Below are 144,179 nucleotides of genomic sequence, written 5' to 3'. Positions count from 1 at the left end.
GAAAATCATTCTTCCTAAGCAAGATCATGATGCCTCTTCCACCTTTTCAAACGATCCTATTCAAAATGAAGAGTCAAACACCCTTCCTACTCTATCCAATGGTGCTCTTCCATGTCAAGATCAAAGTATCCCTTCATCTTCTTTTCATAATCCTCCATGTTTGCCTCACAGATCCATCATGCCTACAAATCCCTCTCATGATCCTACAAGTCAAAATATTTATAAACGCAAAGGGGTAGACCTTCACAATAAATAACCTCTCCATATTAAAGAAAATATTAAGGGTCATGGCCTCGGTGACATTCCTCAAAATGTTGGTATCCCTATTCAACCAAAATCCAAATACACGTCTTCCCCTTCGTCCCTTCCATCCATTTTAGGACCCTATATTCCTCCATCCCTTGTGCAAGATCAACAAAAGCGTACATCTTTGTGTACCTTCTATCCATCTAGAAGGACACAAAGGCTCACTGAGCTAAAGAAAGAAATATCAAAATCTATATGGGTTCTAAGGCACTTGTGGAAGCAATGTGTTCGAAGAAATTTCAAAAGCATGAAAAATAAAAAACCATGTGGATCCCTAAGTGTCTCTTGAAGCACAACAGTCTAAAGAAAAATCCAAATCAACAACCAAGATTGTTGTTCCTCCATCCAAACCTTCCAAATCTATTTCTCCATCACCTCTTTCATCCATTTTGGATCCTTATGTCCCCAAATCCTTGGTTGTTTCTCCATACTAATCTCAAAATCTGAGATCCACTTTTCCTCCATCAATCCACCATCCCTCAAGATGTGTGCCAATGGTGATCTCGCAAATGTTTCCATTCGCTCATGCACCAAACTTTCAATATCTGATCCATTATCCAACTCCTCTTTTTCATCCTTCCATAAACCTTATCCAATCCTTGGCATAAGGCTTTATCCTAGTTTCATCACAAAATCCAAAAACTAAGGAAATCAATATTGGAGATGCTGGACATGTACACTTAGCTGAGTCCATGGAAAGATATCTTTATGCTCGACCAGTGAACTACCTACACAAAACTCCCTAACCCTATGACTAACATGCACCTTAAATGATACTATATCTAAGGGTTGGGTTAGTTTAGCATTTTCTTTTTGCTCTACATATCATTTTCTTAAAAGCACTGCATCACATTCACATACACATATTTTTTGCATTTGCATATAGTAGCATTAATCTAACAAGGAAACTGTCCAAGTTTCATCTATTTGCATTCAAGAAAAACAAGGGTCATCTCCTTTCTTAGATATTCAGACATGAATTCCTTGAGGTCATAAGGTCATTCATTTTCAACATCACCCTTTGATGACACTTTACTTATGGTTGGGTAGTGATTTCACTATTTGAGACTTGTTAACCCAAAATCTATCAATTGCTATATCTCAAACACATTAACAAAATTTGAAATTTAGTTGAGACACCTAGTTGATCATATGACTAATGAAAAATCTAAAATTCTACTTCAACATCATTGTAATTGTCACACCCAAGTAGGTTTCATTACTTACAAGTCAAGGAAAAAGAAAAAGAAAAAAAGAAAAAGTGTTATGCCAAATATTCATCTCAAGGCAAAAGAGAAATGATATATAATTGAAATATCACACATACAAGTGCAAAAAAAATCTTGACTATGGCAACATGTGAGTAACTCCATCATGGCTATGAACACCTGCTCGCAATGGAGAAATATTTGAGAAATTACAATCTATAACCTCGTCAAAGCTCTAAAAGCTTGCTGATAGCGAGGCTCTATTCAAGATGCTTTTGAAGTTAGGATAACCCACGTAGCTAGTCATATAGGATACTAAGGATCTTTAGTGTACACATTAGTAAGAATTAACTCATTTGCACTCACATGGGCAAAAGAAGATCAATGTTTCAAGAATCTATGGGGAAGTTTTCCGTGTCTCCATTTGTAAATCCTAGTCACTACGTGTGTTAATTTGGATGTTCCAAGGGGCCTTATGGATTGATTGACAGCTTATCTATGAAATGTTTTGTACCTCCAATTCAATTGATGTATTACAAAGTGCTAAACAAACACAATCATCCTTCTTCGAATAGGAAATGCATATTCATCATGAATATTGCATTAACATAGGTCATCATGCATATTGGAAAACTTAAGGGTTTGCCAAATCCTCAACTAATCCAACCAGCCTTGGCCAACAAACAAAGATGGTCAAAAACCAAATCCCTCTACACTTAAGGCTCCACTAAACCTAAGTGGGTATGCCTCTTCCTCTCAAGCACAAAAGAGATTATTTAAAGTGGATTTAAACTTTCTAGCAAATTGCAAAAATTGGCAAATGTTGTTATGCAATTTATGCTTTATTATGTGCTTTAAGTAAATGCCTTTGAAAAGAAATGAAAATGATTATAACTGTATATTGGGAATAAGTATGCTTTCAAGACTTAAAAGAAATATGTAAAGATCAGTTAATATAAAATTCAGGGATAATGTTTCTTTATCTAGGACCTTGAATGCATACCAACCAAAACCTTAAAAGATGAATAGTAGACCAGTGCCTCTATCCAAGGGTATCTATGACACTTTGCTGACAAAAAATCCTATCAACTCTTGAGACAATATTAAATATCAACTATGAAGGTTTCAGTATGTGTTACATAACAATGAAGAACCCAATATCACAATTAATGTAATAGCATGCAATGGCACATCATAGGAAATCATATGACAGGTTTATCAAGAGGACAAAATAACTCATCAATGCAAAAGTATGCACAATACTTAGGAAAATAAATAATGAACCTTCATATATTAATCATTAAGAGATGGTTGTATACACAAGATTCACTTAAAAATACTCCATTACAGTTTGTTTGCATAAAAAGACACCTCTTTGTTCTATAGACTTCCCTAATACATATAACTTACAGTCCTGCCAGGCAATGTATATTTCTTAATGCTAGATCCCTCTTACATATAAAATGACTCATTATAAATATATATGCTAAGAGATATGAATGAAAGGACACACCCTTTCATTATCCTAAACAACTGACTGAACAGTAACTTAACAACCTAACTAAATTATCAGTTACATTACAAACACAAAACCAAGCAATGACTATATTCTTTCGATCCAGTTGGTGTCCACATTTCTAAATGTGCTGCAAATAGCCTGGTTCTTTGTAGGTTGTTGCATTCAAAATTGCATCACTGGCTGCATTTTTGATCATGTAAAAGTTCTCGATCTGATCAGCCATGTCATTCATATCAAGGATATCTATTTTGACAATGGCTTGGGCCGCACTAAGTAAAGATTTGCACTTAGAAAGCCAGATGGTCTTATCTTTAATTACTCCTGCATCATCTACCAAATGGGGAATCCCACATTGAACAATCTACTAGCACTCATCAAATTCAGACTTTAGTTCCTTTGTAACCTCCTCATGCATGGCAAGTAGACCCTAAACCTTCTTCTTTACCTTTTTTTTAGTCGATGCATCTTGTAACAACAATTTGAGTCTATCATGAATTCTAGTGTGTGAAACCATGTTGTCCATGTTCATCTGATAAACACCTCAGAACTCATCCAATGCCTTCTCCATATTGTCATATCTCTTATTCAACAAAACACAAGTAGTTTCAACCCTGATGCTCTTCATCTCCCTCTTCAACTTAGTATGCTCATAAGACAATTTCTTAAATTTCTTCTTCCATTGACCTCCTGAATCAGTAATTTGAGGGATCAGATGCCCACTCCTCTTAAGGGTTTCTTCATATAAGGCCTTATATTTATTCTTCTCTACTATCTCATGTTTCATCTAGGCCTTGTTGAATTTTGAAATATTAATACCTATGTCGGTCGTGATCATAGGGTCTACCTGTCCAACTTTCAGGGACATCATGTGACCAAAATCTTTATCTATGTCTATGATTTTTGACCTTTTATTGGGAGGATATAAGACCCATAGCAACATTTCTTCCTCATTTGGATCGTACCTTGATCCAATAAAGACGTCTTTTACTCCTTGGATATTCAATTTCATATCCTTATTGTCTAAGTTCAGCAAAGAATCAAAGATAAATGAGGCACTCAAGTCCCAACCTAGAAACACAATAATTCCAGCCTCTACTAGTAGTTGCCTCCCCTTCTATGGGGTCATAGTCTCAACTTCTACGTCGATATCTTCCTTCAACCTCTTCTTCATTTCTACCTCATTCTTAGGGGTAATATTTGGAACTGCTTCCCTTAATTTCTTACCCTTGAAATGGTACAAGAATGATTTGAACTCTTTAGACTTTATAAATTGATCATCTGACACAAAAGAAACATGCTCTATCATTCTTTCATATGTCTCTACATTCAATGCAATGATGAGCCTATCCTATGGTTCTAGATCCTTTTCTTTGTTAGGTGCCCAGAGCTTGTAAACAACTTCATTCTCCCTTGAATCACTTTGGGTTGGTTCTTCCTCCATGTTTTCTAATCTCTGCCTTCTCTCCTCTAGTTTTTTCTCCAAGGTCTCCATTACATCCACCAGCTCTTCCACCTCCTTATTTATACACATGTCCTTAAATTCATCCTCTTGATGAAAATAATCTCCCAACTCTTGCCTCTTCCTACTTTCATGGATGTAACCCTCAGGATCATAGTGTGTTCTAGATATGTGCTGGAATAGGTTGTATTCATCCACCAAATTCCTTTCAATAACTTCATATGCTTTGGTAGACACAACTTTAAAAACTTGGAAGTGAAGTGTACCAGGGAGGAAGGCTTTCTTGTGTGCACCTCCAAAATGCTTAGCATTAGAGACACTTAATTGCTTCACAATTTCCAGAAAAGCAATCCTGTCTAGTGTAGGCTTTGGTAACATATAGGGATAACCCTCAAATCCATAGCATCGAACAAAAGTGAAGTTTTGGAATCAATACCAAACACCCCAATTTTGATTGACCTTTGGATTTTTACTCTTGTGAGGCCTAAGAAATTTCTTAACATCCTCTAAAAAATGATCCCTACAGAGGTTCACCAAAGACCAAGAAAATTGGTTTAAAAAAGAATTCCTCAAATTTGAGGTAATGAGAATTCACAAATCTGTAATCCCAAAGGGAAACCCACAACTGCACTGGTTGATCCTGACCATTATTCCCTACTGTATTTACATTCAAACCTTATGGCCATAATCCCCTGAATCTCCCATAAAATAAAATAATATGCATTAATAGTGAATAATGCTTGAAATGCTTGTCCAGTTTATCTTTCAAGTTCATGGATCCTTCATGCAGTCTGTCCACCAGGTATGAGGCAAAATCAACAGCTCTAGGCTCATGTCTCTGGATATCTATCTCTAAAACCAATGGTCCTATGTTTACCACTTCAGGAGCTTCAACTCCTCCGACCTGGCCACATGCCATATATGTATATTGTAGGTACTTCTTAAAAATAGTCATGTCATAAGGAGGACCATCTTCCTCTGTTAGCCTCCCCTTCTCTGCTTTGTGGATAGAGAGGTTCCAACCTTGATATGTTGTATCCATTTTCCTGTATTCCTCTTCCAAATCCACAAATGATAAGGGAACTTTTGCCTCCATATCTACTGCAAAAACTTCCTAAATTGTGGCTATAGCAAAATCAACAAAAGAAGTCCCACTAGGCAACAAAATGCATCATTTATTTGCATCATAATGTGTTACTAGGAGCTTCAATAAGTCAATATTTACAAAGACATTAGGTACCATGAGTTTACATAAATTGGTGTTCCATGGGTTTGAAATTGGCATAGGCTCATCCCTATGGAGGTAATGAAAAAGAAACAACTCGTTCCCATGCATTGTTATGAGTATATCTCCAATGTCTCTGTATCTATCCTCTAACTAGTAGCAAATAGGAAAATTCACCTTAGCTCTACGTGACCTAGCTCCTAGAGAGCCCATCTAATCTATCATATCTTGGTTTAATTTTTTGTGAGCTTCACCGACTTCACCCTTTGATTTTTTCATCATGGTACTGGATACTTCAACATCCTTCGCTTCCCTTTTGAGCTTGACCCCTCCATCTCTATAAATTTCCTTACTCTATACTCGGTAGCTTAGAATATTTTCTCAATAAACACCTGATATCTTTTGCAATAGCTTTGTGTGAAATATTGTTATGCAACACTAGTTATATATTTCAGGAAGTCCAATCTTGTACTCAATTACCACAATCTTTGAAGGATTTGTTTCATGTGCCAACAAACCTACTAAATAGATGCATTTAATTGAAGCCCTAATGTCAATTTTTTACATCAAGACCTCCAATGGCTAATCAGTGAGACTTTTCCCGATGATTCAATTGCTTGGCACCATTTGTTATGACTTTACCTCTTTTCACCTTCTGATCAGCACAAGTTATCCCGACCAACTTATCAGGTCTCCAGATAAGAGTTTTATTTCTATCCCGATGGTTCACTTTATCTCAATGAACACTCCTTCAGCTTGGGCAATACCTTTTGTTTTAATACTCCATCAGCATAACTTTCTTTGATGCCTTCACCTTCGGTTTGCTTTTATTTAACACATCGGGTATCAGCATAATTTATTTCATGTCCCTCTGATACCATGATGATCTCAATATATCAATCCGCATCCTGACTAAGTCCTCCGCACTATTGGCATAACTTACCCTGAAGAACTCCTAGCACCTCACCATCCGCCTTAACAATACTATCGGGACTCGACATAGCATAAAATTTATTTTTCTGATGTCCTGATGAGTCCTTACTTAATGCTTACTTTATCAGTATAGCTTACACTAATATCCCCATGAGCACTTCTATCTTCATCAAGGGTTGGAATAGCCTTTTTCTATTCCTCCCAAAGTCTTGATGAGTCTCCAATGAACCTTTATGCTTTATGCTTCCCAGTCTATTTTATTGATATAGGTAATGCCAATGGTTCCGCCTTCCGATCCTCCATGTCATTAGGGGTTGGTCTAACTATTTTTTCCTTATCCCGATATGGTCTTTTTCTCTGATGGGCTCACCTTCAGTTCCCTTTAGTCATTGGGTAATGGGATAGACTTTTCTCATTACTTCCAATCTCGTGATACTATAAGTCTATGATTTGCATTTTCTTATCATCACAAGTCACACTGATGACTTCAGAGGCTATCGGTATAACAATTTCTACTTTTTTCTAATAAGCCGATGCATGCCAATAGAAAACCACCACCTTCTACTTCATCAAAACAAGCTATCCCAATGGTATGACCTTTTCAAAAGTGTGCACCATGTTGAGTATCTTTTGAGCACTCTAATGCATCCGCCTTCTATTTCATCGGTATAAGATATGTCGATAATCCTTCTTTTGCTTGCCAATTCTATTTCATCGGGCTTACTTATGATGATAATTGAAATTTTGCAATCCAACACAAATGAGCCATCCATCCTAAACATTGGTGATCCCAACTTTTCCCATAGGGCCTGCTATATACTAGAAGGCAATTCTAGATCATACCATAATGACTTCTATGCTAACAAACATTTCCATGATGGATTCCTTGTGCTATCTACATTTAGTGCATGCCTTTAGTGTGCCCAAGTGATACCTTGATACTCCTGAAACATCTGATCCTTTTAGAGAACCTTTACCTATGCTGAGCTCCTACACATACAAACCAACAATAAATGCTCATATGATAAAAGAAAAAGGCCTCCATATAGCATAAAATATTTTGTAAAAATATGTGCTAACACCCTCATGGCTTAAAACTGATCAATGTCCTAGTCTTAGGATAATTGAATGATTAATTTACATGTCCTAAGTAATTCAACCAAATCATCTTTCTATCAGTTATGTCAGGTCATCTTCTCTGAGTCAGTCACCTGTCTCCTATCCACTATAGAGTTTTATCACTGAGTAAACAAGCAAAACAAGATTATTGAAAACAATCACTAAACTGTTTGAGATATGCATGAAAACTTTCTTTGGGTGTTGTCTTTTAAATTGGCTTTCGATTATTATTCCCTCTGAGTAGCTCAAGGAAGTCTATCTTGACTAAGAGGAGCAAGGATTGGGGGCATAATACTTTTCTTTGTTTTTTGCTTGTAGGAATGAATCTAATGATCTGGAAACATCTAATCAGCTGGGTGTCTATGATAAGTGCCTTCACATCAAGGTGAAATCACCACACATACCTCGACTCCACTTATTTGTATGCTACAGGGAGGTTGGAGCCATTTCTTTGTCTATTTGACGGAATTTATTTAATGTGCAATCCAGATGCATGCGTAATCTATCCAAGGATATGAACAAATAAAAGATCATTGTAGAAAAGATAATTAATATTGCATATACAAAGGAAGGAACTCTATTTTTCCTACTGTGTTTGTAAAACACTCAGTGATGAAAATTAAGCATACCAAATCCAATGACTACATTTAGGTTGAATTCATTCTAAATTTTATGCATTTCGAGTGATTTTGGCATGATAACAAGGATCTCTTTATCTTTCAATGAGAGTTTGAAGAAATCATCATTTCTCAGCTAAGTGGTCTCTTTTTCATCATCATTTCTCTAATCGAGTACTTGAGTATTGTGATGTTAGCAGCATACATGAAAATCTTATATAGATCCATATATTTCATTATATACTTACTTGCATTCATATTATTGCATGAAAAAATAAACATTTGCATTACTAGTTACTCATTTTCATCATCCATTTGCATATAAAAAGAAACAAAAAATAAACATCCATTTTCATTGACATTACATACATCCATACTGAAAAGATATGCATACATATAGAAAAACATCTCATAATCAATCAGCACAAGTACGATGAAATCAATCAAGAACTCATATATATCATAATAATCTCAGTGTCTCAGAGTACAAATGATATCAACTATCATATATAATGTAGGCTACAAAATGGGGTATATAACAAAATCTAGGAGATATAACAAAACTAGCTCTCTACCTCTCCCTCATTGCTAGGTGGAGGAGGTGGTTCTTGTTGACTGACATCCTATCTAGGTGCCCTAGCTCCCTCTGATCAAGCCATATACTGAGAATATGGAACAACCTGATGTGCCACTGGGACCTCTACACTATAGGAAGCAACATAATACATTGTCTGACTCATCTAATGTAAACCCTTTCACTAAAGTGCATCCTGATCTGCTATGACCTCAATAAGATGTCGATCATGCTCTACTCTAACCTCTGCAAGCAATTGATCTCACTTTGCAAGTTGTGTCTGTGTTGCTGTCAAATCTAACTACAAACCTGCCAATCTAGTCCTCAGAGATTGTACTACATCTGGTACCCCCTGCTCTCTCCTAGCCCCTCCACCTCCCTGCTCATCCCTCTGCTGCCTCACCTTCCTAGGAGCTACCCTCTCCTCCTCACCTCCACCCTCTGCCTCCTTGGAACCACCAGCCTCAACCCCAATAGCCCCTAAGGATCCACCCTCCCCTCTCTATCATTGTCTAGCTCTAGTTGGTACCCTACTGCTACTAGCCTCTGGATCACCTCCTGCTTGCCTAGGTACCTCCGCTCTCTATCCCTATACCTACCCTCATCCTTGTCTTTGTACCTAACCTGGTACCTATGCCTGTACTGGTGCCTCATCCAGAACCTCCTCTATAATAGGTGCATGCTCTCCAAGATCTGTAAACTGAGGAAAAGGATGTCTCTAGAACCAATCTCTATACTGGGGCAATACCCCCACGTCTGCTACATCCTCTAGGTAATCCCACCTCTGTCACTGTAAACCCACTAGCTCCTGCCTGCTCAACGCATATGATAGCCTTAGTACCCATCCCCATCTCTCCTCCCCTCCATATCAAGCATAGGTAGTGAACTCTTGGGATATACCCTATGGTCTCCCATACTGCCTCATCACCCTAGATACTACAAACCGCTCAATCATAGACACTAATCAGCCAATGAGAGGTCAAGTCATGAATATGTACTTCCTTTGATCTCTCCAATTATACCATAGCTCTAGACCCCTATACAATCTCCATACTACAATGATCAAATCATCTAGTTGCCTCCTCCAATAGTCAGTCTTGCCTAGATGGGGCTGAGTAACATAACCTGAATAACAATACACAATAGGCTAGTGCACCTCTATCAAATCATCAACTATCAACCTGCATACTAGGATATGCTCCCATGCTCATATTTGTAAAACTAAAACACCTGCTACCATCCTCTTCCCCTTGTGATACACAATCTCATGCATCTCATGATACATATGGGAAAGCAAACATGATCCCCAACCTAGTCTCTTAGGATGAGTCAACAACCTCTCAAGAATTATGGCTCAACCACAAAGAAAACCCTATTGTCCTCTATCAATCATAATAAAACAAGTGATAATACTTGCTAAAATGCATGCCAGAGGATACTAATCACCGTATCTACTCATCATAACATCCCAAGGGATGGCACGCTCTAAAATGGTCTCATCATGAATTATCTGTCTCAATGCTAAGACACCCGGTCGCTAAGTAGAATCATAATCAACCTTGTCTCCAACAAACAAAATCCTCAGAATCTTGTACACATCCTCCAATGTAATCATCATCTCTCAATCTGGTAGATGGAAGGAATTATGCTCTAAATGGAAATGCTCAACTAACGCAGTCATCATCCTGTGATTCACATGGATATTAGACATCTGTAAAAGGTACCCAAAACTGCACAAATCAATATGTGCTCTATCTACATCTGATAAACTATGGACTAGCCTCATCATTGATAGATATACACACCGAAATAGGATATTCGATAACCGAATCTACAAAATCAAACATATAAATTGTCAACACGTGATCCAAGTTGCACTAAAAATGTGTTAAAAATGCTCGCAAATCCAAAAATGCCAAATGCCAAATCAAAAAGTAATGTTTTGACCCTCAAAAATGCTTGTTGTTTTTCATATGAGTTTTCACCAAACAAGCAGAAATGCGTACGAGTAAATATTATACTCTACACAAGTAAAAATCCCCATACGATAAAACATATACTATCATACGATACAATGGTCAATCAAGAACAAACTCATAAAAATCATGGGATGAGATCAGAAGACAAACCTTATATGACCATACGACAAAACACTAAAGGGATAGTTTCTCATACAAGAAAGGGTGTCTCATCGGATGACAAAACGAGGCAAATGACTTCAAATGCAAATAAAATGCAAAAAAATTCAACAAAAATTCAAAATTTAAGAAATGCAACAGTCTCAGATTGATCACTTACCATTAGGTCATAGTTCCATGGTCAATTATGTCATCTTTGGCACTCGAATCAATGCTCCTAGATAGGAATAGAAATTTTTCCTTGCAAGTGGGCTTTTCAAATTTCAAACTTTGGGAGGTGAAAATGACACATGAACCCCTTATATAGCCTAAACCCTAATTTTCAAACTTGCTTCGGTGGACGTAAAACTTGTACCCTAAGCTAAATTGACTATCCTGAGTCCTTTTTTTAGGATCAAAATTGAAATCTGATGTCAATTCTCTAGTCAAAATTTCACGACATTGACCACTTAGAACTTTCATCCTCAAGTCAATTTTTGAATCATTTTGCACTCAATTCTAAATATAAATTTAACTCTCAAATCAACTTTGATTTTAATCTTCAACATCAATCTTCATGCTCAAATAAACTTATCATCCCTCAAAATTGTCTAAAATCGTTGTACCCTTTCTATCTTTTGATTTCACTCCTGAGGGGGCATACTCATTATATCTTTTTAGTGATCATCATCATCAAAAGTCAAGAAATTATTCAAATCATCTTCATCTAAATTTGAGCAAAAATCATTTCAAATCAATTAAACTTAGTTACTAGGGGCATCTTAACTAAATCACATTCTATCAAGTTAAGATTCTTTGATGTCAAATAAAGAAATCTCTAGGGGTATATCAATATTTGTCCTTATCTGAATCAATCTTCAAAATCGATGTTCAGTTTTCAATAACATCAAATCAAGCTGGACATTCTCTCTTGCTAATCGATTCTTGTTCAATCAAGTTTGGAATCGGTTTATCGCTTTTCTTAGTAGATTCTTGTCGAATCAAGTTCAAAATTGGTTGTGTCTCTCACTCAATCTAGTTCAATCAAGTTCAAGATCAATGCCTATTTCTTGATCAATCAAATTGAAGAATGATATCTCACTATTTATTGGTCCTATTTCAATCAAGTTTAGGATCGGTATCGCTTTAATCAATTTGTTTAGTTTCATCGCTTGAAATCAAGTTGAACATCTCGCTCTTTATCGGTTTGTGATCAATCAAGTTCAGAACTAATTTCTCACTTTGACATCAACTATTCCTTGAACCAACGCAATGCTTGCACATTAATTCAAAGAGGGGCAAACCTAATACCATAAAAATGGTCATCTAAAACATAGGCCCCCTAGTCTCAATTTCATCACCAAGGTCCTAACCAAAGGCAATTAAAATTAATTTTGAGCACACAATTAGTTTCTTAGATCATCAATGTCACATGGCAAATTAATCAATCTGAATTAATTAAATAAATATTTAATTAATTGATCATTTCAAGTAAACTATTTTTAAACAATTATCCTATTTATTTTATTAAATATCCTAGTATATTTAATTAAATAAATCAATTTGCCATTAAATCATCAAAAAGGGAATTAATTAGAAAAAAGAATTGAAATCTGAGAAAAGAAATAAAATGAAGATAATCTTGAAAATCAAATAAAAAATTGAAAAATATCTCAGAAAAGCAATTAAAACAATTAAATCTCAAAATTGAATGAAATAGAGAATAAATTTATTTTGTTCTGATTTTATCTTAATTTTAGTTCAATTTCCTTTAAAATTGAGAAAAGTATGCAATCACATCAATTCACCTGGATTGTGCTTACTCTTGGAAAATTTTGACTACTCATCATCATTTAATCCCGACCGTCGGTTTCTTTCTAAATTTTCTATAAATTCAGGCTCTCATCTCCTAATCAAGGATCCTAGAGACTATATTGTTATCATGTTGTTTTTGCTCTAGGTTAATTAAGATTTCATATTTTTGTATTAAGTATCATAGAATCACAAAGCTCATTTTTTCTCATTCAAGCATCCACATTACAAACTTATTACAAATACTGGCTCCTTTCGAGCACCAAACTAGAAACAACAATTGGAAGACCAAGGGTCACAACTTAGAAATCCACTTAAACAATGTGATAAATACAATCAATGCAAGACCAAGAGTCACAACTTAGTGGTGTCCCTCATGGGAGTTGAACTTGGGTCTCCACATTGAGAACTCAATGCTTTAATCAACTAAGCTCAACCCCTTGGACTAAGATTTCATATTGACAATATTTGCATATTAGTTATTACTTTTTTGCTAAATCATTTAGCTTAATATGCATTCATAGCTGAATCATGTTATCCTAATATTCATTAATCTTGCATATCTTGCATTTATCTATCTTAATCTTGCATTCATTTAGCTCAATTTTGTACTCATATAGACTAAATCCTTCATTTAGGTGTTGTCTAGTCACTGGTATTTCATATAAAAATCTGAGAGCAAGACTAAAACTCACATCTACTAAAAGGCAATAGGTCACTTTGTGATGGTTTATTATTCATTGTTGATTGATTTACTAACCATGCATCTAATGACCTAATTGAAGTGTTGTGTATTCCAGATACACATACGGTCCACTTTTCACACACACAAATGCAAACAACATTCATTATATCAGCTCTGGTTTGATTTAAGTACAACAATCCACCAATCATTGATTTGTATCTACTTGGATTCACTCTTAGAGATTCATCTTCCTTAGTCAATTTGCAACCGGTTATCATAGGAGTACCAACAGGTTTTGAATTTTCAAGACCAAATTTGTTTAACAATTCCTTCACATACTTAGTTTGACAAATGAAAATACCTTTATTAGTTTGAGTGATATCCAAACCTAAAAAAATTTCATCTCCCCAATCATAGACATTTCAAATTCATTCTTTATATCATCAACAAATTTCATCGATAAATTTTCTTCTCCTCCAAAAGTGATATCATCAACAAAGACTTCAATGATTAGTATGTCATCATGTTCAATCTTATAATATAAGTTACTATCAACATTGCCTTTTATAAAACCGAGCTTTGAAAGATATTTATGTGAGCTAGCATACCATTCTCTAGGGGCTTGGTTTAATCCATTAAAAATTTTCTCCAATCTGCATACCATGTCCTTGTCTTCTGATAAAGAAAATCCATTAAGCTACTCAATGTAGACTTCCTTCTAAAGATCTCCATTTAGAAATGCAAATTTAACATCCATCTGATATACCTTGTAGTTCTTATGTGCAACATAGGCAAGAAATATTCTTATTGCTTCACTTCTTGCAACCAGAGCATAAGTTTCATCATAATCAACTCCTTCTTCCTGTGAACAACCTTTGCAAACCAATCTAGCCTTGTTTCTTACAACTTGACCTTCCTCATTTAATTTATTCCTGAAAACCCATTTAGTTCCACTAACATTTTTATATTTAGGCTTCGGAACCAATTCCCATGTTTAATTCTTTTCTATCTGATTCAATTCCTCTTCCATAGCTCTCATCCAATTCTCATCTTTACTTGCTTCAATAAAAGATTTTGGTTCAATTTGAGAAATTAAACATACCTCTTTAGCAGCTAACCTTCTTCTTGTCATCAAACCTTTCCTCTTATCTCTAATGATCTGATCTTTAGAATGATTCAACTTTATATACCTAGGATGCTTTGGATTATCTTGACTTTTTGACTTTATGTTCATCAATAGTCACTGTGGAATTTTTTGATGTTACCAGAGCAACTGGATCAATTCTCTGGACTAATTCTTGCATTACTAGTTCTATTTTGACAAATTCATCTTCCGATCAATAGTCATATGATCTAATCTGATTGTTACCTTGCTCATCCACATTGACATTTATGCTTTCCATTATCCTATTCAATCTTTTATTATAACATCTATATGCTTTACTCTTAGTAGAATAACCCAAGAATATTACTTCATCACTTCTAGGATTAAATTTCCCTAATGTATTATCTCTTCTAATATAGTAATTACTTGCAAAAATTTTGAAATATTTGATAGTAGGAGTATGACCAAACCATAATTCATAAGGAGTCTTACCAGTATCACTGTTTATATGTACTCTGTTGAAAGTGTATACCACAGTATTGACAGCTTCTCTCCAATAGATATCAAGCAATTTGGCTTCCATCATCATTGACCTTGCAGCATCTAAGATAGTTATGTTCTTCCTTTCCACTATTCCATTTTGTTGTGGAGTTCTAGGTGCATAAAATTGTCTTCTAATTCCATGCTTCTCACAAAAGTTTTTAAACTCACCGGATGTAAATTCACTGCCTTGATCTAATCTTAAACATTTTATCTTCAATCATGTTTCTATCTCAACCATAGCTTTGAAAATTTTGAATTTCTCAAGAGCTTCTGATTTTTCTTTCAAAAATGCAACCCACATCATTCTAGAATAATCATCAATAAGAAACATAAAGTATATATCACCTTGAAAACTTTTAGTCCTTGCTGGTCCACATAGATCCATATGAATAAGATCAAGAATTTTATTAGATTTATCATGTATGCTTTTGAAAGAAGTTCTAACTTGCTTACCCATTTGACATTCTCTACATACTAGATTATGAGGCTTGATAATCTTGAGCAAATCTCTAACAACCTGAGTTGAACAAATCTTCACTATGAAATCAAAATTCACATGACACATCCTCTTATGCCATAGCCAACTTTCATCAATCTGAGAAATCAAGCAAGCCTTCTCACTGGAGTTCAAATTAAAGATATTTCCTTTGGTTTGAGTTGCCGATGTAATTTCCAAACCAGATATATTGATAATCTTGCACTTTCCATCTTTGAATTGTAAATGAAATCCTTTATCCACCATCTGACCTACACTCAAAAGATTATTCTTCAAACCTTCAACATAATAAACATTATCAGTATTAGTCTTACCATCCAAGGATGTAGTTCCTTTGCCTTTGATCATGCATGCCTTGTTGTCTCCAGATCTGACTAGTCTACCATCAAATTCTTGCAAAGTGAGGAATTTCCTCTTGTCACCGGTCATGTGATGTGAGAAACCACTATCTATAACCCATTCATTCTTCTCTTCAATTTAAGTAGCTAGAGCCTTCTCCTTAGTATGAGTTGTATCAATGACAAGTTCTAGAGAATCATCCTTAATAGTAATAAAGACTCAATCTTTACCAGAGATTCCATTACTAGATCCACTTACAGGTTCATCATCATTATCATCAGTAATACCAAAATCATCATATCCAACATAGTATCATGATTTATCCTTATTCCTTCTAAATCTAGTTCTTCTCTGATATTCCAAATTAGGCTTATAACTTCTCATAAATCTTTGTTGATTCCTAGCAGCTCTTTCAGGACATCTAGAAGCAAAATAACCAATCTTATTGCATGAAAACCATTTAAAAGAAACTTTTCCTTCATACTTCTGGTCAGTCCTTTAGGGATTCTTGTAGTAATTAGGGCTTCCAACTCTTCAAGCTCTCTTTCTTCTCTCTCAATATATTTCAAATATTTAGCATATAGCTCTTTCCAGTCTATCTTTAACTTACCAGAGGTTGATGCTTTAAATGCAGTCTTAGTTTTCATAGCAATCTTATCTCTAGGTTCCTCAAGTTCAAAAGCAGACAACTTACCAAGTAATGTATCTATGGTAATAGGGGTACTTGACATTGTCCAGAGTTCATTAATTGCAATATCCTTCATTTTGTAAGCTGGAGGTAGAACTCTCAGAATCTTTGACACAACCTCATCCTTAGTGACATTTCCACCACAACATTTGATTCCCATGACAATCTCATTCACTCTATCCATGAAAGAACTTATCTTCTCATCTTCTTTCATCTTCAAAGTTTCATATCTCACCCGATAACCTTCAATTTTTGTAATCTTTACTTCTTGGTCACCTTCATAAAGAGTTTCAAGCTTCAACTAGATCTGTTTTGAATTTTCCAACTCTATGACATTCAATAGCTTCTCATCTAATAGGGCACTTAACAAATATTCTTTCACTCTAACATCATTATCAACTCTTTTCTACTCATCAAGAGGTTCTGGTGTTCCATAATTAGGATCATGAGGTGTATACCCTTTCTCTATTATCTTTGAAACTTTAGCTCCAAGACATCTCAGATGAATCTTCATCTATTCCTTTCATAATTTGTAATTTGTACCATCAAATCTAGGACTCTCCTTCTGGTAGGGATTAAATGTAATTGATGCCATCGGATCTCCTCAAGAATTTAAGCTTTTGTAGAGAGAACCTCGCTCTGATACCAATTGTAGAATGTTCTGATACCAGAGGAAAAATGAGATGGGGGGGTGAATAGTTTTCCACAAGTTTAATAGTCAAAGAAAATTATAACCCTTTTATAGGAGCAAGATAAGAACAACACAGTGAAAGATAAAACATGAAAGCACGGATCACACAACACCAATATTTTTTAAGTGAAAAACCTGGTAAAGGGAAAAAACATGGTGGGAAACCCTACCCATAGTTAGATAATACTTCTACAACAGTATGTGAAATAATTACAATGGGGATTGCACTTGCAATCAGGCCAATCACCTAGATCTAACTGCTCATTACAAAAATAAGTCTCACTGACTTACATAAACATTGGACTACAATCTAGAGAAAATGAACTATGAAAGTAGCATCTCCTAAGGCTTGATACAGTTATGGTTAAGCACTCATGTCTGCCCTGCAACACCAAATCCTTCACAACCTTCATTGAATGATCTAACCTTGTTCACACATAAACCTCTCTCTGATAATGTAGACATAACCATCCCATACCAAATTACATGAATAAGTCACCTATAAATACATATCATCAACCTTGATAATAAGGTCAGCTAATCCCTAAACCCATAAACCTATAATTACAAAAATTACATCACATGATACCATCGGACTAATATTATGATTTACATTACATAGCATGGACCTAATTAAAATTCCTAAACAATTATATCCATCAGATATCACGTTAAGATCAATCTCCAACACGTTTCACCAATTGGTAGAAACCCTTAGTGAAATAACATAGAATAATCAACCAGATCCAAATAGGACCACCAAATCATCACGCCAGCCAATGTGAAGCCACCAAAAAATTAGGACATAGTCAAGAAGTAACTTTAGTATGTTAGGAATCAATACAGTAAGCCGAACTAAATCACTTGACCAAATCATCAATTATCACCAACCGGTAAAGCCAACTGGTACCAGTAAATACCAACTGGTAATCCAGAACATAAGCGATAGCTTTTGGAGCACCAAATCATGAACCAAATTAATATTACAAGCATGTAACCATCCCGAATAACCATCCAAAACTGAATCCAAGGATTTGATCATACCAGATTAGAATCAACCAAAACCAAGTCCAACCGAGACCAGGAACCAACCGGCATAGTAGTAACCAATGAGAAAAGAACCATATACAACTGGGATATAATGTTGACATCAATGACAACACATAGTCACTATTGCTAATAATACATCCATCTCATTTAATGATCACAAGAGAATCATAAGGCATCTGATTAATTCATAATCAAGAAATCTATCATTCAATCATTGAAGAATTCATCATCAAGCATTTCTAGAGATCTTCAAAGCTACATATTCTTCATTTATCCATTGTGGAGCAACATTACATCATTCATATGCAAGCATGTGTGTGTGATTAGGGTTTTGTCATGTTAGTGCCATTTCATACAACATATATGATTGCATTCAAGAAGCAAAGCATCATTATCCATCATTGCAAATCTGAGGTATATCCTTTCATTATTTATTTTAGTATTTGTAACATTTAATTCAGGGTTGATTCCTCAACCGAGGTTCGACTTAGGAAATTCCCTATTCCCAACCTATTTCCCCTTCTTTCTATGTGGAGGAAATAGGTACAGAGCTGGGATCTTTAGAATAAGCATTATTTACAGTGATGAATTGATTCCCCATTAAAGTGCAAAAAGTTTGGAGGACCAAGGTGACAAGAACCATGGTCCCAATATTTAAGGAGCTCTTTCTCGGAATAGGTCTGAATCTACTTACATTGCTCAGATCCAGGTCCGTAGATCAATCTGATGATTGTAGCTTATTTTATATGTATTTGAACTTCAATTTCCAACACTTTTACCCTAATTTTAGGAATTCAACATACATAAGAGGGTTTATTAATTCACATAATAAAACACCCCGAATTGAATTAAAATTCTCAGTTCTAATCCTTGCTAGGTTGTGACTAGACCTATTGGATTGGAACCCTCTTTTCAATGTAATGGTCTTTAAGTCATAAATTAGTGGTTTCTTCTATCCAATGGTGGAAACTGTAATTTTTCACCATTACATTGTGGTGAACTTGTTGGAATCAAGGAACACTGAGAGGGGGGTGAATTGGTGTTCTGCAATCTTCAACATTATTAATCTGATTCTCAACCATCTAATGCAAATCAACAAAATAAAGATGCAAACACATAAATAAAATATCCACAACACCATAACACCATATTTTTACGTGGAAAACTTGGTTAAGGGAAAAACCACAATGGGATTAAGACCCACAATATTAATATACTCTGTCAAAAGTATAGAAATATTATATAAGGGGAATGCACATGCATTCAAGCACACTGCCTTGAGCTCATTGCTCAAATTATAATAAGGGATACAACCTTGGAAGGCTCACTACCTTAAAAAGTGATTACAAAAGATAATTGGGATGTCTGAACTGATAAACAACATCTACATGCCAAAATACAGTTCTGGTTAAGCAATAAATACATAATCTTACACTGCTTTGTTAAGCTATTTTTCTATATTCTAGAGCACAAATCCTTTACTTGCACATGTGAAACTATCCACAATCGATCACAAATGATTTCCACACATCCACAAATATATGAAATGATCATATCCACTAGTCTTTTATATCTGCAACATCAAATTAGGTCTTCTACATGTCGGCCTCAAGAACACGGTACAAATGATGAAACATGTATACAAAGTTGGTGTTGGCAAGAGACACTGCATTGATGATCAGATGCTTCCATTGATGGCAACTTGAGTTATATATCCAATCCATAGTTCATGATTCATTCATTCCAGAAGATTGATTGAGGTCTAGTGATGTCCGGTAAGAAGAACAGTGTATCCGACAGAGTGTACAATTTGGTGGTCAGCGGATTATTTTGGCTGAGTATTTTGATTTGCGGATTTGGAAGATATATTTTGGATATAAAATTTACTTTATTCTAGGTTTGTGGCCTCCGGTGTTAATTTTGGTGTTGACTGGAAGATCCGATAGACAAATTTTCTGGTAGAATAGTCTCTTGGTGTAATAGCATGTGAAGATTAGATGTGCGTATCATGCAAAATATTTTTGATAGATGTTTAGGTGTTTGAGGTTGATGAGCCAACATATGAGAATCATGTGGATATATTGTTTTTATTCCGCTTAGTTGTTTTTGGATCGGATTGAGCCGACTTGGGTAGCACGTTTCATGTTGCGTGTTATGCGATTTTTAGGCTGACATGGAATTGATTTAATTTGATGATGCAAATATATTAGCCCATTTGATATGATCATTTGGCATGTTGATGGTGGTGTAAGGGGTGCATAAGAGTTATTGTGTGCATTTTCACTTGCGCGATTGAGAGATTTATGCTCTGGTATATGATAGAGTAGAGCATAACAAAGTAGTGTGTCAAAATAGTGGAAGAAGACTTTTTGTGATTAACCAAAATTGCATTTTGGCATTTGTAGATTCTATTCATTTGTTTAGACAATTAGTTATCATTTGTAATCATTTATAGGACAGTGAGACCTTTGGGGGCTGTAACCCTCTTTCTTTGTAATTGAACAGTGAGCTCTAGGTAGTGTACCTAAATGCATTTGCATTCCCCTTGTAATATTATTATACTCCTAATCACAATATTATAATATTGTGGGTCTCAATCCCACCATGGTTTTTCCCTCAACCGGTTTTCCATGTAAAAATCTTGGTGTTATGGTGTTTTTGATCTTGTCTTTGTGTCTCTGCACTTACTTATCTTCATTTTCATAAAATGGTTGTTAGATCAGGTTGTAAATGTTAGACAGTTCAAACAACCGGAAGACAACTGAGAGGAGGGGTGAATCAGTTGTCACCAGATTACCGGAACCTTAAGCAATTCAAACTTTATTATCAGAACCCAAAAGATAAATACCAGAATGCATAAACCAAATACCTAAAATAGTAGATAAACCAATTGTGCATTTGCAATAATCAAAGAATAAATACCATCCATATGACACCAAGATTTATATGTGGAAAACCCAGTAAAGGGAAAAACCACAGTTGGAAGCCTATGCATAGTCAGGTAATACTTTTGTAGTAAGTATGTGAATTACAATTTAGGGGCCTACACTTGCAGAAAGGTCAATAGCCTAGAGAACAATGCTCATCATAAAAGGAGTCTCACTGACTACATAGAAATCCAGACTACAATCTAGAAAAATGAAGTACTTGCAAAGATAGCATCTCCTATGGCTGAATATAGTTCCAGTTAATCTCAATACTGAAGAACTAAATCCTCTTACATAAACCCAACTTGATCACCAATGGTCGACCAAATCCTCGGTCTAAATGATTATTACATTATTCGCTCATACACATCCTCACACATGATCTACAATGAGATCTTACATTATATATATAAACCCTCGACCATAAAAAATAAGGTCAGCCATGAGATAATAAAATGATTACATAATTATAAAACATGTCAGCCTAAGACCAAACAAATAATATCCAACCCATAAGACATCCCGGAAACACATCGAGAGGTCCAATGCACACGTTACATTAAGTCGATCCATAACCTAGATACATCGGGACCCAATATAGGTCCATACATTCCAAAGCAATAATCCCAATCAACTAAGTCTCGAACATGATCACCATCAACATCTTGAATATCCACTAGAAGCCGCACCAACACCACTTATGCAATTCATCAAAGATCTTCATAAAATCTCTATCGGTGAAACCCTCACTAGAACCACAAACCAAGCTTTCTAGCAAACAAGATAGCATTAGATCACCAAATCAAAACTAGCTGAATGAACATGAATCTGAGTAGCATGAATAAGCCAATTCCATAACCCAAACATACCAAAGCATATCGGATCATACTGGATCAAATCCAACCAGAAACCAAACAACCTACCAGGACTAGAAGGGTGCTAGTAAAGCATCCAAAATAGCTAGTGTTGACATCAATGACAAAACATAAATGCAACACATAATCAATTCCTCTAAATGGCCAACAATCTACCCCTTTGACACTGACAGAAACACTAGATGTGAAAAAATAATCTAAGTGCTAAGAAATGCCAAACAAGTCTCCCCCAATGGAAGACAACCAACAATCTCCCACTCAAAGATATAGCAATGAAGTTCTGAAATAAAAGACCAAACTCCAAACAAAGACCAAATTCCCCCTGTGAATGACATCTCTATAAAGCTTTGTTTTTTACATATATGTTTCCCCCTTTCACATCAATGCTAGAAATCTGACATAAATATCAAAGTAAAAACATAAACCACTAAAACACAAGGCTAACTACTCCCCCTGAGCAATACCATCCCCATATCAATACTAGAATGAATGATATCTTTGATAATGCATACCAGACTAATGCCAAATAACATAAATCAGTTCTCTATCAGAGCGACAGAAACCCCTAATCTATCTCTCAAGTGCTCAAATGATTCCTTAGGCAAAGGTTTAGTGAAAATATCTGCAATCTACTCTTTAGTGTTCACATAAACTAGTCTAACTTCATTTTCTTCCACCTTCTCCTTCAAAAAGTTATACTTGATAGATATGTGCTTTGTCTTAGAGTGAAATACTGAATTCTTTGATATGTCAATAGCAGTAGAGTTATCAAAGAGAATAACTATTTGTCCATTGCATTGCACTTTAATATCCTTCAACATTTGCTTCATCCATAGAACCTATGTACAATTAGTAGAAACAACAACATACTCATCTTCAGTAGTAGATAAAGAAGTACATGATTGTTTCTTCTTGATCAATGAAACCAACTTCTTTCCAAGAAAGAAAGCTCCACCAGAAGTACTTTTCTGATCATCAACATCACTAGCCCAATTTCCATTTGTATATGCACATAAATTAAAGTCATCATCCTTAGGATACCACAAACCATATTTGGATGTACCTTGCAAGTATCAAAAAATTCTTTTCACCACACTCTCATGATTTTCTCTAGGATCACTCTGAAATTTAGATGCAATACAAACAACATTCATTATATTAGATCTAGTTTGAGTCAAATATTGCAGACCTCCAATCATAGATTTGTATCTTGTAGGATTTACCGGTGCAGGTTCATCTTTCCTTAACAATTTTGAACTTGTAACCATAGGAGTACTTACTGGTTTAGAATATACCATGCCAAATTTCTTCAACAATTCCCTAGCATACTTAGTTTGATAGATGAAAATACCTTTATCAATCCGAGTAATCTGCAAACTCAAGAAAAATTCATTTCCCCAATCATAGAAATTTCAAATTCTTTCTCCATATTCTTAGAAAATTCCATGCACAACTTATCTTCACCTCCAAAAATGATGTCATCAACAAAAACTTCAATAATCAATATATCATCATCAATGACTTTATAATATAGATTAGTGTCAGCATTACCTTTAGTGAAACCAAGCTTCAAAAGATATTTATCTAACCTTGCATGCCAAGCTCTAGGTGCATGTTTCAATCCATATAAAGCTTTCCTTAACCTACAAACCATGTTTTTATCATCTTAAAGTGAAAAACCATCAGGTTGCTCAATATAAACTTCCTCATCAAGATCCCCATTTAAAAATGCACACTTAACATCCATCTCATAAACCTTGTAGTTTTATTGTGCATCATAGGCAATAAATAATCTTACAGCTTCAATCCTAACTATAGGTGCAAAATTTTCACCGTAATCAATTCCTTCCTTATGAGAATATCCTTTACAAACCAATCTAGCTTTATTCCTTACAACTTGTCCATCTTCATTCAATTTATTCCTAAAAACCCATTTAGTTCCAATAACATTCTTAGTTTTAGGTCGGGGAACTAAAGTCCATGTGTTATTCTTCTCTATCTGATCTAATTCTTGTTCCATAGCATTCATTCAACATTCATATTTACATGCTTCAATTACTAATACTAGTTCAACTTGAGAAATTAAACATACCTCATTAGATGCCAATCTCCTTCTTGTCATCACTCCATTGTTCTTATCCCCAATGATCTGATCTTCTGAATGATTCAATCTCACATACCTAGGAGTCTTCTGACTCTCTGTTCCTCTTCTTGGTTCTTCAGTTATTGTTGAATTTTTTGATACTACTAGGGTAACTGGTTCAACATTATATTCTGATAAAGATGCTACCGGTTTAGATATAATCATTTCCACCATCAGTTCTAGCTCATAAATTCTGATTTGACTTCTATTCAGCTCATCCATCTTGACATTATCACTCTCCACAATTCTCTACAATCTCTTTTTATAACATTTATATGCCCTAATTTCATTAGAATAACCATGAAATATGCCTTCATCACATCTAGGATCAAATTTGCCAATGATATCATCTCTCCTGATATAACATTTACTACCAAATATTTTGAAATACTTAACTCTAGGTGCATTTCCAAACCATGATTCATAATGTGTCTTACCGATTTCTCCTTAGATATGTACTCTGTTAAATGTATAAACCATTGTTCTCACCATTTCTCTCCAATATATGAGGTATAAATAGCTTCCATCAACATTGTTCTAGCAACATCCAAGATAGTTATGTTCTTCCTTTCCACAACTCCATTCTATTGAGGTGTTCATGGAGCAAAAAATTGTGTCCTTATGCCATGCTTCTTACAAAAGTTATTAAACTCCTTGGATGTGAATTCTCCACCATGATCTGACCTCAAAAATTTAATCTTCAATCCTATCTCAGTTTCTACTTAAGCCTTAAAGATTTTAAAATTTTCAAATGCTTTAGATTTCTCCCTTAGAAAAGTAACCCACATCATTCTAGAATAATCATCAATGATTAGCATAAAATATCTATCACCTTGAAAATTTTTAACTCTAGCAGGGCCACACAAATCAGTATGAATAAGATCAAGAACATAATTAGATTTATCTTGTATACTCCTAAAAGAGTTTATTACCTATTTACCCATTTGATATTCTTTACATACCAGATTATAGGGCTTCACAATCTTAGGTATATCTCTAATTGCCTTAGTTAAACTAATCTTCACAATGCAATCAAAATTCACATGACACATCCTTTTATGCCATAGCCAACTCTCATCAGTTTGTGCAATCAAACATGTCTTCTCACTAGAATTTAATGAAATATATTACCTTTTGTTTGTGTATCAGTTGTAATCTCCAAACCAGATCTATTAATGATTTTGCAAATTTCCATCCTTGAATTCTAATTGAAATCCCTTATCTACCAATTGTCCTACACTCAAAATATTATGCCTCAAACCTTCAACAAAATAAGCATTATTAGTATTGTTCTTACCATCTAGTGATATAGTCCCTTTTCCTTTGATCATACAAGCTTTGTCATCTACAAATGTAACCAGACCGCCATCAAATTCTTGCAAAGATAGAAACTTCCCTTTACCTCAAGTCATATTATGTGAACAACCATTATCATTACCCATTCATCCTTGTCTTCAATTTTAGCAGAAAATGTCTTTGATTCAGTTACATTATCTTCTAGTGCCAAAACATCTTCCTTGATAGCCAGGAACACCCATTCCTTCCCATTTCTGAAACCACTAGCAGAGTCTTCTGTCGGTTCATCATCAGAATCAGTAACACCTTTCTCATCCACAATGTATCGTGATTTTTCTATGTTTTTCTTGTACTTATACTTGTTCTGATATCCAAGGTTAGGCTTAAAAGATCTTCTAAATCTTTCTTCAAATCTTGAATTCCTTTCAAGACATCTAGATGCAAAATGACCAATCTTATTACATGCAAAACATTTAAAAGGTTCTTTTCCTTCATACTTCCTACCAGTCCTTTAGGTACTCTTCTAGAAAATAGTTCTTCAAGTTGCTCAAACTCATCATCTTCTCTCTTCATATCATCCAATTCCTTTGCATATAAAGCCTTCCAATATTTCTTACCGGTTGCTAATGCAGATGCATGAAAGGCAGGTTCAGACTTCACAGCTCAAGAAGGTCCAAATTCTTCAAGATCAAAAGAAGATAATTTACCAACCAAGGTACCTCTATTGACAAAAGTATTAGCCATTGTTCTCAATTCATTAATTGTAGTAGCCTTAATTTTGTAAGCTAGTGGTAGGGATCTTAGAATTTTAGAAATAATTTCAAATTCACTCAGAGTTCTACCACAATATTAAATTCCCATAACAATCTCATTTACCCTCTCCATGAATGCACTAATCCTTTCATCTTCTTCCATCTTCAAGTTTTCATATCTCACTCGGTAACCATCAAGTTTAGTAATCTTCATTGTAGGGTCACCTTCATTAAGAGTCTCCAACTTATCCCATATAGCCTTTCTAGATGGTTTGCTAGTTAATCCCATTATTTGCTGATCAGAAAGTGCACACAAGAGCGCTTCTCTTTCTCTACAATTATTCTCAATCTCCTTATCCAAGTTTGTCAGAGGAGGATTGCCAAATGCCGAATTATGAGGTGTAACACCATTCTGTGTGATCTCCCAAATCTCCTTACCAAGACATTTTAGATGAGTCTCCATCTGAATCTTCCATATTGTGTAATTTGTTCCATCAAGCCTACAAATATCTCTCCAAAAGATAGCTCTAGATAAACTAGATAAACTTGAACTGTTAGTCACCAAAGGTGTTAGGTCTAGGGAAGGACAACTGAGAGAGGGGGTGAATCAGTTGTGAACCAGTTGTCAATAATTTATAATCTAAATGCAAATTATCCCCAACTTAACCTTAATGTTGGTAAACCAAACTTAAGTGTCGGTAAAATACTTTAATAGTTATAGCAATACCGGTTTAACTTAATGCATAAAACATAAAAAGAAACAACATCCACAACACATAACACATAGATTTTAACGTGGAAACCCGGTAACAGAAAAACCATGGTGGGAAACCTTACTCACAATTAGATGATACTACTACAGATAGTATGTGTATACAAATGGGGTCTGCACATGCAAAAAGGCCAATTGCCTAGAGCTCACTGCTCAATCATAAAATAGGAGTCACATTGACTACACAATTGGATGGTTAAATCCAATGATAATGTACTACTCAAAATAGAAACTCCAATGTTGGATTCAGTACCAGTTAAGCTCTGAACATGAGTATCAAAACACTTTCATAACCTTCCTTCAACCTTCAAATAATGTCTACGTAATTCATACAAGGATCTTCTTATTTTTTCTCTTCAATATTTGAACACACTCATACCATATCTATATCATGATCTTCAATAAGATCTTACAAACATTTATACAAAACCTAAGACCAAATGTATAGGTCGGCTCGATAAAGATATTAAAATTAAATCAATTACAAATAAGTCTTGATGTGATACAACATGTCAGCTCAATACATTTACCGCATTACCCAATCAATAAACAATCTCCATAACATCATGATGATCTAGAGTACCGGTCCATAACCTAGACCTATCTGCTAGGAAAGGAAAATCTTTCAACCTGATTAGACCAATAAGAAAAAAACCAAATCCAAACTTCCAGTCCATGTCTTTGACATAGCCAAATGATCTCCAAATGATAACAAGTCATCATCACTACTGGGGAACAATATAACCTAATAGTAAACACATACCGGTGATTGTGCATAAGCCATTAACTATATCGGTGAACATAATGTAAACCTCCAAGAAGATAAGTGTTGACATCAATGATAAAACCAATGCAACACAAGACAAAGTCATCCATAATACCAACAATAGAATCTTCCTCAAGTGTTAAGCTTTCTACAGAGAGGACCAAAGATCTGATACCAATTGTTAGACAGTTCAAATAACCAGAAGATAACTAAGAGGGGGGTGAATCAGTTTTCATAGATTACCAGAACATTTAGCAATTAAAACTTTAATACCAAAACCCAAAACATTAATACTGAAATGCTTAAACCAAATACCAGAATAACACTTAAACCATTTAAGCATAAAAAATAATCAAAGAAAAAATACCATCCACATGACACCAAGATTTATATGTGGAAAACCCAGTAAAGGAAAAAACCACGATGGGAAGCCCACCCATAGTCAGATAATACTTCAACAGTAAGTATGTGAACTAAAATTGAGGGGCCTGCACTTGCTGGAAGGCCAATAGCCTAGAGCACACTACTCATCACAAAAGGAGTCTCACTAACTACATAGAAATCCATATTACAATCCTGAAGAATCAATGAAATGCAAAGATAGCATCTCCTATGCTTGAGTATAGTTCCTATTAAGCTTAATACCAGAGGACTAAATCCTCTTACATAAACCCAATTCAATCACCAATGATCAACCAAATCCTCTTCCTAAATGATATTACATTGTTTGCACATTACATATCCATCTCCCATTCCATGACCATTATCTATAATGAGATCAGACATCATATATATACAAACCCTCCTCCATCTTGGCATTCTACACTCTAATGAGAGATGATGGTGTTGTCATTGATGGTAACCTTTTGGCAACCATCTAGCAACCTTCTGGCATTCATCTAGTAAAGCTACCAGCAGGCTCCAGCACTAGCATAGACATCTACATACATCAACAGACACTTCAGCGACAATGGCTACAATGCATATTGGCACCCTAGCCGACAGGGAATAAACTTTTGTTTATTGTATTTAATTATAATTATCTTTTGTAAAGCCAACATGGCATATTGTAAAAGACTCATATAGATGTATGAGATTGTATAGGTTATTTTGTGTAAGAAGTATGGTAGAAGGATAGCATGAATGAATGATATTTTTGTATAAGGAGATATAAGTTGACAGCGAAGGTTTTGGTTATAGAATGAGCTTAAACCAGTTCTGAACCTGGCATAGTTGATGTTGATTTGAAGTAGTACATTGTATTGGATTTTGATAATCCATTTCTGTAGTCTACAAGACTCTTATTGAGAAGTGAGCTCTAGGCAGTTGGGTTTCCTGCATGTGCAGGCCCCTCATTGTAAGTAATATTTATTCATTGGCTAGTGAGTGAATATTGTGGTTCACAAATACCACAGAGGTTTTTCCCACACTGAGTTTCCTTGTTAAATATCTTGTGTTATCGTGTGTTTTCTATGATGTCTTTGTTGTTCCTATTTACTATATTAATTCTTATTTACCGATACACTATTTTGGAATGCAAAATACTTAATAAGGTTAAATATTCTATTAACCGGTTAGATATTGATTCACCCCCCCCCCCCCCCCCCTCTCACTATCTTTGGGACAATCATTAATCCTAACAATTGGTATTAGAGCCTGGTCCTCTATTTTTTAAAGCCTAACAACTTGAGGAAGATTTTGACACTGGTATAGATGGAGAACTTAAGAAAGCAATTGGAAGGAGCTCTTGTAGACTATGATTCAGAGAAGTTGAAGAGTATCAAACTTGAAGATGATCTAAGGACTACACAGGACTTCATTCAAGGACTTCAGGAGAATCTTACTATAGCCAGAAATAAAAGAAAAGAACTTCATGAGAAGATGCAAAATGATATGCAACTGGTGCACCTCTCCTAACTATCACCCATTTCTTGTTACCCTCACCGATTTCTTCACTTAGTACTAGCCCAACCATAAACCACATGATCAGATATGAGTAGGGGCAGGTAATCACTCACATCAATACAAACTATGTACATAAAATGTATGTATCCGTTTGAAATCAAAAAATGCATTGTTCCACACCGGGGTACATAGTTTACTAAACTAATTCCCATTAGTAAACCTATTCATTTTACTATGTAGATATGAATCTACAAGCTTCACTCGGTTCCTGCCCTAGAAGTACCTTCTCATAGTTTGATACCCAATAGGAGTCGTTCCAACACCAACAACGAAGGTAGAGGCAGCAGGAGCGAAGGCGAGGATGCTAATAAATCGATTAATTAAGCTAATATTTTTATAATCGATTTGCTCTCCAGGTCAAATTGTCAATAGATGTTTCTGAAAAGACTGATGAAAAGGAAACTCTTAGTGAACTATATAGGAGGTTAGATGCAAAGAGGATTGTAGTAATGGAGTTAGAAAAGAAACTTAAAATTGAAAAACTTCTAGCTGTAGATCCAGTTAACTCTAAAGAGGAAATTGACGACCTAATTTGTGAAGCTAACAGATCAGTTTTTTCTAGTGGTCATCGGCAAGTGAGTTTGATGGCTAGTAGAGTTAATGAGATTGCTGAGGAAATGACTGATAAATGGGATATCTTTTTTGTGGAAAAAGAAAAACAAGAAGAATTGAATAGGTCAAAGAAAAAATTCAAGGTTTATTAGAAGGATAAGGACAATGAGAAAGGTAAAGTTGGTGGAATACCAAACATCAAAATAATTGACAACTTACCACCACCCTTGAATACTACACTGGTACATTTTGTTGATTCATCACCTACTAATAGTATAGGTGTAACACATGATGACACTAATCCTGATTCATAAATGCTATTCACCATGAATGTGGATACTTAGGAAGTGAACATTGTTGTGGATAAGGACAATACAGAGGCTAAGAATGATAGTGCTGAAAGTGGAAACATTGCTGAGCAATCGATAGAGTATGTTTAGGTTGAGACACAAATAGAGCATACACTACAAACAAAACAACCATTAGATATTGGTATAAATACTGAAGGTACAGGGACTGGCACTGAGAAACCTACTGAGACAGAGCTACTGACAGGTGAGCACATAGAGAAACCCATAGAGAAACCAACATAGAAACCAACAGAGGCACAGGTACATATTGAGATAGTGAAACCAGTAATCACTGAGAAACCGAAACCATTATAGGTTGAAACACAAACTTAGACTGATCCACTGGAGGATAATATAAGAAAATTGGTAACTAATTATGCAAGTACTGAGGTAATTAAGGTAGTTGGTTAGACATCTGGTACTTCATTAAGTGAATTTAGGGGTACTAATGTGATAGAGGTACTCCTCGACTGTATCAAGAAGATAACTGACTATAATGTATTGGTCTACAAGGCAATTGATGATACAATACCACTTCTTAAAATGATTGCACCAAAATGTAATATAGATCATGTAAAGGATTATTTAGGTCAGTTGGACACATTGTCCAAATTCATTACCAACAATGTAATAATAGTTGATAAGGTGAATGAGGATACATTCAAAGAGAAAGTTGAAAAGGAAAAGGAAAAATTCTTTGAGGATACATTAAAGAAGTGCACTGAACATATTAACACACTTTTAATGGCAATTAATACTACAATTTTGGAATATAAGGAACTATACAGAGAAACATGTAAGCCACATCTGTTGACAAAGGACATTGAAAAGGAAATAAGCAGAGTACAGAAGGAGATAGATGATATAGCTGATAACAAAATTGGTTCATTTGAACCTATATCAGTTTTTGAGCAAGAAATAAAAGGATTTGAGGAAAAGATGGAGAAATTTAAGAAAGTAAAAGAAAGGATCAAGGAAAATGCCAGAGAGCTTAAGTATAGACTTAGTCTTAAGCTGGATAATCTTATCTCTCTAAGAAACGAGATATTTAAGACATTACTTCAAGGAGAAAGATCACCAGAGGAGCATATGCATCATCTTACTAGCACAATCCAACAAACTGAGGCAATCTTAAATAACAACAACAGATTCATGCAAAGTTTAAATTTGGTTTTGGCAGACATATTTCAGATTGTAACCAGCCAGTTACAAACTTTGAGGTAAAATTTTTGCATTCATTTGACAATTTTTGACAACCTTTGTCATTGATGTCAAAGGGGGAGTAGTGGATAGAGAAAACTAATCATTTAGAGGAGATCATCTACTCAAGGGGAGCACATAATTTTGGTAAATTTTTGGACTTCACTTTTTGGAAACAGTTTTTGGATTTTTCTCATGAGTGTTGCCATCAATGCCAAAGGGGGAGATTGTTGGCATTCTACACTCTAATGAGAAATTATGGTGTTGTCATTGACGGCAACCTTATAGCAACCATCTGGCAACCTCTGGCATTCATTTGGTAAAGCCATCGACAGGCACCAACATTGGCATAGACATCTACATACATCAGCAGACACTTCACAAACAGCGGCTACAATGCATACCGAGACCCCAGCCGATAGGGAATAAACTTTTGTTTATTTTATTTAATTATAATCATCTTTTGTAAAGTTGACATGGCATATTGTAAAAAACTCATATATATGTATGGGATCTTATGGGTCATTTTGTGTAAAAAGTATGGTAGAAGGATAGCATGAATGAATGATATTTTAGTATAAGGAGATATAAGTTGACATCAAAGGTTTTTGTTATAGAATGAGCTTAAACTGATACTGAACCTCACATAGTTGATGTTGATTTAAAGAAATACATTGTATTGGATTTTGATAATCCACTTTTGTAGTCAGTGATACTCTTATTGAGTAGTGAGCTCTAGGCAGTTGGCCTTCCTACATGTGCAGGCCCCTCATTGTAAGTAATATTTATTCATTGACCAATGAGTGTATATTGTGGGTCACAAATTCCACTGAGGTTTTTCCCACACCGGGTTTCCTCGTTAAACATCTTGTGTTATGGTGTGTTTTCTATGTTTTCTTTATTGCTCTTCTTTACTTCATGAATTCTTATTTACCGATACACTATTTTGGAATGCAAAATACTTAATAAGGTTAAATATTTTGTTAACCGGTTAGATACTAAGTCACCTCCCCCCCCTCTTAGTATCTTTGGGACTATCATTAACCCTAACAAGCCACCAAGTAATAAACCAATTACATAATTAAAAAACATGTCAGCCTTAGACCAAACAAATAATATCCAACTCAAGACATCCTCAAAATACATCAAGAGATCTAATCCACATGTTACATTAGGCTAGTCCATAACCTAGATCAACTAGGACCCAATATAGGTCCACACGCTAAATTAATGATCCCAATCCACCAAGTATCGAACATGATCACCATCAGCATCTTGAATCCATATCGGAAGTTGCACCAACACCACTTATGCAATTTATCAAATATCTTCATCAAAAGCTCTGCCAGTGAAACCCTTGTTGGAACCACAAACCAAGCTTCCAAGCAAATAAGATAGCATTGGATCACTAGACCAAAACCAACTGACTGAGTATGAACATGAGTAATCCAATTCCATAGCCAAATCATATTAGAGCATACTGGATCATGTCAGATCCAAACCAACCAAAAACCACTCAACCTACCAGGACCAGAAGGGTGTCGGTAAAGCATCCAAAATAGCTAGTGTTGACATCAATGACAAAACATCAATGCAACACATAATAAATTCCTCCAAATGGCCAACACATTCTATGGGCACCATGTGGCCAATATAAGCCCTCCCTTCATCCTTCCACCACACATTATCCACTCCTTGATTCTCCTCCAATTTCTTCTTTCCACTATCTTTTTTCTTTTCTTTCCCATCGTTTCCTACTATTTTCTTCTTTTTCGATAATTTTCCTTAAAAACTTCAAATTTCTCGATTAAATTCTCAAGGGGACATACCTTATCGCATCTTCACGTTGGGGTATCTTTATTCATCTTTTACCCATCGCCAATTTTGCCACTACGTAAAAGAGGGCCAAAATGTAGACATCTAAAATTATTTTAAATATTATTTAATTAATTTAAGCCTTTCAACAAAATTAATTAATTTAATTGTGTTGGTCCCCTTATTAAAATTAATCAAATTTTATCAATATAGCCTTATAATTAATTTATTTAAAATAAGTCTTCTAAAATAATTTCAAACCTCTTTTATTTCTTCTAAACCTTGATTACTTGATTAATTTCAATTAACTGAGCTAATCATGTGATTCCTACAAATCACTCTTCCTAATCCTACCATCTAGTATAATTAATCCTATCCTAATCATACTTATCATTTCTTGCAATTTCATATTCCTCCACTCATTCTCTCTTCTCATGTCCCATCCTCCTAACTTTCTCACTTGCATTCTAATCCCTCATTATCCAATGTAATCACTCCTCCTAATCACTTGCACACTTCTAATCATCTTGATAAGGGATGAGTCAACTTCTTGCCATAAAAGTCCTTTCTCATCCCACCCTTCAAACCATAAATGCATCAACTTTTCCTCTTCCAAGGAATGTCAAATCCTTGAACATTCTCATGCCTCCTCTTCCAAAGTAAATTTTAATTCCTTTCTCTATTTATCCTCTCCACACAAACTTCTATTTTGGAATTTTTTATTCCTTTTTCCTCCCCCAAGTAATTTAATATTCCCTTTCCTCTTCCCAATGTACTTGGGGAACTCATCCCCATATACTTGAGTAGCGTGGAGATAAGAAATTACTTTATGGCAAATCTCTTGGATCTCCCACTTTGTCCTCACAATCCTCTTCAACTTTTTTTCAATCCTATCCCTTCATCTCCATCCAATCTTGTCCCTCCATTTTGAACCTCTCCAATCTATAAATTGAAATCTCTATTCCTCATAATCATATCCATCTTTCATACAATCTTATGCTGCCCATTTGAGCTTCAATATCCATTTCAATACTCTCATAATGCCCAATTGTTGCCTCATACAATCATTATCATCTACAGTTATCATTTTAATCAATCCAATCTTGTTGTGTAGTGGAGATAAATTCGCATATCCCTCATTAAAGGAGAAAATCAAGTGGAAGAAGAAGTGAAAGCTAAGGTAAAAAAATTGATTTGTTTGTTTGAATGTTTGTGTTTTTATTTGATTCATGCAATTGATATTTGTCTTATATTTTACCCTCTTCACAATTCAATACTAAAAGTATCCCTAAGTAATTGGGGCTCCTTATCTCTCAAATTATATCCCATTTTTGGATCATATGCATTTTGATACAAAACTAAACACACTAGTTCAATTGGCCTCATATTATGAGGAATATTATTCATCAATTTTGTAAATCTATTATTGAATTTATAGATTTGATTCATTGTACCCATTTTGAATACTAGAAAGTTCATTAACAAAAAATCTAGGATCAAAATTGTCACCATACGTTTCAATGAAGACTCTTTTCAATTCAATCATTGTTGATATACTTGCATCTTCAATAAGTGAATACATGAACAACTTCATCTTCACATCTTCATGCTCAACATCAAAATCATCTACTAAATTCATGAAAACCATTAAATGATCTCCTTATTTTGCATTATTTCAAATGAATTTTGGCAACACCTTTCTTACCTCATTATATACTAGATTAGGGAAACATTGCATGCCATTTTATACAATTGTTTGTACTCGTCTACATTCCCTTGTCCTCTAACTAATATATTGCCTCTGACCTAACCTTTTTGTGGATTTTGAAGTGCATCTTGATTTTGTTGTCCTTGTGCATTTTGATTACCAAAATTTGCATTCTAATTATTCAAATTATCATTTTTATTGTGATTTTGAGGCATGTTTTCTCTACAAATGGGTTAGAACCAAATTGATATCCAATTCCAAAGACATGACTATTCTAAAATAGGCATTGAAGAGGAACACATAATTGTTGGTATTTTTCCTAAAATAGTAGCACTTGACACTAACCTTTGAAATGGATTTAAAGTGTTGATTGTGATCAAATCTGGTTGTGAAATAGGAGTTGTAGCATAAGAAACTTATAGGACACTAATTGATGTAGATGCATGCACACTGATATGAGAGCCTCCTAAAGCACTGGTAGGTGGTAAAATATTTATATTTGTAATCACTTAAGGAGTTCCTCTCTCTTCTTTAGGTTTTGCAATCTTGTCACATGCACATCCAACATCTCCACCTCTCTTTCTAAATATTCATCTTATTTTTGTCTTACAATTGATGTTGTTGCATGATTTGACACTAAATATTGATTTACATCGGGTATTTGGTTCCTACATGCACAATACCATCAATTCTCAGATATGGGGCAGAGTTGGGTACATAAAAAATCAATGGACTAGATGATCCTAATTGAGGCTCTAAATAAGATATTTCATTACCATCTGAGTCAATAGTTATTGAGTGTCTAGGGTAAGCATGAGGTTCAATATAGAAATGGAAAATCATTTTTCAATCAACAATTTTCCTTAATTCAAGATAGGAGTAGCCATTTCTAAACTATTATTAGCATCCTTAGCACAAGTAAGATTATCAAGGTGTGATGCAAACTTACCAGTTTCATTTGCTTTCCATATCTAATTCAAGAACTAACCCATCAAATCTTTTTGAAGATATTTATCATACAAATATATTCTTCCATCCATGAATAAAATGGGAAAAATTAGGATCAAATTTTAAACAATATATATCAGCTATTTTTTGGATATCAATCTCTGCAACACCATTCCAAGGCAACTAGGTCTTGAACATGCAACATCAAACTCTTTTTCCCAAGAAAGTCATCAATTTGTTGGTATTTTCCAACTAGGACTACTAGAATCCTCTAAATACTATCCTTCACTTTGTATCAAGGATCTCTAGCCTACTGGCCAATGAACAAGGGAAAACCCTAGATAGAACCTAAGACTTAAACCTTCTACACTTTTAGCTATGGAAATATCCTTTTAATTCAAAATTCAAACAATGATATTGTACCTATTAGTAGATATATTATCACATGAAAAAACAAAATCTCCAATATGTTATTCAAGGTTAGATTATCTTGGATATGATTATCTTTATAATTAGAGAATACTAGGTCCTAAAACTAAGAAAACTTAAAAAAAAAACTAAAATGAAATGAAATAGTTTTTGGATTTTTTTTAGATTCAAAATACCTTAAAACCCCAACCCCTGAATTACTTAGACTAGTGCCTTGTAGGCTGATAGAGTCCTTAAAAAAATAACACCATCAACAACATTTGCACATATAATTTCAATCCGAGGGCCACTTGATTCAATGCCTTGCACCAAACCACCCAATACTATTTGAAATGCAACTCTAATTTAAGATCCTAAATATTCCATTCAATCCCTTGTATTTTGATTAGAGAAATATTAAATTCTTCCTTGAAATAGAGAAGAAATCAAAATACACATTGCATTAAAAAGGTGGAACTATTAAGCATTGCTTAAGCATTCCAAAAGGATTAAACGCAACATGTAGGAGACAATTACATCAAATAGTCTTGTATGCCATTTTATAATTTATGATGGATTCCATTACTCAAAAGATAATTTTAGATGTATCTCAGATTAGTATGTTGACTTGTGGATTCAAAGTCAATATTCTCCATAATTCTTATCCCAGTTGATGAATATTGCATCATCTAGCTAGGAGTAATCTAGCATTAGCTTCAACTTATCAAGTTAGATATGATATTTTTAATCAAGGACTAGTCTTGAATCCTTTTGATAATTATCATAGATGACCTCAAAAGAAAAGAGTTCATCAAACAACTAATTCATCTTTTCTACACTTAATGAACATTGTCATCATATGTTATTGACATTTCACTTGACAACAATGAATTAACTTGTGACTTCCATTGGTCTAATGACTTTGGAATTCCCTAATCATCTTTGATGTTGGGAAACACTCTAGACTCCATTTATTCTATCATCTTCAATTTCTTCTCTAATTGTACCCTTAGCTTCATGGAAGATGGCACCACTTCCTCAAGGATCCTGGCATTGAAAAAAGTTTCTTTTAACTCTGGTGGCTTATCCCTATCATACTTTGACCTCTTAATCATGTCAATCAAAATTTAGGTCTTTCTGAGCCATTGTTCTTTGATAAGATCAAAATTATACATATCTTGGTCAAATTTAAACTTTGCATTTATAAGGTCTCAATACCCCATCTATGCATCATTAATCTTCTAATTTATCTTTGATAGTGTAGACACCTAAAAATAGTCAACGCTTGTGGAGTCATACTTTAACATTTGCGCATTGCCTCATTTTAGGTTTTTGCGTCGCATTAACATTTCTCCTATGATTTGTACTTGGTTTTTATCATTTGCGAACATCAAGTCATTCTTCTACATTCTTCATTTATCTCGCTCTCGAATTTGGTCTTGTCGACAACACTATCCAGTCATGATTTTAATCGATCTTATCCTATTGCATCAATGTGTATGCTTATTTGTCATCATTTTGGACATCGTCAATCTTAATTAGGGTTTTGTCCTCCTGTCAATCTTGCGATCAATTTGTCATCGATCATTGTCCTCTTATCAATCTTGTCATCTGGCGATCGATTTATCATCAATCCTTCAATCTTGTCCTCTTAACGATCGATTTGTCATCAATCGTTGTCATGTTCGATCTTGTCATTTTGCGATCAATTCATCATTGATCATGGTCATTTTCAATCCTGTCATTTTGCAATCTATTTATCATTGACTCTTGTCATCTTGTTCAATCTTGTCATTTGGCGATCGATTTGTTATCGATTGTTGTCTGTCTCAATTATGTCAATTTGGATCAATTTGTCATTGTTCCTCGTCAATTGGTGTATTTATTAATCAAATCATTTATCACATTGGTCATTTATCAATCCAAAATCAAATCATGATCGATTCAATTATCTTTCATCAAGACCTAATTCATCTTCTAGGGTTTCGTGATTTAATCATTTAACCTTGTGTGTGTCATTTCTTCCTTTAGGATTAATAAATTGTTTATTTATCCTAAGTCTTCTCATAGCAATTAAATGTTCATTTAATTGGCTAATTATTCCTCTTTGTGAATTAATTAATAAATGATAAATTATTAATTAATTTACCTAATTTCTAATTTTCATCAATTTCCTAATTCCTAAATTCCTCATTTTCTAATTTCCTAATTTCAATTTCCTCCTATTTCTCTCCTAAATTCATGGAAATGACATAGAAATTTGTCATAATTTGTCATAATTGACAATCAATCAATCCTTGCATAGAAATTTGTCATAAATTGTCATAAATTCTTGACATAGAATTTGTCATAAATTGTCATAAACCCTTGCATAGCAATTTGTCATAGACATGTCATAATTTTGCTATTCTTGATTTGAATTTCCATTCGAATCACTATCATGCTAATCTTGTCATCTCTCCAATTCTTCTATAAATTGGATGAATTTCTTCAATCTTGGCTAATAATGAGAATATAATTTGTAATCAGACTATTGAATTTATGCTTCTAGTACTCTTGATCAAAAATCTCGTCTACTTGCTTTCAATTGTGTGTGCACTCATAGGTGAGATCCACAACTATTTGGAGAAGAAAGAAGAACAATGGAGCCGCATGAAGGAGCATTCAAATCATGTCTATGGTTTGCATAATTTCTAGTTTTGTATGCTTTGTTTTCATGTCTCTATTGAATGTGTCTTAGGATAGATTCATTGCAATGAATGCATTTGTGATTGAGCTAATTACGTTTATCTTATCTTGTGATGATTTCCTATTTCCTATGCTACATTAATTGGTGAACCCGACGTGAAAAACTAACCTTCTAACCTCTTTATGGTGTTTTGAGTGCTCTCAAGTTGATTTGCAGGCCAAAAAACCCAAAAACAGGGTCATGCAGGGTTTTCTGGAGACTTCTGCGCCTGTGTCTTGCATCCTGAGCCTGTGTTGAGCATTTTGCGCCTGTGTAGAAGACATTTTGTGCTTGTGTCCTACATTATATGCCTGTGTAAAGTCCAGAACAGAGGTAAAAAAATGCAGTGTTTACTTGAAATTTGTTGTGTTTTTGCATTCTATTTTCTGTGCTTTGGATTTTGGTACTAATTATCTGTGCAGAATCTTGGCATACGCATGGAAAAGACAATAAATCAAACTACTAACACGCTTTGTGCAGATTCGAAAGTCAAAGAATAAGCGTATCAAACTTCTAACTTGGGTTTTTTGTAGGTTGCCTTGGAGAAACAACCAAACTTTGTGTTTGTGATTTTTAATTAGGCACCTAGTAATTTCTAAATAGGTTGGAATGAATATTTGTTTGCTTTGATTGTTGAGTATGACATTGGAGTGGGAGAGTATGCTCTCATCCTTCTTAGGGTGATCAGAAATCCAGATCTTTGATACCATGCTTGTGTTGTTGATTGTGTGTCTCCTTTAGAGGGCCTGCCTTCCCGACCACTTTGCTTTTGCAAGCAAGTGATAATCGTGAGAAGGGAACAACCCAAAGTGAGTACGGCTAGAATTCCTTGGCATTATAACTCACTATAAAAAAATACCTGACGAGGGAAAGCTTTGAAGGAAGTATTACGTGGGAATTGCAGTTACTTGGGAAGTGATGACCCTTGGACTCTTTCTCATATCAACATCTAAGTAGGGCCTCTTGGTCTAAATCGTGCTTGCGTGACTACATTTGTTTGGTATCTTGATGGGCTTAATGTCTCAATCACGCTTGGGTGACATCAAGGAGTAATGCTTAACAAAAATCCTTACTAAACACCTTGTTTTTAGAGGCCAAAAACCCTTCTAGTTGCTTGAGAAGGACAAATTTGGATACTTGGAAGAGATACTAAGTTCGCCATGGGGAGATTTCCATGGGGACTAATGCTTGGCTGCCCTGAGAAGTGAGTGTCATGGAGGGGAGCCCATGGGGTCAAGCATCTATGTATTCTCCTTGAATCCCATAATGAGTCTACCTCTCAAGTACCTAATGTCCTTGCCTACCATAAGAAATGTGGAAATGAGCATGATTGTCTTGAGTCTAAGTTGCAATATCTTGTATTCTTTGCTTGTCAAAAGTTGAATTGCACCCCATTTCAAAAAGCAAGACAAATTGATTCAAAACATAAGTTTAAACACAAGAGACATTCATCCAACAAAGGTTCAACAAGATTCAAAACTCATCTTCAAACATGGTTGTCAAATATTGTTCAAGATCTTGTCTCAAGAAGCATGTCACTTACATTTAGGTTCATCCTAGGTTGCATTTTGCAAAAGTCATTGTCAAGTACCCAGGTTAGGTTTCACCTAAGTCATACTCTTTTCAATAAGGGTTATCCATTTGCATTTTTCCTCTTGCACTAAAGTCATACCATTGTCATTCATATTTACATACCCTAGGTCTCTTCATTAAGCTTGGGTCATTATCATATCATATTAGGGTCACTTGCATATTGATTGTTCCTTTTGCATATAGTCTCAAAGCTAGGTTTTGTCATACTTGAGTAATCCAAATCTTTTATAAACCCTAAGTCATTGTTAGGAGACCTTATCAAACCTTTTGTCCTTTTGTCATCCATGTCAATTCATCAAACCTAGCTTAGTATCCAAGCATATAGGGGAAACATTGTCATCTTGTCCTTTTGTCACTTAGTCCTTTTGTCCTTTGAGGTCTAGATATCATTCCAATTTCCTAAGGGTCCTCTCTTAGATTTGCATTCAAAAGTTTGTCAAAATCTTCAAAACAACCAAAAACATAGATTGCATTTTCATCTATTTAGTTTGCATTTAGTTGCATATCATACGTTATCTTTGAAAAATTCCAAAAATATTGCATTTGCATAGTGACATGTCTATTGAAACAAGGTTCCAAGCACCAATGATGCAACAAAGTTTGACATATCAACCGACAATGTAATCACAATTATATTCAACCCAACAACAAAGCAACATTGATCAAACTTTTTATGATGAAACAAGTCTCCAAATACAAAAGCTAGAGGAGAAAGTAGCTCAAGAAGAGGAGATATTGGAACAAAGAGTGAAAAACATTGTGAAGAATAGATCACAAATGTCCAAAATGTTTCAAAAATTTCCAGGTCGAAATCAAAAGATTGAGCCAATTGATGTAAGTTCTCTTATCGAACGATCAGACATACCAACTCTCCTCTCACAAATAGAGATGATGAAACAATTTCAAGAAAAGAGACAACAACATTATGTGCCTTCACATCAAGAACAAGAAGGTGTTCACTATCAATCTGATTTTCAACCAATACAACCAATGGTTCAACCAATTGTCCAACATATTCAACCAACACAACCAATGGTCCAATTTCAACAATATGTCCAACCAACTATACAATGTCAACAAATAGCTCAACCAATGGTGGAATATCGACAAGTTCAATCAACATATCAATGTCAACAACCACAATCACAAATTCAAAAACAAAACTTGCAACATGCACAAAGACAAATTTTGAACATGTCAAACCAATTTGATCAACATCTAGTTCAAAATCAAAACATGACATCAGACCAGAACCAACTCCTTTCCAAACAAGTTCAAATTCCAGATACAACTATGTCAAAACCTCGAAAGAAAGGTGGCTTTATTGCAATGCTCTTAAGGAAACTACCAAGTGAGTTCTTTGAGGAAGATCAAGATAATACACTTATGTCTAGCAATGCCTCATCCCTTCGCAAACAAATTGACTCTCCAGTGGCATCTATCCCTACACCTCTAGAAGTTTCACAAGAACCTTCTATATTGTCCTCATCAAACAATACACAAAAGGATGAAATTATTCAAGAGCTATCCATAATTGATTGCCAAGATAATCCAATTCATGATGCACATCATTGTCATGTTTCAGATATACAAGACCCAATGCAACCATGCACTTTATTGCCATTACCTATTTTAGAGGACCCCATTCGAAGTCCCTCTTCCTCATGTTCAAGCATTGATTCCTTGCCAGAATCCATCACAAATGTTCGAAGTGCATCCCCTTTGTGCCAAAGCATTGATACCTCACCAAAATCCCCCATGCATATCCAAAGTCCAACCCCATGTCAAGAGGATAATTTAGAGCACGAAGAAATGAGTCCTCAAGAAAATCAAGATCAAGATCCCGAAACCTTATCATCCCATCCAATTGTTGACCAGGACCCCATGTTCCTACACACTCACGATGATTCCCCTATTCTTGTCCATCCTATCCAAAGTCCTATTGACACTCCATTCCCTGAGCAAGATCAAGATATCCCAGTCCATCCAATCCCAAACGATCCCCTTCCATTTCATGAAAAAAGTGTCCTTTCAAATCCCATTGACATTCCACTTCTTGAGAAAGATCAAGATATCCTTTCCATCCTTTATGATGATCCCATTGAAAGTCAAGAGCAAAGCACCTTTAAAGAGGATTCCAATGATCTTCCTCCTTGTCAAGACCCTATCATTCCTTTAAATCCTCCACAAGATCTTTTTGTTCCTCCATCTCCTTGTCCTAATGCTCCATATACACTCCAAGATCGCATTTCTTTTGATGATCCCATTATTTCTCCCATTCCATCTCTTGAAGAGCCTATCATTGAACCATGTCCACTACACAATCCTAGTCCCCCTCATGATCCTAATCTCCCTCATGATTCTAACATGTCAGTGCAAGATGTTCATGAACCCTTGACATGCATAATGGGTTCTTCCACTTGGGTGCAATCCGATCCACTTCAAGATCTCATTATTTCTCTCATATCATATCCACCTCATAATGGACTCGCGTCTTCTTCCCAAAGAAAAGAGTATCCTACAAGTCAAGATATTCATAAAGGCAAAGGAGTAGATCTTCATAAGCAAGAATCCCTTCATGTGAAAGAAGATCTTTAGGGTCATGTCTACACAACTCACTCTCAAGACGTTGGTATTCCTCCATCAAAATCAAAACATACACCTTCCCCTTCATATCTTCCATCCATCTTAGGTCCTTATATCCCTTCATCCTTTATGCAACATCAGCAAAGGCACACATCTTGGAGAACCTTCCATCCATCCCACAGGCCTCCATATCATTCCCATCCACACCGATATTCATTCCCTCTTCCAAGCAATTTGGATGCCAAGTGTAAACGTCATAAGTCTAAAAATCTACATGTATTCAAGGATCAACATGTCCAATATAATTGACATGTCAAAACAAAGAACAATATGATCTATAAAGAAAAAGAAATATCCAAAATGCCCCAAAGGCCCACTGAGAAAAATAAAGCAAAGTCAAAATATATATGGGTTCCTAAATCCCTTGTGCAAGCAATGCACTCCAAGGAACCACAAAAGCATGAAAAATCAAAAACCATGTGGATCCCTAAGCAGATCCTTGAAGCACAAAAGCCTAAAGAAACATCCAACTTGGCATCCAAATTTGTTGTTCCTCCATCCAAACCTCTCAAATCTATTCCTCCATCACCTTCTTCATCCATTTTGGGCCCTTATGTCCCAAAATCCCAAGTTGTTCCTCCATCCAAATCTCACAATCTGAAATACATTTGTCCTCCATCAGTCCATCACCCCTCAAGGTGTGTGCCAATGTTGATCTTGCCTTCATCTCCTTCCACTGAAGCCCAATTCTTCCAATACCCTATCCATTATCCAATGCATATTTTCCATCCTTCCATCCCTTTGGTCCAATCCTTTGCATAAATCCTTACCTTAGTTCCATCTCATTTTCCATGTCCTTATCCTACCAACGTCTTTGAGCATACTTTTAAAAGGGCATGGTCCATTTATTTCAAGGCTATTATCTAAACAAAAAGATGTTTGAGTCCTTCTTCCATCCCCTATCATGTGTCCATCTTCTATTGAAAAATTCAAAATACAAAAAAAAAAAGGGTGAAAAACAAAAGAAAAGAAAAGAAAAAAAGTAAAGAAAAAATAATTCGTCGAATAGTGAAAACCTGGCAAACAGGCGCCTTGGGCAAGTACCGTGATGAAAATCTGGCAAACAGGCGTCATACGTAATCTATGAACTTCTTGCATACCACACTTGGGGGCAGGTTTCCTCCTTCATATCTTATTGCCCTTCATTATCCTATCGAACCCCTGTCATTACCCTTCATATCCTCTTGTCCCTCATGTCCATTTCCATTTCCACCTTTGATCTTGACAAGGTTGACGATCGTCATGAGCATCACGCATCTTATTTGCAGCTTTTAGTCCATCATAGCTTTTGGTCATTTATCCATTTGCTTATTATAACTTTTCATCCATATTCCCTAGCTTATTGCAACTTTCTGCCACTATCCCTTAGCCAATCCCGACCTTCAGTCCATGTCCCTTATCCATTCTTGGTCTTGCTTATCCTATCCATATCTTATCACTATCCATACACTCTTTTTCATTCCTTGATCTTGATCTGACATAAGGATGCCAAATTTAAACATGGTTTCAAAAACCTCTTGACATGTCCATCATGCCATGTTCCTGCTTTACATTGTCATATCCAATCTTTTGTCCCATCACGTAATAGCCCTTGAAAATTGCATCCGCATTGTCTCCATAATAAAAGGCCTTTGTCTTCCCTCTATCCACCAACATTTCAGCAAGCCTATTTATTCACCTATCATATTCCTGGCCTTGCTAGACATTGGGGGCAAAAATCATAAAAATTGAAAAATGTCCTGAAATAATTCAAAAAAATTGAAAAATGTCCTAAAAAAATCTCATAAAAATTGTAAAATGTCCTGAAAAAAGATCATAAAAATTGAAAAATGTCCTGAAAAAAAATCTCTAAAAAAAATTGAAAAAAGTCCTGAAAAAATTCTCAAAAATCAACAAATTGAAAATCCATAAAAATCATAAAAAGTCCTGAAAAAAAAATGAACAAAAACATTTCAAAACATCAAAATCCAAAAAACAAGCATTTTGTCAATAAAATATCCCCTTTTGTGCATAAGACAAATCACTAAGCATACATCCAATGACTCGCAATCCAACATTGTGCTTTAATGAAATCACGCATTAACAGATGAACTTTTTATTCAAACCAAACATTCAAACTGATCCAAATTGTCATATCAATTGAACGGTACCATCAAAATCATTTGTCCTTGTCTCTACTATCATGGGTCTTCTACAGGGTGTGGTATACTCGAAACCAGACTATGTCCTATCTTAGACGGGGTACCACATGTCCTGAAACTAGACAGCATGATCGTCCTATCAACGCTTTCAACTTTTGACAATGAAGATCAAGATGTTTGTTTGATTTGTTGGAATTTGTGCATCTTATCTTTTTATTGATTTATCTTTGGCTTTGGTCATGTTCCTATGTTGCTCGATGATGTCACTGAGTGACTTAGAGTGACCGGGATGGTTCATGATCCTTTTCTTTGTTGCTTGTCTATGATGTGTCTGTCTTTCACAAATAAGGTTGCATTTCAGCTCTGGCCTTCAATGCCATGATGCTACGCATCCATTTTGCTACATTAAATAAAGGTTCTCACCTACAAAGTCCATTAGTGAAAGCAAGTTTTTCTTTGTCTCTAACTATTTTCTGTCTCATTTCTTCTTACTAACATTTCTTCCGTCAGTCTTGGCGAGCCATTTGATCCTATCATTCTTATCGATCAATTGGCCTCTTTTCTAGATGTTTCTGGCCAATTCCTCGAGGGGGCATGCATATGTCATTATTATTGTCTGGGGCATTTTCATTACTGTTCTTTGAAACAACGCTTAAAATCGCATTGTCTCAAAGAGGGGCAAAATGTAGACACCTAAAAATGGTCAACACTTGCGGAGTCATACTTTAACATTTGCGCATTGCCTCATTTTTGGTTTTTGCATCGCATTAACATTTCTCCTATGATTCGTACTTGGTTTTTATCATTTGCGAACATCAAGTCATTCTTCTACATTCTTCATTTATCTCGCTCTCGAATTTGGTCTTGTCGACAACACTATCCAGTCATGATTTTAATCGATCTTATCCTATTGCATCAATGTGTATGCTTATTTGTCATCATTTTGGACATCGTCAATCTTAATTAGGGTTTTGTCCTCCTGTCAATCTTGCGATCAATTTGTCATTGATCGTTGTCCTCTTATCAATCTTGTCATCTGGCGATCGATTTATCATCAATCCTTCAATCTTGTCCTCTTAACGATCGATTTGTCATCAATCGTTGTCATGTTCGATCTTGTCATTTTGTGATCAATTCATCATTGATCATGGTCATTTTCAATCCTTTCATTTTGCAATCTATTTATCATTGACTCTTGTCATCTTGTTCAATCTTGTCATTTGGCGATCGATTTGTCATCGATTGTTGTCTGTCTCAATTATGTCAATTTGGATCAATTTGTCATTGTTCCTCGTCAATTGGTGTATTTATTAATCAAATCATTTATCACATTGGTCATTTATCAATCCAAAATCAAATCATGATCGAGTCAATTAGCTTTCATCAAGACCTAATTCATCTTCTAGGGTTTCATGATTTAATCATTTAACCTTGTGTGTGTCATTTCTTCCTTTAGGATTAATAAATTGTTTATTTATCCTAAGTCTTCTCATTGCAATTAAATGTTCATTTAATTGGCTAATTATTCCTCTTTGTGAATTAATTAATAAATGATAAATTATTAATTAATTTACCTAATTTCTAATTTTCATCAATTTCCTAATTCCTAAATTCCTCATTTTCTAATTTCTTAATTTTCTAATTTCCTAATTTCAATTTCCTCCTATTTCTCTCCTAAATTCATGGAAATGACATAGAAATTTGTCATAATTTGTCATAATTGACAATCAATCAATCCTTGCATAGAAATTTGTCATAAATTGTCATAAATTCTTGACATAGAATTTGTCATAAATTGTCATAAACCCTTGCATAGCAATTTGTCATAGACATGTCATAATTTTTCTATTCTTGATTTGAATTTCCATTCAAATCACTATCATGCTAATCTTATCATCTCTCCAATTCTTCTATAAATTGGATGAATTTCTTCAATCTTGGCTAATAATGAGAATATAATTTGTAATCAGACTATCGAATTTACGCTTCTAGTACTCTTGATCAAAAATCTCATCTACTTGCTTTCAATTGTGTGTGCACTCGTAGGTGAGATCCACAAAGATTTGGAGAAGAAAGAAGAACAATGGAGCTGCATGAAGGAGCATTCAAATCATGTCTATGGTTTGCATAATTTCTAGTTTTGTATGCTTTGTTTTCATGTCTCTATTGAATGTGTCTTAGGATAGATTCATTGCAATGAATGCATTTGTGATTGAGCTAATTACATTTATCTTGTCTTGTGATGATTTCCTATTTCCTATGCTACAGATAGTATATGAATAATTAAGCTAGTCATTATATGCACTATGAATATCTCCTTTTATGCCCTCTCATTTTCTAATTCAACTTTTAATTCTTTGATCTTAGACATCAGAGAATGCTTATCTAAAAAATTAGGTGGTTGAATTACAGGAACTTGAATGATTGAGACTATACCTGCCTCAAATATTTCAATCTTTTTTAGAAGCTTTTATTTCCCAATCACTTGTTACATGCTTCTTCTTCAAAGTATCAAAATCAAAATACAACTTATGAGTTACTGATTTACCAAACAAAGAAGTGTTCATCATCAATTTTACTACCTCAAGAGCTAGATTATCAACCACCTTCTTGACCATTACCCTCCATCTGAATTGATCAATATTTTAAAAATAATATGGCTTGTCATTGCTTGTTGACAAAACCCATTCTAACTACAATCCAAAAATTTTACTGAAGATTGATCCTAGTAGATCTTACTCCACCTCTTCCTCTAAATGATATATTGTCTTTTACTCCTTCCTTACAATATGGAATGGCAAAGAAGTGCCATCCTGGTAGCAAAAAGACTTCATATTTCACCATTTTTTCATCATGATCAGGAGTGATGTTTTTAGAATTGATATCAAACTCCTTTATCACTTCCTCATCTTATTCCACTTAGAAGTTGGCCTCTTATTTCTTTCTTCTTCACATCTCCTCTGTTTCTCTTCTCTCCTCATGATTATTAAATCTTTAAATTTATATGTCTTCATAAATTCATCATCAATGATGAATTGATTACAAGCAAGAGTCTTGACATCCCCAATAGGATCATCTTCAATTTTAAATTTCTCTAGGACCCTATTTAAGGGTATTACTAGCACAATTTTTCTTATTGGGCTCAGAGATGGAGTTGTGGAAGGATGGTTAACCAGTAATGTGACTTCCTCCTCTTGTACTACCTCTAGGGTGATATGAGTTTCCCCGACATCAATAATCTCTATACCCTTCTCCTTTATAGGATTCTATTCCATTTTCAGTTTCTTGGTATGGGGTTCTTTAGAAGCAACAAGTTGATTCCCTTTCTTAACTATTTCTGTATCCAAGAAGGCCTAAGTGATGAGCCACGTAGCTTCTTAATATTCACTAGTGGATTAGGATTATAATTGAAAAATATAGGGAAATCAAGGTGGTGAATAATGATGAATAGTAAATACTCGACATATATTGAGAGGGGGGGGGTGAATGAGTATAGACAAAAACTTTCTCAACAACTTAAACTACAAAGACTGCACTAACCAATGAAAAACATCATCGATCTAAATCAAGATAATACTGGTAAAACATAGTGACTGTAAAAGTCATAAACCAGTAACACTTAGATCATTACAAAACCTAATAGAACATTTCCACTTCACCCATATGCTTAAAACCTAATATTCCATTTCCACTTCACCCATATGCTTAAACAAGTAATGAACTAGAAATATAATGACCACTAGATCAACATGCATTACCACTTAACAGAACATATTAAAACATCACATGAAAAAGCATCACACATGGCACACTCATTTTTCACGTGGAAACCCAACTAGGTAAAACCACGGTGGGGATGAATACCCAAAAGTTGTTCTTGAACTCTTTTGAAGTCTGCTTTGTTAGGAGCCTATTCCAATTAAATAATTTACAATAGGTTCTGCTAGGAACCGATCTTGCTAGGGATCACCCGGTTAAGGGATGGCTAAAATCCCAATTAAAGGTTAGAACCCTATTAAAGGTTACCTCGCAAGAGGATTTGAAGAACTCAATGATTTTGAGTCACCCTGTTAAAGGATTTACAAAAAGCTCGTTAAAGCTACCCAGTAAAGGGATTTTCCAACTGTTGAAATGATTAGAAGTCAACAGGTAATATACTGATCTGATAACAACACTCAATGCTAATGCAGATCCACTTCAGTTCTTATACTTCTACAATCACACTCTACAGATCTCTACTCACTACTCTGGTCTTGTAAGAATCAAGCATCTCTTCACTTGGATACACACATAACATTTGCCAACAACTTCACAATGAAAATCATCATCGACCTTATAGACAACAATTAGGTCGGTAGCATAAACCCTAAGCATCTGGGTTATTAATATAGTCGGTCCAATCCTGACCATTTAATCACATTGCATAGAGTAAGACAATCTTGAACAAATCTCAAGATGTTCTCCATCATCTTCTCTTCACCACTTTTGGAAATTGATAACCCATCACTCACTCTCCACTATTTACTGAGATTTTGCACATTCCCAAGGTGGATAGAATCAACCTTCTTCATGCAAGATCCTTAAGAAGATTCTTCACGTGCACAAGGCTGACATGGCAATATGATATCTTCTTCATTTCAATGCTAACTCATCACAGGATTTCATTGGTCGAATCACACAGACTTGGAATGCATCAACCAGAAACCCCGATACAAACTTTTCATATACCGGTTCACATATCGGTTCACTTTCTGCATATACCGGTTCACATACCGGTTCACTTTCTGCATATACCAGTTCATTCCATCATACTAGTTCACACTTCATCATACCACTTCACTTGTACCATCATACCATTTCTCTTGCTAGTTTGCTTACTTCAATATAGTGATTCATACTTCAGCATATTAAAATCAATGACAACATACAAAATTGTCATGTCATCATACTCTACACATATGCCAACAATCTCCCCCTTTGGTATTGATGGCAATATTCAAAGATATCTCTACATTGTCACATTTCTCCCCAATCTCTTCCATACTATATGTCTTCAATACTGCAAATATCTTCTCTTCTTCACATCTTCTCCCCCTTTAACAACAATGCCAAAGTCTAGGCATAAACATCCATGATCTACTATGTTGCTCCCCCTAAGGAGTAGCATCCTTCAACACATCAATCCTAAAAAGATTTGACAATACGATACCTAACTAATGTGGAGCACATACCTTTAGTTCACCTGTTGAAAGGGAAACACCCCTAATTCACCTCTTAAATAGGTAAATGTAGCCTTTGGTAGAGGCTTGGTGAATATATTTGCTAGCATCTCCTTACTAGAAATATGTTCCAATACAACCTCTTTGTTCAAAACTTTCTCCCTCAAGAAATGATACTTGAGCTCAAAGTGCTTGGTTCTAGCATGCAATACCAGATTCTTGGAAATATTAATTGCACTTGTGTTGTCAAAAAATATACTCACCGGTTCAGATATAGGGACTTTGAAACCACTTAATACATGCTTCATCCAATTGTCTAAGTGCAGTTCACAAATGCTGCTACATATTCTGCTTCTGTTGTAGACTGAGAGATACAACTCTGTTTCTTGCTCATCCATGAGACTAGTCTACCATGGAGAAAGAATGCACCACTGGTTGTGCTCTTCCGGTCATCCACATTACTAGCCCAATCGGCATCAATAAACACTTTGAGATTGAAATCATTACTGTATGGATACCACAGTCCATAATCTATAGTTCCCCTCAGATATCTAAGAATCCAATTGACTGCTACCAAGTGGGATTCTCTTGGACTTTTCTAAAAACATGTAGCAATGCCCATTTCATGTGCTATGTTTGGTCTATTATGTACTACATAGTGCAACTTACCAATCATTGATCGGTAATCTTTCTCATTCACCAATGCTGAGTCATCTTCTTTTGACAATTTACAACCAGTCATCATCAATGTACCAACCGGTTTGCTTTCTTCCATGCCAAAGGTCTTCAACACCTCTTTGACATACTTGGACTGAGTGATAAAGATACCATCTTTCATTTGTTGAATCTGTAGTCCAATGAAGAACTTTCTCTCTTTGATTAGTGACATGTCAAATTCCTTCTTCATTTCATCTACAAATGCATGGCTCATCTTGTCGTTTCCACCAAAAATTATGTCATCAATAAACACTTCACAGATCAGAATCTGATCTCCTTCTAACTTCAGATAGATATTGCTATCTTCACTTGCTCTTTCAAATCCAATCTTCACAAGATGTGAGTGTAAGTGTTCATACCATGCTCTAGGTGCTTGCTTCAATCCATACAAGGCTTTATGTAGCCTACACACCATATCACTATTTTTTGATAGGGAAAACCCATTTGGTTGCTCTATATACACTTCCTCTTCAAGTATTCCATTTAGGAATGCATATTTTGCATCCATCTGATACACTTTGAATCCCTTAAAGGCTGCATATGCAAGTATCATTTGAACTCCTTCCAATCTAGCTATTGGAGCAAAGGTTTCTCCATAGTCTTCTTCTTCTTCTTGAGTGTATCCCTTACATACCAGTCTTGCTTTGTTTCTTACCATTGTGCCATCTTCATTCAACGTGTTTCTAAAAACCCATTTGGTACCAATAACATTTTTGTGGTCAGGTCTGGGTACCAAAGACCATGTACCATTATTTTCTATCTAGTCAAGTTCCTCTTCCATAGCCTTAATCTAGTCTTCATCTTTGTGTGCCTCTTTAAATGTTTTAGGCTCAAATTCAGAAATCATGCAAGAATTCTCTTTGATCTTTCTTCTTGTTAGTATTCCTGCACCTTTATCTCCTATGATTTGCTTTGTATCATGATGCAACTTTACATACCTAGGAATGGTCTTGGCTAATTCCTCTTGCTTTTCTTCTTCATCGTCATCTTCATCTACATCAACATCTACCAGTGTAGGAGTAATGTTGCTTGTACTTGGTTGTTTTGCAACCGATTCTTAGAAGGTTACAACTGGTTCATCTACCACTTGCTCATTGTCAGTTTCCTAGGGTTTCTCAGAGGTTTCATCAACTCTAACATTGATACTTTCAATAATTCTCTAAGTCCTATTGTTAAAACACTTAAGAGCTTTTCTCTTGGTGGAATACCCTAGGAATATTCCCTCATCAAATTTTGCATCGAAATTGCTCTAGTGTTCACTCCTCTTGATATAACACTTGCTACCAAACACTCTAAAGTAGCTTACTATAGGGGTCTTACTAGTCCAATACTCATAAGGAGTTTTATCCTTACCTTTCTTGATGAGTACCCGGTTCATAGTGTAGACTGCAATGCTCACCGCTTCTCTCCAAAAAGTGTGAGCAACCTTCCCTTGAATCAACGTCATTCTGACTGCTTCAACTATAGTCTGATTGTTCCCTTCTGCTAGGCCATTCTACTATGGAGTCCGAGGGGCAAATAGTTGCTTCTTGATGTCATTCTCTTCATAGTACTTATTGAATTCTCTAGAGGTGTACTCAGCGCCTTGATCGGATCTAAGGCATTTGATCCTCTTACCACTTTCCTTTTCAACTAGTTCTCTGAAGGCTTTTAACTTTCCAAAAGCTTCAAACTTGTCTTTCAAGAATGTGACCCACATCATTCTTGAGCAATCATCAGTAAGAATCATAAAGTACCTATCTCCATGAACACTCCTAGTTTTAATAGGACCACACAAATCAATATGCACAAGATCAAGTAAATTATCTATTATGAAAGATTTACCTTTGAAGGTTGAGGAAGACATTTTCCCCAATTGACATTCTACACAAAGGATTCTCTGGTTTGTTTAGCATAGGAAATCCTCTAACTACCTTGATCTTACTGGTCTTCATAATATTATCAAAATTTACATGGCGGAGTCTCCTATGGCATATCCAACTGTCATCAAAATTAGCCATTAGACATTGACTGATATTTGTATTTAGTTGGAATAAGTTACCTTTGGTCTGCATACCAGTGGTCATTAGTTCACCACTCTTTCCTTTTATTTTACATACTCCATCTTTGAATTCTAGAGTGAGTCCTTTATCATTTAGTTGGGAAACATTGAAAAGGTTATGCCTGAGACCTTCTACCCAATACACATTATCAACACTTCTTTTTCCATTTAGAGAGATGGACCCTTTTCCTTTTACCATACAAGGTGCATCATTACCAAATCGGACTACACCTCCATCATACTCTTCCAGAGACATAAACTTTCTCCAGTCACCAGTCATGTGGTGAGAACAACCACTGTGAATAATCCACTCTTTGGAATTATCAAAGTGGGAGACAAGAGCCTTCTTGTTTGACACATCTTCCTTATCATCTACAAATACCATGTCTTCACTTTCTTCATCTTTTGATTCATCATCAGTGACACCTTCATCAACTGCAACAAGACAGTTTCTCTTGTTTCCTCCTTTGAACTTTTTGAACCTCTTTGGTTTGTCCTTATTATCACTGTTAGGATAGTTTACAATAATGTGTCCTATCCTATTGCGAGAAAAGTATTTCAAAGGGATCTTACCTTTGTATTTTCATGTTCCCTTAGGAGGTCTCTTGGCGAGAAGAGCTTCAAATTCCATCAGGATCTCCTCATCATCCATATCTCTGCTTTGTCTAGGTTCACAACTGGTACTAGCTTCTTTTCCCTTTCTATATAGTGCAATAGATTCTCTAAAGGAGAAATAAGTCTTTAAACACTACCATCATAACTATTTAGCTCATATGTAGTCAACTTAGCAATAATAGAATTAAGGGATACCTTTGTCTTGTCAATAGATCTCAACTCTTGAATGGTGACAACCCTTATTTCATAGACTAATAGTAAGGTTCTCAAAACTTTACTAACAATGGTAGAATAATCCATTGTACCTCCTACACTCTTGATGTGTCCAACAACAGTTTTAATGATTATCCCATATTGTTGAATGGTCTCTCCTTCAACCACCTGCATGTCTTCAAACTTTCCTCTAAGGCTTTCTTCCTTAGCTTGCTTCACATGTTCATCACTACCATAGATAGACTCTAGAGTATCCCATACATCCTTGGGATTGTCTTTTTCTTGAACATCTATAAACTTAATATTAGATAGATTGCTAATAAGGGCTTCCATGAGTTGCCCATTCTCCTAAATTTATCTTCTTTGATCATTGGTGAGAGTACCGGTAGGGACAACATAAGTATTCTTAACATAGTTCCAGTGTTGATCACCCATGCTTTTAATGTATATATTCATTTTTTCTTTCCATATCTTAAAGTTATCTCTATTGAACTTAGGACCTTCCCTCTTCATCATTAGAATAAGATCTTTGCCTCAAGTAGTTAAGCTTATAACATAGAGGACCTTGAGGACTACTCTAATACCAATTGATGAATAATGATGAATAGTAAATACTCAATAGATATTGAGAGGGGGGGGTGAATCATTGTAGACAAAAACTTTCTCAACAACTTAAAGTACAAAGACTGCACTAACCAGTGAACAACATCACTGATCTAAATCAAGACAATACTGATAAAACACAGTGACTGTAAAAGTCATAAACTGGTAATACTTAGATTATTACAAAACCTAATAGAACATTTCCACTGCACCCATATGCTTAAAACCTAATATTTTATTTAATCTTCACCCATATTCTTAAAAAAGATACATCAAAAATATAATGACCACTAGATCAGCATGCATTACCGCTTAACAAAACATTCTAAAACATCACATGAAAAAACATCACACATGACACACTCATTTTTCACATGGAAACCCAACTGGGAAAAACTGTGGTGGGGATGAATACCCACAAGTTGTTCTTAAACTCTTCTAAAGTTCACTCTGTTAGGAGCCTAGTCCAGTTAGAGACTTTACAACAGCTTCTTCTAGGAACTGATCCTACTAGGGATCACCCGGTTAAAAGATGGCTAAAATCCCAATTAAAGGTTACCTCGCAAGAGGATTTGAAGAACTCAATGATTTTGAGTCACCCTCTTAAAGGATTTAGAAAAAGAGTTTTAAAGCTACCCGGTAAAAGGATTTTCCAACTGTTGAAATGATTATAAGTCAATAGGTAATACACTAATATGATAACAACACTCAATGCTAAGGCAAATCCACTTCAGTTCTTATACTTCTACAATCACACTCTGCAGATCTCTACTCACTGCTCTGGTCTGGCAAGAATCAAGTATCTCTTCACTTAGATACATACATAACCTTTGCCAACAACTTCACAATGCAAATCATCATTGACCTTATAGACAAAAATTAGGTTGGTAGCATAAACCCTAAACCCTAAGCATCTAGGTTATCAATATAGTCAGTACAATCATGACCGTTTAATCACATTGCATAGAGTAAGACAATCTTGAACAAATCTCAAGAAATTCTCCATCGTTCATTCTTCACCGCTTCTAGAATCTGATAACCCATCACACACTCTCCACCATTTATTGAGATTATGCACATTCTCGAGGTGGATAGAATCAACCTTCTTCATGCAAGATCCTCAAGAATATTCTTCACGTGCACAAGGCTAACATGGCAACATGATCTCTTCTTTATTTCAATGCTAACTCATCATAGGATGTCGTCGGTCGAATCACACAGACTTGGAATGCATCAACCACAAACCCTAATACAAAATTTCCATATACTGATTCACTTTCTGCATATACCAGTTCATTCCATCATACCGGTTCACACTTCATCATACCGCTTCACTTGTACCATCATACCGGTTCTCTTGCAAGTTTGCTTTCTTCAATATACCAGTTCATACTTCAGCATATTAACATCAATGACATCATACAAAACTATCATGTCATCATACTCTGCACATATGCCAACACAAGATCCCTTTCCCTTATGATGGCTTTTGCTCTCTACACCATATTCTATTTTTTCCTCCTTTCATACACTTGTTTAGTTGTTGTACAATTTCTAGTAATATCTTCATTATCCAAGGGCTCATGTTTGAATTCAAGTTTCAAGGACTTAAGTTATCCATCTATATCATAATTTATAAGCTTCTGAAGCCTCGTCGTAGATTATCTCAAAGATAAGAACAATTGGTCCAAGTCATCCTTATTAGTAGTAGTTTAATATCCAAACTTACATTGTGTATAAAATAGTGAAGGCTTAAGCGGATTTCTAAAGAATATATAATCCATTTCACTTAACTTCCACATATCCTATAGGAAGGTAATCCTCTAAGGAACAAATTTGGGCAACACATGAGGTTGCACTAGAGTTCCATACATCTTGATAGTAGTTTAACATAGGAAACTAGGGTTCACTAGTCTATGCATGCAAACTCAGAATTTTAGGCCTATTTTACTCTTACATTGGAAGGAGAATGATCCACTTGGCTCAAGATCCTTGGGAACAAGATGAATTTAGTGGTCCTTCATGAATATTCTAAAAGAGAAATAACATGACTTCACAAGACCTAAAAGGAAAATCATACACATGATTACATGAAGTTTGTTGAAGTTTAACATAATGCTAGAAGAATTTCTTGGATGCTTGATGTAGGATGTCTCTTGAATTAAATGTGATCCCAAAATGAGTGAGAATTGCTGGCATTGAGTTGTAATTGATGTCAACTGATACTAGAGGTTATTGGTAGAGCGTTTCAAATAGTATGAAGAAGATTGAACCGACATAATGAAGAGAAGTATGTTATAAGTTGACAGATGATGCCACTGTTATGAGGTGAGATGCATGAGTGTTTTGGCATGCTTGAGCTATAACCAGTATGAAGGTTGGCTGTTTGTTTGTGATAAAGAGGCAGAATGTTAGATGAATCACACAAACACCCAGTGAGTTGAACAAAATGAATGGCATAAAGACATACTAGAAGGCAAGATGAGCTGTCAGCATCATGTGCTACTGGTAAAAGTAGTTGTCTAGTATGGTGGGCATACCGGTAGAAGGGTTTCTACTGGTAGGGATGTTTAGGTTTAAACTGACTCTTTGTCATTGATTTGAAAGTATACTAATGTGTGAAATGGGGAGCTAAGTTGGAAAACATGCAGAGGTCAATGAAATGTTCATCGACATGGTTGTCCATGCAAGTGGTAGTCATTAAATGATAAAACCACAAATAACGGGATGATATCTGACTGATGTGGCTCAAGGAAGAATGGATGATAGAGATTGAATAGGAAGTTGATGGAATTGTGATCGAGGCATAAAATCCAATTGCAGATTCACCTCCAGTTAGAAACAGTTGGGTGAAATGAGGATGAAAAAGATCAAGGCCGTAAAGCAGGGTGAAGTTTGTTGTTTTTAGAAAACTTGCATTAGATAAATAAAAACATGTACAGATGCATCTCCCCAAAGTAGGTAAATGATCCAAGGCAGATCAAATCAAATTTGATATAGATTTGGTCAAAGGAAAGAAACCCTAACCACCTGAAGTTTAAATTTATTTTTGGTGGGAAAACTTGTTCTTAAATATACAAGTCTAAATCGATGAGGTTGTTGCTACAGAATGATATTTGATTATGCTGGTGATTGAAAGAGAGATAGAAAAGATTGTTAAAGTTAAAAGAAAGAAAATATCAAGTCATTGTGTGTTGAAGGAGAAATCGACAAGGTGTGTGAACCAATAGAGAACATACTGGCAGAGACAAAACCTGTCAAAGTGTGAGCAGGTGTGAAGTGAATCCAGCAAATAGAGGAAGAGAAGATTTAACAGAGTAAGGATCGACATAAAGGTAGTGTTGCAGTGAGTGTTGAGTTTTATAGACTGATAAGATTGAAACCGGTAGAGTTGTGTATTGAAGGGTTGTAAAACTTCATTTGCAATGGGGAATTTATTTTTGTATTTGAATCTTCATATTGTCTTCACTAAGTAGGTTCTTAGTGCAAGGGTTGTAGCTCCGTTAGGTTGTAGCCTATAAATTGTTCAAGGGTTGGTGATCCTTTGAGTTGGTGCTCATAAATCAGGTGTTGGCACTCCTTGGGTTGGTGCCCTAAAATTGTAATCAAATCATTTACATTGTGAGGCTGAATTGGAGCATAAGATCTGCAGTAGCTATTCTCACCAAGGTTTTCCCCACATTGGGTTTTCCTCATATATATGGTGTTATGTGATGCATTCTTGTGTATGAGTTATGTTTATATTATAGAAAATCCTTTCACACACTTAGTTTGCATTATTTGGTCTATCGATCAGCACTCTTTTTTTTTTATATTGTACCGGTATATCCCTATTTAAGAAAAAGTGTTTAAATCACTGATTCACCCCCTCTCAGTGATCCATTGTGTCCAAGAATCTATATAAGAGCAGAGGTACCCTATTTTTTTAAAGTGTTCTCTAGCTTGGGTAGATCCTATTAATTGTTCACAATGGAAAGAAATGAATCCACCTCCTCAAAAGCCCCTATGTTTGATGGTGTCAACTGTGCCTTTTGGAGTAGAAGAATGGAAACCTATTTGTCCTCTCTAGGTTATGATGTATGGATGTCGATTGTGAATGGGTATACAGTCCCTAATAATCCTCCTACTGATCCAGATGGTAAGAAGGAATATGAGAACAATGCTAAAGCTAAAAATGTCATTCTTAGTGGGTTATCTGATAATGAGTTTGTTAAGGTCATGCACTGCTCATTTGCTAAAGAAACTTGGGATGAGTTGCAGAAGATATTTGAAAATGATGCTAAAGTCAAGGAAGCCAAGTTACAAACATTTAGAGCATAGCTTGAGGATTTGAAGATGAGAGATGAAGAGAAGATTGCTGACTATCTCCAAAGGATTGATGAAACAACAAACACCATTAGAGGGATTAGAGAAGAAATAAAAGATGAGGTGGTAGTGAATAAAGTGGTTAGATATCTCACATCTAAGTATGATACAAAGGTTTCAGCAATAGAAGAAGCAAAAGATCTTAAAGTATTTACAATGGATGAGTTGTATGGTTCCCTAACTACTTATGAGTTGAGGACTGTCGATACTGAGGCTATGAAGAAAGAAGTTGCATTCAAAACATCAAGGAAAGGAAAAGAAGAGTCTCCTCATGATGGAACCAGTGAAGACTCTGATGACATCATGGCAAACATTTTCAGAAGACTCAAGATGGGTTTAGGCAAATACAAAGGCAAGTTGCCTTTAAAATGTTTCAACTATGGAAAGATTGGACATTTTGCTGCCAAATGTCCCTATGGTGATAAGAATGAAGATGATCAATCAAGTGGTAGCAAATCATATGGTAAGGATAGGAAGAACTATGTCTACCAGCATGGTAGAAGAGGCTACCAAAAGAAGAGCAGTCTTTACACATACGAAAATGATACCATAGATGAGGAAAATGCCTCAGATGACTATTGTAGTGAAGATGAAGTTAGAGAAAACCTTTTCATGGCCCAAGGTTCCGGTACCTAAAGAAGGAGAAGAGAAAGAGAAAGAAGAAGAAGTATATCTTGAAGCAAAGCTCATCAGCACCCTAGAAGAGTCGAAGAAAACAAAAAGAGATCTGAAGAAGGTGAAACATGTTGTAGCTGAAGAAAAAGAGATGTTGGAAGAATCTCTTGAAGAATCCAAGAAAACAATTGTAGATCTAAAACTTCAATTGGAAGAGGCCAAGAGGATCTGTGAAGTTACTAGTACAGACTTTAGTAAAAAGGAGAAAGAGCATCAGAACCTGGATGAAGAAATTATCAAGCTTCGGAAGGAATTAGAGAAAAGTAAGGAAGAAATGAAAGTGAGAAGAAAATATGAAGGTAGCACTGAAGCTTTAGACAAGATGTTGAGCAAATAGAATCAATCTAAAGATACCCGTGGCTTAGGATTTGAAGAGGGTAAAAGTTCAAACAATAAAGACACATATTGTAAAGAGATACAATTTACTTCTTCAAATGAAGGTGAAGAGAAGAAGACATTCATGGTAAGCAAGGATACCGGTAAGAAGACATATGCATATGTTGTTAGAAACCACCACACAAACCAATATACACAATCAATGAACTAGAGGCCATACTCAATACATCGACATGTAGATCCAAAAAGAAATGCATGAGTTGATCATGAAGGATTCACCAGAGTAAGCAACATGAAAGGAAGACCCCTGGTTAGGCAGTCATTTGCACGACCAAGGCAATCTAATCAGTATGTTCCAATCTTCCATGGTTATTATCATCGTTGTCATAATTTTGGTCATAGAATGGCAGATTGTAGGAAAATGGATGTAAACCCAAGTTTTGAGAGTAGAAACTCATTTGCTGCATTAGAAAGTACAAATGTCACATGTTATAATTGCAATGAGTTTGGTCATAAGAGTTATGAGTGTAGGAGAAATGTGAAGATGTCCTACAAGAATGCTTTGGATATATCCTTCAATGCTAATGTAAAATGTTACAAGTTTAAAAATTTTGGTCACATAGTAGGGCATTGTAAGCTAAGAACTAATGAGCAAAAGAAAAAAATACCGGATCAGAAGATAGAGACTAAACGGGAACACAAGATGATAGAAGAGGAGATGAAAGAAGAGAAACATGTTTGGATAGACAAGGAGAAGAACAAGATAAAGTCAAGCTTGATTGTGCAGACTTTTGTACATGCTGAAAAGAGGAATCTATGGGTAGTAGATAGTGGCTTCTCAAATCACATGACCAAAGACAAGAAAAAGTTTATCAAGCTTGATGATTGGAATGTTGGTTCTATCCGGTTTGGTGATAACTCCTCTATCAAGATTAAGGGTCATGGTACATTGAATATTGATGGAAAGCTTAAGGCTCATGATGTGTACTATGTGGAAGGACTAAAACATAATCTGCTAAGTGTAAGTCAGATGTGTGACAAAGGGTACAAGTTCACATTTGAGTCTACTTGTTGTCAGATAAACATGCAGAGTACCGATCAGGTTGTAGCAAATGGAAAGATGATAGTTGGTAATGTCTACAATATGAAAGAATGCTATGAGTCCCAATGCATGATGGGACAAGTTGATGAAAGCTAGTTGTGGCACCAGAGATTAGGTCATGTGAATTTTGATAATCTGGTGAAGATAAGTAAAAACAAGTATGTGAGAAATATTCCACAAATAACTAAACCAACAAGTACTTTTTGTGATGAATGCATCGAAGCCAAGCAAATTAAAGTGTGTTGCAAGACAAAAGAGTATAATACCTCAAGACCTCTGGAGTTAGTACATACAGATTTGTGTGGACCAACAAGGACAAAGGCTCTGACCAGTGAGAGATACTTCATGTTATTCATTGATGAGTACTCAAGGATGACTTGGGTGACATTTTTGCATGAAAAGTCATAGGCATTTGAAACATTCAAGATTTTCAGAAGGATGGTTGAAAATGATAGTGGACACTGGTTAAAGTGTTTAAGATCAGATTGGGTAATATTCTTCAAATGAGTTTATTGACTACTGTGAGAAACATGGAATCGAGAGACAATATTCAGCAACAAGAACACCACATTAGAATGGTGTGGCAGAAAGGAAGAATAGGACAGTGAAGGAAATGGATAGAATGATGTTGAATGAGGCCAGCATACCAGATACATATTAGAAGGAAGAATTTCATAATGTTGTCTATACATTAAACTAGGTACAACTAAGAGTGAATAGTAGAATGACTCTTATAAGTTATGGTATGATCGGAAACCATCACTCGAGCATTTCCAAGTGTTTTGAAGTAAGTGTTTCATCAAGAGAGATGGTGATGGATTAGGAAGTTTTGATTCCTGGAGTGATGAAGGAATATTCTTGGGTTACTCAACTAATAGAAAAGCCTACAAATGCTACAACAAGAAATTGAGAAAATTGGCTGATAGTATAAATGTGAGAATAGATGAAGACCTACATAAGAAAGAATTTGTATCAGTACCCTATATTGATGTTTTAGATGATGATCATGAAAATCAATCTAAAAATGGACTAGTGGAAGAAGCACCAAGTAAGAACTCCAACTAGTATGTTCAAAAGAACCATCTGGAAGACCAGATCATAGGAGATAAAAATTAAGGTGTGCAAACTATAAGGTGTGCAGACTAGAAGGAGATTAGCCTGGAATGATGAGCAGGTAAATTTATTCCTCATGATAGAACTTGAGCCTAAAAATTTTGATGAAGCTAGCAAAATTGAAAAGTGGATAGATGCCATGGATGAAGAGCTTAAATAAATTGAGAAAAATCAAACTTGGGAACTTGTTCCTAGACCGGCAGACAAGAATGTCATAGATACCAAGTGGGTCTACTGGAACAAAATGAATGAAGAAGGAAAGATAATCTGTCGTAAAGCAAGGTTAGTTTGTAAAGGGTATGCTCAAGTGGAAGGTGTTGGCATATGGACACTCCAATGAGACATTATGTGTGATTGAAGGTTTTGTCATTGATGGTAACCTTGCAATCCTATGGCACTAGCAAGACATTCTACCGGTAAAGCATTATTCAAGCAAGACAATGCACTGACATTAGCAAGACCACTCTACACCAGCACCGACACAGAAGAAAAGATGTATACCGGCATAGAGGCCGATAGGATTTTTGATATGTAATATTTTGTCTATTATTGTAAGCTGACTTGGCAAATTGTAAAATGACTCTTGTATATAAAAGAGATCATTGTAGACATTTGTAAGAGGTGATATAGTTATCAAAAAGAAAATTATTAGGTAGACCTAATGTGTGAATTATAGGTCAAGGGTATATGTAAAGAATAGAGCAAGAACTGGTACTGAATTTGGCATTGAGGATGCTATTGTAAAGTAGTACAGAATATTGGATTAACTTAATCCTCATTGTAAGTCAGTGTGACTTCTTACTGAGCAATGTGCTCTAGGCAATTGGCCTTCCTGCATGTGCAGGCCCCTATTGTAAGTAATATTCTCTTATTGGCCAGTAAGTGAATATTCTGGGTCACAAATCCCACCGAGGTTTTTCCCACACCGGGTTTCCTTGTAAAACATCTTGTGTTACAGTGTTCTTTTCATGTGGATGCTTTTGATTCTATTAATTACATTAATTCTTGCATACCCGTATACTGTTACTTTATGTTCTGCATGTTTTGTATTAAGAAAATTACATTACCGATCAGATATTGATTCACCCCCCCTCTCAGTATCTATGGGAACCCTAACAAAAGGTATTGACTTGGAAGAGACCTTTGCACTAGTTTCTAGGTTAGAGGCAATAAGAATGTCTTTAGCTTTCTCTGCCTATAAAGGTTACAAGGTTTACCAAGTAGATGTCAAATCTGCATTCTCAAATGGTAATCTTGAAGAAGAGGTGTATATGGAACAATTGGAAGGTTATATATTACATGAGGATGAGAATTTTGTATGTCGGTTGAAGAAAGCCTTGTATGGTTTGAAGCAAACCCCTAGAGCATGGTATTCCCAGTTAGACAAATACTTGAAAAAGTAAGGATTCCGAAAAGGGAATGCAGACAACAACTTATATATTAAGGTAAATGGAGATCATATGATTATAGTTGTTGTATATATGGATGACATTATTTTTGGTGGAGACAATGAAATCAAGTGCAAATAATTTACAGATCAAATGAAGATAGAATTTGAGATGTCCATGTTGGGTGAGTTGTCCTATTTTCTTAGTTTGTACATCTCATAATAGGAGAAAGGAATTTTCATCTCATAAACCAAATATGCTAGAGACATGTTGAAAAAGTTTCAAATGGAGGACAACAAACTAGTAAGTACTCCCATGATTATTGGTTTTAAATTGAGCAAACTAGATGAGTCTCTAGAAGTAGAGCAGACATTGTATAGGTCTATGATTTGTAGTCTATTATATCTAACAACATCTAGACCAGATATTGTACAAGCAATTTGCATGGTTGCAAGATTCCAAGATGCTCCTAAGCAGTCTCACTTAAATGCAGTCAAGAGAATATTCAAGTATCTACAAGGAACTATCAGTTATGGTCTGTGGTATCCAAAGAGAGGAGACTTCTCTTTGCAGGCTTATATTGATGCAAATTGGGTAAGTATTGATGATAGGAAGAGTACAAGTGGAGGTGCCTTCTACATAGGAAACCGGTTAGTATCATGGCACAACAAGAAGAAATTTTCAATGTCATTATCTAATGCAGAGGTAGAATATATAGAAGCTACTACATGTTCACAGGTTTTGTGGATGAAGCGAACACTGAAGGACATACAAGTGGAGATATCGGAAACTATTCCAATTTGGTGTGATAGCTCAAGTGCAATCAAAATCTCAAAGAATCCAGTAATACACTCAAGAACAAAACACATTGCAATCAAGTATCACTTCTTGAGGAAGAAGGTAGCAGACAAGGAGGTCATAGTAGAATATGTTCCAACCACTGAGTAGATTGCGGACATATTTACCAAGCCACTTCCTTTGGTCCCATTTGAGTACTTGAGACAAAAGATCAGAGTGTCCCACCATCTGGCAACACTTAAATATGTAGAGAGATGTATGATTCAAGGGGACTCAACAATTATTCCTATCTTATGATTCTTGAATCATGAAGCAAGGACATAGGGGGAGAATGTGTCCTACTAGTTGAAGTAAAGGGAAAGATTATGGTTAGTATGATTGGTATCAAATTAAGGTTCCCTTTTCCATTACTATCAAAGGGGGAGAGAAACCAAAGAAGAAAATTTTGACATCAATACCAAAGGGGGAGATTGTTGGTATTGAGTTCTCACTGATGTCAGCCGGTAGTGTAGGTTACTGATAGAGTATGTCAACTGATATGAAGTAGATTGAACTGGCATAATGAAGAGAAGTATGTTATGAGTTGACAAATGATGCCACTATTATGAAGTGAGATGAAAGAGTGTGTTGGCATGCTTGAGCTACAACCAGTAAGGCATAAATCGGTATGAAGGTTGGTTGTCTGTTTGTGATAAAGAGGCAGAATGTTAGATGTGTTAATATTATGGATGAATTCATCATGTGTTGCATTGGTTTTGTCATTGATGTCAGTACTTATCTTTCTAGAGGTCTACATTATTGATTTGGCAGTCTGGTTATATTGGTTTATTGATGAACTGACACATTGTGGTCCTAGTATGGATATTAGCTTATGCACAGTTATCGGTATATGTTTCACCGATAGCTCAAGAAGTTGATGATGACTTGTTATCATCTGGAGATAATTTGGTTATGTCGAAGACATGGATTGGATGTTTACATTTGGCATTTTCCATATTGGTTTGATCGGGCTTACATATTTGCCTTAACCAACAGATAGGTCCAGGTTAAGAACTGGCATAGGAAAAAATATTCCAGATCAACACAACACGATTTGGAAATGATTTATTGATTGAATAATGTGTAAATGTATTGAGGCTAACATATTGTATTGCACTAATGCTTAGTTTGTAATTTATTTAAATGTAATATCTTTTAGGAGCCGACCTAGCCATTAGGTCTTAGGTTTTGTATAGATAATTGAAGGATCTTATTTGGAAGAAGAGTGTATGTATATTGAAGATTATTGTGAAGAGAGAAAACAAGTAGATCCTTGTGAGAATCACATAGATATTATCCGAAGGTTGAAGGAAAGGTTATGAAGGTGTTCTATCCTCATGCGTAGAGCTTAAACTAGTACTGAATCCGGCATTGAAGATGCTAAATTGAAGCAGTACATTGTTATTGGATTTAGCCATCCAACTCTGTAGTCACTGTGACTCCTAATTTTATGATGGAGAAGTGAGCTCTAGGCAATTGGCCTTTCTGCATGTGCAGACCCCATTATTGTATTCACTTACTATCTACAATAGTATCATTTGATTGTGGGTAAGGTTTCTCATCATAGTTTTTCCCCTTACAAGATTTCCACCTCAAAATATTTGTGTCATGTGTTATGGATGTTTTTTCTCTTTCTCTTTCATGCATTAAGTTGTACTAGTAATACTATAATTGTTAATCTATTTTATCGACACTGAGTTTTAAGTTGGAATAATTTGTTTTGGGATGCAATTAATTGACAACTGATTCACCCTGCCCCCCCTCTCAATTGTCCTTCCTAGTTCCTAACAATTGGTATCAAAGCCTTGTCCTCTTTTTGTAGAAGCTTAACAGCTTGAGGAAATCCTATGGCAGCAAATATGTTCAAGAAGGATAGTCCCAAAATTGATGGAACTAACTATGGTATATGGAAGATCAGAATGGAGACACATTTGAACTATATTGGAAGAGATATATGGGATGTTACAAAGAATGGCTATGTTTCTCCTAATCCAAATAACCCTAATCCACCAACCTTAGCTAAAGACTTGGAGAATGATTGCAAAGTAAGAGAAGCACTTCTAAGCATATTATCAGATCAACAAATCATGGGATTATCATACAGATCTACAACAAAAGCTATTTGGGATAAACTAGAAACATTGAATGAAGGAGATTCCATTGTCAAAATTGCAAAATTGCAATGTTACTGAGTTAGGTATGAAAATTTAAAAATGGAAGAGGATGAAAGAATTTCTACATTTATGGAAAGAGTTAATGGAATTGTTTTAGGAATACAATGTTGTGGAGGATCTTTAAGTGAAGATGAAATTGTTTCTAAAGTTTTAAGAGCTTTGTCATTGACTTACAAAATGAAAGTGATAGCTATTAATGAGTTGAAAACAATGCCTAATACATTAGTATCTAGAGATACTCTAGTTGGAAAACTTTCAGCATTTGAGCTTGAGGAATTTGGTCTTGTTTCTACAGTCAACTGATATAGCCTTCAAAGCATCAACATTATAATCATCATCATCTGAAAAATTTAATTGGAAAGCACTTTATGCAAATGAACTTGAAGATATCAGAAGAGAAAATGTATAACTTCAAGCACTATTTGCAAGGAAGATGCCTAAAGGTCCAACAGGAAGTAAGTATGAAGGTAAAGCACCTTTCAAATGTTTTAATTGCAATAAAGCTGGTCATATGGCGTCTAGGTGTCCTGATAGACATTCAAGACTAAGAGATGAGGCAAAGAGAATATATAAGCCTAACCCTAAATATCAAAGATAAAAATTTAGGAAAAATAGAGATAAGTCATGTTACTATGAAGATGAAGGTGTTACAAATGATTATGATGAAGATCCAGTAGATAGTGGATGGGCATTGATAAATCAATGATGACTAGTTAGTACCAAACTGGTACTAAGAGAGGGGGGTGAATCAGTACTGATAAAAATAGTTTCTCTTGAACTGGTTAGAATGAGAATCCTACCTTTTGACTGGCAAGCAATAACATCGGTCTAAACCAGTTTACTATCGGTTAAGCATAGAGAAAGACATAATCCGGTAACTTAGCTTTCCACACAATCTAACATCTTATTTCCACTTCACCCATATGCATACACTAGTAATACTTTAACATGAATGTAAAGACTTATAGGTTCAACATTCTTTACCGCTTAACATAGAATAACAAAGCATCATATGAAAAGCATCACACATAACACACATATTTTTTCACATGGAAACCCAACTAGGAAAAACCACGGTGGGGATGAATACCCACAAGCTATTCTTTGAACCCTTTTGAAGTCCACTATGTTAGGAGCCTAGTCTGGTTAAAGACTTTACAATAGGTTCTGTTAGGAACCAATCCTACTAGGGATCACCCAGTTAAGGGTTAAACCCAGTTAGAGGTTACCTTCTTAGAGGATTTTTAGAACTCAATGATTTTGACTCACCTTGTTAAAGGATTTATAGCAAGCCAATTAAAGCTACCTTGTTAATGGATTTGCCAACTATTGAAGTCGTTAGAGGTCAACAGGTATTACAATGATCTGGTAACAACACTCAATACTAATGTAGATCCGCTTCAGTTCCTTCCTTCTACACTCACACTCTATAGGTATCAATTCTCATATCTGGTCTAGCAAGAATCACGTATCTTTGCACTTAGATACACACACAACATTTTCCAACAAACTCAACATGAAAAACAACATCAACCTTATAGGAAATAGATAGGTCGGTAGCATAAACCCTAAATCCTAAATATTTAGGTTAAGTAATTTAGTCAGTTCAATCCTGACCATTGAACACTTTCCTTTCAATACAAACATCTTGAACAAATCTTAGAGGCAATAACCCATCACGCGTTCTCCACCATTTGCAGAGACTTTGCACATTCCTGAGGTAGATAGGATCAATCTCCTTCATGCAAGATCCTTCACGCGAACAAAGCTGACGTGGAAACACAATATATTCTTCATTACAATGCTAGCACAACACACAATGTCATCGGTTGAATCACATAGGCATAGAACACTTCAACTAGAAACCCTGAAGCTAAGACTACCAATCGGTAGTCATACCATATGAAACCTTGATACAAAACATTCCATATACCGGTTCACATTCCAACATACCGGTTCTCTTGGACAAACATACCACTTCACTTTTTCACATATACCAGTTCACATTTTCACATATACCGGTTCACATTTCAACATACACTGGTTCACATTTCAACATACCAGTTCACTTGGACAAACATATTGCTTCACTTTTTCACATATATTGGTTCTCTTGCAAGTGCTTACTTCAATATACCAATTCACTCTTCATCATATTGACATCAATGACAACATACAATATCATCATGTGAACATACTTTGCACATATGCCAACAATCTCCCCTTTTGGCATTGATGGCAATATACAAAGATATCTTTGAGCTTTACATCTTCTCCCCCAATGCTCTAGATATCTTCTCCACTTCACATCTTCTCCCCCTTTGACAACAATTCCAAAGTGAAGGCATATACATCTATGATCTACTATGCTGCTCCCCCAAAGGAGTAGCATCCTTCAACACACCAATCCTGAGAAAAATATATCAACGTAAGTCCTGACTGATGTGGAGCACATACCTTTAGTTCACCTCTTGAAGGGGCAGCACCCCTAACTCACCTCTCAAATAGGTAAAAGTAGCCTTCTATAGAGGCTTGGTGAATATGTCTACTAACTGCTCCTTACTGGAAACATGTTCCAGTACAACTTTTTGTTCTGAACCTTTTCCCTTAAGAAATGATACTTAAGCTCAAAGTGCTTGGTTATAGAATGTAAAACCAGACTCTTGGAGATGTTAATCGCACTTGTGTTGTCACAAAATATACTTACCGGTTTAGATATAGGAACTTTGAAGCCATTTAATACATGCTTCATTCAAATTATCTGGGTGCAGTTCATAAATGTTGCAACATACTCCACTTCTGCTATAGACTGAGAGATACAACTATGTTTCTTACTCATCCATAAGACTAGTCTTCCACCAAGAAAGAATGGACCACTGGTTGTTCTCTTCTGGTTATCCACATTACCAGTCTAGTCAACATTTGTAAACATTTTCAGGTTGAAATCATTACTGTATGGATACCATAATCCATATTCAATAGTTCCCTTCAGATTACTCAGAATCTGTTTGACTACTACCAAGTGGGATTCTCTTGGGCTTTTCTGGAACCATGCAGCAATGCCCACTACATGTGCAATGTTTGGTCTACTATGTACTACATAGTGCAATTTACCAATCATTGATCGATATTCCTTCTCATTTACTAACCTTGTGTCATCCTCTTTGGATAATTTACAACCAGTCACCATCGGTGTACCAACCGGTTTTCTATCTTCCATGCCAAAGGTCTTCAACACCTCTTTGACATATTTGGACTGAGTGATAAATATTCCATCTTTCATTTATTGAAACTGTAGTCCAATGAAGAACTTAATCTCCCCTATAAGTGACATCTCAAACTCCTTTTTCATCTCATTTGCAAAATCATGACTCATCTTTTCATCTCCTCCAAAGATTATGTCATCAACAAAAACCTCATAGATTAGAATCTGATCTCCTTATAACTTTAGGTAGATATTATTGTCCTCACTTGTTCTCTCAAATCCAATCTTCACAAGATGGGAGTGAAAGCATTCATACCATGCTCTAGGTGCCTAATTTAGTCCATATAAGGCCTTATGTAGCCTACACACCATGTCATTGTCTTCTGATAGGGCAAAGCCATTTTGTTGCTCTATATACACCTCCTCTTCTAGTATTCCATTCAGAAATGCAGACTTTACATCCATTTGATATACCTCGAATCCCTTGAATGCTGCATATGCAAGAAGCATACAAACTCCTTCCAATTTAGCTACTAGAGCAAAGGTTTCTCCATAGTCTTCTCCTTCTTCTTGGGCATATCCTTTACACACCAATCTAGCTTTGTTTCTAACCACTGAGCCATCTTCATTCAACTTATTTCTAAAAGCCCATTTGGTGCCAATGACATTTTCATGCTCTGATCTGGGTACCAACGACCATGTACCCTTCTTTTCTATTTGGTCAAGTTCCTCTTCCATTGCCTTGATCCAGTCTTCATCTTTATGTGCCTCTCTAAATATTTTAGGCTCAAATTCAGAGATCATGCAAGAGTTTTCTCTGATGTTTCTTCTTGTAAGAATTCCCACATCCTTGTCTCCTATGATCTACTTTGGATCATGATTCAGCTTTACATACCTAGGGATGATATTAGTTGTTTCCTCTTTCTTTTCTTCTTCATCCTCATCTACATCAGCATCAACACCCACCAGTGTAGGAGCAGTGTTACTAGTGCTTGGCTGTTTTGCAACTAGTTCATCTCTTACTTTCTCACTGCTGGTTTCTTCAGATTTCTCAGAGGTTTCATCAACTCTAACATTGATGCTTTCAACAATTCACTGAGTCCTATTATTGAAACATTTGAGAGCTTTTCTCTTTGTGGAATACCCTAGGAACATTCCCTCATCACATTTAGCATCAAACTTGCTCTGATGTTCACTCCTCTTGATATAGCATCTACTACCAAACACTCTTAAGTAGCTTACTACTGGTGTCTTACCAATCTAATACTCATAAGGTGTTTTTTCCTTACCCTTTTTGATGAGTACCCGATTCATTTTGTAGACTATAGTGCTCACTGCTTCTCTCCAAAAAGTGTGAGCAACCTTTCCTTAGATCAACATAGTTCTAGCTGCTTCAACCATAGTTTGGTTGTTTCTTTCTACTAGGCCATTCTGCTATGGAGTCTAGGGGTTAGATATTTTCCTCTTGATGCCATTCTCTTCACAGTATTTGTTGAATTCACTGGAAGTGAATTATTTTCCTTGATCGGTTCTTAAGCACTTAATCCTCTTACCACTTTCTTTTTCTACAAGTTCTCTGAAGGCTTTGAAATGTCCAAAAGCTTCATATTTGTCCTTCAAGAATGTGACCCACATAATTCTTGAGCAATCATTAGTAAGAATCATAAAATACCTATCTCCCTGCACACTCCTAGTTTTCATAGGACCATGCAAATCAGTATGCACAAGATCAAGTAAATTGTCTGGAGTGAAAGGTTTACCTTTGAAGGTTGAGGAAGACATTTTCCCCAATTCACATGCTCTACACAAAGGATTTTCCTATTTCCTCAGCATAGGCAATCCTCTAACTACCTTGATCTTAATGGCCTTCACAATACTATTAAAGTTTACATAGCAGAGTCTCCTATGGCATATCTAGCTATCCTCAAACTTAGCCATAAGACATGTATAGACATTAGCATTTAGCTGAAATAGGTTACCTTTGGTCTGCATACTGGTAGCCATCAGTTCACCACTCTTTCCTTTGATTTTGCACACTTCATTTTTGAATTCTAGAGTGAGTCCATTATCATTCAGTTGAGCAACACTCAAAAGGTTGTGCCTTAGACCTTCTACCCAATACACATTGTCAGCACTGCTTCTTCCATTTAGAGAGATGGATGCTCTACCTTTTACCATACATGGTGCATCATTACCAAAATGAACCACACCACCATCATACTCTTCCAGAGATAGAAACTTACTCTGGTCACCAATCATATGGTGAGAACAACCATTGTCAATAATCCACTCATTGGAATTATCAAAGTGGGAGACAAGATCCTTCTTGTCTGACACATCTTCCTTGACTACTACAAACACAATATCTTAATCTTCTTCATCTTTTGATTCCTCATAGTGACACCTTCATCAACTGCTACAAAATAGTTTCTCTGGTTTCCTCCTTTGAACTTCTTAAACCTCTTTGGTTTATCCTTGTTGTCACCATTAGGGCACTTTATAGCAATATGTCCTATCTGCTTACAAGAAAAGCATTTCAAAGGAATCTTACCTCTATATTTACCAGTTCCCTTGGAAAGTCTCTTGGTAAGAAGAGCTTCAAATTCTATCAGGATCTCCTCATCATCCATTTCTCTACTTTGTCTTGGTTTACCATTGGTAATAGCTTCTTTGCCTTTTCTGGATGGTAAAACAGATGCTCTAAAGGCTAATTTAGTCTTCTGAATACTGCCATCATAATTATTTAGCTCATAACCTATTAACTTTGCAATGATGGAGTCTAGGGATACCTTTGTCTTGTCTACAGACCTCAACTCCTGAATAGCAGCAACTCTTATTGCATAGACCGGTAATAAGGATCTCAAAAATTTGCTAACAACAGTAGTATCTTCCATTTTACCACCTTCACTCTTGATATCTCCAACAACAATTTTGATTCTTATTCCATATTGTTGAATGGTCTCTCCTTTAGCCATCTACATGTCATCAAACTTTCCCCTAAGGCTTTCTTCCTTAGCTTGTTTCACATGCTCATCACTGCCATATATATTCTCAAGGGCATCCCATACTTCTTTGGGATTCTCTTTGTCTTGAACATCAATAAACTCAATGTTAGATAAACTACTAATTAGGGCTTCCATGACTTGCCCATTCTCCTGAATCTCTCTCTTCTGGTCATCGGTGAGAGTACTGGTAGGGATAACATAAGCATTCTCAACATAGCTCCAATGTTGAGCACTCATGCTTCTGATGTATATCTTCATTCTATCCTTCCATATTTTAAAGTTGTCTCTTTTGAACTTTGGACCTTCCCTCTTCATCATTATAGTAGGATATATACCTTAAGTGGTTAAGCTTACAACACCTAGGACCTAGAGGATGCTCTGATACCAATTGATAAATCAATGATGACCAGTTAGTACCAAACTAGTACTGAGAGGGGGGGGGCATGAATCAGTACTAATAAAAATAGTTTCTCTTGAATTGGTTAGACTGAGAACCCTACCTTTTGGCTGGCAAGCAATAACATCGGTGTAAATTGGATTACCACCAGTTAAGCATAGAGAAATACATAAACTTGTAACTCATCTTTCCACACAATCTAACATCTTATTTTCACTTCACCCATATGCATACACTAGTAATACTTTAACAGGAATGTAAAGACTTACAAGTTCAACATGCTTTACCACTTAACAGAGAATAACAAAGCATCATATGAAAAGAATCACACATAACACACATATTTTTTCATGTGAAAATCCAACTGGGAAAAACTACGGTGGGGATGAATACCCACAAGCTATTCTTTGAACCCTTTTGAAGTCTACTCTATTAGGATCCTAGTCTAGTTAAAGACTTTACAATAGGTTCTATTATGAACCAATCCTACTAGGGATCACCTAGTTAAGGGATGGCCAACATACTCAGTTAAGGTTTAAACCCGGTTAGAGGTTACCTTGTTAGAATATTTTTTGAACTCAATGATTTTGAGTCACCCTGTTAAAGGATTTACAACAAGCTGGTTAAAGCTACCTTGTTAAGGGATTTTCCAACTATTGAAGTGGTTAGAGGTCAATGGGTATTACAATGATCTGGTAACAACACTCAATGCCAATGCAGATTAGCTTTAGTTCCTCCCTTCTGCACTCACACTCTATAGGTATCAATTTTAATATCTGGTCTGGCAAGAATCACATATCTTTGCACTTAGATACACACACAAAATTTTCCAACAACCTCAACATGAAAAACAACATCAACCTTATAGGAAATAGATAGGTCGGTAGCATAAACCCTAAACCCTAAATATTTAGGTTAAGTGATTTAGTCGGTTCAATCCTGACCATTGAACACTTTGCTTTGAATACAATGGTCTTGAATAGATTTCAAGACATTATCCATCATTCGCTCTTCACCGCATCTAGGAGGCAATAACCCATCATGCGTTCTCTACCATTTGTAGAGACTACACACATTCCTAAGGTAGATAGGATCAATCTCCTTCATGCAAGACCCTTCACGTGCATAGAGATGACATGGCAATGCAATCTATTCTTCATTACAATGCTAGCACAACACACAATGTCATCGGTTGAATCACATAGGCATAGAACACTTCAACCAGAAACCCTGAAGCTAAGACTATCAGCCGATAGTCATACCATATGAAACCTTGATACAAAATATTCCATATATGGGTTCACATTCCAACATACCGGTTCTCTTGGACAAACATACCACTTCACTTGTTCACATATACCTGTTCACATTTTTACATATACTGGTTCACATTTCATCATACACCGGTTCACATTTCAACATACCGGTTCACTTGGACAAACATACTACTTCACTTTTTCACATACACTAGTTCTCTTACAAGTGCTTACTTCAATATACTAGTTTACTCTTCATCGTATTGACATCAATGACAACATACAATATCATCATGTCAACATACTCTGCACATATGCCAATAGGCATTTGTTGTAATAAAAGAAGATCAACCGGCACCTGTTGTCAAACTGGTAGAGCGGGCATTAGCAGCGAAAATTGAAGAAAAAGATGAATGGATCATTGATAGTGGATGCTTGCATCATATGACTAGTGATAAAATTCAAATTCTTCTCATTACAAGAATATCATGGAGGTCAAGTAAGATTTGGAGATGACAAAGATTGTTTAATCAAAGGAAGAGGCACTATATCTTTGGATGGTAAGCACAATAATAAGAATGTTTATTATGTTGAAGGTTTAAAGCATAATCTTTTGATTGTTGGCTAGTTAGTGGAAAAGGGATTTCAATTACAATTCAAGAATGGAAAATGGAAAATCATAAACTGAACTAGATTGGAGATTGCAACCGGTAATCAGACTAAAGGTAATATCTTTCACTTGAATACCAACAATAAGACATGTTTGATTGCTCAGATTAATGAAAGTTGGTAATGGCATAAAATACTCTATCATGTGAATTTTGATTGCATTGTAAAGATCAGTTCAACCAAGGAAGTAAAGGATTTACCTAAGATTGTGAAACCTCATAATCTGATATGTAAGGAATGTCAAATGGGAAAGCAAGTTAGATAAACATTTAAGAGCATTTATGAGAAATCCAATGATATTATTGATTTAATTCACACTGATTTATGTTGTCCAATAAGAACTAGAAGTCCTCAAGGTGATAGATACTTTATGGTAATAATTGATGATTACTCTAGAATGTGTTGGGTTACTTTTCTCAAGGAGAAATCAGAAGCTTTTGGAAGATTCAAGATATACAAGGCAATGGTAGAGAATGAAACCGATAAGAAAATCAAATGTTTGAGATCTGATCAAAGAGGAGAATTCACATCTAGGGAATTCAATGCATTCTGTGAAGAGAATGGAATCAAAAGACAACTATCAGCACCCCAGACACCCCAACAGAATGGAGTTGTGGAAAGGAAGAATAGAACTATACTGGATGCAGCAAGAACTATGATGATGGAAGAAAATATACCTAATATGTATGAGAGAGAAGAAGTAAATGCAACAGTCTATACTTTCAATAGAGTTCACATCAAAGGTGAAACCACAGAATAGAATAAAGAACCAGTCACACCGAAATCATAAGAAAACTCAATTGTGACTGAAGAATAGTAGCCTATGAGTGGAAATCAAAATAAACCTAGGTATGTAAGATTGAATCATTTGGAAAATCAAATCATTGGAAATAAAAATCAAGGTGTTATGATAAGAGGAAGATTGGCAAATGAAGAGGTATGTTTAATTTCTCAAGTTGAACTAGCATCATTTGTTTAATCATGTAAAGATAAACATTGGATAAAAGCAATGGAAGATGAATTAGAACAAATTGAAAATAATAATAATTGGACATTAGTTCCCCGGCCTAAAGACAAAAATGTAATTGGAACTAAATGGGTATTTAGAAATAAACTTAATGAAGACAGTGAAGTAATCAAAATCAAAGCAAGATTAGTTTGTAAAGGTTATTCTCAGAAAGAAGGAATTTATTATAATGAAACCTTTGCACCGATAGCTAGAATTGAAGTAGTAAGACTATTTCTTGCATTTGCAACTCACAAGAACTATACGGTTTATCAGATGGATGTAAAATGTGCATTTTTTCAGTGAGATCTTGAAGAAGAAGTTTACATTGAGTAGCTTGATGGATTTTCATTAATAGATGATAAGGATATTGTTTTCATATTAACAAAATCTTTATATGGATTGAAGCAAGCTCCCAGAGCTTGGTATTGTAGACTGGATAAATATCTTTTAAAGCTAGGATACACAAAAGGTAATGTTGACAATAATGTGTATTAAAAAATTACCAATGATGATATTTTGGTTATTGAAGTATTTGTGGATGATATTATTTTTGGAGGAGAAGAAGAGATATGCAAAGATTTTACTAATAAGATGCAAGAAGAATTTGAAATGTCTATGATTGGAGAGATACAAATTTTTCTAGGTTTGCAAATTTCTCAAATAGATAAAGGTATATTCATTTGTCAAACAAAATACTTGAAGGAACTTTTGAAGAAATTTGGAATGGAAAACTCCAAACCGGTAAAGCACTCCTATGACTACAACTAATAAATTGACATCAAAGGATGATTAAGCTCCTATAAATCCGACAATTTACAAATCTATGATTGGAGGGTTACTGTATTTCACACAAACCAGACCTAATATAATGAATGCAGTATGTATTATTTCAATATTTCAAAGCAATCCTAAAGAAAATCATAAAATTGAAGTAAAAAGGATTTTCTAGTACTTGCACGGCACATCAAATCTTGGTTTATGGTATCCTAAGGATGATAATTTTGAGTTATGTGCATATACAAATGCAAATTGGGTAGGAGATGTGGATGATAGAATGAGTACCACTGGTGACACAGTCTTTCTTGGCAAAAGATTAATTTCATGGATCAGCAAGTAGAAAACCTGCACACAATTAATGACAATAGAAGCAGAATATGTTGCAGCAGCAACTAATTGCACTCAGGTATTATGGATCAAGCAGATATTGAAGGATATCAAGGTAAAATGTAAAGAACCAGTAATTATTTACTGTGATAACTCAGAAATAATAGATATATCAAAGAATCTGATATTTCACTCTAAAACAAAGCATGTTTCTATTAAGTATAATTTTCTAAAAGAAAAAATTGAAGCAAATGAAGTGAGATTGGTTTATGTGAGCACTAAAGAGCAAATTGCAGATATTTTTACAAAGCCTTTGCCTAAGGAAACATTTAAATATCTCAGAGAGAATCTTGGGGTAATCACCCCACCGATAGAGACTTAAAAGATGCAGATTAGCATCAAATCGGCAGGGACTAATAGAAAAACCTTTTTTCGGCTTCATGAAGGAGAGCTACTGCTCAGGGGGAGTAGTTAGTTGTATATTATGTTTTGATTTTTAACTTCTTTGGCATTTGATGTCAAAGAGGGAGAGATGTCTATGGAAAAACATTATACTTTGAAGATGTATTTTGGTTTTGGTTATACTGTTTCTATTTTTGGTACAGAACTTTGTGATTCATCTTTTTAGGGGAGATTGTTGGCATTCTACTTTTGACACTTAGATGTTTTTCCATCTAGTGTTGCCATCAATGTCAAAGGGGGAGATTGTTGGTATTATGGATGACTTTGTCATGTGTTGCATTAATTTTTTCATTGATGTCAACACTTATCTTTATGAAGGTCTACATTGTTGATTTGGCACTCTGGTTATATTGGTTTGTTGATGAACCGACACATTTTGGTCCTGGTATGGATATTGGTTTATGCACAATTACTGTTATATATTTCACTAGCAACTCAGGAAGTTGGTGATGACTTGTTATCATCTGGAGATCATTTGATTATGTCAAAGACATGGATTGGATGTTTTCATTTGGCGTTTTGCATATTGATCTAATTGGGTTCACATATTTGCCTTAACCGGCAAATAGGTCCATGTTATGAACCGGCATAGGAAAACATGTTCCAGATCAGCACAACATGATTTGGAAATGATTTAGTGATAGAATAATGTGTAAGTGTATTGAGGTTGACATATTGTATTGCACCAAGGCTTAGTTTGTAATTGATTTAAATTTAATATCTTTTAGGAGCCCACCTAACCATTAGGTCTTAGTTTTTGTATAAATAATTTTAAGATCTTATTTGGAAGAAGAGTGTGCATATATTGAAGATTAATGTGAAGAGCGAAAACAAGCAGATCCTTGTGCTAATCACATAGATATTATATGAAGGTTGAAGCAAAGGTTATGAAGGTGTTTGGTCCTCATATGTATAGCTTAAACCAGTACTGAATCCAGCATTGAAGATGCTAAATTGAAGTAGTACATTGTTATTGGATTTAACCATCCAACCGTGTAGTCAGTGTGACTCCTAATTTTGTGATTGAGCAATGAGCTCTAGGTAGTTGGCCTTTCTGCATGTGCAGACCCCATTATTGTATTCACTTACTATCTGCAATAGTATCATCTGATTGTGGGTAAGGTTTCCCACTATGGTTTTTCTCCTTACTGGGTTTCCACGTCAAAATATCTTTGTCATGTGTTATGAATGTTGTTTCTCTTTTTGTTTCATGCCTTAACTTATACTGGTAATACTATTTGTTAATATGTTTTACCAGCACTGAGTTTTAAGTTGGAATAATTTGTTTTTGTTGGCATATGCACACTCCAATGAGACATTGTAGGTGATTGAAGGTCTTGTCAATGATGGAAACCTTACAATCCTATGGCACCAACAAGGTATTACACCAACAAGGCATTACACTACACTGGTACTAGCAAGATCAGACTCTACACCGGCACTCAGACCACTGGCACTGGAACAAAGAAAGGAAGCATACCAGCACAAAGGCCGATAGTATTTTTGATATATTATATTTTGTTTATTATTGTAAAAACTTTGTAAGCTAACTTGGCAAGTTGTAAAATGACTCTTATATATAAGAGAGATCATTGTAGACATTTTGTAAGTGATAAGAAAAAGATATTAGGTAGACCTACTATGCGAAATATAGGTTAAAGGTTTTATGTAAAGAACAAAGTAGAAACCAGTACTGGATCTAGCATTATAGATACTATTGTAAAGAAGTACAAGATATTGGATTTGTATAATCCACATTGTAAGTCAGTGAGACTTCCCATTGAGTAGTGAGCTCTAGGTAGTTGGCCTTTCTGCATGTGCAGGCCCCTCTTGTAAGTAATATTGTTTTATTGGCCAGTAAGTGAATATTGTGGGTCACAAATCCCACTAAGGTTTTTCCCACACTAGGTTTCCGTGTTAAAACATTGTGTTATGGTGTGTTTCTTATGTGGTTACTTTCATTTATGTTTATTGCATTATTTCTTGCATACCGGTACACTATTATAATATGTTCTACATGTTTTAAGTTAAGAAATTCAATTCACTGGTTAGATACCGATTCACCCCCCCTCTCAGTATCTATGGGAATCCTAACAGTTTTTGGGTGCAATTAATTGACAACTAATTCACCCCCCCTCTTAGTTGTCCTTCCTGATTCCTAACAAGATGAATCATAGCAACACCTAGTGACCTGAACAGAATGAATGACATGAAGACATACCGAAAGACAAGATGAACTATTAGTATGATGTGCTACTAGTAAAAGTAGTTGTCCAGTATGGTGGGCATACCAGTAAAGGTTTGTACTGGTAGGGATTTTCAAGTTTAAACCAACTCTTTGTCGATGAGTTGAAAGTATGTTGATGTGTGCAATGGGGAGCTAAGCTGGAAAACATGTAGAGGTCGATGAAATGTTCATTGACATTGTTGTCCATGCATTTGGTAGTCATTAAATGATAAAACCACAAATCACGGGATGATATTTGACTGATTTGGATCAAGGAAGAATGGACGACAGAGAATGATCAAGTAGTTACTGGCATTGTGATCAAGGCACAAAATCCAATTGTAGATTGACCTTTAGTTAGAAACAACTAGGTGAAATGAGGATGAAAAAGGTCAGTGTCATAAAGCAGGGTGAAGTCTATTGTTTTTAGAAAACTTGCAATGGATGAATAAAAATGTGTACAGATGCATCTCCCTAAAGAAGGTGAATGATCCAAGGCAGATCGAATCAGATTTGATACATATTTGGTCGAAGGAAGGAAACCCTAACTGCCTAAAGTTTGAATTTGTTTTTGGTGGGAAAACTTATTCTTAAATATACAAGTCTAAATCGATGATCCTATTGTTGCAGAATGATATGTGATTATGCTAGTGAATGAAAGAGAGAAAAAAAATTTGTTTAAGTTATAAACAAGAAAATCTCAAGTGACTGTGTGTTGAAGGAGAAACTAGAATGGTGTGTGAACTGGTAAAGAGCATATCAGTAGAGAGAGAACCTATCAAAGTGTGAGCAAGTGTGAAGTGAATCCAGTAGACAAAGAAAGAGAAGTTTTAATAGAGTAAGGATCAATATAAAGGTAGTGTTGCAGTGAGTGTCGAGTTTTCATAGACTGGTAAGATTGAAACTAGTAGAAATATGTATTGAAGGGTTGCAAAACTTCATTTGCAACGAGGAATTTATTTTGGTATTTGAATCTTCATATTGTCTTCACTAAGTGGATTCTTAGTGTAGGGGTTGTAGCTAGCTCCTTTAGATTGTAGCCTATAAATTGTTTAGGGGTTGGTGCTCCTTTGATTCGTTGCTCATAAATTAGGGGTTGGTGCTCCTTGGGTTGGTGCTCTAAAATTATAATCAGATCATTTACATTGTGAGGCTGGATTGGAGCAAAAGATCTCCAGCTGGTATTCTCACTGAGGTTTTCCCCACATTGGGTTTTCCTCATATATCTGGTTTTATGTGATGATTTCTTGTGTATGAGTTATATTGATGTTTTGATTAGTTAAAACTAGGCTTTTGAAAGGAACCTGGAACCTTTTTACATAGAAGGAGAAAGATAAAGCATTAAAGAGGCAAGAAATAATAGTGTCTGGACATCCAAACAAAGAACAAATCCTAGTTAAAACAAAAAGGGATCACAAGACAAAGAGAACAACACTAGATAGCCTAGTGCTTTCACACACTTAGTTTGCATTATTGGGTCTACTGGTCAGCACATCATTTTTTTTATATTGTACCTATATATCCCTATTTAAGAAAAGTGTTTAAATCACTTATTCATCCCCCTCTTAGTTATCCATTGTGTACAACAAGAATAACTTACTTTTATACCTCCCTATCATTTTGAGGTGTTAAAATTAGAGTTGGATGATATGAGAACAAATTTCTTACTTATCCAAGTTGACTATTATGTGGTTCAAATTTGAGCAAAAACATCATGGAGCATGTTGATCTGATCACCTTGCTCCTAAGAGTGTGTTGTCCAAGTGTGACATGCTCCCTCCAATACAAAACCAAATTTAAACCCATGTTCTAGAATGTTAAGGAGAGGCTAGGATTATATGTAAATTGAGTTGTGATGTCGAGGTGAAATATGGAAGGTGACACATGTTTAAATAGGGCCTAGATAGGTGAGAAATGAGGAGATGAAAGAATTACAAGGAATGCCTATGATATAAGTGTTGGAATCCAAGAACACTGAGAGGGGGGATGAATGAGTGTTATGCCAGTAATATAAGATTTTACCTTACTATAACATACACATATAAACTGATAAATGAAGAAACATATAACATGAAGTAAATAAACCAGCCACATGAATGAACACCATAACACACAGATTTTATATGTGGAAAACCTCAAAGAGGAAAAGTAATGGTGGGATTTGTGACCCACAATATCAATTCACTGGCCATATGAAAGATATTACATAGCATGGGGGCTTTCACACTACCTAGAGCACAATGCTCAACACAAAAGACTCACTGAATACAAACTTGTGCTGAGATAAAACAGTATTGGTGAACTCACAAAATGCATCTGTAATGCCAAAAAGAGTTTTGGTTAAAGCTTTGTTCTATACTGGTTCATAAACCTTGAATCCCTCTATCAGTATCTCCTTTCCTCCAATAATGCTTTACAAACCATCTACTGATCATAGCATGATATTACATTCACATACAAATGACCTACATACATATCCTTCACATTACATAGTTCTACTACCTTGTCATATATCAAATTGACCTAACAGACTGACTTATATACCCTTTACAAACAATATGCCTTATGTCGGCATATAATATAAAAGATATTCAATGTCGGCCCTTATACAATAGTTATAAAATAATTTTACAAATAAAACCTTTCGGATCCCAAACTGATGTCGGCTTCACAGAAGTGTTGGATGTCAGTGCCAGTGTCCGTGATGACCCTGAATGCTCCAATGTTAGTATCCACCGGTGTATGCATCCAAATATTGGTATATGCCTTCAATAGAATCTTGTTGCCATCAATGACAACATATGATTTCAATGAGTGTCAATTGCCAACAATCTCCCCCTTTGGCATTGATGGCAACACTCATGTGAAAAATGGATTACCCACAGGTTCAACTGAAACATGAACATGATCCCCCTGAGCTAATTGACTATGTCTACAATATAGTCTTTTGATAAACTTCTCCTAGGATTACATACATATTTTTCACATAATATACACTCCCCCTTGGGCATCAATGCCAAAGACCGATGAAATAATTGAAAGAATAATTACATATTACTTTACCGGAGCTTAACCAATCTCAAAATTTTAGGATAAGATTTCTCTAGAAATTGTACAATAGGTATGCCATGTTGGTATTATGCATGTGTTGCATTGGTTTTGTCATTGATGTCAACACTTATCAGCACTAAAGATCTTTGGTTATGTTCACCGGCATGTTCAGTGACTTATGCACAGTCACCGGTATTTGGTTCACCGACAGGTTATATTGTTCATTGGCACTAACAATGATCTATTATCATTTGGAGATTACTTGGTTATGTTGAATACATGGTTTGGACACTTGGTTTTGGTGTTTTGGTTATTGGTCTAATCGAGTTTACATATTTGTTGTTATCGGCAAATTGGTCTAGGTTATGGACCGATAAGTGTTATCTATTCTAGATCAGCACAACATGTTATGGAGAAGTTCTATTGATTGGTTATTATTGTAAATGCATTGAGCTGACATGATGCATCACATATTGATTCATTTTTAATTAATTTAATTATAATATTCTTAGTGAGCTGAATACACATTTGTGTTAGGGGTCCCACAAATACTGAGAGGGGTAGGTGAATCAGTATTTGACCGGTGATAAGATTTTCTTAACTTAAAACATGCAGAACATAATATAACAGTGTATCGGTATGCAAGAAATAATGCAATAAACAGAATCAAGAACATCCACATGAAAAACACACCATAACACAAGATGTTAACGAGGAAACCCAGTGTGGGAAAAACCTCGGTGGGATTTGTGACTCACAATATTCACTTACTAGCCAATAAGAGAATATTACTTACAATAGGGGCCTGCACATGCAAGAAGGCCAACTGCCTAGAGCTCACTGCTCAATGGGAAGTCACACTGACTTACAAATAAGGATTATACAAATCCAATAACTTGTACTACTTTACAATAGCATCTTCAATGCCAGATTTAGTACCAGTTCCTGCTCTATTCTTTACATACACCTCTTGACCTATATTTCGCACATTAGGTCTACCTAATATTTTTCCTTTTGCTTCTACTCCACTCCTACAAATGTCTACAATGATCTCCTTTATATATAAGTGTCATTTTACAATTTGCCAAGTTAGCTTACAATAATAATAAACAAAATATTGTATAACAAAATCCTGTCGGCCTCTATGCCGGTATACCTCTTTTCTTCTGTGCCAGTGCTAGTATCCTAATGCCGGTGTAGAATGTGTTTTGTTGATGCTAGTAAAATGTCTTTGCCAGTGCCATAGGATTGCAAGGTTGTCATCAATGACAAAACCTTCAATCACATACAATGTCTCATTGGAGTGTGCATAAGCCAACAATTTCATAGGTTATGGGAAAGTTATTCAGAAGAATAATGTCACTTGTTATCCATGTAACAAGATTGGGCATATTGCTAAATTTTGTAGAAGTAGAGGGACACAGGTAGACAACAAAAGTTCTAAGTTGAAAGGTAAAGAAAAAGTTGAAGAGGTTGAGCAAGAATTCTCAAAACAATAGATTAGAAAAGCTGATCTAAATATTGGGAATACTCCTCCACCAGTAGAACAAACCAATGCTTCACTGGCAGGACAAAGTGATGCTTCACCAAAAGGACAGAGCAGTGCTCCACCGATAGGAAGTTCTTCATCAAATTGAAGAAAATTTCCTTGAGGGTTTGGCAATCTATTTATACATGTGCTATTATTCCCTTGGTTAGAGATAAGAAGTTGAAAATTACTTATTATCGACAAACAATGTTAAGTGAATACTTAACCGACATGCAATTAATGTGGTAGATGGTGAAAAAGCATTATAAAGTTAAGGTTTTGGCTCCATTTCACTTCACTGAGATTTCAAACTTTTAGAGAGCGCGAAGACTTAGAGCTAAGGCATTTCGAGCAAGAAGCAAGCACACTCCAAGCAATCATCCATCCAAAGCAGTAAAAGGTATTTAATCATGGCATCCACCTCTGCAATTGAATACATAGAAAACCCTACTATTGTGGAAGTAATAAAAAGACCTAGGCCCGTATTTCAGTTAGTCCCTGAGATAGAAAAGAAGGATGATACATTAGGTGTTTTTTCTCAAATCCCTAAGGGAGTTGTTTATGCTGAAAACCCCCAGATGTACATCCACTACAACATTGAAGAGTTAGGAGATGAGGAAATCAAAACCATGTATAAAACCATGATATGTGATAATATCAGCAATGTAAAGGATGAACACAAAATCATTGAGACCCTAGGATTTACAGAAATCCTTAACATTCCTGAATTTCCAAAGGATGTGATTAGGATAGTTTTAAGAAAGGTTCATGGAGAACTTTTTCTAGTTAGATGCAATCCATAAGATCACCAAGGAAGCTGTGAAAGCTGTCACAGGGTTACCGACCACTGGTAAGAGACTAGATAAAACCAAGAAGGTTTCCAATGACCTAGTTATAAACCTAACTGGTGCAACATTTGACAAGAGGTCTTTAAGGGTTAATGATGTAAAAGATGTACATGTGAGATTCATTAGTATGATATTAGGTTATAAAGCTACTCATGCTAATAGACTTAACTCAGTTTCAAGATTATGCATTAAGAGTGTTGATGACATGGTCACAGACAATGCAAAAATTGACATATGTGAGTGGTTAAAGGATGAAATAATTGACAACCTTGGAAAGGTCAAAAAGGACAAGAAAGGAACTTTTAGATTTGGAAATTTGCTAGTATGTGTAATGCTACACATAACAAAATAGGTTCCTGGTATAGGTTAGAAAGAACTTGGATATGACATACCAGTAGGAAAACAATTAATTGAACTATTCAATAACATGGGTGAGAACAAGGAAAACAATATTCATGAGTTTTTACAAGCATTAAAAACCAAAATGAAGAAAAGAGTGAGGTTATCTCAGAAGATTGTAGACAAATACAAAGATGATATATGCTTTGTCATCAAGAAAGATGAAATCTAGATGGAAGCGGTCATCCTAAGGACAATCTGGGTAACTAAGATGGGATATGAGACAAATGATCACATAGTTGAAACATATGCCAAAGCACTTCTGGAAGCTCCCAAAGAACCAAAGGAAGAAATTTTTGGTAGTGCAGAGAATATTGAAAGACAAATTCAATCAAAGAAAAGGGTGAAAAAGGTTGACTGAGTTGTGAGGAAAGGATCCAAACAAGCAAAAGCCATCAAAGAAGATGTATTGAAGAAAACCGGCATAACAAAGGATGAGTTAGGAGCTCCATAGCCTGAAACTCACCTATCACCGGTAGGTACTTCTTCAGGAAGTGACATGCCTACAACTTTTAAAAGAGTTTTAAGGAAAAGAGATCCCTCACCGGCAACCACACCTTCACCTAAGAGGACAAGGCAAAAGCAACAAGCTATGAGATCTCCAGTTAGAAAGGCCACACCAAAGAAGAAACTGACACCTAAAAAGAAGAAAAGGACAAACAAAGATTTAGCCCCTCTTGATATACTATTAAATGAAATCATAGAGGAAGGTAAACTAAAGAATATAGAGAAAATATATGACACTCTAACCGCTGATGAGAAAGAGCAAGTTGAGAACAGTGTTATATTACATATGGACATGTACAAGAAATTTTTGATGGAGGTAATAAATGAAATTCTTGGTGAATTATTCAAAAGACTTGAGGCAAGAAGACAGGCAGTGATAGAATTGGACAAGTAAATAAAAATTGAGAAGCTACTTGTTGTATATCTGGTAAACTCTCTGAAAGAAATTCATGATTTGATTGCTCAAGCAAACCGGTCAGTATTCTCTACTACACACCGGCATATTTCACTAATGGTAGGAAGAGTTAATGAGGTAACAAAGGAAACAGAAGATGGATGGGACATATTCCTATTGAGAAAGAAAAACAAGAAGAGTACAGGAATCCCAAGCCTATCTTAGTCTATCAGAAAGATAGAGATAAGGGTAAAGGTAAAGTTGGTGGACCACCAAGCATCAAAGTTAGAAACAACTTTTCTTTAAATACTCCATTGGTGAAAACAACAACCATTGAAGATCAACCAGCAGTCGAGAGTATGGATGCAGAGGATACTAATCATAATTCTGAAGTCCTATATACTATGAATATTGATACTCAGAAGATCAACATAGTAGTAGACAAAGATTCAACTAATAAGCCAGAGATGGCTAGTGAGCCTCTGGTAGCAGGGGAAACTGAGAAACCAACAGAAGATAAAGAGAAAAAGGAAAATATTGAGTCACAGACTGAGGAAATGAAACCTACAGAGAAACAAACAAAGAAAAAGACTCCAAAAAAACAACCACCAGAATAGGTACACAAGGAAACAGTGTCACTGGCAACCAGTAAAGTAGGAAAACCAGTGCTTAAAGAAATGCAGACACAAACTCTCCTACCAGAGGTCAATACAAGATTGGTAACTTCCACCAGTACTCAGATTGTTGGATCATCATCAGCATACAAATCAACAAATGTGACTGAGGTATTACTTGATTCTATCAAGAAAATAACTGACTGCAACTCATAGGCTTACAAAGCAATTGATGATACCATAGCAATTTTGAAGGTAATAGCTCCCAACTGTAATATAGATAACAAAGATTCTTTACGACAACTGGATACATTGTGTAAATATATCTCTGAGAACATTGAGAAAATAAAGGAAGATTCAGTAAAGGATAAGGTAGAAATTGAAAAGCAGAAATTCTTTGATGATGAAATAAAGAAGTGTAATAGAGATTTTGACACACTTTTATTGGAACTATGTAATTTGTTGCAAGAATACAAAATTTGTACAAATATACCTATAAAACAACCTTTCTGACTATAGATATTGACAAGAAAATAAGCAAGGTATAGGATGAGATAAATAAACTTGCAGACAGTTTTGTCAACTCACCTGATACACTATCAACTTTTGAGGAAAAGATAACAAATTCTGAGGAAGAACTACTCAAATTGGAAAGGGAAAAAGAAAGAATAATAAGTAAGGCAAAACATTTGAGATCTAAACTAAGTCCAAGATTGGACTATTTAGCATCTCTATAGAAGGAAATTTCTGAGGCATTAATACAAAGATGCAAAACACTGGCAGAGCATTTGCAGCATCTCACTAGTATAGTGAAGAGAACTAAGATAGGAATAAAGGATAGTAAGAAGTTTATGAATAGTATAAACTTGATTTTGGGAGATCTTTTTTAGATTATAACTACCCAGCTACAAGGTTGAGTTTCTGGATAGCTGAAACTACAAACTCTATAACATCTTGACAACCTTTGTCTTTGATGCCAAAGGGAGAGTAGTAGGATGAGAAATTTCAAAACATAGGAATCATATGCTTAGGGGGAGCTCTCACATTTTTGGTAACATTTTCGGACTGCATACTTTTGAACACTTTTTGAAATTTCTCCTGAGTGTTTCCATCAATGTCAAAGGGGGAGATTGTTGGCTTATGCACACTCCAATGAGACATTGTATATGATTGAAGGTTTTGTCATTGATGGCAACCTTGCAATCCTATGGCACCAGTAAAGACATTTTATCAGCATTAGCAAAACACATTCTACACCGGCATCAAGACACTCGCACCGACACAGAAGAAATGAGGTATACCGACACAAAGGCCAACAGGATTTTGTCATACAATATTTTGTTTATTATTATTGTAAGCCGACTTGGAAAATTGTAAAATGACTCTTATATATAAAGGAGATCATTGTAGACATTTGTAGGAGTGGAGTAGAAGTGAAAGAAAAATATTAGGTAGACCTAATGTGTGAAATATAGGTCAAGAGGTATATGTAAAGAACAAAGCAGGAACCGGTGTTGAATCTGGCATTGGAAATGATATTGTAAAGTAGTACAAGTTATTGGATTTGTATAATCCTTATTTGTAAGTCAGTGTGACTTCCCATTGAGCAGTGAGCTCTAAGCAGTTGGCCTTCCTGCATGTGCAGGCCCCTATTGTAAGTAATATTCTCTTATTGGCCAGTAAGTGAATATTGTGGGTCAAAAATCCCACTGAGGTTTTTCCCACACCGGGTTTCATCATTAACATCTTGTGTTATGGTGTGTTTTTCATGTGGATGTTCTTGATTTTGTTTATTGCATTATTTCTTGCATACCGGTACACTATTATATTATGTTCTGCATGTTTTAAGTTAAGAAAATCTTATCACCGATCAGATACTGATTCACCCCCCCTCTCAATATCTATGGGACCCCTAACAATTTGGTCTTAGGTTTTGGTATATATGTAAGATCTCATTTGTGAGATTATGTAGAAGGTGTGGTAGAGGATTGTAATAAGGTATATGCGAATATAAGCAGAGCTATACACGCAGACATCATTTGAAGATTCAAGGAAGGTTTGGAGAAGACAATCAGAGCCTAATTGGTACTGAATCCAACATATGAAGATTCTATTTTGAGTAGTACATTATCATTGGATTTAACCATCCAATTGTAGTCAGTGTGACTCCCATTTTGTGATTGAGCAGCGAGCTCTAGGCAATTGGCCTTTCTGCATGTGCAGACCCCATTTGTACACACATACTATCTGCAGTAGTATCATATGATTGTGGGTAAGGTTTCCCGTCATGGTTTTTCCCCTTACAGGGTTTCCACGTATAAATATTTGTGTTATGTATTGTGGATGTTATTTGTCTTTCTATTTCATGCATTAAACTTTACCGGTACTATTATTAATTGTTAAACTATTGATCAGCATTAAGTTTGGTGTACCAGTATTATAAATCAAGTCTGATTAAGTTATATTTGGGTTGAAATTAATAGACAATTGATTCAAACCCCCCCCCCTCTCAGTTGCCTCTGGGTCCTAACAATTGGTATCAGAGCTAAGTCCTCTTTTTGTAGAAGTTTAATAGCTTGAGGAGATTCTATGGCAACTAACTATTTCAAGAAAGACAATCTGAGACTTGATGGGACTAACTATGGTATATGGAAGATCAGAATGGAGACTCATCTAAATTGCATTGAAAGAGACATATGGGATGTTACAAAGAATGGAAATGTTGTTCCTACACAAAGTCAACCTAATCCACCAATCTTGGCTAAAGATCAGGAGAATGATTGCAAAGCAAGAGAAGCACTTTTGAGCGCATTGTCATATCAGAAAACCATGGGATTATCAAACTGATCTACCGCTAAAGCTATTTGGGATAAATTAGAGACATTGAATGAAAGTGATACCATTGTCAAAATTGCAAAACTAGAATGCTTCCGGGTCAGGTATGAAAATCTGAAAATGGAAGAAGATGAAAGGATTTTTGCAAGAGTTAATGAAATTGTTTTGGATATACAATGTTGTGGAGGATCCTTAATTGAAGATGAAATTGTTTCTAAAGTTTTAAGAGCATTTCCACTAACATACAAAATGAAAGTAAATTCTATAATTGAGAACAATGCCCAATACATCAGTATCTAGAGATACCTTGGTTGGAAAAATTTCAGCTTTTGAACTTGAGGAATCTGGTCCTATTGCTAAATTAAAACAAAAATCAACACCTCAGACACCCCAGTAGAATGGAGTTGTGGAAAGGAAGAACAAAACTATTTTGGATGCAGCTAGAAGCATGATATCATAAGAAAACCTACCTCATGTGTATTGGAGAGAAGCAGTAAATATAGTGGTTTATGCATTCAACATAGTTCACATCAAAGGTGAAACCGGTAAGACCCCTCATGAACTATGGTTTGGTAATACTCCTACTCTTAAATATTTTAGAATATTTGGAAGCAAATGTTATATTAGGAGAGATGATTATATTGATAAATTTGATCCTAGAAGTGATGAAGGAATATTTCTTGGTTATTCATCTAAAAGCAAGGCATATAGATGTTTCAATAAGAGATTGCAGAAAATCATTGAGAGTGCAAATGTGAAGATTGATGAATAGTTTATAGGTAATTCAAGGTTTATGGACTCTAAACCAGCAGTTGAGATTATCACAAATGAACCTACACTGAATACATCGGTACAGAATGTTGATCCTATCACACCGACATCATCTAAGAATTACATAGTGACTGAAGAACATCAACAAGTGAATACACCCAGGTATGTAAGATTGAAGCACTCAGAAAGTCAGATAATTGGGAATAAGTATCAAGGAGCTATGACTAGAGGAAGACTAGCAAATGAAGAGGTATGTCTAATATTTCAAATTGAACCAGCAACTATTTTTGAGGCATATGAAGATAAACATTGGATTAAGGCTATGGAAGATGAATTGGAATAAATTGAAAAGAATAGCACATGGACATTGGTTCCCCAGCCTAAAAAAAAAAATGTAATTGGAACTAAATGGGTATTCATAAATAAACTTAATGAAGATGGTAAGGTAATAAAATACAAAGCAAGATTAGTGTGTAAGGGATATTCACAGAAAGAAGGAATTGATTACAATGAAACCTTTGCACTAGTAGCTAGAATTGAGGCAGACAGACTATTTCTAGCATTTGCAACACACAAGAACTATAAAGTATATCAAATGGATGTTAAATGTGCATTTCTAAATGGTGATCTTGAAAAGGAAGTTTACATTGAACAACCTGATGGATTTTCTTTGACAGATGACAAAGATATGGTTTGCAAGTTAAGGAAAGCTTTATATGAATTAAAGAAAGCTCCTAGAGCTTGGTATGCTAGATTGGACAAATATCTTTTGAAGCTTGGCTACACTAAAGATGGATTATGTAAAGACTTTTCTAATAAGTTGTAGGAAGAATTTGAAATGTCTATGATTGGGGAGATAAAATTCTTTTTAGGATTGCAGATTTCATAGATTGATAAAGGTATATTCATATGTCAATCTAAGTACTTGAAGGAACTAATAAAGAAATTTGGTATGGAAAACTCTAAACCGGTAAGTACTCCTATGACTACAACTGATAAACTATCATTGAAGGATGAATCAACACCTGTTAATCCGATAAGATATAAATCTATGATTGGAGGTTTACTGTATTTGACACAAACAAGACCTAATATTATGAATGCAGTATGTATTGTTTCAATATTTCTGAGTAATCCTAAGGAAAATTATGAATCAGCAGTGAAAAGGATTTTCTGGTATTTACAAGGAACAACAAATCTTGGTTTATGGTATCCTAAAGAAAATTTTGATTTATGTGCATATATAGATGCAAATTGGGAAAAAGATGTAGATGATAGAAAGAGCACCACCGGTGGAGCATTCTTTCTTAGTAGCATAATGATTTCATGGTTGAGCAAGAAATAGAGTTTTACATCACTATCAATAGCAGAATCAGAATATGTTGTAGTAACAACTAATTGTACTCAGGTATTATGGATTAAGAAAATGTTGAAGGACATAAAGGTAAAATACAAAGAACCTATAATCATTTACTATGATAATATGGCAGCAATTGATATATCAAATAATCTAGTATTTCACTCTAAAACTAAACATGTTTCTATCAAATTCAATTTTCTGAAAGAGAATGTTGAAGCAAAAGAAGTGAAATTGGTTTATATGAATACAAAAGAGAATATTGTAGTTATCTTTACTAAGCCTTTTCCTAAGGAAACTTTTGAATATCTTAGAGAGAAACTTGGGGTAATACCCTCACCGGTAGAGACTTAGACAGTTGGAGATTGGCATCAACCAACTGGAATTAATAGAGAAACTCTTTTCTAGATTTGATGAAGGAGAGCTACTTCTCAAGGGGAGTAGATTGGATAAGTTGGTATTTGTAATAAGTTCTATGAACTGATTGTATTTGGTTTTTGTATTTCTTTGGCATTTGATGTCAAAGGGGGAGAGATATCTATGGATAAACACATCATATTTTGGGAGAGATTATTCCTAGGGGGAGTAATATTATGTATTTTGATTTCTGGTAATTGATCTCTTTGGGAGATTGTTGGTTTTTGGTTTTTGGCATTTTTGCTTTAGCACTTTTTTCCATCTTGTGTTGCCATCAATGCCAAAGGGGGAGATCGTTGGTATTATGGATGTGTTGCATTGGTTTTTTCATTGATGTCAACACTTATCAACACTTATCAGCACTGAAGATCTTTGGTTATGTTCACCGGCATGTTCAGTGACTTATGCATAGTCACCAGTATTTGGTTCACCAACAGGTTATATTGACCACTGGAACTAAGGATGATCTATTATCATTTGGAGATTACTTGGTTATGTTGAAGACATGGTTTGCACACTTGGTTTTGGTGATTTGGTTATTGGCCTAATCGAGTTTGCATATTTGTTGTTACCGGCAAATTGGTCTAGGTTATGGACCAACAAGCGTTATCTATTCCAAATCATCATGACACGTTATGGAGATATTCTATTGATTGGTTATTATTGTAAATGCATTGAGTTGACATGATGCATCACATATTGATTCATTTGTAATTGATTTAATTATAATATTCTTAGTGAGCCAACCTACACATTTGGTCTTAGGTTTTGGTATATATGTAAGATCTCATTTGTGAGACTATGTAGAAGGTGTGATAGAGGATTGTAATAAGGTATATGTGAATATAAGCAAAGCTATACATGCAGACATCATTTGAAGATTCAAGGAAGGTTTGGAGAAGACAATCAGAGCTTAACCAGTACTAAATCTAGCATATGAAGATGCTATTTTGAGCAGTACATTATCATTGGATTTAACCATCTAATTGTAGTCAGTGTGACTCCCATTTTGTGATTGAGCAGTAAGCTCTAGGCAGTTGGCCTTTCTGCATGTGCAGACCACATTTGTACACACATACTATCTGCAGTAGTATCATCTAATTGTGGGTAAGGTTTCCCATCATGGTTTTTCCCCTTATAGGGTTTCCATGTACAAATATCTATGTTATGTGTTGTGGATGTTATTTGTCTTTTTGTTTCATACATTAAACTTTACCGATACTGTTATTAACTGTTAAACTTTTAACCGACATTAAGTTTGGTTTACTGGTATTATAAATCAAGTTTGATTAAGTTATATTTGGGTTGAAATTAATAGACAACTAATTCACCTCCCCCCCTCTCAGAGGCCTCCAGGTCCTAAGATCCCAGCCAGTTTTGAACATTTCAGATATGGATACAAATCCACTCAGTAAATATTCAAGTGTTTCTTTCTCAGTGACTTCAGATGGTGTGGGCTTTGCAAGCATATCCATACATTCCCTCTTATGTACACCAAGTGAATCCAATCTTGGACTCACCAAACCTCTAAGACTCCTTTCTCTTTGAATGATCTTGTCTCTTTCCTTTTCAAAAGAAATAACTTGGTTCTCCAAGGTCAAAATTTGTCCATCAATGGAAGTTGTGAGTGAAGTTAGTCCATCAAAAGAATTAGCAATATTAGCAATCTTTCCATGTAATTCCTTTAACCTCTTATCTACATTTGTTGTAAGAATCTCTATATTACAATAGACCTTGTAGTTGTTAGTACATTGTTTCAAACAATTTTCAATGAGTACAAGTTTCTCTTCAACCTTCCTCTTCTCTATCTCAATAATCAGGTCAAAAGCGACTTTCTTGGCTAGAGTAAATCTTTCAAGTGCTTTCTTGTCAGAACTCTACTACAATAATTGAAAGTTTTTAGATATATGCTATGTTAATGTCTTAAACTTGCCAAAAGGGCTTGCTTCATTTTCAATCATACAATCAGGAATCAATCTATGCAAAATTGTTATTGATTGATCTATTATTCCTCTATCTATAGATCCTTCCTTCATTAGCTTTTGAGTAGCCATCATCATTAACTCTATGGGACTCATCTCTATGATTGATTTCTTCTCAACTTGAGAAGTGTCAATTGCCAAAAGTTTTGTAGGGGAATCAACTATCGGTATAGTCACCTTTTCCTTATCCTCTCCTAGTGTACCCCTTTTCTCATCCTCTTTTGAACCGGTGGCTTCGCCACTTGGTTCAGTATTTGTTACTATCGGTGGAGTATTATCTGTAACCTGTACATTATCTATATTACCTTGTCCAGACTATACAAATGTAGTATATGTTAGTTTAGTCTATACACTCTCATCAGTTTTAGGTTTATCTACCAGTTAATTCAAAATTTGATCTAAACTTCCCAAAATTCCTTTCCCTTTAGATTTTTTCAGAATGGTGGGAGTGGTTGCCTTAGCAAATTATTCTTGAGAAGTGAGAAAATTAGGATTCTTTTGGAAGAATTTGGTCCAACCATCTCTGGTCTCATTTACTATCTCATTGACTCTACCTATCATTAGGCCTATTTGTCATGTTTTGTTGCTAAAGGTTGTTCTATTTGCAATATCTATACACCTTTTCATTTCCTCATTATTTATAAAGCCACACATACTCAAAAGTTCAACTTCTTTGATTTCTTTGTCCCTTATGATTGCATCTAATCTCCTTGCATCTAACTTATTATACAATGATAAAGTAATTTCCTTCAAAATATCTACCAAAGCCTTCTTATATATGTCTAAATATAACAAGATTGCTTCTTCTATTTCATTTTTCTCATTGTCTTCTAAATCTTTATAGAAATTTGACACATTCTTGAACATTCCATCTTTAGTTATCTCATCAATCAATTCTACACAAGTCATTGAGGGATGATGGTAATATTACCAGATTCAATTGCTTCATCTATCACACTCTTTTTATTCTTTTTGGAGGTTGTAGGAGTAGATGGAGTGGGCTGCCTCTTATGAGTAGCTTTCATTTCTGGAGGTGTGGATATATTTGTTACCACTTAGGTCCCTGGAAGGACAACTGAGAGGTGCGGGTGAATCAGTTGTCAATCAGTTTACAACAAATTGTAATCAAAATGCAAATTATTCCAACTTAAACTTAATGCCGGTAAACCAAATTTAAGTGTCGGTAAAACAAATTAACAGATATAGCAGTACTACTTTAACTTAATGCATAAAACAAAAAGAGAAACAACATCCACAACACATGACACATATATTTTGATGTGGAAACCTGGTAAGGGAAAACCACTGTGGGAAACCTTACCCACAATCTGATGATACTACTATAGATAGTATGTGTATACAAATGAGGTTTGCACATGCAGAAAGGCCAACTGCCTAGAGCTCACTACTCAATCACAAAATAGGAGTCACACCGACTACACAATTGGATGGTTAAATCCAATGATAATGTACTGCTCAAAATAGCATCACAAATGTTGGATTCAGTACCGGTTAAGCTCTAAACATGAGTGTCAAAAAACCATAACCTTTCTTCAACCTACAAATAATTTCTGCATGATTCGCACAAGGATCTGTTTACTTAAATATTCAAACACACTCATACCATATCCTATATGTCGATCTTCAATAAGATCTTGCAATCATTTATACAAAACCTAAGACCAAATGTATAGGTCGTCTCACTAAAGATACTACAATTAAATCAATTACAAATAATTCTTGATGTGATACAATATGTCAGCACAATACATTTACCATATTATCCAATCAATAAACAATCTCCATAATGTGTCATGGTGATCTGGAGTACCGGTCCATAACCTATACCTATCTACCAGTAAAGACAAATCTGTCAAACTGATTAGACCAATAAGAAAAATACCAAATGCAAACTTCCAATCCAATTCTTTGACATAACCAAATGATCTCCAGATGAGAACAAGTCATCATCACTGCCAATGAACAATATAACCTACTGGTGAACACATATTGATGACTGGGCATAAGCCACTAACCATACCGGTGAACATAACGTAAACCTCCAAGAAGATAAGTGTTGACATCAATGAAAAAACCAATGAAACACATGATGAAGTCATCCATAATACCAACAATCTCCCCCTTTGGCATTAATGGAAACACTAGATGGAAAAATATCTAAGTGCCATAAATAGAATGCCAAAAACCAATAGACCAACAATCTCCCTATTATTACTATTTAAAAAATTGGGTATTCTTGTTCCATCTCTGGCTAGAAGTCTACAAAATGTGTTTAGGATGACCTTGTTTCTTCTGTGTTTCTTGGGTTAAATGAGGGTTTAATGTTTTTGAAGTTCTAACCCTTCCTATGTTTGAAAAAACCCTTGTTTTCTATTTCTGCGTTACTTTTGCGACTTAAAGAAGGGTCGGTTTATCGTTAAAAGTGTTCCCCCATAGGTTTTCCCTAGGAGGTCTTTCAAATATTTTTAAATATTATGCCTTTGCCTATGTCTTGTTCTAATGTTTGTCAAGCTCCTTAATAATTGTGCAACTCATTGTAAATCCTATGGTTGTCATTGTTTCGCTAGGCAAAGATGCTAGCAGGTTAATGTTCGCGAAATGGCAAAAAGGCTAGGCGGGCCTGACCAGATGATTGACCATCTGATTAAAGGACTGCATCTTTTTTGAATCCGACAGCTCGCGTTGATTTGCTAGCCAAAGATGCATGTGGTCTACCCTTTGCAAAATAGTGAAAGACTTGGCAGGTCCCAAAGGTGAGTGACTCCTTTGGTTAAAGGATGATCAACTCAGAAAAGATCAACAACTCACGTTGATTCATGGCCTAAAGATACTCGATGTTTACCTTTCACAAAGTTACAAAAAGGTGGAGGGCCTGAGCAAGGTGGTCATGGCTAAGGTAACAGATGAGCAAGTTACCAAGATCCAACGGTTATCACTGCTTCGTGAAGATAAGTGGCCTAAGGTTTAAGCTCTACAAAATATGAAAGGGTCGGTGGGCCCAAAGGATAGGCAGGTTGTAAGTTTTAAAGGCTGATTAATTAGGATTTAATCAGATGGTTGTCATGGATTCGTAGCCTCAAGTCAAGTGAAGATTAATGTTCATGAAATAGAAAAATGATGTGGCAATCACACGATGATTGACATGGCAGGACAGATGGGTTGTTTCATGGAAAGAATTAGTGACTTGTCAGATACATGTGGCTCTGAAGGGTAGTTGAGGTCCCACCTTGGTTCAACTGGCAGTTATGTTGAGAATGGTGAAGTAAAACATGTGGTGGCTTCAAAATGGAACCCAGTGGAACTTCCTGAGTAAATAGCTAACTGCCACATGGTGTTTGTTAACCGGTGATGCAATAAAGCGAGTGGTCTCCAAGTTAAAGGGCCCACTCTAAAAGGTCTGAGAATGTTAAATAGTGTACGTCTCAAGATTGATCTAATGGTTGCCATTGTTTTGCAACTTGAAGATGCTTGCAGCTTAGCCTTTGTGAAATGGTGAAAACCATTAGCTATCATGGTTGAGCACGGTTAGTTAAGAAGACTGGCAGTCACTGTAGGAAGTAAAGATTGAGCAAGTAGATGATGATCTAATGGTTGGGGTTGTTTTGTGAGGTAAAAGTGTGCATGATTTAGTGTTCACAAAATAACGAAAAGAAGGTGGGGCCCATCACTAACACAAAAAGATAGGAAGGACTAAAAGCAGTGCAAGTTCCCGAGATCCAACGATCATCATTGCTTCATGAAAGAAAAGTACAGGGGTTTTAAACTCTGTGAAATGGTGAAACAAGTAAAACAGAGAAAGACTCAGAGAACTTGTGGTCTGTTGGAGCCTATTTTGAATTCGATTTTTATGAATTCAATTCTAAGGTGATGGCTGAAGCATGCGGGATTAATTTCTCAATTCAGTGCCAACTTGTCATATTAAGGTCCAAATCAATTGAATATTGATACCATTTAAACAAGTTTGTTGCAAAGGAGCTAGTGTAGAGTGAGTTTCTTCAGGCAAATAACAAGGTTTTTTCTGTGTTTTCCTTGCTAGTTGCATCCTAAGAATTGGTGTTGCTATGTGAATTGTTTCATTAGAGTTTTGTGCAAATGTCAATTGATATAGTTGCATTAACAAGATGATGCCAAGAAGGGAGTTAACAGGAAAAGTAAATTACTAGGATAGGAATATTTATGATGATTTTCTAGAATAGCTAACTATGTCTACCAATGTCAAGGCCAAGGCTAAAAAATTGGTACCAAAGAACCCTCATTTGAGAATTGGGGATGTCCTATATGACAAAGGTAATTGGTTAAGGGATCCACAAATAGGGATGTCAGGTTTAGGATTGTTCAAAGTAGGTTTTGGTCAGAGACATTCCCTTGCCCCTTTAAATAGCATATGGGAATTGGATATGGGGAAGCTTAAAGTCCCTAGTGTATTCATGGATGTAGATTTATTGACTCTGATTGCACAAAATTATGATCCTGTGGCTAGATGTATTAGAAATGTGAAGGGATTAGCCTTGGTTGAAATTAAAGATGATGAATTCAAAAGTGTGTTTAAGCTCAGTGAGGCTTCAAATTTGTTAGAGCCTATTGATTTTGAATCACTCACCCAGTTTTATGATGCACAAAGGGATCACCTTAGGAGTGGCCCATTGAAAGAGTTCTTTGTTAAAATAGGAGGGTTAACAGTTGTAGGCCCCAATACAATGGAACCCTTCTCCTTGACTTTGTTTACTCTAAGAGCTAAGGGCATGTATTGGGAACTTTGTCAGATTTTTGGAGAAGATGCTAAGAAAAACATGCCAACCCATTACATGTTGGTGATTGCACAAATTCTAAACCCCTCTCAAGCAATAACATTTGATTATGTGCCATACCTCACTGATGTAGTTCATGCAGGGCTAGTAGGGATAAAAAATGGTAAGGTGGACAAACCATTTGGATGGTATTCTCTTCTAATGCACATGTTTTTGTTCAAGGGTGCTGAATATTTTGCAAAAGAAATGGATTTGGTCAAGGTGAAAGATAAGGAAGAGATGCAAGTTCAACTTTGGTTTACTATTTTATCCTCAGACAGAGAGGATGCTAGCTATCTGAAGTTTGACAGATGCTTTGCATCTAAGATTAGGATTCTTTTGTGCATAGAAAACCCTAGGATTCATAAGGCTCTCTTGGAATTCCTCAGGACCAAGGACTTTGTAGAAGGTATTAAGATTGTTCATAATTGGGGAGATATGTATTTGTACCTTGTTTCTATAGTTTTTAGAGTATATGGTTTTAGAGGCACTCAATATTTATTGCCTTATCAAGTACCACTGAAGATAGGAATTGCTGAAGTCGTAAGGCAAATTGGAGGTGTACAAGAAGCAAAGATGACAAATAGGGGTAAAGGGACCATTTCCCAACTATTACCATGGCACATCATTTTGTGATCACTAAAGGTGGCTGGAAGTATTTTGAAGAATTCTTTAAACCATATAGATTGTCAAATGTCATTTCAAGATTCGCAGACCCTGAAGATTCTCTCAATGGCATGTTTAGGAAGAGAGCAGTTTGTAAAGGTAGGCCTCACCAATTTAAGTTCCCTTAAGATATAATTAAAAATGAATTCAATTTGGATGAGCAAGAACTAAGGAAAGAGAAGTGGGTTGCATATAAAAGGGCTCTTGACTTCATTCATCAATTTGATAGTAATTATGACCCTCTTTCTAGTTTCAATCCATTTGAGGAAAAAATCAAATTCTTGATTCTTTATTTTGAAGACCTCATGCAAACTTTGAAAGAAAAAATGGAAGCTATAATGAGAAATGATCTTGACAAGGTTAAATTGGTTCTATCTAATCCTGCCTTTGTTAAGGCTATCCCACCTAGTGATTATGTAATGCACAAGAAATCAAAATATAGTGTGATGATGCCAGTGATAGGTGAGCCTTCCACTTCAAGAGGGAAAAGAGCAATTGAAGATTTTATTGACATCCAAGACTCCACTAAAAGGAAAAGAGTGGGGAAGGAAGTGCAAACAAATGAGCCTTGGTATTCTCCATCTCAGTCCCCTATCCACATAGGATATGAGTAGATGATGATTGAACAGCTATTACAATTAGGGAGTCTTGGGGAGATTGCCTAAACATATGAGGAGACACAGGAGGGGATGCCAGAAGAGCCACCTAGTGCTGAAATGAACTTGACTGATGGTGAGATCAAAGGTAAGGAGTTAGACCTTACTATCAAGCAAGCCAGTGAGGAGGTCTAGGCTGATAGTAACTTTGTTACAATAGGAATTCATGCAATTTGTATGGAAGCAAAACATGGAACAATTTAAAGCCAAATGTGAACAAAAGAAGGGTGATCAGCCTCATAGAGATGTAACTTAGGTGGAGGAAGAGGTGAAACAAGAGATGATTGAATAATTTAAAACCATTACTCCTAAAAAGGGAAGAGAGATGGTATCAAAAGCTGGTGTTTTAATCCTCCCTGAGTGGGATATAGCTGATGCTCTAGTACTTAAAGCAGTCAGGAAGGAAACTAAACCCATGGAAGGAGTGACCTTTAGTAGAGATAATGTTGCTTTAGTCATGTGGTCACTAAATAAGGATGAAAATAAAAGAAGGAAAGATGTATCAGATTGTAGTCTCCTAGGAGGCATGATTGTAAAAAGAGTCCAAGATACAAGAGTGGTGGAAGCTGCAAGCACAGTCTTGGAAACTGAGAAGTTCAGTGTAGCAGTGGCAGAAAAAGAGGCAAAAGAAAAGGCTAATCTCCAATTAAAATTGGAAACAATCTTAAATGCTTACAATGAGGCCAAAGAAGGAATAGCCAATAGAGACATTATTATTGTTAGACTTCAGGGTTAGTTGGCAGGTTAGCACCATCAAGGTGAATCCTCGACTCTTATGATAGCTTCTTCTCCAACAAGACCTCCACCTACAAGTCCTATCATAAAATATCCCCCTTCTCCTATGCCTTCTGGTTTTCAACCAACGGAAACTATTCAACATGAGTTGAAAAGCTGAAACAAGCTCAGGCCTTGTTAGCAAGTAAATATGAGGAGAAGCTAAAGGCCACAATTTTCAAATTTGTTGATTCAATTAGGGCCTCTGTCGTGCATATTTCTATTAAGAGGGTTCAGAATATTTTGACTGAATTAAGAGAAGATGAGGCCACTTTGGAACCAATTCTGAGTAAGTGGATGCCTAGGAGAAAGGAATTAGAGCTTATGTGTTCAATTAATGAAGATGTAGAAGCAAATGATAGTCTCAGATCCACTTGTGAATTCATAAAAGAAAGGAATATACTATTAGAAGAAAGGGCAGGTGTGAAGAGAAAAGCCCAATTATATAGGAAAGAATATTCTGATCACAAGTATGAGATGTTTCCAGGGGGTTTTGTTGGTCCAACTCAGTTAAAAGAGGAGAAAGCATGGCTGGAAGAGCTGGACCACAACTTGTTTAAAAGGGTAAATGAAATCATTAATATTGATGACACGTCCTTATTTGTCAAGACAACTCAAGAGATTGAAAAGGTAAAATCACATTATGGTTTCATAGAAACAGAGATTGGGTAGTTGAGTGTCACTTGGAAAAGGCTAGAAGGAATGAAGAAGAAGATTGTTAGCTTTTCTTTGCCAAATGATGACGAGTTCTAGGAATGGAAGGATAAATATGCCAGACAAAAAGAAGAAGTTCCCAAATAGTTAGAAGATGTTGCAGCAGGACAATAAGTTGAAGAGGCCGTTGATACCAAAAAGAACTTGTAACTATTTCTTGGAGAACATTGCGATTTGTAACAAACTTTTCTTAGGTTTGTCTAAAGCCTGCATGCATCCATGATGTTATAAATGGATACGAGGACTAATAGAAAAAATGATCACAAGAATTTTGTAAAGAACCTCTGGCAAAATATATCTAGGTTTTTTTGGGTTCTCTCAGAGATTACTTTGAATTATGTAACATTTTCAAAATGAATATGAAAATACATATCAATACTTTTCGGGCCTAAATCTGTGTTGTCTTCTGGTGTGAATTCATTAATCTACTAGTTTTATTTGAGTAATATAGGGTTACCTAAATGAGCATGGATTGTAAGGCAATCTTATAGACATATTTCTAGCTTTTCTCTTTAGGAGAGGTATTAAATGTGCATGAAATATTTCTATCAGTAGATCAATTGTTTGTTGCTTTGAATCTGATGAACTATTTTAGTTAAGTGGGAAAGGACCTATTTATATGTTAGGCATGTATGGGGTTCATGAAAGCCAAAGTGATGAAATGTATAAGAATGTTCAGTTTTGAAAACTCTTGCTTGATTTAGGTGACTCTGTGGCCAAGATAAGGCACTGGTATCAGATTGTAGGATTTATTTCTATCTTTTCTTGAAGATCAATACTAAAAATGAATATAATTTTTTCTTTTAGTGTTGCAGTGTGATTGAGGTGATGAGCTCCATAGGTTTTTAGCACTGGTTTACTATGGATCTCAATTTTAAAGTGTGAAAGTATTCACAGAAGGTATACCCACCTGAACTTTAAATAGGTTCAAAGTGTAGAAGGTCTCAAAACCTTGTTATATGTTACTCTTGAGTTCTATTTCCTTGATCTTTTCATATGTAGACAGAGTTTATTTATTTCTTACAGGAAGGATTGAAGGGAAATCAAAATTTGAGACTAACAAAAGTGGTGACTTTGCTGGGGAGAGTCATAGTGCATATCTATGTTACAGATTGGTTCTTGAATTAGTTTAGAAGTTTGTTTGGATAACTATGTTGTGGAAGATTGTCCAATCTCTCATTTGTGTTATCTTTCTTTTTGAAAATCTTCATGATTTTGTTAAATATTGGCAAGTAATTTGTTTAAGCTTGTTTTCTTATTTCCTGCAGTCTTGTGGGTGGTCACTTTGACAAGTATAACCAGTCCTTTTAAATAAGTGTAACTCTTTTAAGAAAACAAGTATAATGTAGAGAGGAAGGAACACCAGATCTTTCATGAGGAAGCATCCTCATGAGACGTTGCAAGAGGGATTACCTGAATAGGCATGGAGAGGCCAGAAAAGATCTGTTGTACATGAGCCATCTAATGTTGCTTGGGTATAGAAGAGCATCAATATGGGCAAGTCATTAGAGAGACCCGTCTATGCAAATTCAAATTCTTCTTCCCGTGAATTTGAGCATGATATTTTATGCTTCCATTTTGATTTGTTTGGGAATATTAAAGATGTCCAAGTTTTAAATCAAGGGATCTCCCATGCTAGTTTGTCTGGGAAGGACATAAATAGTTCAAACATTAAGAGAGATTTTGTACTTAAGACAATTGATGGAAACATCAATTTAATTGATATTGACCAAGTCAATGCGTTAGACTTTGAAGAAATCTTCCTTGATGAAGATAAGGTATCCTAAGAAATTGAATTCCTAAATAGAAGAGTCCATCATTTAATTTCCTTAAGAACACAAAAGGAAGCTGATAAAGAAAGAGAGGTTAAAGCAAAATTGATGGAGAGAGACAGGATTTTAAGACAGATAGCTGATCTTGAGCTATTTACCCGAGAGAAAGCCAAGAGTGAGGATGAAGGTCCAGTCATCAGAGAAATTTTAGTTCCCAAGACCAACCCTCCATACAAATTTGTTGTGCAACCAAATAGGGAAGTCCTTTGTGACCCACAACCTATTAGAAATAATGTAGACAAGGGAAAACATAAGTGCATGGAGGATGGGTCTGGATCTAAGACTACAGTGGAGATCTCTCATATGTTATCAACACATGAGAGATAGATGGAGAGGACGAGGAAAGAGAAAGAAGATTTGCAAATGGAGTTGGAAAGGCTGAATTAGAAGTAGCCAATCAAGAAGTTAAAAGAAAGATTAATTATCTAAAAGCTCTTCCTATAAGTTTTCCTTTAGTAGACCAAAATAAACATGTTCCTCAGCAAGCTTCACTCCCTCTAGTCAAAATTCAGTCAGCCTTGCCTATGAGTACTGTCCCAGTTAATATAGCCCCTATTAATAACCAAGGTAACCAAATCCCTCTAACTCATGGCCCTAATGTAAGAATGAACATGGGAAATAATCTTGCTACTAATCAATTCTAGAGAGGACCCATTAATTTAGAACTGTATAGATAGCTCTTCTTTGATGGAATCCCAAGCTACCCCAACCATGTTCCTACAAAATTAAGGGATAGACTCCACAAATTTGCTGGCAACAATGCAATCAGTGCAGAAGAGCACTTAAAATATTTTGGTGACTTAATTAATGATTATGAAATAATAGATGAAGATTTCATCATGAAATTATTTGTATAGTCATTAATAGATGATGCAAGGGACTGGTATAGAGGTCTCCCTGTGAATAACATTGGGTCTTGGGAAGACTTTACAAACTAATTTCAAGAATAGTATGGTGACAAGACAAATGTGAGATTTATGCTCAATGAGTTCAATAATATCAGAGTCTGATATTGAAATTGTCACAGACTTCAATGCTAGATTTCAGAAAGCAATGCATAGGCTATATGAAGTGATGAGGTTAGATGATAATATGTGTCTGAATACTTCTTACAATGCCTTTGATTCTAAAATGGCCTATATTCTAAGGGATAAAAATATTCATAGTCTAAGGGATGCATTTATAATTGCCATCAATGTGGAGAGTAATAGGAAAGCATCTCGGAAAGGAGAACCAATGGTAGGTTGTGGCAAGAATCAAAACAACAACCAATAAAGTTGCTAAAGAAGAAGACAAAATAGAGAAATTAGTGACTACCATGAAGGATCTTACTACCAAGGTGAGTAAAAATGATAAGCCTCATTACAATTGGCAAGATAGACCTCCTAGGTTGCACGACATGCCTTATAATACCACTTGGAAAGATGGCAAACCTCAAAATGAGAAGCCAAAAAGCACTCAAAACCAAGATACCCCTAATCCTTTGAAAGGAGGTATTGTTCATAATATGGAAAATTCTCCTTGGTGAATGGCTTGTGATGGACCACATTCTCCTCATCAATGTGTTGTAGCTCAAGCCCTTGAAGAATCCATGAGACAAGAGGTTGAGCTTGATATTAATATGTCTAAAACTATTATTGAAAGTGATGATGAGTCAATACAAAGTGAACTTATTGAATGTGATGTGATGAATAGTAAAAGGTCTTAACAAGGATAGTTGACACTTGATTGGCATCCCACATTGAATGTGGTCTTAATTGAAGATGAAGAAGTTCATCTCGGAAGACCCAGTGATGAAGAAGTAATAAATCTCACTAAGGCTGCCATAGCCAAAGCCAAGCACAATTACAACTTGAGAAGTACTAAGAAGGATGGGGATCAAGGTGAATCTAGTTCAATGTTCATAAAAGAAGTATCCCAGAAGAAAGTAGCAAGTAATGCCACCTTGCCCCAAGATAGTCAAAAAAAGAATGACCAATTAAAAGATATGGCCAAAGGTATGGATAATAATGCTATTGGTGATATACAAGGAATTTCTGCAATAAATAAGGCAAGTCAGTGTAAGATAGAGAAAGTTAAGGCTAATACTGAGTCGATTAATAATTCCACATTTGATATGACTCAGTCTCTTACCTAGATAAAGGTCACTATCCCATTGATAGAAATATTGAAAATAAAGTAACATACAGAAGTTGCTTTATTTTTATTTTCTAAAATATCTGACACTAGCACAACTTTACCTTCAGGTTCAATGGAAGGTGAAAAGGATCATGAGTTGCAAACCCCAGAGATATATGTTGGAACAACTATTACACAAGAGCCTTCACAGGTTGATCCTTTTTATGTTACTTTGTTAGTGAATAACCGGTTAATTAAAAACTATATGATAGATTATGGTGTAGCTGCAAATGTAATGCCTTATGGTGTCATGAAAGAATTAGGATTGTGAGTAAGTACAGTGTATGGGAAGTGTTATGCTATGGATAATAGAGAAGTGCCAGTGATAGGTATAATGAAAGATGTTGAAGTAAAAATAGCAGCATTCCCTGAAGCAACATACATGATGGATGTCATTGTAACTGACACTAAACCTCACTGTGGCATGTTGTTATCTAGACAGTGGGCTGCAACAGTAGGTGGAAATGTTTAGTTGGATCTATCATATGCTACTATCCCAATTAATGGAAACCAAGTCAAATTGTATAGAGAACCACGTGCCCCTAGGGTAATTGAGAAAGTAGACCCTAGTATGTTCAACTGTATGATTGATGTGGATCTTGACAATTTTAGAATACAGCCAATTTTACCTCAATTGAAGAATATTGACTCTATTGTGACTGAATCTGAATCTCAACAACATGATTTGTGGCACATATATTTTGATGGAGCTTTCTCTAAAGAAGGATCTAGAATAGGTGTTCTTTTTGTGTCCCCATCAGGTATAACCTTCAAATATTCCTTTTTGCTAGCCTTTCAGTGTACAAACAACACTGCTGAATATGAAGCCTTGTTATTGGGGCTTGAAGTTGCAAAAAGGCATGGGATTCAGTTATTAAAAGTGTTACGAGACTCAGAATTGGTTGTTTCTCAGGTTAGAGCTAAGTATCGATCTAAGATTGATAGACTAAAAAGATATAAGCATGCAGTATGGGATGTGATTGAATGTTTTAGTGCATTCTCTATAAATTGGATAGAGAGGTAAAAGAATATCATGGCTGATTTCTTAACAAATGTTGCATTAAAGAGTGATGATGTAACACTAACCAGTGTATCCATAGTTGAGGTAAAAGCTAGGCCAGCCATTCTTGATAATGTATATAATTGGCAAGTGTTTGTTGATAATGAAGACATTCTCAGATTCATACAATGCATTGATGACTATGATGGACAAAAAATTGATTGCAATGCCTTGGTAGAAGCGGTTGAAAATAGAGAAACTGTGTTTGGAAATGACCTAGTTTAGTTAGAAACTAATGAAATACCTAAAGGGTTGGTAGAACTAGAAGGTATGTTTAGTTACAGTGACAGTCATCTGCATCAGCAATCAACCACTAAGTTAGATGAACTAAAGGAAGTAAACTTGGGGATAGAATCATCCCCTAAGTTGGTGTATATTGGAAGAAATTTGCCTCCTCATGTCAGAGTAAACCTTATTAATTTATTAAAGAAATATAACCATGTTTTTGTTTGGTCTTATGAAGATCTGAAGGCATATAGACAAGATCTGTTTCAGCATGAAGTCCCTTTGCTTCCAGATGCTAAGCCTTTTAGACAGAAACAAAGGCCTGTCAACCCCCTGTTGGAATCTAAAATGAAGCAAGAATTAACCAAGTTAAAGGAAGGGGGAATCATCAAGCCTATAAGGAATTCATCATGGGTGTCAAATTTGGTCCCAGTTAGAAAGAAGAATGTGGACATAACACTCTGTGTTGATTTTAGGAACCTAAATGTTGCTTCCTTGAAAGACAATTACTCTTCTCCTAATATGGAAGCAATGTTGTAGAGAGTAACTAGTTGTGACCTATTGTCTATGATGGATGGGTTATCAGGGTATAACCAGGTGTTAGTTAAAGAATCTGAACAATTCAAAACTACTTTTACCACCCCTTGGGGAATGTATGTGTATGTCAAAATGCCTTTTGGTTTAAAAAATGTTGGAGCTACTTTTCAGAGGGCAATGGATGTATCTTTCAAGGAATTCATCAATATTATCATGGTAGTATATCAAGATGATTTGACATGTTTCTCCAAAAGGGTGGATGACCACTGTGGGCACTTAGAACTGGTTTTCAATAAAGCTTTGGAATTTGGTGTATCCTTAAATCCGAAAAAGTGTCATTCTGCTGTCATTGAAGGGAAGTTGCTCGGGCATATTGTCTCCAAAGAAGGGGCTAGGATTGACCTTGAAAGAATTGAATCTATAAATAATGTACCCAAGCCAAAGAGTGTTAAAGGTATCCAATCTTTTTTGGGAAAAGTAAATTTTGTTAGAAGATTTATTGCAAATTTTGCAGAGATAGTCAAGCCCATTGTTAAACTACTTAAGAAGGATACAAAGTTCTGCTGGGATGAAGAAGCTTCAAAGGCTTTTGATGAAATTAAAAGGGCTATTCAGGAAGCACCAGTGTTGAAGTCCCCTGACAACAGTAAACCTTTCTCTCTATTTTCTTTTGCTTCATATCACACAGTGGTTGTAGTTCTTCTCCAAAAGGATAATGAAGGATATGAACATCCTATAGCTTTTCATAGCAAATATTTATAGGCTACAAAGTTAAAGTATGAAATTATGGAGAAGCAAGCATATGCTTTAGTCAAGGTTGTCAAAGCATTTAGGCCATATCTTGTAAATGCACGAGTAATTGCTTATGTCCCACATGCGGTTGTCAAAGATATTCTATCCCAGTCTGAGGTCACTGGTAAAAGATGCAGACGGATAACTAGAATCCAGGAGTTTGATTTAGAGATTAAGATCACTAAATTGGTCAGAGTTTTAGGCCTTGCTAAGTTGATGGCCAAATCAAACCTTCTTGATGTTGAAGTGAATAATGTTGAAATTGAGAACATCCTGGTCACCAGTATTGAGACACAACCCTAATACTCAAAGATAGTACATTTTTTAAGGATGCAACATTTTCAGAAGGGATGACCCATAACCAAAGAAGAACATTGAAGTTGAATTCACAAAAATATGTCATCATTCAGGGTGATCTGTTTTGGTGAAATAGGGATGAGGAATTGCTGATGTGTTTAGATAAATCCTAGGCTAAAAGAGTGTTAACTGAAATGCATGATGGAGCGTGTGGAGGTCACTACTCTGCCAAGATAATTATTGGTAAGATAGTTTGGGCTGGATATTATTGGCCTACTTTGTTTAAAGATGCCCATGAACATGTCCAAAGATGTGACCCATGCCATAAGTTTTCATCAAAATTGAAGTATGAGGGAGCTTTACCCCTCAACCCAGTCACAGTGAAAGCCCCTTTTGTCCAATGGGGCATTGATTTTATTAGGAAAATCGTTGAGAAATCAGGAAGAGGTCATAAGTGGATTATAGTAGCTACTGATTATTTCACCAAATGGATTGAAGCTATACCCACTAGGAGAGCCACAAGTAAGGTTGTTATTGACTTCCTGATGGCTAATGTCATAACCAGATTTGAAGTCCCTGTAAAACTAGTGATGGATAATGCCATGAGCTTCGGGTTAGAAGAGTTCATTGAATTTTGCACCAGCCATGGAATAGTTATGTCCTACTCTTCGTCCTATCATCCTCATGGTAATGGGCAAGCCGAATCAAGTAATAAGAGCCTCTTGAAAATTATTAAGAAAACCTTGGAGGAAAATAAAAGGTCTTGGAACCAAAAGTTAAAATTAGCTCTATGGGCTGACAGGGTTACTATCAAGAGAGCAATTGGGGTTTCACCTTTCGAATTGGTTTATGGCACACAATCTAGGGTGCTATTCAATAATCTTCTTCTAGTGTATAAGTTCCTTCAAGCTGAAGACATGGAGTTATCTGAACCTATGGAAGACCAGATGATTTAGATGGTGGAGGTAAAAGAAATTAGAACTTTGGCTCACATGAGGAATTTGAAGATCTAGTTGTAGTCCAAATATCTATTTGACAAAAGAACCTTTTTGAGAAAGTTTCAAATTGGTGATGTGGTTCTTCAATGGAATGCGGAAGAACAAGATAAAGGAAAACAAAAAAAATTGAGTCACTATGGATAGGCCCCTCTGTGGTTTATGATCTTAATGGAAAGGATTCATATTTTTTGTAGAATATGAATGGTGAGGTACAAGAATTTCTAGTGCCTGGGACATTTCCTGAAACATTACTTCTCTTAATGTACATGCACAGTAGGTCTTAGTCTGTACATATTTAGGTTTGCTTTTGTTGTTGTTTCTGAGGCTTGTGTTTGGTTTGTTCTCCAGAGAGTTTCTGAATTGTTGTGCTGATCTTGCAATCAACCATCCCCAGTCAGAGCCGCACTTTTGTTAGTCTCAAATTTTGATTTCCCTTCAATCCTTCCTATAAGAAATAAATCAACCCTGTTTGCATATGAAAAGATCAAGGAAATAGAACTCAAGAGTAACATATAACAAGGTTTTGAGACCTTCTACAGTTTGAAAGTATCCAAAGTTCAAGTAAGTATACCTTCTGTGAATACTTTCACACTTTAAAATTGAGATCCACTATAAACCGGTGCTAAAAACCTGTGGAGTTCATCACCTCAATGAAACTAAAACACTAAAAGAAAAACTTGTATTCATTTTTAGTATTGATCTTTAAGAAAAGATAGAAATAAATCCTACAATCTGATACCAGTGCCTTATCTAGGCCATAGAGTCACCTAAATCAAGCAAGTGTTTTCAAAACTAAACATTCTTATACATTTCATCACTTCGACTTTCATGAACCCCATACATGCCTAACATATACATAGGTCCTTTCCCACTTAGCTAAAATAGTTCATCATATTCAAAGCAGCAAATAGTTGATATACTGATAGAAATATTTCATGCACATTTAATCCCTCTCCCAAAGAGAAAAGCCAGAAATATGTCTATAAGATTGCCTTACAATCCATGCTCATTTGAATAACCCTAGATTACTCAAATAAAACTAGCAGATTAATGAATGCACACCAGAAGACAACACAGATTTAGGACTCGAAAGTATTGATCTGTATTTTCATATTCATTTTGAAAATGTTACATAATTCAAAGTAATCTCTAAGAGAACCCAAAAAACCTAGATATATTTTGCAAGAGGTTTTTAACAAAATTCTTGTGATCATTTTCTCTATTAGTCCTAGTATCCATTTATAACATCATGGATGCATACAAGCTTCAGACAAACGTAAGAAAAATTTGTTACAAATTGCAATGTTCTCCAAGAAATAGTTACACGTCCTTTTTGGTATGAACGACCTCTTCAACTTGTTGTCCCGCTGCAACATCTTCTAACTATTTGGGAACTTCTTCTTTTCGTTTGGCATATTTATCCTTCCATTCCTAGAACATGTCATCATTTAGCCAAGGAAAGCTAACAATCTTCTTCTTCGTTCCTTCTAGCCTTTTCCAAGTAACTCTCAACTGCCCAATCTCCGTTTCTATGAAACCATAATGTGATTTTACTTTTTCAATATCGTCAATTGTCTTGACAAATAAGGATGTTTCATCAGTATTAATGATTTCATTTACCCTTTTGGACAAGTTGTGGTCTATCTCTTCCAGCCATGCTTTCTCCTATTTTAACTGAGTTGGACCAACAAAACCCCCTAGAAACATCGTATACTTGTGATCAGAATATTCTTTCCTATATAATTGGGCTTTTCTCTTCACACCTGCCCTTTCTTTTGATAGTATATTTATTTCTTTTATGAATTCACAAGTGGATCTGAGACTATCATTTGCCTTTGCATCTGCATGAACTGAACACATAAGCTCTAATTCCTTTCCCCTAGGCATCCACTTACTCAGAATTGGTTCCAAAGTGGCCTCATTTTCTCTTAATTCAATCAAAACATTCAAAACCCTCTTCATAGAAATATGCATGACAGAGGCCCTTACTGAATCATCAAATATTAAAATTGTGGCCTTTACCTTCTCCTCATATTTACTTGCTAACAGGGCCTAAGCTTGTTTCAGCTTTTCCAACTCATGTTGAATAGTTTCTGTTGGTTGAAAACTAGAAGACATAGGAGAAGGGGGATATTCTATGATAGGACTTGTAGGTGGAGGTCTTGCTAGAGAAGAAGCTATCATAAGAGTAGAGGATTCACCTTGATGGTGCTGACTTGCCAACTGACCATGAAGTCTAGTAATAATACTGTCTGTTTTGGCTATTCCTTCTTTGGCCTCAATATAAGCCTTTAAGATTGTTTCCAATTTTAATTGGAGATTACCCTTTTCTTTTGCCTCTTTTTCTGCCACTGCTACAATGAACTTTGCAGTTTTCAAGACTGTGCTTATAGCTTCCACCACTCCTGTATCTTGGACTCTTTTTACAATTATGCCTCCTAGGAGACTAGAATCTGATACATCTTTCCTTCTTTTATTTTCAACCTTCTTTAGTGACCAATTGACTAAAGTAGCATTATCTCTGCTGAAGGTCACTCCTTCCATGGGTTTTGTGTCCTTCCTGACTACTTCAAGTACCAGAGCATCAGCTATATCCCACTCAGGGAGGATTAAAACACTAGCTTTTGATACCATCTCTCTTCCCTTTTCAAGAGTAATTGTAAAGACGTAAATCGAGCTAACTTCAAATAATAGCCGAAATACTCTTTATTCTTAAATAAACTCATAAATTAGTTAATAAATCTATTTCATTCCTTTTTTCCATCCATAGCTTCATTTGATCATTCCATTTAGATCGTAATACACATGAAATTTCTATAAAAGATAAATATTCTTTATTCAATAAATCGATAAAAGTAGTATTTCGATCATACAATACTTACGCATTTCAAGTTGTCGCAAGTTCAATAACGAAATAATACAAAGTAAAGGGTGAGATGCGTCCATTGATTTGCAACCCAAGCTATCACCAATGCAATCTTTAGCATGAAGATGAGAACAAGATTCAAGTGCTTTTTCCGCCCAACCTTGAAGCTTACGCTTCCCCGGAATTCTTGGTCAATCAAGAATACCCGACCCTACATGAATTGCTTAGCAAAAGAATTCAAAAGGCAAGATGGAATTTGGTGCATGCCTAGATGATACATTCATTTTCATTTTTCTACTTCTATTAAGAAACAAGCATTCGTTATCATTCAAGGATATGGTAGAGAGGATAAAATAAAAGAATTCCATCTATTTCAATGGTTTATTCAATTTGATTACTCGGTTGAGTATAATGCCATGCACATCAAAAATAGATAGTTGGAAAAGCAACTATTCTCTCTATAATCCACATTCGGCACCCGTCCTGGAAGGTAACTTTCCACAAACACAAGCCTATCTAGCTTTGTTCACATAAATTCATATAGAAGACAATCTTTCACCTTTTAATTCTAGCTTCCTATTTCTTGTAAGATAAAAATACTATGCTAAGAAGACAATCTTTCGTTTGAATAGAAATTGATAAAATAAATCTTTTATTACAACCAATCCTATCTGATAGGAAACAATCTTTTATGGATAATCAAATATACATCTAAAATAAAATAATCTTTCCCTTCTATCTTTCAAGAAATTTAAAGACAGGATTAACATATTAAGAAGGTGTAACACATGTATGTATCTTAGATATAAATTGAATAAAATGAGTACACATTCTTTTATTCAATTATCAAAACATAGCATAATCATTAACATGCATTCCATTTCTTATGGTTTAGAATTTTAATTTTATCTCATCTAAACTCTCTCTATCTTTCCAAGCGTCGTGGTTTATTTACCACTTTTCTAAAAACATCATATTTAGTTTAATACTAATATGTGACTTTTCATGATTTGAAACTTAACACACCGACTTCACTAATTTACCATATCGACAATCTAATATGATACAAGTTCATAAATGCCTATCTGTAAGGCTTTTTAAATGAGACACTCGATAACCATTTTTATTTTTCATGCAAAATTCCAAGTGTAAGTCTTTCCTTGTGATATCAGAATAACTTCATTATTTAATAAGTCGTTATCCTATTATTTCATCTTCTTCATGGTTCAATCTCAAAGTTTCTCTCTCTATCCTCTTCCTTTATTTCTAGAGAATTGGGTGATCTATGAGAGTTTCACTAAGTTTATCAACAAACTTAAGAAAGTATTTCACTATTGTATCTATATTTACATTAACGTAATTTTTGAACAATTAACAATGATTCCTTTCACGATTCTATCTCTTCCATTAGAATATTGCATAAGTCTAAAACTAGATCATCCTTTAGAGAATATCTAAAGCAACCTATGATACAATTCCTATCACTCTTTAGCATTTTCCATGCATGTTCATAGTTATTTAATCATATGTACCTCATAATACATTTCTCTATAAGGCTATTCAAAAGAGAGTTCACACAATTTTGTTCTAATCATGGCTTGTCTCAATCAAACTTTATTCTAATAAATAATTATATATAACTTCATGACTCACTCACTATCCTTGCATAATGATCAAAGAATTAAGGTAGATCCTACCTCCTTATGCTCTTGTTACCAACTTTAGGTGATGAACTTGCTTCCCTCTTCAAATTTTCCTACTCTCTTTCAAGATGGTTCACAAATTCTTTGTTGCTTTCCATCTATCAATTCTTCTACTAACTCCATCCTCCATATCCTTCTTTTCTATCTCTTTTATCTCTAAGCTTTACTCTAAAATTTGACTCTAAATCTGAGATGATTATGACTTGATCATAAAACACATCTAAATCTCTACTACTTTTCTCTTCTTCCTTCCATTCTCTAATCCTTAGTTGCATCTCTCTTCTAGACTCTTCAATAACCTTCTTATTGCTCTATGCTTCTCACACCATCGCTCTTCTAATACACTATTTTATAACTTTACTATTCCTGCATCTCTTTCCTTCTCTATTCTTCTTCTTCTTGTCTCTATCGATATCATACCGCTATTTATCTTACTATCCTCCTATGTTAGCTGCTATTATTTTGGTTTTGACTCAGAGTTTTTAATCATCTCTGTAGCCACATCTGCTAGTCGTAATATAGTTTTAGTTTCAAATGGTTTAAAAATCATGAAGGAATGTTTACATGTCGTCCATGCATTGCAAATACCATTTTAATGATTGAGAACCTTGTTACTAATCACCCATGTCTATCTGTTCTCATCAACTGATAGTTCATTTTTAATAAAAACACCAAGTGCTTGATATTAATATTGATTCACCTATCTCGCAGTTTACTCTTAGTCATGGGATGCCAGTCTACTTTTTTAATTCCTTTAAATATGGGGAGTGGTAGTCGGTGGTGTTTTCTACTTCCTCTAAACTATGCCTACCTTAATACATGCAACTACCTTAAAATCTGCCTACTACCATATTGGATCTGCAATGTGTTTTATGCTTGCAACGTGGATGTTCTTTATAACAAGGAGTTTCATGTAACGTGGTTTATGTTTTACTAAAAGGGAGGAGGGGTGGTCGGTAGTAATACCGACCCCTCCCTTTAATTAAGGGGGGTGGTCGATATTACTATCGACCACCCTCATTATTATTTAACTTTCTTAATACTTAACCTACCACTACCATGTGTTACGTAATTTTTAGTTTTTTTAATAATTTATTTATATTTATATATATATTTAATGACTTTTCATTAATATATATATTAAACATTAAACTTTGTTTAATAAATTCTTTAATAAACCCTTTCTATAATTAAATAGATATATTGGATTTTCATTACATAATTTAATTTCATAAATACATATACAATAATTAAATATGTATTTACAAGTACATGATCAAATTATTATTAGAATTCATATACACATGTATATAATGCGTATATATTTTTTATCTCAAATGATTACGTATATGTATAAACAAAATTCTTGACAAAATCAAATTTCACTATAATTGGATATTGATATATGTATATGATTGAATAAATTTCTCGTATACATGTATATATATATATATTATACTATTATTGAATTTATAAAAGTAAACTCATAAGTACAATTTTCATACATTTATACATAACTAAAAAGAACATAAAACCTAGGGTCGATATTGCTTTTTGAATCATCTACACATTTTATCTCTTTTAACAATAAAGCATAATATTTCACAATCACTCACACAACTTAGATTTAATTCAAACACGACTCACATCATGCAATTAATGCATGTGTATAAACATTTAAATCAATCTACTTCTCATTCCAAATTTATCATTTCAATTTGAACAAACACTCAAATAAGGTCATTTAAATCATCCATATTTTCAAGATGCAAATTATAAATCCTAATGTGGTGTGTGAGAGATTCCATCTATCCTAACGAAATACAAGAGCTAAGGCAACTCTACCTGAACCATGTTCTCATCTTCATCACTGTTCACATGTTCCTGCATTCACTTTGCACTCAATCGCTCATTAGCAATGACAATCCCAATTTACAATAAAAATTATTACTGATCATTCAATTATATATAAATCATATCAGTACATTCAATATCCTTTCTTATTTCATTAACAGTTCTATTTCATTTCAATTTCATTTGAAAAATAAACATTATTTTCCTAATTAAATAATTATGGAAAAATAGGGTTTGTGAGAGTAATGGTCTTAAATTCTTCAATCATCTCTTGTTTCACCTCTTCCTCCACCTAAGTTACATCTCTGTGAGGCTGCTCACCCTTCCTTTGTTCACATCTGGCTTTAAATTGTTAAATGTTTTTCTTCAATACAAATTGCATGAAGGCCCATGTTGTAAAGTTACTATCAACAAGGAACTCCTCACTGGCTTGCTTGACAGTAAGGTCTAACTCCTTACCTTTGAGCTCACCATCAGTCAAGTTCATTTTAGCACTAGGTGGCTCTTCTAGCATCCCATCCTGTGTCTCCTCATATGTGTAGGCAATCTCCCCAAGACTCCCTAACTTTAACAGTTGTTTAGCCACTGCTTGCTCATCTCCTATGTGGATAGGGGACTGAGATGGAAAAAATAGAGGCTCATTTGTTTGCACTTCCTTCCCCACTCTTTGCCTTTTAGGGGAGTCCTGCTGATAGTTTTGATACTTAATATAAGTACAGATCCAATAGCCAACAAGATGAGAGGGGGGGGTGAATCATACAAACTTAATCTTCCATAAAAACATCAGATTCAACCTTGGTAACACATACTTCAGTAATATAACCAAAACTCTTAACCATGCAAACTCAAAAGCATATAAACATCATAAACCTCATAACACCAGATTTAACGTGGAAACCCAAATAGGGAAAAACCACTATGGGATTTCGGACCCACTGAGAAATATACTCTTCTAGAGTATGCTCGGTTAAAAGAAAATCCTGTTAAAGATTACAAACACATTGCTAGATGTGACCTAGTTAAGGGATTTCCCTCAGATCTGTTAGGATCTTCACCTTGTTAGAAGTGACCTTGTTAAAGAATTTCAAACACTCAATCAGAATGTCACCTTGCTAGAGGGTTTTACAAATAAGATTGTTAAGTCCACTCGGTTAAGATATTTTCTGTCACTTTCACAAAATAACAGTAATAAAAATCTATCTGCAACTTCACATCTAGAATGCTAAAGTAGATTCTTATTTGTTCAATACAATCTAGACATAGAACTAATCTTGTCCATCTATTGGGCTTCTATAATCTGTTATTCAAATAGGTCTTCAAGCTTCTGTGCTCAGTAATCACTATGTAGCATCCCTGTGCATACACTTGCCCACATCCATTGTTTATCAACAATTCCCTATTTATAAACAATTAGCTAACTGCTCAATCTCCTTGATCACATTTCCCATGATCAATCATAGCCATCAGATCTTCAATCTTGTCTAGGTTCAATGCATCTTTTGACCTGAAAATGTTTTACCCTGCATAGGAACTTGCATATATTTCTTGGAACTTGTGCTAGGGTATTGTGGTTCAATCTGTGTTGTAGATCTTCATGCCGACTTTCCTTTGCCTTAGATTCATTAACAAACTTCATGCACAGCTCACCAATCATTTAATCAGTTCCAGCTCATCGGCTTCCTTCATTAAATATCGCATGTAAACATTTAATACATTTTGTTAAAGCTCGGTTACAACTTGATAGCAACTCAGTTATAACTTGGTGAATACTAAGCTTCACTCAGTAGACATTATGCCTTCATTAACCGATAGTGATAACCTTAGGGTTTACCGACTAGGTTCTTTTCTTCATAACATAGTATAGTATTAACCTTTATAATTTACAACATATGTATGATGTTAAAACAATCTAAACATCATGATCTCATCATTGTCTGGCTTGGTAATAGTTGCCCACTGAATACCTTATTCATCATAATCCTTTTTGTGTCTTTTACCGACATCTTTATACTTGTCAAATCATATTTCTCAAGATATGGCAACATCAAACTGAATTAGAAAATCAATTTCTTGACATCAATGACAAAATAATAATATCAAGATAGTAAACATCCTTAATCAGTTATATCTATAATCATCAACAACCTTCTCAATATCCTTATTGAAATGTCAACAATCTTTCATTGTTTGTTATAATGCCAAATGCTAACAATCTCCCCCTTTGGCATTGATGGAAAAACCAATTGATTTGACCTTAAAATATTTGGATTGTTGTGATTCTAAAATGCTGAAATGCTCTCTTGCTATCAACAAACTTTCTCCCCCATACTCTAGAATTCTTCTGTATTCTTTAGTTTTCTTTCCAATCTTTAGTCTTCTCTCAGTCTTCTCCCCTTTATAGTAGTCTTCTCCCCCTTTAACAACAATGCCAAAAAGTAAATAACTAAAACATAATTGCTTCCTATATGAAGTGAATTCCTACTGTTGTGTATCAACTAAGTCTCGGCCAGAGCATTTTGTCTTCAATTCCTATTCCCTGTAATATTTCCTGTACACCTTTAGAAAGCATCCTAAAGTGTGTAAATCAGCATCAACTCCTAAAAGATATTCGATAGAGTCATCGGATTGATGCTTTCACCAAACTCGGTCAGTGAGTAGAAGATAGGGGTAGGACCCCTGGCTTACTTATGAGATATTCAAAAGTGTCCCTTGGTAGTGGTTTGGTGAAGATATCTACTATTTGTTCCTTTGTGCTAACATATTCCAACACCACTTTCTTCTCTTGAGATTCTTCTCTAAGATAATGATATTTGATAGAGATGTGCTTTGTCTTAGAGTGCATAACAAGATTTTTTGAAATGTTAATGGCACTAGTATTGTCACAGAATATAGTTACTGGCTCGCTAACTTTCTCATTTATACCTTCCAATAGTTGTTTGATCCATGCAATGTTAGTACAATTCAATGTTGCAGCAATGTATTCAACTTTTGTTGTTGACTGTGAAACACATCCTTGTTTCTTGCTAAGCCAACTCACTAGTCTTTCTCCTAAAAAGAAAGGTCCTCCACTTGTGCTTTTTCTGTCATAAATGTTGCCTGCCCAATCAGCATCAGTATAAACTTTTAAATCAAAATCATTTCCTTTCTGATATACTAAGCCATAATCCTTAGTGCCTTTAAAGTATCTAAAAATTATTTTGATTGTTGTCATGTGTGTTTCCTTAGGATCTGTAGAGAATCTTGCAACTATACCTACTGCATGTGCTATGTATGGTCCGCTGTGAACAACATATTGTAGTTTTCCAATCATGGATTGGTAAAGTGTCTCATCAACAGATGCAGATTCATCATTCTTTGATAATTTATAGTTGGTAGTTATAGGAGTACTTACTAGTTTCGAATCCTCCATTCCAAATTTATTCAAGATTTCTTTTATGTACTTGGATTCAGTAATGAAAATCTCATTTTTCATTTGCAGTATCTATAAACCTATAAAATACTTTATCTCACCAGCTAATGACATCTCAAATTGTTTGCTCATTTCATTTCCAAAGTTCTTGCATAAAGAGTCATTTCCACAAAATATAATATCATCAACAAATATGGCTGAGATCAGTATTTCATTTTCATCATTCTTCATGTACATATTGTTGTTCTCGCTTGTCCTTATAAAACCAATCTTAATTAAAAAAGAGTGCAATCTTTCATACCATGCTCTAGGTGCTTATTTCAAACCATATAAAGCTTTGTTCAATTTACATACCTGATCTTTTTTCTTGTCTTCAACAAATCCTTCAGGTTGTTCAATAAAAACTTCTTCTTCTAATATTCCATTCAGAAATGCAGATTTGACATCCATTTGATATACCTTGAAATTCTTGAAAGTAGCATATGCTAACAATGTTCTTACTCCTTCAAGTCTAGCAATAGGTGCAAAAGTTTCACCATAGTCAATTCCTTCTTCTTGAGCATAACCTTTGCAAACTAGTCTTACTTTGTTTTGAATGACCTCTCCTTTTTCATTTAGCTTGTTTCTAAAAATCCACTTTGTATTGATTAAGTTTTTGTCCTTTGGTCTTGGTATTAGTGTCCATATGTCATTCTTCTTGATTTGATCAATCTATTCTGTCATAGCATTTATCCAATCTTCACTGTTAAATGCCTCTTTCACTATTCTCGGTTCAAACTCAGATATCAAACATGTGTTATGTCTCAGTTTGTTCCTTGTGATCATTGGATCATCCTTATCTCCTATAATCTGACTCAGTGCATGATGTCTTCTGACATACTTGGCTAATACAGGCTCGGTAGGCTCTATATGATCTTCTTCATTACTTGGTAACTGGATATTCTCTTCATTTTCTTCAACAGTTTTCTCAGTAAGACTTGTTGGTTGAACATAGGCAAATTCATCATAGTCTTCTGGTTCCTTGGAATTTCCTTCATCATTTCTTTCTGCAAATTCATCAATTTTCACATTTGCACTTTCTACTATTTTGTTAGATGATTTGATCAGACATTTAAATGATGATTTGATCAGACATTTAAATGCTTTGCTTCTAGAGGAATAACCTAGAAATGTTCCTTCTTCACTTTTCTAATCAAACTTACCATTTCTATCATCTTTGTGAACATAGCATCTACTTCCAAAGATTTTAAAATAACTTACATTAGGTTTCTTATCATACTAGATTTCATATGGTGTCTTCAAAGTACCTTTCTTCAATTGTACTCGGTTCAAGGTGTAAACTGCTATGCTTATTGCTTCTCTCCAAAATGTTTGTGACACTTTCTTTTCAATCATCAGTGTTCTAGCACAATCCACAATAGATCTATTTCTTCTCTCAGCTATTCCATTCTGCTGTGGAGTTCTCAGTGCAGAGACTTGTCTTTTAATACCATGATCATTGTAGAATAAGTTGAACTCATCAGATGTGAACTCTCCTCCTCTATCTGATATAAGACATTTCAGGTGTCTTCCTATTCATTATCAACTCTTGCCTTGTACCATTTAAACATTTGAAAAGCTTCTGATTTTTCTTTTAAAAATATTACTGACATCATCCTTGAATAGTCATCCACAAATAATATGAAATATTTATCACCATAATAACTTTGAACTTTCATAGGACCACAAAGATCAGTGTGCACTAGATCTAAAATTCTCGTAGAAGTGTAAGACTTACTTGTAAAGCTTGATCCTTTCATCTTACCCATCTGGCATCCTTGGCACATAGCATTCTTAGGTTTTTCAAGACTAGGTAGACCTCTTACTCAGTGCTTCTTACTTATTTTGATCAGATTATCAAAATTTACATGACAAAACCTTTTATGCCATAACCAGGTATCATCTATCTTTGCATACAAACAATTATTCTAAGCTGAGTCAAGGTGAAATGTGTTACCTTTTGTTTGTGTCCTAGTAGCAGCTAACTTTCCATTCTTGTCATGAACTTTGACAATTCCTTTCTGAAATTCTATTTGGTAACCTATATTGTTTAGCTATGCTACAGTCAATAAATTTTATTTTAGTTGTGCTACACTCAACAAATTCTTCTTGCTTTCTGATTTCCTCATACAGTTTGTGTACTTCTTCCATGTTCTTATGAAATCTTTCACTTGCTCCACTATGATCTCCTTCAAATTACTTATACTTTCTTTCATTGTAAACATTAGATTCATCAAGATGAAAAGAACTAAATGCAAATTCAACTTTATTTATTGAAGATCCACTATTATCAAAGTTACATAACTCAAATGCATGTAGCTTACCAATAGTAGCAACTAAAGAAACTGGCATATTAGGTATAGACCTCAATTCATTGATTACAGAGACTCGGATTGCATAAGCTAGTAGAAGGGTTCTTAACAACTTACTTGTTATATCTTTTTCTTCAATAGTTCCACCCACTCGTTTGATTTGATTGAAAATCTCCTTTAGTCTTGTATTGTACTGAGTTATGTTCTCACCTTCATTCATCCTCGTAGATTCAAGTTGTCCTCTTAGACTATCTACTTTTTCTCTTTGAACATGTTCATCTCCTCCATATATAGATATGAGCTTATCCCACATTTCCTTTGCATCATTGCAGCCTTCTAGGTCATTAAACTCTAAGTCGGTCAATGCAGATGTTATTTCAATCATTGCTTGAATATGTTCTTGCTTTGCCTTTATCTCTTCCATAGTCAATGGATAGGTGCTTGGTGTAACAAAATCATTCTCCAGATAGTATACAACATATTCTCCAACTCCTAATAGATGCAGCTTCATCCTTTTCTACAATGTAGAGAAACTTGACTTGTTCAGCTTCGGTGCATCCCTCTTATACATCTTTGGATTCTAACTCAAGTGCCTTTAAACTTTTCTTCCAGAGTCCAAAGCTCTAATACCAATTGATAGTTCTGATACTTAATATAAGTACAGATCCAATAGCCAACAAGATGAGGGGGGGGTGAATCATACAAGCTTAATCTTCCATAAAAACATCAGATTCAACCTCGGTAACATATACTTCAGTAATATAACCAAAATTGTTAAACATGCAAACTCAAAAGCATATAAACATCATAAACCTTATAACACTAGATTTAAAGTGGAAACCCAAATAGGGAAAAACCATGGTGGGATTTCAGACCCACTAAGAAATATACTGTTCTAGAGTATGCTCGGTTAAAAGCAAATCCTGTTAAAGATTACAAACACATTGCTAGATGTGACCCAGTTAAGGGATTTCCCTCAGATCTATTAGGATCTTCACCTTGTTAGAAGTGACCTTGTTAAAGGATTTCAAACACTCAATCAGAATGTCACCTTGCTAGAGGGTTTTACAAATAAGACTGTTAAGTCCACTCGGTTAAGAGATTTTCTGTCACTTTCACAAAATAACAGTAATAAAAATCTATCTACAACTTCACATCTAAAATGCTAAAGCAGATTCTTATTTGTTCAATACAATCTAGACGTAGAAGTAATCTTGTCCATCTGCTGGGCTTCTATAATCTATTATTCAAACAGGTCTTCAAGCTTCTGTGCTTGGTAATCACTATGTAGCATCCCTGTGCATACACTTTCCCGCATCCATTGTTTATCAACAATTCCCTATTTATAAACAATTAGCTAACCGCTTACACTCCTTGATCACATTTCCCATGATCAATCATACCCATCAAATCTTCAATCTTGTCCAGGTTCAATGCATCTTTCGATCTGAAAACATTTTACCCCACCTAGGAACTTGCATATATTTCTTGGAACTTGTGCCAGGGTATTGCGGTTCAATATGTGTTGTAGATCTTCATGCCGACTTTCCTTTGCCTTAGATTCATTAACAAACTTCATGCATGGCTCACCAATCATTTAATCAGTTCCAGCTCATCAACTTCCTTCATTAAATATTGCATGTAAACATTTAATGCATTCTGTTATAGCTTGGTTACAACTTGGTAGCAACTCGGTTATAACTCAGTGAATACTAAGCTTCACTCGATAGACATTCTGCCTTCATTAACCGATAGTGATAACCTTAGGGTTTACCGACTAGGTTCTTTGCTTGGTAACATAGTATAGTATTAACCTTTACAATTTACATAATATGTATGATGTTAAAACAATCTAAACATCATGATCTCATCATTGTCTGACTTGGTAATAGTTGCCCACTAAATACCTTATTCATCCCCTTATTCATCATAATCTTTTCTATCTTTTATCGACATCTTAATACTCTTCAAATCATATTTCTCAAGATATGGCAACATCATACTGAATTAGAAAATCAATTTCCTGACATCAATGACAATATAATAATATCAAGATAGTAAACATCCTTAATCAGTTATATCCATAATCATCAACAACCTTCTCAATATCCTTATTGAAATGTCAACAATATTTCATTGTCTATTATAATGCCAAATGCTAACACTTTGATGTCAATAAAATCTTCAATTGCTCTTTTCCCTCTTGAAGTGGAAGGCTCACCTATCACTGGCATCATCACACTGTATTTTTATTTCTTGTGCATTACATAATCACCAGGTGGGATAGCCTTATCAAAGGCAGGATTAGATAGAACCAATTTAACCCTGTCAGGATCATTTCTCATTATAGCTTCCCTTTTTTCTTTAAAAGTTTGCATGAGGTCTTCAAAATAAAGAATCAAGAATTTGATTTTCTCCTCAAATGGATTGAAACTAGAAAGAGGGTCATAATTACTATCAAATTGATGAATGAAGTCAAGAGCCCTTTTATATGCAACCCACTTCTCTTTCCTCAATTCTTGCTCATCCAAATTGAATTCATTCCTAATTAGATCTTCAGGGAACTAAAATTGGTGAGGCGTGCCTTTACAAACTGCTCTCTTCTTAAATATGCCATTGAAAAAATCTTCAAGGTCTGCAAGTCTTGAAATGATAGTTAACAATCTATATGGTTTAAAGAGTTCTTCAAAATACTTCTAGCCACCTTTAGTGATCACAAAATGATGCGCCATGGTAATAGTTGGGAAAATGGTCCCTTTACCCCTATTTGTTAGCTTTGCCTCTTGTACACCTCAAATTTGCCTTAAGACTTCAGCAATTCCTATCTTAAGTGGAACTTGATAAGGCAATAAATATGGAGTGCCTCTGAAACCATATACTTTGAAAACTATAGAAACAAGGTACAAATACATATCTCCCCAATTATGAACAATATTAATACCTTCTGTAAAGTCCTTGGGCCTGAGGAATTCCAAGAGAGCCTTAGGAATCCTAGGGTTTTCTGTGCACAAAAGAATCCTAATCTTAGATGCAAAGCATCTGGCAAACTTCAGATAGCTAGCATCCTCTCTGTCCTAGGATAAAACAGTACTCCAAAGTTGAACAGGCATCTCTTCCTTATCTTTCACCTTGACCAATTCCATTTCTTTTGCAAAATAATCAGCACCCTTGAACAAAAACATGTGCATTAGAAGAGAATACCATCCAAACGGTCTATCCACCTTACCATTTTTTATCCCTACTCACCCTACATGAACTGCATTAGTGAGGTATGGCGCATAATCAAATGTTATTGCCAGAGAGGGGTTTAGAATCTGTGCAGTAATCAACATGTAATGGGTTGGCATGTTTTTCTCAGCATCTTCTCCAAAAATCTGACAAAGTTCCCAATACATGCCTTTAGCTCTTAGAGTAAACAAATTCAAGGAGAAGGGTTCCATTGTACTGGGGCCTACAACTGTTAACCCTCCTATTTTAATAAAGAACTCTTTCAATGGGCCACTCCTAAGATGATCCCTTTGTGCATCATAAACCTGGGCCAGTGATTCAAAATCAATAGGCTCTAACAGATTTGAAGCCTCACTGAGCTTAAACACACTTCTGAATTCATCATCTTTAATTTCAATTGGGGCTGATCCCTTCACATTTCTGATACATCTAGACACAGGGTCATAATTTTGTGCAATCAAAGTCAACAAATCTACATCCATGAATACACTAGGGACTATAAGCTTCCCCACATCCAATTCTCATATGTTATTTAAAGGGGCAAGGGAATGTCTCTGACCAAAACCTACTTTGAACAATTCTAAACCTGACATCCCTATTTGTGGATCCCTTAACCAATTACCTTTGTCATATAGGCCATCCTCAATTCTCAAACAAGGGTTCTTTGGTATCAATTCTTTAGCCTTGGCCGCGGCACTGGTAGACATAGTTAGCTATTCCAGAAAATCATCACAAATATTCCTATCTTGGTAATTTACTTTTCTTGTTAACTCCCTTCTTGGCGCCATCCTGTTAATGCAACTATATCAATTGAGATTTGCAAAAAACTCTAATGAAACAATTCACACAGCAACATCGATTCTCAGACTACAACTAGCAAGGAAAACACAAAAAAAACCTGGTTATTCGCCTAAAGAAACTCACACTACACCAGCTCTTCTACAACAAACTTGTCGAAATGGTACCAATATTCAATTGATGCGGACCTTAATATGTCAATTTGGCATTAAATTGAGAAATTAATCCCACATGCTTTGGCCATCACCTCAAAATTGAATTTGTAAAAATCAAATTCAAAACAGGCTCCAATGGACCATTAGTTCTTTGAGTCTTTCTCTATTTTAGTCGTTTCACCATTTCATAGTTTAAAACCCCCGCACTTTTCTTTCACGAAGCAACGATGTTCATTGGATCTTTGGAACTTGCACTGCTTTTACTCCTTCCAATCTTTCTGTGTTAGTGATAGGCCCCACCTTCGTTTCACCATTTCGCAAACACTAAACCTTGTGCACTTTTATCTCACAAGACAACGTCAGCCATTAGATCATCATCTACTTGCTCGGTCTTTACTTCCTACTGACCGCTAGTCTTCTTAACTAACCGCGCTCAACCATGATGGCTAATGGTTTTCACCATTTCGCAAAGGCTAAATTGCAAACATCTTCAGGCTACAAAACAATGACAACCATTAGATCAATCTCGAGACCTACACTATTTAACATGCTCAGACCTTTTAAAGTGATCCGTTTAACTCAGAGACCACTCGCTTTATTGCATCACCAGTTAACAAATGCCATGTGGCAGTCAGCTATTTGCTAAGGAAGTTCCATCGGGTTCCATTTTGAAGCCGCCACATGTTTTACTTCACCATTCTGAACATAACTGCCGGTGGAAATAAGGTGGGCCCTCAACTACCCTTCAGAGCCATGTGTATCTGACAAGTCACTATTTCTTTCTAGAGAACAACCCATCTATCTTGCCATGTCAGTCATCATGTGATTGCACATCATTTCGCTATTTCATGAACATTAATCTTCACTTGACTTGAGGTTGTGAATCCATGACAACCATCAAATTAAATCCTACTTAATCAACCTTTAAAACTTACAACCTGCCTATCCTTTGGGCCCACCGATCCTTTCGCTATTTCACAGAGTTGAAACCTTAGGCCACTTATCTTCATGAAGCAGCAAAAATTTTTGGATCTCGACAACTTGCTCATCTGTTACCTTAGCTGTGACCACATCACCCGAGCCCTCCACCTTTTCGCAACTTCGTGAAAGGTAAATAATGAGTATCTTTAGGCTGCGAATCAATGCGAGCCATTGATCTTTTCTGAGCTGATCATCCCTTAACCAAAGGAGTCACTTGCCTCTAGGACCCTCCAAGTCTTTTGCTATTTCGCAGAGGGTAGACCACATGCATCCTGGGCTAGCGAATCGATGCAAGCCGTTGGATTCAAAACAAGATGCAGTCCTTTAATTAGATGGTCAATCATCTGGTTGGGCCTACCTAGCCTTTTTGCCATTTCATGAACATTTACCTACTAGCATCTTTGCCTAGCAAAACAATGACAACCGTAGGATTAACAATGAGTTGCACAATTATTAAGGAGCCCGACAAACATTAGAACAAGACATAGGCAAAGGCATAATATTTGAAAATATCTGAAAGACTGCCTAGGGAAAACCTATGGGGGAACACTTTTAACGATAAACCGACCCTTCTTTAAGTGGCAAAAGTAACACAAAAATAGAACACAAGGGTTTTTTCAAACATAGGAAGGGTTATAACTTCAAAAACCTTAAACCCTCATTTGACCCAAGAAACACAGAGGAAACAAGGCCATGTTAAACACATTTTGCAAACTTCTAGCCAAATATGGGACAAGAATACCCAATTTTTTAAATAGTACTAACACTCCCAAAGGTATATCGATACAAAGTTCTATAACAGAAACAAAAACCAAAACCAAAAATACATGTATCCAAAAGAGTATATCTCTCCAAGTAGAATGATCATCTCTCCCCAAATATAAAGTTTTTCCATAGATATCTCTCCCCCTTTGACATCAAATGCCAAAGCTTCAAAACTTAACATTTAGTCAACTACTCCCCCTGAGAAGTATCTCTCCTTTATCAAAGCTGGAAAAAGATTTTTATGTTAGTCCTTGCCGGTTTGATGCCAATCTTCAACATCTAAGTCTCTATCGGTGGGGATATCACCCCAAGCTTCTCTCTAAGATATTCAAATGTTTCCTTAGGCAAAGGATTTGTAAAGATATCTGCAATTTTCTCTTTAGTATTCACATAAACCAATTTCACTTCATTCGCTTCAACATTCTCTTTTGAAAAAATTATACTTAATAAAAACATGCTTTGTCTTCGAGTGAAATAGCAGATTCTTTGACATATCAATTGCTACTGAATTATCACAATAAATGATTATTGGTTCTTTGCATTTTACCTTTATATCCTTCAACATTTGCTTGATCCATGATACTTGAGTACAATTAGTTATTGCTGCAACATATAATGATTTTGTTGTTGATAATGATGTACAAGTTTGCTTCTTGCTTATCCATGAAATCAATCTTCTGCCAAGAAAGAATGCACCGCCAGTGGTACTCTTTCTATCATCTAAATCTCCTACCCAATTTGTATCGATGTATGCACATAATTCAAAATTTTCATCTTTAGGATACCATAAACCAAGATTTGATGTGCCTTGTCGGTACCTGAAAATCCTTTTAACTATTGATTCATGATTTTCTTTAGGATTGCTTTGAAATCTTGAAACAATACACACTACATTCAGTATATCAGGTCTTGTTTGTGTTAAATACAGTAAACCTACAGTCATATATTTTTATCTTGTCAAATTAATAGGAGCCGAATCATCCTTCAATATCAATTTATCAGTTGTAGTCATAGGAGTACTTACCGATTTGGAATTTTCTGTACCAAATTTCTTCAAAAGTTCCTTCAAGTACTTTGTTTGACATATGAATATACCTTTATCTATTTGTGAAATCTGTAAACCCAAAAAAAAAATTATCTCTCCAATCATAGATGTTTCAAATTCTTTTTGCATCTTGTTAGCAAAGTCCTTACATAATCCATCTTCACCTCCAAAAATGACATCATCCACAAATACTTCAATAACCAAAATATCAGCATTGGTAACTTTGTAATTAAAATTGTTGTTAGCATTAACTTTTGTGTAACCAAGCTTCAAAATATATTAATCCAATCTAGCGTATCAAGCTCTAGGAGCTTTCTTCAAACCATATAAAGATTTCCTTAACCTGCAAACCATATCCTTATTATCTGTCAAAAAAAATCCATCAGGCTGTTCAATTTAAACTTCCTCCTCAAGATCTCCATTCAAAAATGCACATTTTACATCCATTTGATAAACTTTATAGTTCTTATGAGCTACAAATGCAAGAAATAGTCTAAGTGCCTCAAATCTAGCTACCGATGCAAAGGTTTCATTATAATCCATTCCTTCTTTATGTGAATAACCTTTACAAAATAATCTTGTTTTGTTCCTAATTACTTCTCCATCTTCATTAAGTTTATTCCTAAATACCCATTTGGTTCCAATTACATTTTTGTCTTTGGGTCAGGGAACTAATGTCCAAGTATTGTTCTTTTCAATTTGTTTGAATTCATCTTCCATTGCTTTTATCTAATGTTCATCATGACATGCTTCAATAACATATGCTAGTTCAACTTGAGAAATTAAGCATACCTCTTCATTTTCCAATCTTCCTCTAGTCATAACACCTTGATTCTTATTTCCAATTATTTGATTATCTGAATGATTCAATCTTACATACTTGGGTTTTTTCTATTTAACATTCACATGTTGCTTTTCTTCAATCATAGTTGATTTTTTTGATGATGTCGGTGTGACTTGGTCTTCATTTTGTACCAATGCAATCTGTGCTAGTTCATTTATAATCATTTCAATTATCAGTTCTACATATCTTAAATCTCTTCTAAAGTGTTCATCTATCTTCACATTATTACTCTCAATGATTTTCTATAACCTTTTATTATAACATCTATAAGACTTTCTTTTAGATGAATAACCAAGAAACATTCCTTCATCACTTCTAGGATCAAACTTGCCAATATACTCATCTCTTCTAATATAACATTTGCTTCCAAATATTCTAAAATACTTAAGAGTAGGAATATGACCAAACCATAGTTCATAAGGGGTCTTATTGGTTTCACTTTTGATGTGAACTCATTTGAAAGTATAAACTGATGTATTCACTACTTCTCTCCAGTACACATGAGGTATATTTGCTTCCATTAGCATGGTTCTTGCTACATCCAGAATAGTTTTGTTCTTCCTTTCCACAACTCCATTCTGTTGGGGTGTCCAAGGTGCTGATAGTTGTCTTTTGATTCCATTTAGTTCACATAATGCATTAAATTCTCAAGATGTAAATTCTCTACCGTTGCCTTATATATCTTGAATCTTTCAAAAGCTTCTGATTTCTCCTTGAGAAAAGTAACCCAACACATTCTAGAATAATTATCAATTATTAGCATAAAGTATCTAACTCCTTGTAGACTTCTTGTTCTTGTTGGACCACACAAATCAATATGAATTAAATCAAGAATATTATTGGATTTCTCAGTAATGCTCTTAAATGAACTTCTAACTTTCTTTTCCCATTTGACATTCCTTACATACTGGATTATCAGGTTTCACAATCTTAGGTAAATCCCTTACTACCTTAGTTGAACTAATCTTTACAATGCAATCAAAATTCACATGATAGATTCTTTTATGCCTAAACCAACTTTCATCAATGTGTGCAATCAAAATGTTTTATCACTGGTATTCAAGTGAAATATATTACCTTTAGTTTGATTACCGGTTGCAATCTCCAATTTAGTTTTGTTTATGAATTTGTATTTCTGATTCTTGAATTATAATTGAGATCCTTTTTCAACTAAGTGACCAACACTCAAAAGATTATGCTTTAAACCTTCTACATAATAAATATTGTCAGTATTATGCTTACCATCCAAAGATATAGTACCTCTTCCTTTGATTAAACAAGCTTTATCATCTCCAAACCTTACTAGACCTCCATGAATTTCTTGAAAAGATAAGAATTTTCTTTTATCACCAGTCATATGATGCAAGCATCCAAAATCTATGATCCATTCATCTTTTTCTTCAATTTTTGTTGCTAGTACCTGCTCTACCGATTTGACAATAGGTGTCGGTTGATCTTCTTTTATCAAAACAAAAACCCATCTATTATCTGTTGGATCTTCATCTGAATCATCTGTAACACCTTCATCTGCATAGTAACATGACTTATCTCTATTTTTCTTAAATTTGTATCTCTAATATTTAGGGTTAGGCTTATATATTCTTTTTGCTTCCTCCCTTAGTCTTGCATGTCTACCAGGACATCTAGATGCCATATGACCAACTTTATTGCAATTAAAACATTTGAAAGGTGCTTTACCTTCATACTTACTTCCTGTTTGACCATTAGGCATCTTCCTTGCAAATAGTGCTTCAAGTTCTTCATTTTCTCTCCTCATGTCTTCAAGTTCTTTTGCAAAAAGTGTTTTCCAATCAGTTTTGTCAGATGATGATGATGTTGATGTTGATGATGATGCTTTAAAAGTTAAATCAATCTTTACAGTAGCAACAAGACCAAATTCCTCAAGTTCAAATCTCATTTCATTAATAGAAGTCACTTTCATTTTGTAAGCCAGTGGCAAAGCTCTTAGAAATTTAGACACAATTTCATCTTCACTTAAGGATCCTCCACAACATTGTATTCCTAAAACAATTTCATTAACTCTTTCCATAAATGAAGAAATTCTTTCATCTTCTTCCATTTTTAAATTTTCATACTTGACTCGGTAACATTCTAATTTTACAATCTTGACCAAATTGTAATCCAAATGCAAATTATTCCAACTTAAACTTAATGTCGGTAAATCAAACTTAAGTGTCGGTAAAACAGATTAACAGATATAGTAGTACCGGTTTAACTTAATGCATAAAATAAAAAGAGAAACAACACCCACAACACATGACATAGATAATTTTGACGTGGAAACCCGGTCAGGAAAAAACCACGGTGGGAAACCTTACCCACAATTAGATGATACTACTACAGATAGTATGTGTATACAAATGGGGTTTGCACATGTAGAAAGGCCAAGTGCCTAGAGCTCACTGCTCAATCAAAAAATAGGAGTCACACTGACTACACAATTGGATGGTTAAACCCAATGATAATGTACTGCTCAAAATAGCATCACAAATGTTGGATTCAGTACTGGTTAACCTCTGAACATGAGTGTCAAAACACCTTCATAACCTTCCTTCAACCTTCAAATAATGTCTTCGTGATTCACACAAGGATCTTCTTATTTTCGCTCTTCAATATCCAAACACACTCATACCATATCCTATATCCTGATCTTCAATAAGATCTTACAATCATTTATATAAAACCTAAGACCAAATGTATAAGTTGGCTCACTAAAGATATTACAATTCAATCAATTACAAATAAGTCTTGATGTGATACAATATGTCGGCTCAATACATTTACCATATTATCCAATCAATAAATAATCTCCATAATGTGACATGTTCATCTGGAGTACCGGTCCATAACCTAGACCTGTCTATCAGTAAAGGAAAATTTGTCAACCCAATTAGACCAATAAGAAAAATACCAAATCCAAACTTCCAATCTAGGTATTCAACAAAACCAAATGATCTCCAGATGATAACAAGTCATCATCGTTGTCGGTGAACAATATAACCTACTGGTGAACACATATTGGTGACTGTGCATAAGCCACTAACCATACTGGTGAACATAATGTAAACCTCCTTGAAGATAAGTGTTGACATCAATGACAAAACCAATGCAACACATGATGAAGTCATCCATAATACCAGCATTACCTTTCTAATTAGCTTCCTCCTTGGTTTCACCTTCTTCTCTTCTACCAGAGGCTTGTCAGCTTTCTTCCTCTGTACCCTTCTAAATGCAAGAGGTTGATTATCCTCTAGATCAGAGTCAAAAGTGATAGAAGAAATGAAAGTCTAAGGTCTCTTCACCCTAGGAGCACTTGTTGCTGGCGGTTGATCTACTAGTTTAGATCCAGAACCTAATTCTGTATCTATCCTATGAATTACATTCTGAACAAAAGCAAACATTTTGTCTATCTTCTTTTCTCTTCTTTTCCTATTGAAACCAATCTTAAGCTAAAGAGCCTTCTCCTCTGCAGTGCCAAAGTGTTCATATTTATCATCCAAAGGAGCATCAATCAAATTTTTAGCATATAGCTCCAAAATGATGTCATCTACTTCATAACCTAGTTCAATGACCCATATAGTTCTAGATTCCACTTCTTCCATGAGTGTCTCATCTATTTTTACCATGAAGCAAATATCAGTGGAGTATCTCTCCACAATATGTTTGGAAATTGTCTCCCTCAGTCTCATGTTCTCCTGAAAATTTTTGATGTAGCCCCAAAGCTTCTCATTCCTATTACTGCCAAGACCGATGATTGCATCTTTGATCTTCATACCTATTGGTATGTCATGAGCCCAACACTTCTTTCCCAAACCCAGTAGCTCATTCATGAAGTATAGCATCAAACAGACAATAAGATTTCCAAATCAGAATGTTCCTTTCTTAACCCCTTTGATCTTTCCAAGATTAATCATTAATTCACTCCTTAACCATTCACATGAGTCATACTTTTTATTATTCTTTATCATTTGGTGTGTAGCATGGATGCAGGAACTGGCTACAAAGTTCAATCAACTTGATTGAGTTACCTTGTAGCCAATGATCATGCTGGCAAATTTTACATTTGTGTCTTTGATGGTGCTGACCCTCATTGATCTTCCATCATGGGTTGTGCCAGTGAGCTTCTCAACCACGATGTTGGAGATCTTCTTACCTAGTTCTTGTCCAACTTTATGTAAGTCAGTGACCACCTGAATTATTTCTTTGATAATCATGCGGGGCTAGTCCAGCTAGATAAATTCATTATGGACCCTATTCAAAACATATCTAATCACTTCATCCTTGAATTTTGATATGTATAGGATTCCAGTTAACCTTAGGTCTTCAATAATTTGATATTCGAGCTTGATTGTTCTGGAGCTACCTAGTAACACAAATTGATACATCCCCTTGATTTCCTCAGTGCCTAAATCCTCCAATATGCAGTGAATATAGGCCCTGACATCTTCAACATAAACCATGCCATCGGGAACCCTCGAAAACATGCCAGTAGAGTCTTCCTTCATAGCAATTTGGGGAACTTTGTTGACAATAAGCCTAAGCTTATCCTTAACCTCAACAATAGTGGGATTTGTGATGAAAGTAGGAGCTGATGATGATCTGGATGATGATCTGGATGCCATTTCAAAGAAATACCTGGAAAACATTCATCAGTTGAAGGGTTTTGATTACTTCTCAGATGACTGCTGGAAATTCTTTAAAATGCCTTTGCTCACTCGTGATCGCCTTTGCTTCACTCTGGTTTGCTTGAGTGCTGGGTGAGTGAAAATGAGTCCATTTTCCCTTTTTATCAGCGATGTACCCTACCGAATGTTAGTTTCACTATTTTATGCTGAGTGAACCTCCATTAATGATCAATACCACTCTCCATATCTCTTTCAAGATCTCTTCCAGGGAATATGCAATATTTGCAATGAATTTTCCAACCCCTAAGGTGTATGCCTTAGTTACTAGTTGAATTTCCTACCAGTGCAGGAATGCTCTTTTCTACTGGTGGAGTTGTTAGCACATATTTTTACAAAATATTTTTGCGCTATATATGGATTCTTTTGCATATAGTTTCATCATAGGAGCACTTATTACTAGATTGTGTGTGCAGGTGATGTGTTATAGTATCTTCATAAAAGGGCATCACTTGGGCATATTCAAGGGAGGTGTTGAGTATGATGGCATTCTAGCAATCCTCATCTTCACCATTAGTCTCATTGAAAGAATACGTTGTGGAGGGTCAGCATAGAGAAGGGTTATAAGCATGGTCAGAGACATAAATGGTCTGGGAGAAACCCTTCAGTATGATTGTTAAAATTTTCATCCATAAAGAGGGCCTTCTTTTGCAAAAATTGCAAAATTTTGCTTATAGGCATAAGTCATCCTGATGAAATGGCACAAGGAGAAAGGAGTAGGTTGAAGGTTGATCAAAGTATCTCATGCTGATGGTGTTTCATAAAGTGAGAATGATGGGAAAAATTATGACTAGGTGGATCCATCAGGGCAAGTTATAGCGATGAAGTCGGAGTCATTGGAGTAACATACACTATCGGCAAGGAGGAGAAAATGTTATCCCAATATCCGATGGGGTTGTTGGCAAAACTCTTGCTGATAACTGGCAAGGCAATCTATTTGTAGCAGTGAGATCAGGTTATCAAGAAATCCTAATTTATGTTACCCTGATACCCGATGGATTCAACGAAGAAGGCGACCTTATCAGAGAGACTTTCTTCGATAAAGTGGTACCAAGCAAGAAGGGAAACAAGACTCATTGGGATAAAATACATTGCCTGAGAAACATTATTAAAGTTATGTCGATGCCCGATGGGAAGAATGCCATAGAGGGCAGACCTATCAGGGAGACTATAACTATCGAAGGTAAGGGAAACACACTACTTCGAGGCCCGATGAAGTAATCGGTGAAAGTTATGCTGATCAAAGAGAAAGTTAGATGTCATGGGCCCACTAGATGAATTGTAAAGTAACTTCATTCTAAAGGTCAATGGAGCGACTAGAGAAATAAAAAGAAGTAGGTTTCATCAGAGAAACATACCTGATGTAACATAGAGAAATGTTGACTAATAAAAGTGAAAGGTGGATCCATCAGGATAAGTCAATCCTTGAGGAAAAAGGTGAAACGGCCAGAGTGAGGTCATATGCATTGATTGGAATAACCTATATCGATTAGAAAGACAAAAAAGTAATTGAAGGAGTGCATGGCACCAAATAATTGAATTATCAGGTGGGGTTACACTGAGTAGCCGTTAGAATGCCTGATACAACAGCCATTATTTAAAGCTCGTGATCAAGAGGATTTGATCCACACGAAGAAAAATTGATGAGTTTTTTTATCGTTATAGATCCTATCCATTGCATATCCAACATAAAGAAAGAGTTCTTGTGCCAAGAATTTTTCACAGTCTCTTCAGCAATTAACATTGAAGTTGTAGACAGGAAGTGCGGGTAATGAAGAATTCAAGCACTTAATCATGGAGGCATCTGGTTCACAAGCAAAGATAAAGGCCATAGATATTTCAAATACACAGTCAACTAAATCAAAAAAGGCGAAGTCTATGGAGGGTATGGAGAAATGCAAATTGAACCAGGATATGATTGATCAGATGGAGTCATCTAGTGCTAAGTCAAGAAGGTCTATAACAAATTTACCACCCAATGATCAATTGGAAGATAAGTACAAAGGGGTTGGGGACATATGGACAACCATTAGGGGCCATGAATTGTTTTTATATTACTATCTCAAGAGAAACAAGGAGATGCCATTGTAAAACCCTTGGATGACAAATTTGGGTAGATTCGTGGTACCAAATGTTTTTCTAAATGTCAGATTGTTGGAATTTATCACAAGGAAATACAACAAGGAGAAAAGATGCATCCAATTACTAAATGGGGAGCCATTCATCTAGATATCTACCGGGTCTATTCAGGAGGTTTTTGGCTTGTCTTATGAACCCTACATGCCCTTATCCTTCACAGACCTAGAAGGAGAATATACCCAAATGGATACCGCTCACACAACATGGAAGTTAGAAATTCATAAAAAGGAGAAGGGATGACTCATGGAGCAGGATGGTCCCCCTTTTGAGATTACCTTGTTCAGGCAATACTTTTTGTACACATATTGGGCATGCGGCCAAGTCTACGGGGAAGAATTTCCTGATATTACAAAAATAGGCCACTTGGCAAAGAAGTTGCATGAAGGGTTTTTGAGTCTACAAACACTTTCAAATTTTACTCATTACGAATGCATATGGTTTTGTTTTATGGTCATATGAAAGGTTTGTGACCCAAATAGTTAAGGGTAGATTCTAGAGACAAAGAGGGACAGGATCAACCAATCCAATTGTGGGTATCCCTATGGGACTCAAGGTTCGACAAATCACACTATGTGTTGTTTGAAGAATACTTTGTCAAGCCCTTGTACAGATTGTTTGGGATAGAATGCGAGGGGTCTATCTCACAAGAGATTAAAATATTCTTGAGACCCCATGCTTTTGGAGATAGTAGGGTCAACTACAATTGGGGTGACTGGTTTGTATGCCATAATTTCACTTTTTTTAGGGTTTATGGGTTTGAAGGTATTCCATTCATGTTGCCTACATTAGTGCCTGATATAATTGCATATCTAGAGATTGTTAGAAAACTTAGCATGTCAAATGAAAATCATTTAAGTGGTGCACACATGTAGGTGTTTATGCCTGGCATTTTACATTTTGGAGATTTCACCATTGCATCTACCAAGGCATATGAAATGATTGAAAAGAAGTTGGTAGAGGAGTACAATCTGTATAGACACCAACCTCGAAAGAATTATGATCCAGAAGGATATATTAACCATTGCAGGAAGAGCCAGAACCTAGGAGAATATTTGCACATACCCATGGAGGCAGAGGATTTATTTAGGAACAAGGAGCAGGGTGAGGCTGATGTAGTCTTAGAGGAGTTGAACAAAAAATTAGAAGAGCAGAAGTAGAGGCTTCAAGAATTAATAGAAGGAGACTCTGAGAGTGAGTCTTATTATAATGTAGTTGTATCTACTCTCTGTGCACTTGAACTAGAAGAAATTGCAGAGAGCTAGGAGCAGGCTATGGTGAGACTCAAGGCCAACACAAATGTGAGGATGGATGAACATGTAGCATTTGTGGTAGATGAAATTTTTGTAGAGTCCAAGGAGTTTAAGTCCTTCTTGTACCACTAAAAAGGAAAAAGATTGTGGAAGAGCATCCCAAATGTCACCCCTAATAATGAAGCAGAGATGCTAAAAATATTGAACGACATCAATGCAGAGGTGGCTACAATGACACCACAGAGAGGGAGGAAACTTTTCAGTGAGGTAGGCATCATTCTGTTCCCAGGATGGGATTTAAGTGCCTCTTTCATTTTTGACATTTTTTTTCACTCGGATAGGAAAGATGTAAAATTAGACATACAGGGAGTTCATGACATTTTTATTGGGTCAAGATATGATCCTAATGAAGAGGATATGTTTCTTTGGGCCCTATACCCACCAAATAAAAGACCCAAGATTATAGATGTAGATAAAGCATTTGGGCATATGATGAGACTGGAAGCGAGAGAGGTTAATCCAATTGTCACTGCTAACTTATGGATTGACATTGCAAAACTAAATAAAGCCCCAATGTAGTGGGTGTTAAAAGAGGGTCAGAAATACAAAAAAACATATGAAGACTTGTTAAGAAGTCATGGTCATGAAATACCACAAGTAACTAATATTGGTATGCAATGGAAAAAGAAATATGATGACAAAATGAAAGAAAATATAAAACTGAGAAGGCAAATTAGGACTGTCAGGATGGATGATACTTATGTTTTATTGCCCAACAAGTTTGAGCACTTGTTAGAAGTTCTCAAATAATTTTGGAATAACTGTTAGAAGACTCAAGATAATATGTCTTCTCATGAAAGAATTTTTGAGAAGCTGAAGGCATTGTTGAAAGAGAAGAGTGTCGAGGACAAAATTGTTGAAAAGATCCAGAGAAGGTTGAACAAGCATAAGGCATTTGGTGTGGACATCAAGTAGGAATTTATTGATTGCAAGGATATTATTAGATATGGTATACTAGATATTGTGGATGAGGCAGAGCAGTTAAAGGACATAGGGGTTTGGATTGCAGAATGCTAGAACGTACTCAACACATCCCTTAATATTGCCCAACGAGATGTTTTGGATATGAAAGAGACAGGGGAGCAGATGGACAGAATGGTTACCATGGAGATCACTGTCAAGGATACTGTATTCAAAACCAACACCCACCAGGACAACAAATATTTGGAGCATATTCAAAAATGTAACACATTATGGGATGACCAAAATTGACTTCTTTGTTTGTAATTTTTGTTTTATGTTTGGTAGTTAGGCAGTTAGGTATTAGGTTATAGTTAAGTATAGTTTAACAAAATGAAAGGGTGCATCCTTTCACTTGAATCTTTTGGCTCACATATATGTAGTGAGTCACTTTTGTATCACAAAGAGATAGACATTATTCTGCCACTAGCTAGACTATAAGTATTATTTTTTAGAAAAGTCTAATAGGAATGAGGAATTTATTTTTTGCAAACTGAATATATTGGAGTATTTGTAAGTGTATTTTTGTGTACATTCTTATTCCAGAAGTTAATATACAAGATTTCATGCTTTTATGTTCAGACTCTTATGTGTAATTTTGTGTTTGATAGAATCATATGTCCTCTTGAAAAATCTTTTAGATTTGTTGTGATGTGCCATCACATAATATTGTACTAAATATTAAATTGGGTTTTTATTGTTCATGAAACACACAATAAAACTTTCACAATGATGGTCTTATAACTGTCTCTTGAGTTGATAGTGATTTTTGTCCACAAAGTTATTCATTAATGGTCAGATAAAGGCACTTGTCTATTATTAATCTTTAGTAAATAAGTTTGTATGCATTAGGTCCTTATCAAAGAAATAGATCTTCTAATTTCTATCAGCACTGCTCTTTTTCATAATGGCTTAAAGTCCTAAACAGTAATATTTTACATAACACAACTATATTCACACTTATTTTATCAGTTTTAAGGGAATTCAATAAAAAGCACTTATGTTAGCATAATTGCAAGAAAACCCTTTTCCATTTCTGCAACTGCTAATTCTCTCAGTTTAAATTCACTTAAAATAAATCTCTTTTGTGATTGAGAGTGTAAGGTACACCCACCTGGGTTTAGTGAAGCCTAAAGTGCAGAGGGATTTGGTCTTCAACCATCCCTATTCATTAGCCAAGGCTGATTGGGTTAATTGAGGATTGGGCACCAACAGGAGTTACTGGTGTAGTTACCAATGTAGTTGCATGTCCACTTGGTTCTTCATGTTTTCTAACCCATCTCTTGGTGTGATCTTGTTGTATTTCATCTACCTTCTGCTTTCCTTTCTCATTTGCTTTATCATTGTTAACTTGTGTAGTCTTGATTCTGTAGTACTTAGCAATATGACCTATTTTGTTGCATGCATAAAATGTAACATTGTTCTTTTGAATTGCTTTGACATATCTGGTGCCATTCCTTGACCTACATTGATTAGAAAAATGTCCAAACTTTCCACATGCATGACATTTAACATTCATTCTAGAATCTTCTGACTTTTGACCATATTTATTGCAATTTGTACATTGATCGGGAACTAAGTTGTAGTTTTGATTTTCTCTATTTCTACATTGTCTAGCCATATGCCCAAATTTATTATAGACAAAATATATACCATTGAATTTGTAAGCATTAGATTGCCTTACCAGTTTCCTCTAGTCTGATGAGTTTTGCATATTGGTTGTTTGATCTTCATTTGCACTACTGGAGCTTTCACCTTGTACAAAGCCAAGTCCTCTATAATCTTCACTCTGCCTTTGTCTTTTCAATAAATCATCCAACTGTGGAACACTAATCCTGAATTTTTGTTTATACTCACTTGTAGTAGTTAGATCATCTCTCAAAGTCATTATTTGTCTCTCTAGCTCTTGCTCATTATTCCAGGATTGTACCAAATCAGTTCTCAATAGATTATTCTCATGAGTCAATCTACCACATTCTTCAAATTTGTTCTTTAGAGATATAGAAAGATTTTCTTCCTTCTTCTTTATGTCCTTAATATCTTTTTATAACCTCATAGTCAGGTCTTGCATTTAATTATTCATGAGCATGTTAGCTTGACCCATCTGTTGACATTGTTCTTTAAGTGCATTTTTCTCTTCATCATCTTGGTTTTGCAGAAGTTCCTTTCTCTTAGTTTGAGTTGATGATAACATTTCTTGTAGAACAAGAATGAATTCATTAGAAAAATTCAATTCATCTTATAGTTTCAAGTTCTTCATCCTTTCAGCATCATAATCCTCAAGTGCCATCTCAAGTTGCTTCTCCATAGCCATGTCCAATGATTCTAGTTTCAGGATCTTCCTCAAGCTATTAAGCTTCCTCGGAGGTACCAATCTTATATACCAATTCTTGGAATCCAAGAACACCGAGAGAGGGGGGTGAATCAGTGTTCTACCGGTAATATAATATTTTACCTTATTATAACATACACATATAAACTAGTAAATGAAGAAACATATAACATGAAGTAAATAAACCAGCCACATGAATGAACACCATAACACAAAGATTTTATATGTGGAAAACCTCAAAGAGGAAAAACCATGGTGGGATTTGTGACCCACAATATCAATTCACTGGCCATGTGAAAGATATTACATACCATGGGGGCCTGCACATGAAGGAAGACACACTGCTCAACACAAAAGAGTCTCACTGACTATAAGCTTTTGCTGAGATAAAATAGTACTGGTGAACTCAAAAAATGCATCTTCAATGCCAAAAAGAGTTTGGGTTAAAGCTTTGTTATATACTAGTTCATAAACCCTGAATCCTTCTACCGATATCTCCTTCCCTCCAAGAATGCTTTACAAACCATCTAGTGATCTTAGCATGATATTACATTCACATGCAAATGACCTACATATATATCCTTCGAATTACACAGTTCTACTACCATATCATATATCAAAATGACCTAACAAAATGACTTATATACCCTTTACAAACAATATGCCTTATGTCAGCTTACCATACAAAAGATATTCAATGTCATCCCTTATACAATAATTACAAAATTAATTTACAAATAAAACCTTTCTGATCCCAAACTAATGTCGGCTTCACTGAAGTGCTAGATGCTAGTGTCCGTGCCAGTGACAATCCTTAATGCTCCAATGTTAGTATCCATCGGTGTATGCCTCCAAATGTTGGTACATGCCTTGAATAGAATCTTGTTGCCATCAATGATAACATATGATTTCAATTAGTGTCAATTGCCAACAATAAGGGCCTATGTAAGATTTTGGTGAGGTTTAATTAAGAGAGGTCTCATAATATTAATTAAAATATTATTTAAATTAATAAAAGATCATATTATATATAGAGAAATAAGGAATACTAAAATGAGTTCTAGGAGAGTGTGAAATTGGACACCCTAAGTAAAGTTGTATAGTTTATGATGCAACATTTAGCCCCCACATTAGTGGAGTATGGTATCATGGTCATACTCATGGCAAAGTAGAAGAAATAGAGAGATAGAGAGAGAGAGAGAGAGAGATGTGGGAAAAACTTCAAAGAGATAACACATCGCCAAGTTCAAGGGAACAAGCCCCCACATCTTAAGATCTTAGCTCATACAACCACATGCAAGGGCACACAACAAAAAATCAAAACAAAACAAAGACAAAAATTAAGGCTCCAAGTCAACTAGTTGAACAGACCTCGATGATCAAAATTTATTAAATACTAATATCTTATTACTATATTAATATATATGTGGCTTGCCAGCTTTCTTAAAAAAAAATGTTATTGCAAGAGAACAAGTGGTCATATGGAAATTTTAAGAGCATACATCAAATAGGAGACAAGACACCATGATCCAAGAAACTAGAAATGTGTGTTATGCAATGGGATCATGGAGGAGAGAGAAAGGCAACCCTGAATTACATGTACTAGAAAGTTGTGTTATGCTAGATGATACATGTGAATAGAGGAGGAAGAGTTGAAAAAAAGTTGTATTATTCTAGTAAACTCATCTTGAAA

Source organism: Cryptomeria japonica, chromosome 1, assembly GCF_030272615.1.
Source record: "Cryptomeria japonica chromosome 1, Sugi_1.0, whole genome shotgun sequence".
NCBI classification, from domain to species: domain Eukaryota; kingdom Viridiplantae; phylum Streptophyta; class Pinopsida; order Cupressales; family Cupressaceae; genus Cryptomeria; species Cryptomeria japonica.
The sequence above is the reverse complement of the archived record's forward strand: the minus strand, read 5'-3'. Positions refer to the sequence as shown.